At 42.5% G+C, this 144,179-nt stretch overlaps 4 protein-coding genes and 1 long non-coding RNA gene across 6 annotated transcripts in view; 1 reads left to right on the forward strand and 4 right to left on the reverse strand.

Annotated features, from left to right (window-relative positions):
- The first annotated feature begins 7,241 nt into the window (after positions 1-7,241).
- On the forward strand, positions 7,242-32,954 carry LOC148129106 (uncharacterized). Its single transcript, XR_015746026.1, has 3 exons — positions 7,242-7,790; positions 10,260-10,390; positions 31,931-32,954. It is a non-coding gene; the product is annotated as an uncharacterized LOC148129106 (long non-coding RNA).
- Positions 32,955-41,029: 8,075 nt separating this feature from the next.
- Positions 41,030-61,041, reverse strand: FIS1 (fission, mitochondrial 1). The gene is made up of 5 exons (XM_026683938.2): positions 60,858-61,041; positions 53,669-53,801; positions 50,827-50,903; positions 44,361-44,466; positions 41,030-42,407 (listed from the first exon to the last, which is right to left on the reverse strand). The coding sequence occupies exons 1-5, from the start codon at positions 60,900-60,902 to the stop codon at positions 42,310-42,312; spliced, it is 459 nt and encodes a 152-aa protein (XP_026539723.1). The 5' UTR covers positions 60,903-61,041; the 3' UTR covers positions 41,030-42,309.
- A 10,633-nt stretch (positions 61,042-71,674) lies between these two features.
- Positions 71,675-83,966, reverse strand: LOC113422794 (alpha-2,8-sialyltransferase 8F-like). The gene is made up of 6 exons (XM_087946032.1): positions 83,939-83,966; positions 83,626-83,740; positions 78,201-78,345; positions 75,039-75,151; positions 73,447-73,533; positions 71,675-72,184 (listed from the first exon to the last, which is right to left on the reverse strand). The coding sequence occupies exons 1-6, from the start codon at positions 83,964-83,966 to the stop codon at positions 71,722-71,724; spliced, it is 951 nt and encodes a 316-aa protein (XP_087802158.1). The 3' UTR covers positions 71,675-71,721.
- Positions 83,967-139,112: 55,146 nt separating this feature from the next.
- LOC148129107 (uncharacterized) lies at positions 139,113-140,872 on the reverse strand. The gene is given in 2 exon segments (XM_087945165.1): positions 139,113-139,610; positions 139,612-140,872. Coding segments are annotated over 2 exon segments (1,698 nt in total). The 5' UTR covers positions 140,836-140,872; the 3' UTR covers positions 139,113-139,136.
- Positions 140,873-143,426: 2,554 nt separating this feature from the next.
- Positions 143,427-144,179, reverse strand: part of ZNHIT1 (zinc finger HIT-type containing 1) — an 11,748-nt gene continuing 10,995 nt past the window's right edge. For both annotated transcript variants that reach the window (XM_026683940.2, XM_026683941.2), the window contains exon 5: positions 143,427-143,605. In XM_026683940.2, the coding sequence (XP_026539725.1) occupies positions 143,584-143,605 (22 nt within the window). In that variant the 3' untranslated portion in view covers positions 143,427-143,583. The remainder of the gene's footprint in view (positions 143,606-144,179) is intronic.

Genomic DNA, 144,179 nt, shown 5'->3' on the forward strand with positions numbered 1-144,179 from the left:
CTGAGCCGATCAGGATCAAACTCCTGGCTGTGGGCAGAGTTGGCCTGTAAATTTGCATTCTAACCATGGCACCACCATGGCTCTTACAACTATTCATTCAGCAACTGTTAAAATTTACTATGTTATTAAAAACCAGTCCAATTAAATATGAGCCAACAGTGTACAATGGCAGCCAAAAAAGCCAATGCAATTCTAAGTTGCATTAACAGAGGGATACAATCAAAATCAAGGGAGGTACTAATACCACTCTATAAAGCCTTAGTAAGACCACACCTAGAATACTGCACCCAGTTTTGGTCACCAAATTGTAAAAATAAGATGTTGAGACTCTAGAAAGAGTGCAGAGAAGAGCAACCAAAATTATTAGGGGACTGGAGCCTAACATACGATGAACAGTTGCAGAAACTGAGCATGACCAGTCTAGTGAAAAGAAGGACTAGGAGTGACATGATAATAACAGTGTTCCAATATTTGAGGGGCTGCCACAGAGAGGAGTGGGTCAAGCTATTCTCCAAAGCGCCCGAAGGTCAGACTAGTAATAATGGATGGAAACTGAACAAGGAGAGATTCAACTTGGAAATAAGGAAAAAAAATTCTGACCGTGAAAGTAATCAACCAATGGAACAGCTTACCTTCGGAAGTTGTGGGAGCTCCATCATTGGAAGATTTCAAGAACAGACTGGACTGCCTACACAAGAAGTGGTGTAGGGTCTCCTGCTTGGGCAGGGGAGTTGGACTAGATGACCTACAAGGTCCCATCCAATTCTGTCATCTGGTCATCTCTTAATCCTCATGATTACAATGATTACAGCATCCTCATGGTTATGTGATCTAAATTTGGGCACTTGGCAACCAGCACATATTTCTGAGAGTTGTAGCACCCCAAAGTCATTTGATCACCATTTCATAACCTTCTCATCTGACTCCAACAAGCAAAGTCAATGGGAGAATCCAGATTCACTTAATAACAACTGCATTTAATCGTGGCAAAAATGTGGACCGCATGATTCACTTAAGAACTGCCTTGCTTTGTGATGGAAGTCCTAGTCCCAATTTTGGTGATAAGTCAAGGACTACCTGTATCCCAATGTTCAGACTCTCTGGATTTAGCTTGAACTAATCTTCAGCCTGTTCCAGTTCAGTATGATTCATAGAAAATATGAGACGCTGTCTTACATCACATCAGGTTGTTTATTCATTGACCCAAAAGTTATCTGTTTAGCATTTCAGAGATGAAAAAGGCATTTTTTCCCCCAGCTGTCCTAGATTCATTTAAGATTTATTTTTTTTTGCCACTAAATGCCTTTGACACATGCCTTCCCACATTTACTGGGGCAATGTGGATTCTGTTCTCCCAGGCAGAAAGATAGCTGGTTAGCATCATTTCGGATTTATAGATTAACAGAGTTGGAAGGGACCTTGTAGGTCATCTAGTCCAATCCCCTCATCCAAGCAGGAGACTCTACACCATTTCTGACAGATGCAGTCCAATCTCTTCTTGAAAGCTTCCAGTGATGGAGCTCCCACAACTTCTGAAGGCAACTTCTGTTCCATGGATTGATTGTCCTCACTGTCTGAAAATTTATCCTTGTTTCCAGATTAAATCTCTCCTTGTTCAGTTTCCATCCATTATTCCTTGTCTGGCCTACAAGTTCTTTGAAAATAGCTTGACCCCTTCCTCTCTGCGGCAGCCCCTCAAATATTGGAAGACTGCTATCATATCTCCCCTGGTCCTTCTCTTTACTAGACTAGCCATGCCCAGTTCCTACAACCATTCTTCATTTCACTTAACTATGCAAGAATTTGTAGAAACGGACTAATGAAATGAGTCAAATGGAAAAGGAGACTGAAGAAGTTGGAAATAAGAAACATCAGAAATGCTTATTAGGGTTCATGGAAGGCTAAGGACTCATATAACCTAATTTACACTCACTAAGCAATTGTTCCTCTGCCACAAATCTTTACAGGTAGTCCTCGACTTACGACTACAACTGAGCCCCAAATTTCTGTTGCCAAGTGAGACATTTGTGAATTTTGCCCCATTTTATGACCGTTTTTGACCCAGTTGTTAAGGGAGTCGCTGCAGTTGTTAAATTAGTAACATGGTTGTTAAGTGAATCTGGCTTCCCCATTGACTCTGCTTGTCAGACGGTCGCAAAAGGGGATCACGTAACCCCAGGACACAGCAAATGTCACAAATATAAGTCCGTTCACAAGCGTCTGAATTTGGATCATGTGACCATGGGGATGCTGCAACGGTCATAAGTGTAAAAAATGGTCATAAGTCACTTTTTTCAGTGCTGTTGCAACTTTGGTCACTAAACCATTCTAAAAGTCCTCAACTTACAACTAAATTGTTGTAAGTTGAGGACTTTTCTCTTTTGAAAGTCGGTCCTCTTCATTTTAAACAAAGAACATTATAAGAAGGGTAAATAGTAGGAGTTTTGATCTCAATCAATAGAACTTTGAAAATGTCCCTCATCGATATTATATTCATTATAATTCCGATATTATATTTCTATTTTGGCTATTATTTCCAGATTGGCTGCTGTTTATAAGCTAGCCCAGTTTTAAAAAATTCTTATTCTCCTTTTGCCCCGGTTGCAATCGCATGCTGAAGACATCCCTGAAAGCAATTTGCTTCCATCTCAAATTCTCCATCTTGTCTTGATTTGGGAAGCTGACTTGATCTGCAATGCCCGCACTCAAGCAGTGAATGAGTTCAGTGCCTTGTCCAGCTGGCTTATCCACTACACCCATCCCTTCCTGTTCCCAGTTGATGTTTGAGTACCATTGGCAAGGGATTATCAACTGTATTTTTTGTTCCTTCTTGGAATATGCCAGAAACAGAACAAATATGGCTGCCAAGCTCTTGCACAAACCTCTCTCTCTCTCTCTCTCCCTCCCTCCCTCCCTCCGTGTGTGTGTGTGTGTGTGTGTGTGTGTGAGAGAGAGAGAGAGAGAGAGAGAGAGAGAGAGAGATGCATTGTGCAATCTACATGGCATTAGCACTGTTTATTTAAGGGAAAAGGAAGAAAATCAAGCTTTAGTGGAGAAGGAACCAGGCCGGAAGGAGCTTTTTCAAACAATAAAGGAACTGTTTGTATGCACCATTGAGAGGGCATGAGAAATTGTCACATGGGCCTTCCAGATGCCAAAGGAGGTGTGCAAAGAGAATTGTTAAAACGAGCAAAGCCAAGAGGCCTTCAAAGATTAGGCCTGGCAAACTGAAACGCAGGCAGAGAAGTGCCCCCAAAATGCATTTGTTTCCCAATACGATGCTAGCAGGCAGCCAGCACGAAAAGGGCCTGCATGATCCTTTAGACATGACTCGGTCTTTCTGGTAAGAAACATTATATCACCCAAACAAAGGACACAACCTCGTCGGTTGTGAATTAGTCATTTCTTCATCAAAAGGAACAATTCCTTCTTTTAGCACCGGACACTGGTGAAGCTCTCTGCTATCTTTAGAGCCAGAGAAAATACCAGGAAAAAAGAAATCGAAACGATTAGGGGCTTAATAGACAAATCCTTTGTTTGGACTGATTGGGGATTTTATTTTATTTTTTAGCTCGAAGCAAAGGTTGGCAAAAAGAGCTGAGGTATGAAGAAGGAAATTAATGAAGGAGAGATCCAACCTAGAACTAAGGATAAATTTTCCTGACAGGGAGAGAACAATTAATCAGTGGAACAACTTGCTCTCAGAAGTTGTGAATGCTTCAACACTGGAAGTTTTTTGGACAGCCCTTTGTCTGAAATGGTATAGGACTTCCTGCCTGAGCAGTGGGTTGGATTGGAAGACCTCCAAGGTTCCTTCAAACCTTATTGTTCCTGAAGGATGATGGAGGAGGAGGAGGAGGAGAAAAAGAAGGAGAAGGAGAAGCAATGGGTGGAAACTAATCAAGGAGAGAAGCAACCCAGAACTAAGAATAAATTTTCCTGACAGGGAGAACAATTAATCAATGGAATAATTTGCCTCCAGGAGTTGTGGGTGCTCCAACGCTGGAGGTTTTAAGAAGAGATTGGACAGCCATTTGTTGATGTTGGTTTCCTGCTTCAGCATGCTGTTGAAGCAAGATCCATTCCAGCTCTGTTATTCTGTTATTTGTTGAATTTATTTGCTGCCAATCTTTCTCAAGAGAGAAAATAAAAGGAATGTAAACAGAAGTAAAATAGCAGAACCCATAAAATAAAAATCAAAAAGAAACACAATGAGAATATATCTTAATATGATATCCTAATGGCCTCCAGTTAAAGTGGAACTTGAGGCAATTCAGGAACATTTGACATTTAGAGGCAGAAAACGTGATTGCTGTTTACTATCACTGGACCCATGGCCAACATCAGCTTAGATATTAACTCCAGAGGACAGTAGAAGTGGGTTAATGTAGAACTCAGTACTGGAAAGTACCTCTGAGGTCTTCTAGTCCAACCCCTGCTCAGGGCAGGAGACCTTATACAATTACGTACAAATGTCTGTCCAGTCTTTTTTTTTTTTTTAAACATCCAGTAATAGAGCACCCATAGTTTCCAGAAGCAATCCGTTCCACTGATTAATTGTTCTCACTGTCAGGAAACATTTTGCTGTATGTAGCTGTGAGCTTTCTAGATATATCCTAGTTGGTCTCTGGGAAGTTCTTACCACAATGCATCTTACCATAATGCAATGCATGCCCATGGCTATATTTCACCAAAATGTCTTCTTATTTTTTAGTAACAATCTTCTTTAGTTAGCAGCTTTATCCACCCTACAATCATTCCATTCCACCTTTTCTGCTTCCTTACCTTAATAAACTTCCACAAAGAAGACAAAGAAGACAAGAGTCAAACTATTTTCCAAAGCATCAGAAGGCAGAACAAGAAACAACGGATGGAAACTAATCAAGGAGAGAAGCAACCTAGGACTGAGGAGAAATTTCTTGGCAGTTAAAATAACTAATCACGGAACAGCTTGCCTTCAGAGGTTGTGGATGCTCCATCAGTGGAGGTTTTCAAGAAGAGACTAGATTTGCCCAGAATGTATAGGGCAATGATGACTAACCTTTTCAGTATTGAATGCCCAAAGTGCGCACGCATTGCCAAAATGCGATGCACGCACATCCACCATGCATGTGTGCACTCCCCCAAGCATGCACGCATCGTCCCATGTATGTGTGTCCATCACCCGTGTATGTGCCCCATCCTGTGCATGCTCACTTATCCCCTGTGCATGCACCCCATGCATGTACCCTGCTCCCACACATGCACAGCAGAGACCCGAAGACCAGCTGGCTGGCGGGAGGCATGCGTGCACACACAGCAGAACTGAGCTGGGCCGACGGCTCGCATGCCCAGAGATGGCTCTGCGTGCCATCTCCGGCACGCGTGCCATAGGTTTGCCATCACGGGTATAGGGTCTCCTGCTTGAACAGGGGGTTGGACTAGAAGACCTCCAAGGTCTCTTCCAACTCTGATATTTTGTCAGCTCATTTTAGCAGCAAATCAGCCAACTTCAGCCCATTGAATCAGATGCCCCATCAGCAATAAATCAGTGCTTTAGTTCAAGGAGTAAATTAGGCCTGGGACTTTTATCAGGAAACAGAGTTTACAACCTGCAAAAAAAAAAAAAAAAAGTCCACTCTCAAGCAGCAAGCTTTTTTTTTTTGATAAAAGTTACTTCTAATAAAGATTACCCGGAAGTCACTTCAGCAATAAATAGCAGTTATGAAAACCTACACTCTTATGAGCAAACTTTTTATTTGTGCCTCGAGAATAATACCCTAGCAGGAAATTATGAATTTGGCAAGGATATGGGGATTTTTTTTTTTAATTAGCTAAACTAGTCCCTATGTGAGCATAATTAAGAGTTTTGGAGAGTGTAATTGAGAGTTTTAGAGGTAAGTTTCTCCCATATGTTTATGGGCTTTAGAAGATCTTTCTTGATCTCCTCTGCAAAGGAGAAATATGTTGAGCATTATGGGTAGTCCTTGACTTACGACCGATCACTTGGCAACCATTCAAAGTTGCAACGGACTCCCCCAAATCAGGGGAGGGCAACTATCACTCTTTTTTGACCCGTGGACTTCGACTCCCAGAATTCCATGGTGGCTCAGGAATTCTGGGAGTTGAAGTTCCCAGGTTGTAAAGGGGCCATTATTGCCCACTCCCGCCACCCCAAAAACTATATACGACCTGGATTTGAAGTTCTGACAGCCCACAGTCACATAGCTGTATTTTGGGCCCTGGACAACTGGCCAATATTTACAGCTGTTTATAACACCCTACAGTCATGTGGCTATGATTTTTGACATGTTCTGCTTCCCATTTTTGACAAATCGTCCCTTAGTGCAGCTCTTTTTGGCACGGGGGACTATTTTCATAGAAGAGAATTTTTCCATGGAGTGGTGGGTGATGGTTTAGGTTTCTCTGGCTCGCCCTCCACTCACCTTCAGCTACCCGTAACGATTCCTCACAGGGTTGGGGACTCCTGCCGTAGTGAACAATGGGTTTGCTTTACAACTGCCAAGTTATCTTAATGTCCACTGAAAAAAAAGATCTTAAAATTGGATTGGTCATATAATAACTTGCTTTACAAGCGTCACAATGTACAAAAGGAATGGACAGGACCCATTATCAAAAAGTAAGGTTCTACATTTAGGCAAGAAAAACCAAAATGCACAGGTACAATATATGTGGTACCTTGCTCAATAATAGTAACTGTAAGAGGGATCTTGGAGTCCTTAGTGGACAATAATTTAAATAGGAGCCAGCCATGTGTAGCAGCTGCCAAAAAAGCCAACCAAGTTCTAGGCTGCATTAAGAGAGGGACAGAATCAAGATCACATGAAGTGTGAATATCACTTTATAATGCCTTGGTGAGGCTACACATGGAATACTGCATCCGGTTTTGGTTGCCATGATGTAAAAAAGATGTTGGGGCTCTAGAAAGAGTGCAAAAAAAGAGCCACAAAGATGATTAGGGGTACTGGAGGCTAAAACTTATAAAGAATAGTTGCTGGAATTGGGTATGTCTAGTCTGATGAAAAGAAGGGGCTGCCACAAAGAAGAGGGAGTCAAGCTATTCTCCAAAGCACCTGAAGGCAGGACAAGAAGCAATGGGTGGAAACTAATCAAGGAGAGAAGCAACCAAGAATTAAGGATAAATTTCCTGACAGTTAGAACAATTAATAAGTGGAACAACTTGCCTCCAGAAGTTGTAGATGCTCCAACGCTGGAAGTTTTTAAGAAGATATTGGATAACCATTTATCTGAAATGGTATAGGGTTTTCTGCTTAAGCAGGAGGTTGGACTAGAAGACCTCCAAGGTCCCTTCCAACTCTGTTATTCTATAGTCTATAATACAGTTATAAGGACAACACATATTTTAAAGGCAGCAGGTTGATTCACAGCAATGGGTTAAATCATTGCAGTACTGTTTCACAGTCTAATTCTTTCTATCTACACCAGCATCTTGCCTGCTCAGCAATCTTCTGAGTGGTAATAAATTTCAGGGGTGCCACGCATTTCACCCAAGGTTCACCTTCCAAGAGGTTTGCCCAAGAATGGTGCAACCTGTACTTGTGTCAGCGTTAATTCTGAATGGGCAGCACAATCTGCCAGTTCACGTTGGGCAAGAACAGCCTCCTTTCCTTCCTACCGAGTCCGAAAAAGAAGGTTGCAAGAAAAGAACGAACCCCGCCCTTCACTAAGTTTGGGCCATCCCATTTTAAAAGACCCACCTCTACTTTATCGCACGAATTCCCTGTCTCTCACCAATGAGGTGTTGCAATGATATTAACTGAAACCAAAAGGTGAGTTTCCTTCATATTAATTTACCATAATTATTTTTTTAATCTCTTGTATTGACAGCGTGTGCAGCTTCTGAGCCACTCCGACTACCATCCTGCTCTGTTTTCATGATCCTAATTCAATCCCACAACTAAGTGATCCAAGTTCACCATACAGGTAATCCTCAAGTTAGGACCATATGGAGGTTGCCCATAAGAGTCGTAATGTGTTTTTTTTTTTTTTTGAGGACATAATTAAGTAAACAGTGAAGAATACAGTGGATCACTGTGGGTGTGATTTTGCTTAAAACCGGCAATAAATAGCAATAGCAGTTACATTTATATACTGCTTCACAATGTTTTTACAGCCCTCCCTAAGCAGTCTACAGAGCCAGCCTATTGCCCCCAACAATCTGGGTCCTCATTTTACTGACCTCGGAAGGATGGAAGGCTGAGTCAACCTTGAGCCAGTGAAATTCGAACTGCTGAACGACTGGCATTCTAACCACTGTGCCACCACATCTATATGCCCGGTTTTAGCAAAACCATCATAAAACAGGGGCACCTGACTACAGGACATTGAAAAGGACCATAAGTCTGATTGCTGAAGGCTTAAGAAGTACAATCATGTGACCATGGGAAGGGAACTTTAAATCTGGGTCATATGTACCCTCCCTCCTATTTAGGTCAATTGGAACCTTGAACAATTGCTAAGTTCACTGGTCGTAAATTGAGGACCACCTGTTGAGCCCCTATCTAGCTATAATGTGGCTTGTTTGAAAAAGCCTCTTTGGTTAATCTGGGTAAGTTAAATGAGAAATTTGATTATGCATTTCCTTTTCATTTTAAGGCCATCAGTGGACCAAAGCTTATACAGATTGCAATAGCACGTAGACTTATACACCGCTTCACAGTGTTTTACAGCCACCTCTAAGTGGTTTTACAGAGTCAGCCTATTGCCCCCAACAATCTGGGTCCCCATTTTGCTGACTTTGGAAGGACGGAAGGCTGAGACAATCTTGAGCCTGGTGGGATTTGAATTGCCAAATTGCAGGCAGCCAGCAATCAGCAGAAGTAGCCTGCAGTACTGCCCTCTAACCACTGCGCCACCTGCGTCCTTGACTTACAATCACAATGGAGCCCAAAATTTCTGTTATTGAGACATTTGTTAAGTAGGTTTTACCCTTTTTTGCAACCTTTTTTGTCACAGTTGTTTAAGTGAAACACCACAGTTGTTCAATTAGTAACATGGTTGTTAAGTGAATCTGGCTTCCCCACTCCCTTTGCTCGTCAGAAGGTCGCAAAAGCTGATCACATGACTCTGGGACTCTACAACTGTCTTGAATACGAGTCAGTTGACATGCACTTGACTTTTATTATGTGACCAGCGGGATGCTGTCATAGTCATAAGGGTGACAACGGTCATAAATCACTTTTTCAAGTTCCGTTATAACTTTGAATGGCCACAAAATGAATTCTTGTAAGTCAAGGACTATCTACAGCACAGGTGTCAAATTTGATTTCATTGAGGGCTGCATCAGGGTTGTGTTTGACTCAGGGGTCGGGGGGCCAACATGGTCATTCGTGTTGGGGGCACCTGTGATGGCCAAGTGCTAAGGCAGGACTTCCCTCGGACTCTCCCTCCCTCTCATTGCTTCCTTCCTTCCTTCCTTCCTTCCTTCCTTCCTTCCTTCCTTTTCTTTTTCCTTCCCTCTTCATTCTCTTCTTCCTTCCCATCTTTCCTTTTTCCTTCCTTGCTGACTTCCCATCTTTCTTTTTTTTTCTTTGTCTTTCCTCTTTTCCTTTCTCCTTTCCTGTCCTTTCTTGGATGCTCAGATACAAAAGGGGAAACATTTCTCCTTTTATTTTGTTTTTAGTTTCTTTTTCTAGCCCTCTGTCAGTGAAAATGGGGCATGGGGGTTGTGTTCCCCCCCCCAGCTCTGTTTTCATTGGCAGGGGCACTGCAGGCTGGTTCTTCACTTTTTCCAGGGTGGCTCCGCTGGCCAGATCTAAGTATCTAGCGGGCTGGATACGGTCCACAGGCCTTGAGTTTGACACCCCGATCTATAGTAAGAGAGCCTATGTGGCAGTATTTCTCAACCTGAGCAACTCCAAGATGGATGGACTTCAACTTCCACAATTCCCCAGCCAACATGGCTGACTGGGGAATTCTGGGAGTTGAAGTCCAGCAATCTTAGAGTTGCTGACATTGAGAAAACCTTGTTATGTGGTGACACCAGAAATACTACCCTGAGAAGTTCTAAGATTACATGCCAAAATCCCTATCAGACTAAACCTCTGGCATAGAAATAGACTTCAAGATAAAGAAAGTGTCAGATTTCTGAGTAATTCAGAAGGTGTGAAACAGGATACTTCATCCGTTGTGAAGGAGTGCCAAATTTCAAGGCTGTATTTTTGTTTCGTACAGGATTGGAGAGGGTATTTAATTTCTTTTTTTTTGGGGGGGTTAATGTCTGCTATTGTTTTGTTAAGCTGCAGTTCTTCAGTTACACAACAGCTAATGAAGGCCTCGCTTCCGTAGATGAAGATGAAGAACGGTTTAATTTTCTGGAGATGAGGCCTTTTCTGATTGGCTGATTGCTGTGATGTCACAGCAGCTCCAGGTGGGTAGCGGAATTCCTTTCCTCTGGTGGTTCTTTCAGCTTTCCTGATTCCAATCTAGTCTGGTACCAGTATTGAGGGAGCGTTGTTAGCCAGCGAAGAAAACACATTGCCACATGACAATGCAAACTCTGTGATCTTGTCAGCCACTCATACAGTTATGAGTCAGTAGCTAAATTTGGTTAATTCAACAGATTGGTTCCCCACCAGCCTTGTTTTCTACTATCAATTATATCAATTAATTATATTAATTAATTAATTATATCAATTAATTATATCAATAACTTCAGCAACAGAGTGGTCAATGTTTGACTCTGTGGTTTCTTCCCCAAACCCCAAACCTTAGACTGTCTACTATTGACCTCACCCCTTTACTAAGAAGCCTGTAGTGCATAAGCGCACCAATCATGTCTACCATCCCTGTCCTATTGTTTTCTATTTTTCTTATAAGTATCCATTTTATGTATTCAAAACTACTGTATATTTATTCTTATACCTGTATCTTGTAAGCGATTGACAAATCAAATAAATACTAAAAATACTAAATACAATTCAGGAATTCATTTTGAATATCAAAACAGTGCAGAGGAAGCGGCTATGAAAAAGCCACCAGGGAAATGAAGAGCTTTGGTGTTCTCTGAGTTTAGTTGTTTTCTTGCGGACATTTCATGACCCCAACTAGGTAACATCATCCGTGTGGTTACTAGCACCGATGATGTTACCATGTTTGGGTCATGAAAAATTTACAAAAAAACAACCACTCAGTAGCTCAACCCTGAGCTACTGTAGAATATTAGCACCCACCCACCCCTCCTAGAAGAATGAAATATTCTAGGAAATATTAAAAAGGCAGAATATTATATTTCCCCTAAAAGAGAAATAGAAATCTTAAGGGAGACAGAAACTCAAAGCTTCAGCTCCCTGCTCCCAGCAGTTATTTGGTGGCCATTGAGAAGGACTGGGCCAGCCTATTTACAAAATAAGACCTTCAGCTCCTGGGTGATAGCAATAGCAATAGCACTTAGATTTATATACCGATTTATAGTACTTTATAACCCTCCCTAACAACCCTGTCACAATCTGGGTCCTCATTTTACCCACCTCGGAAGGATGGAAAGATGAGTCAACCTTGAGCCTGGTGAGATTCAATCTGCCAAATTGCAGGCAGCTGGCTTGCAGTACTGCACTCTAACCACTGTGCCTCTGAGGCTGGTGATAGGATTAAGACATGACCCTCCAGGACATAATAGGATTAACCCATCTAGCAGCAGGGCTCACTGCATTGCAAAACCTCCTAAGGACATTACATCAGCCCAGGCTTCAACCAAACTTATCTCAGACAAACTCCTAGGATTTGCACATGACCCCTACAGCAGCCAGTAGAATACATTTCTTGCACAGGAACAGGTAGCTGAAGGGCAAGGTCCAAGAGAAGGTATAAATAACCCTCACTCTCCACTCCATGTGGTCAGCTGCCAGGACCTCAAACCCATGTGGTCCTGTTCATCAATAAACCATCTTTCCAATCAGCCGCCATGTTTCCAATGTCTTTTTCCCCACTTGGAACTGAACCAGATGGATATTTATTCCAACACTACAAATGTTCTCCTCTGTGGGTACCACCATGGAAAGCCATAGGTTAAGTTTGCTAGGCTAAGAAGCCTGGTAAACCAGAATGCATATGTTGATTTTATGTATTTATTTTAATTTTTAGATTTATTTTTAATCTCGCCTTATTATTTTTATAAATACTTCAAGGCAGCAAGCAATGCTTTTTCCTCTTCCTATTTTCCTCTCAACAACAGCCACCTTGTGAAAAAGGTTGGCCTGAGAGAACATCCTAAAGTCACCCTGCTGACTTTCATGCCTAAAGCAGGACTAGAATTCACAGTCTCCCGGTCTCGCCTGGAGCCTTAACCACTAGGCCGAACTGGCATTGTCATATGTTGCAATATATTGCCACTGACACCCCTGTAAGCCCAACTTTGTGGCCTCATGGGTCATCTATCCAACCCGTTAGAGCCATTGTCCTAATTTTCTTAAAATCAGCACTCACAACAAACTCTGACTACAAAATGCAGAAATCTTAAATGACAGTTTGTTTCAAGTTTGGGCCATGTGGAAAGTTACCTTGGTTAACTCAAGAATGTCCTGCTGATTTGGGGTAAATGATGGCATTGTGTTGTCTTCATAGCATAAAGACGGCCAGAAGACTGGAATCAGACTAAATCCATACTAAATTTTGAATAGAATACTTTATTGTGTGATTGGACACACAAGGAATTTATCTCTGGTACATAAGCTCTCAGTGTAAATGCAAAACAACAAAGTAATAATAATAATAATAATAACAATGTAGTAATAAACATAATAATGATACCAATAAAGAAGCAATACCAATAGAGTAGTGGAACAGATGAGAAGGATAAAAATAGTATAGCCATACTACAATATATAGGTAATAGACATAAGACAGAACTTTGGAAATTAAGTGATCAACAGAATGATGGCACAAGGGGAAAAAACTGTCTCTGTGTCTAGTTGTTTTGGCATTCAGTGCCCTATAATGATATCCTGAGGGCAAGAATAGACTAGAGTAGAGTAGAGTAGAGAAGAGATAGAGATAGAGATAGAGATAGAGATAGAGATAGAGATAGAGATAGAATAGAATAGAATAGAATAGAATAGAATAGAATAGAATAGAATAGAATAGAATAGAATAGAATAGAATAGAAATTCTTATTAGCCAAGTGTGATTGGGCACACAAGGAATTTGTCTTGGTGCAAATGCTTTCAGTGTACATAAAGAAAAGATACATTTGTCAAGAATCATCAGTTACAACATTTAATAATAGTCATAGGGTAGGTACAATAAGCAATCAAATCACATTAGGAAACAGTCAATACAAATCATAAGGATACAAGCAACATAGTTACAGTCATACAGTCATAAGTGGGAGGAGATGGGTGATAGGAATGATGAGAAGATTAATAGTAATAATAATGCAAACTTAGTAAATAGTTTGACAGTGTTGAAGGAATTACTTGTTTAGCAGAGTGATGGTGTTTGGGAAAAAACTGTTCTTGTGTCTAGTTGTTCTGGTGTGCAGTGCTCTATAGTGTTATTTTGACGGTAAGAGTTGAAATAGTTTATGTCCAGGATGTGAGAGGCAGTGGTGGTATTCTACCGGTTCGGGCTGGTTCGGGTGAACCAGTAGTAAAAAATGCTACCATTCGGCCGAACCGGTGGTAAAAAAACATCTACTGGTTCGGCCAAACCAGTATTTCTTTTTTTTTTTCCTCCCGACGATCAGCTGTTCTGAGGACCAGCTGTGCCAGGATCCCCCTCACTTACTGCTTCACCCAGGAGGCTTCCCTGAGGCCCAGGAGGCAAAAAGGAGTGTGCGGAGGGGGTACTGCATGAGGGGGCCCCTGAGCTCCATTTTTTCCCTTCTGGGCCTCAGGGAAGCCTCCTGGGAGCAAAAACAGGCTCCCAGGAGGCTTCCCTGAGGCCCAGAAGGGAAAAAAATGGGGCACAGGGTGGGGGGGGGTTATGCACACACACAAAAACAAAACCATGCCCACCCAATTACATGACCATGCCCATCTAGCCATGTCCACAAAACCGGTAATAAAAATATTTGCATCCCACCTCTGGTGAGGGGGTCTGTAAATATTTTCTCAGCCCTCTTTCTGACTTGTGCATAATACAGGTCCTCAATGGAAGGCAAGCTGGTTGCAATTGTTTTTTCTGCAATCCTAACTATGCACTGAAATCTATACTTGTCCTGTTTGGTTGCTGTACCAAGTTAGACAGTTACAAATGACAGAGGTTCAATCATTTCTCTGTAGAACTATATCAGCAGCTCCTTGGGCAGTCTGAACTTTCTGGGTTGCCTTTTTGCTCTGCCATTGTTACTATAAAGCAAAGTCCATCCATCGAAGGAAATGGACTTTTTATCTTGCATTTCTCAGGAGGTATCATGAGACTTGTGGAGAACGCAGTGGGTGAGAAAATCGGAATCTACCTTGTTCAAGGCTTTTTGAGTTAATAATTGATCAAGAATCAACCAAAAACAGGTTGCTGTAATTATCTCTGTAACAGACTCAAGATCAGAGCTAGGCCATGGTCAAGGAACAAGAAGCCAACATTAGTATTTGGAAGGCATGTGTCTCAATCCAAATGTGTGAACAGGCATCATTGTAGATCAGGGGTGTCAAACTCAAGGCCCATGTGGGCCGGATCCAGCCTGTGGGGTGGTTAGATCCAACCCACGGGGCCGGCCTAGAAATAGCAAAGAACCAGCCTACGGTGAAAACGGGCTGTGGAGGGGCCACGGGAGGCCACCCCACAGCCTGTTTTCGGCCTGGATGGCCTCCTGCACCACCCTGCCAGACATAACGAGGCGCGGGAAGGCCACAGGCAGCTCCAGTGTGCCCCATTTTGGCTGGCAAGGTGCTGCAGGAGGCCATCCAGGCTGAAAACAGTGCATGCAGGGGCCACTTGCAGCCTGTTTTATCTGACAGGGTGCTTCAGGAGGGCGTCCATCCTGTCTCCTCACCCCCTCCAGCTGGCCCACAGTGGACAACTACAATGTTGATCTGGCCTTCCAAGAAATCCAGTTTGTTGTACAAATTTAAGGAGCTTTTGATTTTAGAGTGAAAACCTGACAGGTAATCCTCGACTTACGAACATAAAGGTAAAGGTTCCCTTCGCACATACATGCTAGTCGTTTCTGGTTCTAGGGGATGGTGCTCATCTCAGTTACAAAGCCGAAGAGCCAGTGCTGTCTGAAGACGTCTCTGTGGTCATGTGGCCTGCATGACTAAATGCCGAAGGCACAGAGAATGCTGTTACTTTTGTACCAAAGTGGTTCCTATTTTTCTACTTGCATTTTTTATGTGCTTTCAAACTGCTAGGTTGGCAGAAGCTGGGACAAGTAACATAAGCTCACTCCATTGCGTGGCGCTAGGGATTCGAACTGCCAAACTGCCGACCTTTCTGATCGACACGCTCAGAGTCTTAGCCACTGAGCCACCGGGTCCCTGTACATAATTGAACATAATTATATGTACATAATTACACTATAATGTAAATAATAATGTAAATACATAATGTACATTATGTACATAATTGAACATAATTGAGCCCAAAATTTCTGTTGCTAAGCGAGATACTTGCAAAATGAGTTTTGCTCCATTTTATGACCTTACTTGCCATAGTTGTTAAGTGAGTCACTGCAGTTGTTAAGTTAGTGACATGGTTGTTAAGTGAATCTGGCTTCCCCATTGACTCTGCTTGTCAAAAGGACGTGACCCCAAAATACAGCAACTGTCATAAATATGAGTCAATTGCCAGCACCTGAATGTTGATCACATGACTATGGGGAGGCGGCAATGGGAAAAGAGTGATAAGTCACTTTTTTCAGTGCCATTGTAACTTTGAGCGCTCACTAAACAAAAGTTTTGTCGCTGTTGTGATTCACTGAACAACTGTGGCAGGGGAAGGCTATAAAATGGCAAAATTCACTTGACAAATGTCTCACTTAGCAACAGAAACTCTGGGCTCAATTGCGGTTGTAAATCAAGGACTATCTATACAAGGGAGGCAAGTTTCTATGGGAAGCCATTAGGACAATCTTATCAGAGATCCTGTCTTTCCATATACAAATGAGGCTAATAAAAGAATGCTTTTAAAGAACGGAGTTTTCATTGTGGGGCGGATGCTGCCGCCACAATTATACCTCCTGTAGTAATTTCATTCCCCCTTATCTGCCACTTTATCGCTTATCAGTTTTTATGGCTCCACCTTGGCAGAGTGGTTTGTGGTGTTTTTTTTATTTGTTTTGTTTTTCTCATCCTCGGTCCTACTTAAAGCTTGACTGAGAAGGAGATAACATGATCAAGCTTTGGATAAACAAATACATCTGCCAATTGGACTGACCTCGTTTGAGCACTTTAAATTGCGGTGTAAACAAGAATAACCAAAGCAAAGTAATCCCCTTCTTCATGATTAGGCCAGAAGAAAGGCACATCGTGATCGATTGAAAACCTGCGTGGAATTACAGCGAATTACGCATGACACTTGCACTGAAATTGGTGAGAAAGCTACTCATCGTTTACACTGAGTTGGAAAGATACCATGCACCAACTTAGAGCAAACTCCTATGATGTCCCAACGGTGCTTTTTTGAAAGACAACTGGACTTCCTTTGTTTTTCCTGGAAGACGTTTCGCTTCTCATCCAAAAAGCTTCTTCAGTGTAGAATTGGATGAGAAGCAAAATGTCTTCCTTGAAAAACAAAGCCCAGTTGCCTCTCGAAAAAGCCTCTTTGGGACAACCATGACCTGGATGACTGAGAATCTCAATGGACAACTCCTATGTTGGTTTACTCAGAATTCAGCTCCATTATACACTATTCAGGACTCATTCCAAATCTAACAGGATAATAGAGTTGGAAGGGATGTTGGAGGTCTTCTAGTCCATCCCCCTGCTTAAATAGAAGACCATACACCCGTGATGGCAAACCTCTGGTACGTGTGCCACAAGTGGCATGCAGAGCCATTTGTGCTGGCATGCGAGCCACAAGCAAACTTACCTTACTGCACGTGCACACGCTTCGCAGCTGTTTTTTTTTTCTTTTTCTGGTTGCTTTGAGGCTTTTTTCAGCCTCCCAGAGGCTTGGAAAAAGCCTCTGCAAGGCTTCTCAGACTGAATTATAGGCCCGTTTCGTCACTTCCTGTAATACTGGAAGTAACGAAATGGGCCTATAATTTAGTCTGAGAGCCTGCTGGGAGGCGAAAAACCAGCCGAAAAATCAGCTGTGAGGCACAGTGCAGGTAAGGGGGTGGGGGTGGGGGTTGTGAGCGCATGCGCAGGGGACATGGGAAGGGAACACGCATTGCATTCTGGGTGTTGGCACGCGAGTGCGGATGCGCTGGCGCACTCGCAATTTTTGGCACAAGAGTCCAAAAAGGTTAGCCACCACTGCCATATACCATTCTGGACAAATAGTTGTCCAATCTCTTCTTTAAAACCCGCAGTAATGAAGCACCCACAACTTCTGAAAACAAGCCATTCCAGTGATTAAATTCAATCTGTAGATCTGTGTTCCTTCCGCGTAACTGTTTATTCTCTGTATGATTCTCTGTATCTCCAAGACGGCAACTTTCAGAGGTTTTAGGACTACAACTTCACCAGAATTCCGATTCAGCTTTTTGTAGTTTCAAAAGAAAGATAAAGGGTGCGAAAGACTAATCTGCTTCTATCTCTATAATGAGAATAGATCAACATTAGCAAATCCTTCTTGAACCAGCTATTTATTGTAAGCTTACACATTTATTAATTGATTTACGTTATTACTTATTAACGCAAAGCTGCATTAACAGAAGGATAGAATCAAGATCACATGAAGTGTTAATGTTGCTTTATAATGCCTTGGTAAGATCACACTTGGATATTGCATTCAGTTTTGGTCGCCATGATATAAAAGAAGATGTTGAGACTTTGGAAAGAGTACAAAGAGCAACAAAGATGTTTAGGGGACTGGAGGCTAAAACATATGAAGAACGTTTGCAGAAATTGTGTATGTTTAGTTTAATGAAAAGAACGACATGATAGCAGTGTTCCAATATCTGAGGGGCTGCCACAAAGAAGAGGGAATCAAGTATTTTCCAAAGCACTTGAAGGCAGAAGAAACAATGGATCGAAACTAATCAAAGAGATAACCAACTTAGAACTAAGGAGAAATTTCCTAACAGTTGGAACAATTAATTAGTAGAACAACTTTCTTCTAGAAGTTGTGGATTCTCCAACACTGGAAATTTTTAAGAAGAGATTGGACAACCATTGGTGTAGGTTTTCTCCTTGAGCAGGAGGATGGACTAGAAGACCACCAAGGTCCCTTCCAACTCTGTTATTCTGTTATGGCTTCAATTTCTTTGAAAGATCTGCTTGTCTTCCTTTTTCTGGAGCTCAAAGCAGAAGTTGTACGATTCCATCCACATTCTCCACAACAACCCTGTGAAGCAGTCTAGGATGAGTGACTATCTCAACATATACCCAAGCATATTTCTGCATTTCTACATTTCTATGGCAGAGGGTGGACTTCGGTCTGGGTAACATACGCACAAGTGGCCAATGAGAAGAAAACACCCTTCTTGCTTTGCAATTAAAAAAAAAAATCTAATTCTCGCTACAACCAACTTTGCTTGATGTGCCTTCCCCCCCCTCCCCAATATTCTTCAAATTTATGATTGTAGTTCTGGCTACCGGTCCAGGAACAAGCTGCCAGGGCAAATTCACTTTGCTCTTGGGGGAGTGGAGAAGATAGGAGTCCAGCCAGGAACTATAAATTAGCTAGCTCAGAGAGATACTTTAAGACCGAGACAGGTATGTGTTACTTCTGGACTTAGAGCCAAACTGTGGCTTTGCTTGGCATATCAGTGGCTACATTTGTAGAGAAAGCACGTATTTTGGCCCACCAACTAGAAAGTTTTAAAGCTAAAAGGGGTACATTCGGTCCAATCAATATTAATTTTATGTATCCAATTGGACTGGTGATTTACTGCAATGCAACTTTTGCTCTAATCCTCTGCCTGGCATAAAGCACCTCTCTTTTTATCAAAAGAGGGAAGGGAAGGGGAAGAAAGGGAAGGAGGGAGGAAGGGAGGATTTTAAAGGGGCCACATTTACCTTTCTAGCCATGGTAAGTTTTGCACTTCTGAAGTTAGAGAAGGCAGGCTGCAAAAGTTCCAGATTTAGGGCTGGAGGAAGTGGTATGAATATTAAAATTAAACCTTTCCTTGTAATACAGTCCCAGGATTCACCCAGCTGACCAAGCAAGTCATAATGTAATTACTTTAATGGTTTTGTTAAATGAGATTGCAGCTTGTGGGTTAGAAGACCTCCAGGGTCCCTTCCAACTGTTATTCTATTACCCTATTATCCTAATCTTCTGACATGCAAAGTCAGTGGGGTGTCCAGATTCACTTAACAACCATGTTACTAACCTAACAAATACAATGATTCACTCAACAATTCTGAAAAGAAGTCATAAAATTGGGACAAAACTCAATTAACAAATGTTTCACTTAGCAACAGAAATTTTGGGCTCAATTGTGGTCATAACTCGAGAACTATCTGCACCTTTAATAAGGACTACAGGATTGTAAAAACTGAATTTTTTGTCTTAGACTTCGAGTAATGATAGATACTGTAGGAAAGATGTTTGTTAGTCTAGTTCAGGGGTGTCAAACTCGATTTCATTGAAGGCCGCATTAGGGCTATGGTTGACCTTGGGGGGGTCAGGTGGACGTGACCAACTGGGTGAGCATGGCCAGCTTGACATCACTCATTGGGCGTGGTGACTGGGTGGGTGTGGCCAACTGGGTGGCATGGCCAGTTTGACAACATTCCCCAAACTGCTGGCATGTTTCCTCTTTGCACTGGTTAGACTGGATCAAAGCTGCATTAGGTAGTCCGGGCCGAAGCGATGTGGGCCAGTCCCTTACATTTTCCAGGATGGCCCCATGGGCTGGATTTGGCCCGTGGGCCTTGTGTTTGACACCTCTGGTCTAGGCAGTTTTTCTTCAAGCTTAGCAACTTTAAGATATGTAGACATAAAAGATGGGAACGTGCTGGCTGGGGAATTCTGGGAGTTGAAGTCCACATATCTTAAAGGTTGAGAAACAGTGTTCCGCCCCCCCCTCAAAAAAAATCAGGAATCTGGGAGCAATGTTTCTAATTCAGATGCTTTAATCTAAGGCAGAAGTTTGGGGAGGCCTACAACTCACTTCATCAAATACTTGAAACTATGTAAGTCGGTAAAAGGGATACCTGGTGCCTTCTGGTTTCATGACAAAGGTGTGACGCAGACCCTGGCCTTCCCCTCGAGGAACCAAGATATGGAGGTGTGGGATCGATTGGCACACAAATAAGGGACACCAGCCAGCTTGGTACAATGGTGTTTTCTTTGCTCTTTTGTTCCTACGGGCAACTGATGGAGACATTTACACTTGGCAGTTTATTAATTATTAGTCTCAGATAAACATTGTACAAAAAACGCCTCTATCCGCGGAGACAGGTTACTTTTAATGATGGGTTGCTTCCTTCTTTGTCATGGAGCTATTGGCCAAATAACCGTCTGTTTTTTTTCCACCAGCTGAGCAATTCTTTTCTTTGGTTTCCGTGCAAATTCTCTGGGGTCTCTTTTGCACACCCCATTATCCACCCAATTTCCTTGTGTGTAGGGATTCGTGAGGCCTCTCCTTTCCTGTTTTTCAAGCCTTGTTTTGCGCTGCTGGTTAATGTGAATTGACCTTTTCTTCTTCTTCTTTCGGCCAGTTCTTCAGAAGATCATTGGCAGGTCTCTTTTCCTGGTTGCGCAATCTTTAAATTCACCCCATTCCTCCATTTCATTTTTTTCTCTTTTGAGTGTCACCGATGTCTCTATGAGGCTGGATATGAGGGGGAACGTGGCTGTAGCATCTGACACCACTTCCCTCACCAAGGTTGATCTGCTGATCTCTGCCAGCAAAATTGTAAGGTTGGGGATCTCTCTCTAGGTTTCAACCCAACCACCAGATTGGGTGGTTCAGAGCAGTCTCCGTAAGATATCTGCTCTGGTTTCCATCCAATCATCACAAAAGCAGGAAAGAATTTTGGCTGAACCCTATGTGGCAACTGGGTTCTTCAAATTTATAATTGTAGTTTTGACTACCAGTCCATGCAGGTCAAACAAAGGTTCACCTAGGTCAGGGGTCTGCAATCTTAAATAAAGAGCCGTTTGGACTCGGGAACCCTACCCAGCCCGGGAACCACAAAACCCTTTTGGCCTTGACCTAGCTACCTCTCTATCTTTCCCTTTCCCCCCCTCTCTCGCCAGATGAGGAGTGACTGGGAGGGAAGGGGCCAGCCAGTGGTGGGATCACCCAACAGGGAGCCACAGTAGAGGGGCCAAAGAGCCACATGCGGCTCCGGAGCTGCCGGTTGCCGACACCCAACCTAGGTCAAACAAAACCTTCTGGAAAACTGTCTACGGAGATTCTCAGTCATGGTTGTCCCAGAGTGCTTTTTTCCCAGGAGGCAACTGGACTTTCTTGGTTGTTGTTGTTTTTTAAAGATGTTTCATTTCTCATTCAAGAGGCTTCTTCAGCTCTGACTGGATGGTGGGGAATGGAAGGATTTATACTCCTGGCAGACTGCTGGTCATCTGTATCCTTTTAGAGAGTTGTTGAGGCCACTTGGAGGTTTATCTGTGCTCTCAGGGTCACCTGAGTAATGCAAATGGGTGTGGAGCCTTCTTGGCTGCAAGATGTTTTCTGCCCTGTGTCCTTTCATTGTTGAAGACAGGCGCAGGCTGTCAGGGATGAGCCTGTGTTGTCTGCATTTCAAACTGAAGTTAGACTACAGGAACCATTTGCACACAGGCTCCACACCCATTTGCACTACTCAGGTGATCCTGCGGACATAGGTAAACTTCCAAGTGGCCTAGCTAAATGTCTTTGGAGATTCTCAGTCATCCAGGTCATGGTTATCCCGAAGCTTCTTGGATGAGAAATGAAACGTCTTCAAAGAAAAACCAAAAAGTCCAGTTGCCTCTAGAAAAAGCACCTTTGGACTCCATGTGGCCTCAACGACTCTCTAAAAGGGTACAAATGACCAGCTGTCTGCAAGGAGTATAAATCCTCTGTGGTGTTTGTTAAGCAAATGCCCAGTCTTAAGCGAATCAATTGTTTGCTATGGGCCAGCAAAAAAAAAAAAAAAGTGAAATGCAATCATATGACCACACAATATAACAGTAAATGCAGGATGCCAAACATATGATAACAGCCACATGGGGAAGAGTGGCTGTCATAACTTTTGAACTAGGTCATAAATACACACACTCACCCTGGAGAAGTCTGTCATAATTCTGAATGGTCACTAAGCAATCTGTCATAAATTGAGGATTACCTGTAACTTCATTGCATTAATGTTAGGGCATTTTTCTGAGAAAAGTTAAGATTTCAGGTAGTTTAAGATCAGAACAGTGCCTGATAAACTTGGATTGAACAACTGAGGTTCTATTTCATGCGAAACTAAATGTTGCAGGTTCTACCAAGTTCTAAATTCACACTATGCCAATGGTGTGCTATTAATGATTAATGGAGTAAACCGCAACATGATAAAGCCACCTATCATGGTTTATATATCACAATGCAACATGTTAGGCCAAGCCCAAGCAAACTAAATTTTGGTTTAATGAAAGGCATAAATCTTCAAATCAGAGTACCTGGTCAGGTTTAATTGAATCTCACAATTCATTAAATTGTAATCTGACTTCCTTGTCTGCAGAAACTGTAGTTTGTAAGATCACAATTTATGGCTTTGTGCAATATATATTCCCTTCCAGTTGTGGCATAATCAGTCGTATTATATAAAGGTCATTGTTTTCTGCAGTGTATAAAAATATATGACAATTTCTACCAATATCACAACTCTCTGTGTATGTTCTGTGCATGAATTTGGTATCTTTCACAAACAAATTAAATGCTAAGTAGACCTTTCTAATTCGTCATTTCATCTCATTTGGGGCGAGGGGGAAATAGGTGTTAAATGACATATTTTAGAAGCCATGTCTTTAAAAATGCTGAGTGATTTCACATGACAAATCTAATCTGATCCGTTAAAGTCCAAACAGCTGTGATTGCATGATGCATTAAGCTTGCCTGGGTAGCTTTAAGATATGTATATATGATTCCAATTCACAGGATCAGTGTAATTCGACAAACAGGCTAAATAGGTTGCATGAATAAAATCTTTGGCTTGTTGAACACCTTATATTTGCAAGATGGATACTGTCAAGCACGAGGGAAATCAGGAGATTCAGGCAGCTCAAATGAGTATTAAAATGTATTGCAAGCTTAAGGACTCTACAAAAATCTGAGCTACTAACAAGGGAAATTCATGGGAATTAAATAGGCATTCAAGGTGGACTGGACTTATTTCTCTTGCGCATGCACAGAGACTCATGACTTATTATGCCTTTGACCCTTCCCTCAGGCTCAGCCTGGTCATCTCCTAAAGTTCCCTCATCCATGCTTAAAGAAAAAAATATATATCAGGTTGATTAGTAAATAAGGAAAAAGTAGGAATAAACATACTCAGGCTAACTTCCTGGGAAGTTATGCTACTCTGCCTAAGTCTGCCTTTGGCCTCTTTGGCCTCATCATTTGCTCTGGCTTTTGCTCCCCTGTAGTCTTTCTGTATCTTCATGTAGGGTGTGTCAAATATTTCAGCTTTCAATTTCCAAACATTAGGAGTGCTCAAAAGTTGTGACGTGCCTTAGGGATTGTAAATATATTTTGATTATTTTAACATAATTTAGATGTGCTTAGTAACTACATAAATATCCTAACTTGATAACATTGTTTGATTCTGTGCAAATTGATAATTTAAATATTCCTTATTTGCTGGGGGGAAAAAATTCCTGGTTTTCTTTAAAAAAAAACATTACTGCCTTCACCATGGCTATCATGATTCCATCAAATGGAGCAGCTATGTAAATGTGATTAATAAATCAATCAATCAATCTGCCATTAGTATTATCCATATCTACTCCTACTATTTTAAGTACAGGCAATACTGATAATGCAATAGTTGCTGTCATCCCCTTTGGGACTGTCATTTTTACAAGTCCTACACACTGCTATTGTTGCTACCGGTAGTAGCTACTACCAGTAGTAACCATTACAATATCCATCTAAAAGTGAAACAATGTTGTTGCCCCTCCTAGTATCTGCTACCAGCTGTCAGAATAATAATTTAGGGTTCCAACTCTTTGGCGGCAACTGCTGTGTTGATTTTTGTTGATAACTACTGCTTTACTCAACATACTCTGAACTTTCCTGCAGGAGCACTTCCTGTTCTTGCTATAGGTGCTATGTCTATAGAATTGCACTATGTATCCTCTGCCTGTCAGGAATTGGCATTTCTGCTGGGTTTAGGATGAGGGGGGAGAATGGAAAAGCCATAGAGCAGTGGCCCCCTAACCTTTAGGGCATCAGGGACTAGTTCCATGGAGAGAAGTTTTTCCATGGACCGGAGAGGACATGGTTTTGTATACTGCCTATATCTCACGGATGGGACTTCGCTTGTTTATGAGCCCTGGTTTCTGGACAGTCCACCGACCAGGACATAGAGAAAGGACAAAATTAACAGTTGTATGTGTGAGAAAGACCTCTCCTGCCCATTCCCTCCTCTAACAAGTGGTCCATTGTGTTGCGTTGCCTGAACCAGCTTAGCTAGACCTGTCAGCATGGAGGTTTAGGAGCTATCGCATCCCGTGTGTGTGTGTGTGTGTGTGTGTGTGTGTGTGTGTGTGTAGCAGGATGAAGTGGGTGGTGGATGAAGCTTGAGTAACTGGTGTCCAGTGAGGAAGTTTGCCACCAGCTTGCTCAGAGCATGGAGAGTACAACTCTGCCTCTGGTTGGATCCCACCAGCCATAGATCCCACTTTCCCACCGGCTGGGAGGGACTAGAACAGAACTGGGGATTTTATGGCTTCTGGGCTACATCTGGCTCTTTAGCTATCTCGTGTCCGGCCCATGTGAGATCAATCGGGACTTAGAAATCAAATGTAAATAAGACATAACATGTATTCTTACCGGTAGCAATTAATCAAAATAGGCCATTTACTGCTTCTTACAAAACGGTGAAATTAACATTGAGCAGAATTCAGTTCAGCCTATTAGCTTGGCCCTCCACAATACAGTTGGTCCTCGACTTACGACCACAATCAAGCTGGAAATCCCTGTTGCCAAAGGAGACAGTTATTGTTCATGGAATTTTGCCTCATTTTGCAACATTTCTTGCCACAGAAGAAGCTGTAAAGTTAGGAACATGGTTGTTAAGTAAATCTTGCTTCTCCAATGACTTATCAGAACATCGCAAACAGTAGTGGGATGCTGCCAGTTTAATAACTATTTCAGTGAGCACCTGAAAATGGAGCATTTAGAAGCTCAGCTGCTTACCTTCCAAGTCAGCAACAGTAAGTAGAATAGCGAGAGGGGGGAAATTGTTGTGCCGTGCGATTGAGATGAGCTACAAAGCAGGAAATAAAGGACAGGATAGGGCAAGGACGGATGGGCGGGGCCATCTGATCATTGGAACTACCGGTTCGCCTGAACCAGTCCAAACCTGCAGCATCCCACCACTGGTCACAAAAGGTGATCATTGCAATCGTCATAAATAAGAGCCAGTTTTCATGTATGTGAATGTTGACAATTGTGTTAGTATCTTAACAACTCTAGTAACTCACTTAACAAACATGGCAAGAAAAATAAAAAAATGGGGCAAAACTTACCTTACAGCTGCCTTGCTTAACAACAAAAAATTTGGCCTTGATGGTGGTCGTAAGTCAAGGAATACCCGTATCTGGGAATTGGTGTTCTTTGACCTTACTGTCTTGATTTGTTTTGTTAAAAAACAAAACAAATCAAGACAGTAAGGTCAAAGAACACCACTTTTAATTAAAAAAAAACTTGGGCAGGCTTTTTTTAAAAGAAAAAAAGAAAAGAAAGTGAAGATGGCAACTGGCAGATGTTGGAGTGCAATAGGTAGTTTAGCCATAGTTGAGGGTTAGTTTTTAACTCTTTGGTTTCTGCTCTTTTCCACTCAAGTGCAAGGATGGAAAGGAACAGAGCGAAGGACTTGGGGTAGATTTTTGGCAACTGGAAAGACTTAACCAGGAGGATTGGATGAGAGCGTCATACTCCTGGCTGGCCTCCATTGCTCCCACGCAGCTTGGAAATAGGACCTCCTGGCACCTCTCAACTCCTATTTCAGGACAAGGCCGTGGTTGGCGTTGCATCCATCAATCAGACGTGGGCAAGGAGATACAACACATTCCTGAACAGGTGCCCCTGAGTCAGAGCCCACAGGAACAAACTGAGGGCATAGTCCAAAGTCACGTCATGGTTGCTAGGCTGCAGTTGAAGTGGTCAGGCCCCTGGGGCTGGAAACCTTCTGGAACCTTCTAAAAACAGGGTTCAATGATCATGTTCAGCCACAATATGTCCAGGGGTGGGATGCTGCCGGTATAACAACCAGTTTGGTGATCATGCACTTCACGCGCCTGACATGTACTGTGTACGCGTGAACAGCAATGCAAAAATCCTTACCTGCTATGTTACTTCGGGGGAATAACATAACTGAGGAGCGGCAATCCGCTCTTCCATGCTGATCAGCTGGGACGATCAGCATGATCATTGGAGTGAACTGGTTCGCTCCCAGCTGATCGTTGGAGCTAGGGGTTCACTCAAACCAGTCCTAACCGGCAGAATCCCACCCCTGGATATGTCCACTCCAGCCATGCTTTACGGCAGGGGGGGTGTCTCCAAAATCGGTAACTTTTTAAGACCAGTAGACTTCAAATCTCAGCATGGCTGGCTGGGGAATTCTGGGAGTTGAAGTTCACAAGTCTTAAAGTTGCCAAGTTCGGAGCCTCCCGGTTTATTGCATATACATAAAGCTTAAATCATGGCTTGCAAACTAGCGGGGCCAGATTTCTACAGGGTAGTCCTTGACTTACGACCGCAACTGAGCCCAAAATTTCTGTCGCTAAGCAAGACATTGGTTAAGTGACTTTTACCCCATTTTACAACTTTTCTAGCCACAGTAGTTCAGTAAATCACTGCAGTTAATAAGTTAGTAACCCGGTTGTTAAAAGAGAATCGGGTTTTCTGATTGACTTGGCTTGTCAGAAGATCGTAGGTGGTGATCACATGACCTTGGAACCCAGCAATGGTCATAAGTGTGAACCAGTTGCCAAGCATCTGAATTTTGATCATGTGACCATGGGGAGGCTTCCAAGGTCGTAACTACGAAAAAGGGTTATCAGTCACTTTTTTCAGTGCTGTTGTACCTTTCAGTGGTCCCTAAGTAATTGTCGTAAGTTTGAGGACTAGCTGCATAGGCCAAGCTAGGACCAAACCCCATTATGATTCAAGATGATGATATGAACCATCTATCTGGGTGTTCTATCTTGAATACTTGAGTAAACCTAACTCTCATCTGAGGAAAACCCATGATAATTATATTGGATGGGTTCACAGGTAACTTTAGGCTACGGTTTGGTGGCTGAGCCTACAGACCACCTGAAATCCTACTTCAGAGTTGACAAAGGTACTTAAGTTCACATGAAGTCAACCCAAGCCCTTTGCATTGTGGTGTAATGTATTCTTCAAATCCTGGCAGCAGACTAACAAGTACTATAATTCGTTTAAACATTCAATTATCAGTACTAAAATATCATACTTACGAAGTGTTAGGTTGACACATTGAGGGACGCATCAGGGCTGTGGTTGACTGAGGGGGACGGGGCATGGCCAGCTTGATGCCACTCAATGGGCGTGACCAACTGGGTGGGCGTGGCCAATTGATGCCATTCCCCAAACTGCTGGCATGTTTCCTCTTCGTATTGGGTAGATCGAGTCGAAGCAATGCGGCCCCTTACATTTTCCAGGATGGCCCCATGGGCCAGATCCGACCATAATGCGGGCCAAATCTGGCCTGCGGCCCTGAGTTTGACACCCCTGGGTTAACATAAGTATTAACAATTAATCAATGGAACAGCTTGCCTTCCAGAGTTGTGGGGCACTGGAGATTTTCAAGAAAAGATAACCATCCATTTGTCCAGGGTGATATAGGGTCTCCTTTCTTGGGCATGGGGTTGGTCTAGAACAGGGGTGCTTAGATCTGGCCCGCGGAGCTGCCCTGGAAACAACAAAGGACTGGCCCACAGTGCCTCTGCCAGAGAAACCGGAGCTCCATTTTCACTGGTAGAAGGTTATCAAAATAAACTAAAAACAAAACAAAAGGAGAAATGTTTCCCCTTTTGCATTTGAGCATCCAAGAAGGGACAGGAAAGGAGAAAGGGAAGATGAAAGGCAAAGGGGAAAAAAGGAAGATGGGAAGAGAACTAGAAAAGAAAAAGGAAAGAGCGGAAGGAAGAAGAAAGGAGAATGAAGAGGGAAGGAAAAAGAAGAAAAGGAAGGAAGGAAGGGAGGGAGGGAGGGAGGGAAGGAGGGAGGGAGATTCTGAGGGAAGTCCTGCCTTACATTTGGCCACCACAGGTGCCCCCAATACAAGTGTTGAGCTGGCCACGCCCACCCTGGCCACACCCACTTCAGCCTGCCCACTCTGGCCCTCCGAGGTTACACACAACCCTGATGCGGCCCTCAATGAAATTGAGTTTGACACCCCTGATTCTAGAAGACCTCCAAAGTCTCTTCCAACACTATGAATTTTTGATTCTATCCTCCTTTAAACCAAGCTTTAGTTCCTCCAACACCTCATTATGGTTTATTTTGGCTTGCTGTGCTGTGCTGAGAACCAATCATGGTTAAGCAGTAATCACTTAGAATAAGTCAACTCCAGTCAAATCCTAAAGGACCAGATTAAGGTGACTAGATAGTTCACATCTGAATTTTATTAATTTACCCAGTCTAATCATTCTAGCTGTCCCTTTAGTCCAAATCCCAGATAACACTCTTCAATTTATGGGTGAATATAAATTAGTGTTCCAGGTAATCCTCAGCTTATGACCACAATTGAGCCTAACAGTTTGGTTGCTAAGCAAGAACGTTGTTAAGTGAGCTTTGCCCCATTTTACTTCCTTTCTTGACACCGTTGTTAAGTGAATCACTGCAGTTGTTAGTGACACAGTTGTTAGGGAAATCTGGCTTCCCCGTTGATTTTGCTTGTCAAAAGATCAGAAAAGCTGATCACATCACATTTCAGCCAGTTGCGAACATCTTAATTTTAATCCTGTGACAACAGGGATGCTCCAACGGTCATCAATGTGAAAAACGGTCATAAGTCACTGCCAACCCTGAAGCTCGCCTGACTGAAGCCATTCTTTGAGATGGCCTGCCTCAGTTTTGTTTGCTGTGGGCATGTTACTCGGATCCCTGAAATTCACTTTTTTCAATGCCTCTGTAACTTCGAGTGGTCACTAAACTAATGGTTCTAAGTCAAAGATTACCAATAATATGTTGTCTCTTCTAAAGGAGCCACCACACCATAGTGTAGGGAACAATTTAGGATAGGAAAGAACAGAATAGTTGAAAGGGACCTTGGAGGTCTTCTAGTCCAACCCCCTGCTTAGGCAGGAAACCCTATACCATTTCAGAAAATGGTTGCCCAATCTCTTCTTAAAAACTTCCAGTATGGGAGCACTTACAACTTCTGGAAGCAAGTTGTTCCACTGATTATTGTTCTAATTGTCAGGAAATTCCTCCTTAGTTCTGGGTTATTTCTCTCCTTGATTAGTTTCCATCCATTGCTTCTTATTCTGCCTTCAGGTGCTTTGGAGAATAGCTTGGCTCCCTCTTCTTTGTGGCAGCCCGAGATATTGGAATTTATTAAATAAAGATGTACAGCAGCCCAAATAATGTATAAATCAAAAGAAGAAGGGGGAGGAATAGCCAGAAAGCCTCAGAGGAATGTGCAGGCTTAACAAAAAAGAAACAATCCTTGGCAATTTCTTAATAAGAATAAAAAAAGTTTAGAGATAACGCAGAACTTGGAAATTCCAACAGTCAGTATATGATACGGATCCTCAGCTGATCAGCGGGTGAGGCTGAGGCCCAATTCCCAGTAAACAGGATCTGCTGAAGAGCAAAACAGCATATTTTTCTACTCCTCATCTCTTCCCTTGCCATATTTCCAAAGAAAGTGAGGACAGCTCCTCCTGATTTTTTTTTTCCAGTAGCACTCATATACTTCTTTGGATAAGATAAGCGCCCAAGCAAACTTGACCAGGGAATACTTCACTCTTGCGTTTCCACTGATGTCTTAAGGCTCCCTATTATAGGGGTATGTTTGTGTGTCTGTCTGTGTGTGTTTACACATGTAAGTTGAGGGAGTCCTCAACTTACAACAATTCATTTAGAGAACATTCAGTTCATCTAGGGAAAGTTACAACGGCACTGGAAAAAGTGACTTACGACCGTTGTTGACACAGCTGGAAGTTAAAGCCCACCCCTCTCCTGGGAAAATGAAATATTTTAGGATATACTAAAAAGGCAGAATATTACCCCTAAAATAGAATAGAATAGAATTCATTATCGGCCAAGTGTGATTGGACAGACAAGGAATTTGTCTTGGTGCAAATACTTTCAGTATACATAAAAGAAAAGATATATTTACTTAATGGCAGTGGCAAGAAAGGTCATAAAATGGAGCAAAGTTCCCTTAAATGGTTCACTTAGCAACAGAAATGTTGGGCTCAATTGTGGTCATAAGGTGAGGACCCCCTAGCCCTGCACAACGGAGTGAGCTCCTGTTACTTGTCCCAGCTTCTGCCAACCTAGCAGTTCGAAAGCACGTAAAAATGTAAGTAGAAAAATAGGGACCACTTTGGTGGGAAGGTAACAGCATTCCATGTGCCTGCAGCGTTTAGTCATGCCGGCCACATGACCACGGAGACGTCTTTGGACAGCACTGGCTCTTCAGCTTTGTAACAAGAGATGAGCACCACCCCCTAGAGCCAGAAACAATGTGTATGTGCGAGGGGAACCTTTACCTTTATACAGACATACGGGCACAGATATAAGTGTGTGTGAGAGATGTTATCTATCTTAACTTTCACCAACCACTGTAAGTATCAACCAAATGGTCTCTATGCCTGAATTCCAGCAATAGTTCTTTATATGTTTTAGCCTCCAGTCCCCCAGTTCAAATTTTGATTAGGGGATTGGAGGCTCAACATATAAAGAATTGTTGTTCGATTTGGGTAGGGCTAGTTTAAAAGACTCAGGGTGATATGATAGCAGTATTGCAGTTATCTGCTACAAAGGAGTTAACCTATTGTCCAAAGCACCAGAAAGCAGGACAAGAAGCAGTAGATGGAAGCTAAACAAGGAGAAGCAACCTAGAACTAAGGAGAAATTTCCTGACTGTGAGAACAATTAACCAGTGGAACAACTTGCCTCTAGAAGTTGGGGCTGCTCCAACACTGGAAGGTTTTTAAGAAGAGATTGGACAACCATTTGTCTGAAATGGTATAGGGTTTCCTGCCTGAGTAGGGGGTTGGACTAGAAGACCTCCAAGGTCTCTGGTCCTGAGGGTGTTTTTTCAAGAGGCAACTAGACTTTCTGTTTTTTCTTTGAAGATGTTTCACTTCTCATCCAAGAAGCTTCTGTAGCTCTTAAAAGAAAAACACCTTTGGGCCAACCATGACCTGGATGACTGAGAATCTCCATAGATATCCAAGATCTCTTCCAATTCTGTTATTCTGAATTAAACTTGGAACATTGTTCTGCGCGGTGAGGGTTTAGGATCCTCTCGTTTTTTTAAACAAATCCATTAGGCCAATGTTTCTCAACCCTAGAAACTTTCAGAAGTGTGGACTTCAACGCCCAGTATTCCCCAGCCAGCAAGTGGTGCATTCTGGGACTTGAAGTCCACACATCTTAAAGCTGCTGAGGCCCAGAAACGCTGGTTTGTCTCTTTAAAAGCAAAACACAATTTTAAATAACTCTGCTTTTATTTGATAGCAAAGCCACAGGAGGCACATGGCAACTCAGGCAAAGAACACCATGAACCCATTACGGGGAGGACAAAAGTCAAAGATTGTGTAACATGGCAGGTAGGAGTCAGCGCTAGTTGTGGCGGAGGGGGGGGGAAGGAGGAGAAAAATTGGTTGGTTTCCCATATGAAGGCTAAATTATAACCCAGGGATTACAAGCCACAATGGGGAGAGGATTGTTAACACGCTAACCCACCGAGAAGGAAATCACTGTGTGGTTTATAGTATGTTGATCCAGAGAAGCAAAATGATCATTGGACTATACACGTTTCCCAGGAGCTGTACTGGCACATCAGACTAGGTCGTAAATCATTATAACTGGGTTGGCCAGTTGGGTGAGCAAAAACCTCAATGGGTCACATGACAGCGTTTCACCAGGCTCCCGAAGCCATCTTACGAAGCTGAATGGGGCCTAAGCATTTCCTTCTTTCTTTTAATAGATTTACAAATGGTGGAGACAGCAGGGGTTATTTTAGGATACTATATAGGATGGGATACTGAAGAACATAGAATAAGAGCTGGAAGGGACCTTGGAGGCCTTCTAGTCCAACCCCTGCTTAACCAGGAGACCCTATACCACAAGTGGCTATTCAGTCTGTTTAAAAACCTTCAGTGATGGGGCACCCACACCTGCTGAAGGCAACTCAGCCCAGCGGTTAATTGTTCTCACTGTTGGGAAGTTTCTCCTTAGTTCTAGATTGCTTCTCTCCTGGAATGGTTTCCATCCGTGGGTTTCTCGTCTTACCTTCTGGAGCTTTGGAAAATCAGCTGACCTCATCTTTGTGGCAGCCCGTCAAATATCAGAACACCGCTATCCTGTGTCTCCTAGTCCTTCTTTTTCACTTGGTTAGACCCCACTCCTGAAATCTTGTGATCAGAGTAGAAAAATAATAAACCCAGTGAAGAGAATACCGTTTCCCCAAACATACAACCTATCCTGAAAGTAAGTCCTAGCTTGATTTTTACACATGCACCCAATATAATCCCTATTTCCCCCCAAAATAAGCCCTAATTAAGATCCTTCCCACTCCAGAGTAGACGGGTAAAAAATAAGTGAGGGTGAGGTGGGGTGGAGCTGCCCTACTACCTACCTTTGGACAGTGTAGCCAGGCCTCTCACAGCCCTACATCTGCCATTTCTTCTGAAGCTGAGAAGTCTGGCAAGGCTTTCCTGAAGGCCGCTATAGCTGATAACAAAGCTCCAGATCGATCCGGAGCTCTGTTATTAGCTGCAGAGACCTTCAGAAAAGCCTTGCCAGCAGCAGCAGAAGTTTCTGAAGGCCTCTGATAGTGAAAAGGAGGCCAGGGGCGACACGTGCAAGTGAGGATAGTCAGTGGATGATGGTGCCTTTTTTGGTGGCAAAAAAAATATAAAACATTTTTGGGAAAACACAATAGGTGACTTGGTCCCAAGGAACTTGCAGTCAATTGATTCTCTCTAAAGGTCTCCAGTCATGAGCAGAAGGAAAAAAAGGTGGTGAGATTCAAAGCAGAAAACTCAGGACAAGAACCACCTGAGAGAAGGTTCAGCTTGAACCTCAAAGTAAAATAGGACATTATTAAAAGAGACTATGAGAAACAGGAACAATCTGTCCCGGCCTCCTTGGTTTTTATTGGGGATGAACGCGAAGAACTTTAGATAAGGTTTTGATAAGTCGCCTGACCTGAAAGGGAGACAATCCTCTAAACAAGTTCCTTTCTCCAAGTAATAGCAAAAGTGATAGCATTTAGACTTATATAACGCTTCACAGCCCTCTTTAAGTGGTTTACAGTCAGCCTATTACCCCCAACAGTCTAGGTCCTCATTTTACCCACCTGGGAAAGACAAAAGGCTAAGTCCACTTTGAGATTCAAACTGCCAAATTGCAGGCAGCCAGCAGGCAGCAGAAGTAGCCTGCAGTACTGCACTCTAACCACTGTGCCACCATGGCTCATCCTCAACTTACAACCATTTGGTGACCATTCAGAGTTACAATGGCACTGAAGAAGTGACTTACATCCGTTTCTCACTCTTACGACTGGTACAGCATGTGATCACAATTCGGGTATTTCTTTTTTTTTTCCAGTATCCAGCCAGGGTAGATTCTATGTTAAATGTTAAATTAAATTAAATTGGATTACTTTTCTTTTTTTGGACTCCATATTTTTTCTTTTTTGTAGTTGTTACTGCTGGACATGTATTTTTATTTTGTTTTTCTGTTTGGTATTTTACCTTTTATAATAAAACAAAATAAGTATATTTAAAAAATTTTTTGGATGCTTGGCCACTGATTCATATTTATGACCTTTGCAATGTCCCAGGGTCATGTGATCAACTTTTACGACCTTTCGACAAGCAAACTCAATGGGGGAAGACAGATCCACTTAACAACCATGTTACTAATTTAACCACTGCAGTGGTTCACTTAGCAAATGTGGCAAGGCCGTAAAATGGCCGCAAACTCACTTAAACTGGCTCGCTTAGCAACAGACGTTTTGGGCTCAATTGTGTTCGTAAGTCAAGGACTATCTGTACAACTCTTGAGTAGTGTTAAGTCTAAAATTAGCTACAAAAGGTTGACTTTGATGGCATCTTATTTGAAAAAAGGAAAGACAAGACAAACTTGGTGATTTAATCAAATGTTAAGAATGCTAGCAATCTTAAGATGAGTGGAGTTCAACCCCCAGAATTCCTCAAGCCAGCAATTCTGGGAATCCCACAACAGAAAGTTGCCAGGATTGACAAACATTGTTTTAATCCACTACCCACTCCTTTTCTCCTCTAAAATAATTGGATTATCTCCTCTGTGCAAGTCCCAGAAGGAACTATATCTGTTCCCATTCTTTGCTGAGAGGTGCTTCATCTAGAGAGATTGCTCATTATGGATTACAGGAAGTCTTTGAGTTTGTTTACTGACCATTCAAAGCTATAACAGCACTGAAAAAGTGGCTTGTCAGGGTTATGACTGTTGCGGCATCCCCGTGATCTTCATCGTCATTTAATGATCCCATAATCCCCTGTGGGGTGGAGTCTGGGCAACTGAATCTATCAATCTTTTATTGTCAATGCACAACATGTGTACAATGAAATTGAACTTGAATGAGATTGAAATGGAGCTAGCAGACTGTTTTAATGGCCGCATGTTCTTCCTATCGCCAATGCAGAGTTTTGTTCAGCAGATATATTCTCAGTGTGTCCAGAGAGAAATATCTGCCTCTATCTCCGATCAAAATTACAGCCTCCTGATTGTGAGGCGAGAGCTTCCCCTCTAGGCCACCACACCCTCCCGGCATCCCCTGTGATCAAAATTCAGATGCTTGGGCCACTGCTTCATTCTTATGACCATTGCTAAGTCCCAAGCTCATGTGATGCCCTTTTGTGACTTTCTGACAAGCAAAGTCAATGGAAAAGCCATTTAACAAACAGGTTACTAATTTATCAACTGCAGTGTTTCGCTTAACAACAGGTCATAAAATGGGGCAAAACTCACTTAATGAATGTCTCAGTTTAACTTCAGACATTTTGGGCTCAGTTGTGGTTGTAAATCAAAGACTACCTGTAGTTCTCCTTTAGGTCCTCCACTTGATGTCAGTTTTGTTACAGAGTTCCCCAGCCTAGTGCTTACAGCCATAAAAAGACTGGGCAGCAATAACAATAGCACTAAGCAATAGCACTTATATACCGCTTCACTGAAGGATGGAAGATGCCAGTGAGACTCAAACTGCCAAAACTCTGGCAACCGGCAGTCAACAGAAGTAGCCTGCAGTTCTGCATTCTAACCACTGCACCATCATGGCTTAATGCTGAACTTTGGGTGACTGCAGTCAGTCCTTTAATTACAATTGAGCCCAAAAATTCTGTTGCTAAGCAAGACAGTTGTTGTGTAAATCAGGGATCCCCAACCTTTTCGACGCCGCGGCCCGGTTCCGACATCAGCTGGGCGCGCGCCCGGTACCGGCGTCAACTGGGCGCCGCCATCTTTTTATGACGAAAGGCGCTTCCGGTGACGTCATCGGAAGTGCTGTTCGTCATAAAAGATGGCGGCGCAGCGCTTCTGGTGAGCTTTTTCGGGTAGAAATGGCTTTCTACCCGGAAAAGCTCACGAGCGCGCTGGCGCCGCCATCTTTTATGACGAAACAGCGCTTCGGTGAGCTTTCTACCCGGAAAAGCTCACCAGAAGCGCTTTTTACCAAAAAAGATGGCGGCGCCAGCAACCAGCGGCCCGGTAAGGGTTGTTCCGCTGACCAGTGCGGTCCGCGGACCGGCGGTTGGGGACCCCTGGTGTAAATTATGACCATTTTACATTTGTCACAGTTATTAAATCGCTACATTTATTGTCACACGGTTGCCAAGTGAACCTGGCTTCCCCATTGACTTTGCTTATCGGAAGATCGCAAAATGGGATCACATGACTTCGGGGCACTGCAACCGTCATAAGTACGAACCAGTTTCCAAGCATCCAAAATTTTGATCACATCACTCTGGGGGTGCTGCAATGGATGTAAGTGTGAAAAACAGTCACAAGTCACTTTTTCAGGGACCTTGTATCTTTGAACGGACACTAAATGAACTGTCATAAGTCAAAGACTACCAGTATCTAGATTTTTAAGAATGAGAGAAGAATAGAAAATGCTCCTATAAGACCAGAGAGAAATCCAAGCATCTGGGTTTAAAGAAAAAAAAAAGGAAGTTTTATATAGCTGTTTCAGAAAGGAAAAGATACTGGATTTGGGGTGGGGGGGGGGTTGATCATGTCCCAAATGAACTTTAAGAAAATATATATCAATCCTAACATACAAAGTGAAAACATTCTTATTATTAAATTAACACCATCCTGTAAGATAAGATAAGCTTGTAAGATAAGCTTTGGTAGCTGGATTCACTAAGCCATAGTTTATAAATTGGGTTTATAAACAGGTGGGTTCATCCATCTCAGTTTAGAACTGATCCCAGGCATTATAACTGAAACATTGTTTATGCCAACCATGGTTGAACAAACCATGGTTAAAATTACAACCTAGCATGTAAAATTGAGTCTATGTATTTTAACATGAGGATGGTGTTAAATGATTATAATTCTTGATAGCTATTCCTGGTTCTCTGAGCTTCCAAAGGAAGACCTCTTAATAAACTTAAATAAAATTGTTTTCTTTGAACTTGAAAATGTCTAGAAGGAAAGACTAGAGAGCAGGTTCAGATATTTCCTATTTCAACTTTGTTTCCTACTTTTCTTCTTAGAATTCCTACTATTCCTGCTTTTTTTTCTTTTTGTAGCAGATTTTTTTTTTTTGAACAATGGAGAATCCAACAAATTGCTGATTTCTGACCCAGAAAAGAAAGACAGATTTATGAAAAGACAAGACTTTACATGTTAATTAGATTTGCCATTAGATGAATAAAAGGTTCTTTTATTCCAATATCTCCAAGTCTGTCTGGATATAAAAATAAACTAAGCGAAGAGAAAGTATCTGTTTAGTGTCAACCAGGGTAACTAGCTGGAAGGAGCAAGCGAAGACCAGAAGCCACAATTCCAGATGCAGAAAGAAAAAAGTTTAGAAAATGTGAGGAGCATCATTTAAAGGACTTAAGCTAGGTGAGCGTGTAATGTTTCAAACAAGATACAACTACCCGTTTCCCTGAAAATGAGACCCCATCTTATATTTTTTTTGCCACAAAAAAGTACCAGGCCTTATTTTTGGGGGGGAGGATGTCATCCACTGACTCATCTCACTTGCATGCGTCATCCCCAGCCTCCATTTCGCTGTCAGAGGCCTTCAGGAACTTCTTCTGCAGCCAGCAAGGCTTTCCTGAAGGACTCTGCAGCTGATAACAGAGCTCCAGATCAATCTGGAGCTGTTTATTGGCTACAGAGGCCTTCAGAAAAGCCTTGCCAGCTCCAGAAGAAATGGGCCAGCAAGACAGGTGTCAGGAAGTGCGAGACATGGCTGTACCTGTCCGAAGGTAAGTAGTAGGACAGTTTCACCCCCCTATCCCCACCCTAGCTTAATTTTTACCCATGCACTCTGGAGTGGTGCATGGATAATTAGGGCTTATTTTTTGGGGGTAGGGCTTATATTGGGCGCACATGTGAAAATCAAGCTAGGACTTACTTTTGGGGTAGGTCGTATTTTCGTGGAAACACAGTATTTCTAGCAATTACCACTCTTCTCAAATTGGAGGATATAAAAAGTAGTCAGAGAAAATATATTTTTTTTTAATGTTAACACACAGCCTCTTTGGAGTGTCTAGTTTGAGGAAGGATGAAATACCGTGAATAACTTGAGCATTATATCCACATACCTGCTACCTACTCTTCTGAAATATTGCTATTAAAGACACATCCATCCTGGAGAATGTGCACATCACAAACATGAGTAATTTAATTCCCATGAATTTCACTGGGGCCTAGCCAAGTCTTGTCTCAGGCTCACAGCTGAACATGAAAGATCAAAATTCTGTAGCTTGCACAACTGAGAAACCATAAACTAGGGGTGGGGGTAAATAAACCCTAATTATTTTTATTTTTTTACTTCCTGGAAATTATCGTTTTCATAAAGACGTCACAGAATGCTTTTACCAATTCAACTGCTGTTTCCTTTTGAAAGTAAGCAGTGCTTTGTCCCAGGAAAATAAATAAAAATAAAATAAAATACAGAATTGGCCAAAACTTATCACTGAATGAAACAAGAACTCATTGGGGAAGTTGAAGGAACGTGATTCACATCTGGATGCGTAACACACAGATCAGGCAATACCAAAAGTCAACCTGGGTGAACTGAGAAATTTCTCCCCCCCACCACCTACGTTTCCAGGAAAACTATATAAAAAAAGGTGGGTAGGAAAAGCAAAAAGAACAAGAGAAGGTAGACAAGGCATCAAGAAAAATAATAACCTTTATACAAAGGTGCAGGACTCTACAGCAAGTGAAAAAGGTTAAAATTTCATGAAACAGAAACATAACGGTGATGAATAGCTACCCGGATTCCAGAGGGCACTAAAAAGTAATTTTTCCCAGTTCCAGCATCCTTTTTTACACGTACAAAATTAAGTGCCACACTTTTATATATACTTGCCCTAGCTCACTTAAGATCATGCCTAGGTTCACTTATCAAGCTATATGCGCTGCAATAGGCCGAGTCGTCAAAAACATCTTAAACTACAACTTAGCAACTATGTAACATCTCAAACCCTGTTTTTTGTTTGTTTGGCCTGGGCATAGCCATGGACTAGATTCCAGTGCTTGTGCTCAGTGGTGGTTTGTTGAATAAGTCAACAAAAGCATCTTTCACAGCAAGAATGAATGTTTCTAAACTGTCACAGTTGGATTGGCACACGGGGCATTAAAGCCAAAAGCAAACTAACCCATTTGGGCTCAACAAAAGCTGGCTTTAAACAATAGGGCTTATTTCTAAGTAGACATCTAGATTAGAAAGCTCGTTTTAGGTAAACTGTCCAGGGTAAATAAATATGTAGGATTATAAGTCCTCTACAAACAGTACAATTTTGCATGCTAAGTTAAGACACAATGCATGTTTTGCCATATAGCATTAAGTTATTTTCCCAAAGCATGCTCCTCCCTTTTTTTCCTTTCTTTTTCTTTCTTTCTTTCCTTCCTTTCTTTTTCCTTCACTTGTATCACCTTTTTCTTTTTTCCTTCCTTTTTCCTTTTTTTCCTTTTATCTTTTTCTTTCCTTCCTTTCTTCCTTTTCTTTTTCTTCCTTCCTTCCTTTCTGTTCTGTTTTCTTTCTTTCTTTCTTTCCCTATGACCACTTACAGTATCTGACCCCATGGAAAGTGGGTAGTGGCCAAAAATGAAATCATTTCAAAGAAAATTTGAGGCCCCGATAAAAATCTTGTTCCCAAGATTTCACACCCACCCATGCTAGTGTGACATTAACATCCTGGCCCCAGTGCCTGGAGGAAGAGCCAATCTTTGCCAAGTCTTCTGAAGAAACCATAAAAGTAGTGCCACAAAAGACACCTTTTGAAAAAAAAACAAAGGCAAGCTTTCCATAAAGTTTACTCCTTTCCATCTCTCAGTGAGGCACTAGCCATTGTACCAGGCCGAATTCCATATGGAAGTAGTAGTTTCAAAGGGAGAATCTTGAATTTAATGTGAACTACAAGTATTTCACACCTTTTGATTTAGGAAGAAAGTTCTTCACCTTTGCTGCTAGCCACTAGAGAGCAAAACTATTGAGCTCTATGTTTAAAATCTAGGAGGGGGGAAAAACAAATGCCAGATAGAACAAACTAACAGAAAGGAACAGAATCACTTTATTTGCTAGTCATTCTATAAACTGGGCAAGGAACATGCTTAGTCCAAAAGCTACCTTGAAAATTTCTGGAATGTTCTAGGAGGTCTGTTTACAGGCATGAACTGACCCCCACCCCAAGCCTAAAGGCTTGCGAAACAGGCCATCTGCACCTTTTCGAAGATCAGCTTTAGGTTGTGTTGTTGCACTTGGCATGGGTTCCTTCAAAGCAATTAAGCCATTTTCCACTGCCAATGCATCAGCGTACAAGGTGAGCCAAAAGGTGGTTATTATCCTGGCAGACCTTGGCAAATGCCCAGGGTTACAGAAATATTATCTGAGAGCTTCAGAGGGAGAACCCAGGACATGTAACAGAAAGAAAGAAAGAAAGAAAGAAAGAAAGAAAGAAAGAAAGAAAGAAAGAAAGAAAGGAAGGAAGGAAGGAAGGAAGGAAGGAAGGAAGGAAGGAAGGAAAGAAAGAAAGAAAGAAAGAAAGAAAGAAAGAAAGAAAGAAAGAAAGAAAGAAAGAAAGAAAGAAAGAAAGAAAGAAAGAAAGAAAGAAAGAAAGAAAGAAAGAAAGAAAGAAAGAAAACCAGGTTAATTTTAGTTTGGCAAGGGATCACGGTCCATCGGTGGCTTGCCAAAAGGATGCCAATACGATAATGGGCTCAGGAATGAAGCTGCTGTGCAAACACAGCTACGCATTTGCATCCTGATCTCCGGGGCAAGCACAGTACGCAAGGTTTTTGCAGTGTGTGACGTGATTTCTGGCTTGCCCTTCCTTCATCCTTCCTGAAAGGCAGAAACCAAGAGTTGAGGAAACCAAAGACATAATTCTCTCAATGAATTTTATTCTTCCTTCATGCCACCCGGATGCTAGAAAACAATACAAATACCAAATTCGGGGGCTGGGGTGGGGGTGGGGGGAGAGAAGAGGAACAATATTTTCCAATGGTGTGAAGCATCCAACACTCATGATAGCATATCAATACCTATGGCCTCATATCTGTGCCTGTATATACAATATAGTCCTTTTAGGACTTGTGGACTTCAACTCCCGGAATTCCTGAGCTAGCCATTCTGGCTCAGGAATTCTGGGAGTTGAAGTCCACAAGTTATGAAGGGACCATGGTTTTCTACCTCAAATGTAGACCGATGTCTTACTCAAGCTAGCTAACTTGTGACTTCCAGATCTAAGCAGGTCTAGGTAACATGGTCAAGAGTGAGGAGTTTTGGGTATTGTAGTTCAACAAGAGATGGTGTGGCTTGGAGTGGACTGCTCATACACCACCAAATCTACACGTTTCGAGGTCCATTATCAGAGGCCAACACAGGTGGGCCTCTTGCTGAGGCTACCCAACCTCTTCACCTTCACAAAAATGACTTTTTAAAAAAGAAATTGAAAGAACTCAGGAGCCTACCCAGCTAAGCTTAACAAGGAAATTTTAAAAAAAATCTAGTGTTGACAATGGATTCATCCTGACTACACACACTGATACGGTTAAAGAGCAAGTTCAGAAGCAGAGGGGAAAATCAGTTTGTGAGTGAAAGAAATATTCTGCCTGAGTGAAGGAAATATTCTGCTTCCCCCCCGCCCCGAAGGCTGCCTTATCCCCAGCACTTGGCCAAAGCTTCATCTGAAAGGCAGAAAGACATCCTGGTTATCTCCAGAAGGGACACCAAAGTGGGTTCGCGTTTGGCTCCCGTACTTCACCAGAAGACTCTTCCCAAATTTTTGGGAGAAGCGAAAGGCAGAGAGAGAGAAGGACTTAGTACGTCTTGTACCAGTGGAAGGAGAGATATCAGAAGAACCTCAGCTTGGATTAACGCAAGAGGAAAATTGGGATTATAGTCCCAGGGCACCCTCATTCTCTGGGCAATTTCTGCATTATTATCGCTCTTTGCCCTCGTGAACATAGCAGCTGATCAGTGGGGGAGGGGGGAGAAATGAGGACCGAAATCCAGGAATTACAGACAGGTTAGTGACATTTGAAGAAAACAAAAGGGTTTTGAATCATCCCTCCGCTCGCTTCTCTGGAGGGTTGGGTCTTCCAGATGCCCAGGCCGGGCTTGCTCCGCCAGAGGAAGAGAAGGGAGGCCTACCCTATCGGCCTTAGGATTTGGATTTGGCAATGGCCAAGCCGATCAGGCCCGCCAGACTGGCCGCTCCCAACGCCATGCCACCAACGATCGCCATGCCAACCAAGCCATCTGTGGAGAGAACAAGGGGGGGCAGTCATCCTCGAGGGTCAATTAAAGACGCTAAAGGGACTTTGGACTGCTGCATCGGGAGAGGGGCTGGACCAACCCATTGCCATGGCAACCCACTCCTCTCCCACCCGAAGGAGTAATAGCTACAGTCGCTGCCTTCCTGAGGTCAACCAAGATCCCTTGGCCATCAACCCTAGCCAGGGTCACCACAATTGCTGAACAATCTTCAAACATTAACTGCTGGGGAATGTGTATGTATGTATGCATGCATCTGCAGGAAGTCCTTGACTTATGACTGCAGTTAAGCCAAAATTTCTGTTGCTAACTGAAACAATTGAGTTTTGCCCCATTTTACAGAATAACAGAGTTGGAAGGGACCTTGGAGGTCTTCTAGTCCAACCCCACCAGCTCAAGCAGGAGACTCTATAGCGTTTCAGACAAAATGGCTGTCCAATCTTTTCTTCAAAACGTCCAGCACCCACAACTTCTGGAGGCAACTTATTCCACTGTTTTAACTTATTCCAACTTATTCCAATTGTTTTAACTGTCAGGAAATTTCTCTTTTTCTAGATCGCTTCTCTCTATTTTACAATCTTTCTTGCCACAGTTGTTAAGCAAAGCACTGCAGCCATTCACTTATTAACATGGTTGTTAAGTGAATCTGGCTTTCCCACTCACTTTGCTTGTCAGGAGCTTGCGAAAGCTGATCGCATGATTCAGGAGCATTGTAAATACATGCAGGTTGCTAAGCGTCTGAATTTTGATCATGTCATAACTGCAACCGTTGTTAAGTGTGAAAAACAATCACAGGTCGCTTTTTTTCAATGCTGCTGTAATATTGAACGATCATATGTGTATGTATGTAACCTGTTTCCCTAAAAATAAGACCTATCCTGAAAATAAATCCTAGCATGGCTTTTACATGTGCCCCTAATATAAGCCCACCTGCTCCCAAAATAAGCCCTAGTTAAGAGCCTGCACAGCTAGTTTGCTGCCATTTCCATCTTGTGTTTGTGGCGCTGCGGTCGCAAGGTGAGGTGGGGGTGGAGCTGTCCCACCTGCCCCACACTGGTTTATCTCAGGGCCCCCATAATCCAGACCATCCATGCTTTGACACCTGCCTTGCGGCAGCAGCACTACCAGCCACATGAAGCAGGAGTCCACATGGCCACTGACCCACTGCTTCTGCTTGCTCACAGCAGCAATGGAGCAGGAGGCTGAGTGTATGTATGTATGTATCTGTGATCTACAGGGGATGGTAGAGGACAGGAAGACCTGGAGGAATGTTGTCCATGGGGTCGTGATGGGTCAGACATGATTTCGCGACTAAACAACAAATGTATGTACGTATGTACGTACATAGGTACGTATGTATGTGTGAATAAAACCAGTTTGCTGAGAGAGTACCACCTCCCACTTTCATCGTTCTCTGGATAGAAATGTTGTTGTTAGTTGCAAAGTCATATCCAACCCATCGCTATCCCCTGAACAACGTTCCTCCAGACCTTCCTGTCCTCTACCATCCCTCCGGAGTCCCTTTAATCTCATGCCGACTGCTTCAGTGACTCCATCCAGCCACCTCATTCTCTGCCGTCCCTTTCTTCTTTTGCCCTCAATCGTCCCCAGCATTAGGCTCTTCTCCAATGAGTCATGATAGAAATAACACTCTTTAGTAATCCAGGTTTGTCGTGCTTATTAAAAGCCAAGGTTTCATGTGCTTGGGCACTTTCACTTCATGGCTAGGGTTAGGTTAGTTCACGTTTTGGTCTTGCAACTGTGAAGCGGTGTTTATAGCTCAATTCTTTACAAACCAGGATAACCCAGAGGTTGAAAAGGATAACCCCAGACTGGGAAAGATCATATTAGCTGCCGTTCTTTGGACTTTGGGATCCAGTACAGTCGATCTGAGCTAAAAAGGGCCAGCCTTCTCTCCCCCACCTCTGCCCCCCTAACCTTTCTGCATGGCTTTCTTGATCAGTTTTTCCATCTCCAAGGCTTGCGTGTTGTTTGGCTCAGTCTTCAATAGGCCTCGGATGCATTTCAGAGCCTTTTCGTATTCCTGTAGTGGAGAAAGAAAGAGCAGCATCGTAGGAAAGAAAGGCAAAAACAGATGGATCTTCTCAACTTCTCACAACAATAGGAGGTGGGCAGAGGTAGTCCTCGACTTACGGCCGCAATTGAGCCCAAACATCTCGGTTGCTAAGTGAAACATTTGCAAGTTTTGCCCCATTTTATGACCTTTCTTGCCACAGTTATTAAGTGAATCGCTAACTTAATCGTTGTTAAGTTAGTAACACGGCTGTTAAGTTAAGCAAGCTTCCCCACTGACTTCGCTTGTCAGAAGGTTACAAAAGGCGATCACGTGCCCCCCGGAACATGGCAACTGTCATAAATACGAGTCAGTTGCAAAGCATCTAAACTTTGATCATGTGCATGCAAGATGCCCGAAAGGTCTTAAGAATGAAAATTGGTCCTGTCACTTTTTTCAGTCCCGTTGTAACTTCAGATGGTCACTAAATGAACTGTGGTAGTGGAGGACAATCTATAAAAAGTTTTGGGACTGGAAGCTTGTGAATTCTTAGTTATGGTCAGGAAAGGAAAATACTTCAGGAAATATATATATATATATTATATTTTTTATATATATAAAAATAAATATAAAAATAAAAAAATTATATATACAACCAAATTAGGTTCCGACCAAAAAATTCACCCCAAATCTTTTTTTCCCTCGGCCGATTTTCCCTTCTGCGCCATTTTTTTTGTAAGTGCCAAATTTCCAAATTAGGTTTGGGTCACGACCAATCGACTTGCGACCAAAGTTACGGAATGAATTATGGTCGTGAGGTTCTACTGCACAGCCATTTGTTAACATCAGTTCAAAGTTACGAAGGTGCTGGAAAAAAAAGCAACTTATATATGCACATTTTGCAGCACTATCACAATATCCACCTGGACACGCGATCAAAATTCGGGAGCTTGGCAACTGGCATGTATTTACAATGATTGCTTCATCCCAGAGTCACATGCCTTTGTAAAATGGGGCAAAACACACTTAATAAATGTCTCGTTTAGCAACAGAAAAATTGTGATCGTAAGTCGAGGACTACCTTGTTCACATCAATAGAAAGTCTAAAAGTCCATTTTGTCTGCCCTCTCCTTAACAGCCCAGAAAATGAGAGTGGATTTCTTCTTAGTCTTTCTCCATCCATTATAGAGGCTGTGAGCTCTGCCCTCTCTTATCTGACCGTTTCCTAGGCAGCATTTCTTTGCCCCATCACTCAAGGCCATTCTCACCTACTTTTACAGGTAGAGACAATAGGGCAGAGGTGGTCCCCGTAAGTAGACAGGTATGAGGATGAAAAGGACAAAAATCAACTTCACCTATGTAATGGCTATGGACACATTCCAAGGGAGTTCTCCAATGTTACAGAGAGAGAACCCATAGCTGATTATTAAACACAACGTAATTCTCCATGTTCAGGGGCCGGATACCTAAGAATCAAATACAGGTAGTTCGCAGCTTATGACCAAGCCCAAAATTTCCATCTCTAAGCAAGATAATTGTCAGGTCAGTTTTGCCCCATTTTACGGGCTTTCTTGCCACAGTTGTTAAGTGAATCACTGCAGTTCTTAAGTTAGTAACAGGATTGTTCAGTGGCTTCTCTATTGATTTTGCTTGTCAGAAGGTCGCAAAAGGGGATCAGGTGACCTTGGGACACTGCAACCATCAAAATTATATGCCAGTTGCCAAGCATCCAAATTTTGGTCATGGGACTATGGGGCATAAATGTGAAAAAAAATCGTAAGTCACTTTTTCCAGTGCCATTTAAATGGTAGCAAAACAGAATTAACAGAATTAGAAGGGACCTTAGAGGTCTTCTAGTCCAATCTCCTGCTCAGGCAGGAAACCCTATATGAGCGGTGACTAACCTTTTTGGGCTCTTGTGCCAAAAATTGTGCATGCGCTTGCGTATGCGGTCGCGTGCCAGAACCCAGAAGGCAATGCGCGCTCCCCCCCTTATCTGCACTGCGTTTCTCGGCTGGTTTGAGGCCTTTTTTGGCCTCCCAGAGGCTTGAGGAAAGCCTCTGCAGACTTTGCAGGCCAAAAATAGGCCCGTTTCATCACTTCTGGTATTTCTGGTAATACAGGAAGTAACGAAACCTATTATTCGGCCTGCAAAGCCTGCAGAGGCTTTCTTCAAACCTCTGGGAGGCCAAAAAAGGCCTCAGCTGGGGGGTGCACACATGCGCAGTGCGGTAAGTTTGCCTGCGGCTCGCTTGCTGACACAAATGGCTCTGCATGCTACCTCTGACACACGTGCCATAGGTTTACCATCACAGTCCAATACCATTTCAGACAAGTGGCTGCCCAAATCTCTTCTTAAAAACTTCCAGTGTTGGAGCATCCAGAAGTTCAGAAGTTCGTTCAGAAGTTCGTTCCTCTGATTCATTGTTCTGTCAGGAAATTTCTCATAACGAATGGTTGTGCGAGGTCTTACGACCATTCTTGTTGTGGGAACAAATAAGATGACATTGGTCCAATGTGCCACTGCTGGAACAAAATCCTGAACTACCCAGAACTTGGGCCTAGGAAGACTTCAAGGAAGGCACGGGATACCTTAGCAGACACTCTTCTCAACATGAGCTTTGTAACACTTAATCTCTCTCTCTGGTATAGCCGACAAAGCGAGGAGAGCCTGTGGCTTAGAGGATAATACATCTACCTAATATATGCAGGTAGCCTGGGTCCAAATCCCAGAAGGGAATGGCTAGCTGATGAAGCTAAGTAGTTTGAAATAGATCTATACTAGTCTCCCTTTAGAGGGACGCAGTGGCTCAGTGGCTAAGACGTTGAGCTTGTTCGAGCAGAAAGGTCGACAGTTTGGCGGTTCGAATCCCTAGTGCTGCATAATGTAGTGAGTTCCCGTTACTTGTCAGCAGTTTGAAAGCACGTAAAAATGCAAGTAGAAAAATAGGAACCACTTTGGTGGGAAGGTAACAGTATTCCATGTGCCTTTGGCGTTTAGTCATGCCAGCCACATGACCACGGAGCCATCTTCGGACAAGCTCTGGCTCTTCGGCTTTGTAACAAAGATGAGCACCACCCCCTGGAGCTGGAAATGACTAGCACGTATGTGTGCGAGAGGAACCTTTACCTTTTAGTCTCCCTTTATTTCTTTTGACAGTAAACGTAGATTCAACACAAAAATAGTTCGTGGCAAAAGCGACTGCTTACAAAGGCTCCTGGATTGGGGCTGAAAGGCAAAAACAGAAGCAGTATGCTCCGGTCCATAATTGGGTAGACCAGGTTGCCCTGATAGGCCAGTCCCACCAGAAAAAAACACTCCTCAACATGAGGTTCTCCAAATGTTAATAGCTGGGGAACGTTGAATAACCCCAATATATGAAGGACATAGCATGCTTTTCCAGTCTTCCTTTCTGCTTCAGACAAAGTACACGTTAAAGTCTGGCATCCATGTTTTTGAGAGAGCCATCGCTTGCTCACTGGAGTGAGGTTCAACAGAGAGACAACAACTTCCAGACCATCCCATAATGTTTTTGAGCTGGAGAGGGTTCAATTCAATTCACCTCACCCTGCAATCTTGATAGCTTATCTCTTGCACCACACAGAAGCATCAAAACAAGCCTGGATTTCCTTCCATCAACCGTCCCCTTCCATTCCTGCTCTTAAGGCCGCATCGCGTATCCTACACCTGGCTCAAGTGGGATTTCCTCTTGAGCAAAACACGATTAAGGAATGCACTGGTCACCCAGCTGTGCTTTGCACAAATTCCCTCCCTCCCTCCGACCCAGACATGCTTCTTATCTGCCCTGCTGCCTTGACAACACGCCCAAGGATTGAAGAGTTATGATCACAGCACTGTGGCAGTCCATAAAAAGCCCAGATAAGAGGATCAACCAAGACAGATAAGGATGGCCAACACCCTGCTTTCCATGAAGTTTATGAAGCCCAAGATTACTTGTCAAGAGATAAAGCAAGGCCAAGTTAACGAGTCAACCCCAAACACAGCAAAGGTTGGGGGGGGGGGCAGTTATATCTCTCGAGTTCCTCTTTCACAATCCCACCATCTTCCACATTCCAGAAGACCAGACAAAACAATAGGTGCTCCACAAGACCAGGAAATGGGGAAAACCTATTTTCAAAATGCCAGAAGAAAGAAAAGTGTTGAAGTTAAGATAATAGTTTTAAACATGCCTAATTAGAGGTCTGTTTCGACGTTAAGGTTAAAATTTTTTTTTTAAAAAAATAAAACTCAAGTGCACTGAGGAAAGATTAGTGGAACTTTTCTTTTTCTACCTCACCAGAACCTTTCCAAATGCAAACAGTTCCCAGGTCAGTCACTCAATTCAAAATCTATATTGGCTTTTCCCTCAAGGCATTTGGCTAAAGGTAAAAGACAAATCAATCGTGGCCTGGATCAACCAGTCCATTTGGGGTTGTTTAAAATGACAAAAATGACTCTTGGAAAAAGCACCTGGCGGCAGTTCCCAAAACAGAATGTAATCCCAGGACAGGAAGAGAATATCACAAAGACGCTTAAACTGCATCCATTTTAACTCTCTTTGGCATAAGAAAGTGGGAGTGGCAGTGCCATCCGGCTTTCGAGATCCTGTTACAGATGGTCCGTGACTTACAACTGCCAATGAATCCCAACGTTTCTGTTGCTAAGCGTGGCAATTGCTAAGTGAGTTCTGTCCCATTTTATGACCTTTCTTGCCACTGTTGCTAAGTGAATCACTGCAGTTGCTAAGTGATTTATGTGGTTGTTAAGTGAATCTGGTTTTACTCATTGACTTTGCTTGTCAAAAGGTCCTTGGGACACATCAACGGTCATAAGCATGAACCAGTTGGCCAAGCATCTGAATTCTGATCATACGATCATGGGAACATAACAAAGGTTGTAACTGTGAAAAAGTTGTAACTCGCTTTTTTTCCTGGTGCCATTGTAACTTAGAACGGTCACTAAATGAACTGTTGTAAGTTAAGGACTACCTGTTATTTTAAAAAGGAAAAGATTTCCCTGACTGTCTTGTCTGACTTTAAGGCACGGTGCCCATCTGTTTCTTGAGCAAGGGAACTAGGGTTGTCTGAGACAATTAGCTTGTATCAATTTAAAAAAAAGGGGGGGGGGGTTTCCAATAAACTTAACAGAATCTGTTTCCGGACTTGGATTACCTTTTATCTTATCTAACCAGGATAATAAAGATGGGAAGTGAAATTGATAATATGAGTTACTATGTAATATAACTACTATGATGGTTATGAAATAGTTGCACAAAAAGGAGTGATAAACCAACTGATGCACTGTCTGTAAATATATGAAGAATAATGATGTTTTTATGTCATGTCTTATGTTGTTTGTGTTTTTGTTTGTTGTTAAAATCAATAAAAAAACCTTTTTAAAAAAAAAAAAAGATGGGAAGTGAAGAAGAACAAACTGTATGCCAGCTAGTCCCAATCTAATGACCCACCCACCCCTCGGTCAACATAGAGAGTTTGAGGGAGACCAAATCATAGAGAGGATTTGAAAAGAGAAGTAAGGATGTGGTCAGCCAAGCATCATTGAAGTTGAAGTGGCCAAATGATTAGAAATGCAATATTGCAGGTTAACTGTGCCCACTGCCAAGAGATCGATCCTGACCGGCTCAAGTTTGACTCAGTTTTGCATCCTTCCGATGATAACCCAGATTGCTGGGGTCAATATGTTGACTCTGTAAACCGCTTAGAGCAGGGGTGTCAAACTCAAGGCCTGTGGGCTGGATACCCAACGCGAAGAGGAAAAATGAGGCCAGCATGGCTTCGGCCTGGTCTACACAATGGGAAGAGGAAAGATCAGGCCAGCATAGCTTCGGCCCGGTCTACCCAATGGGAAGAGGAAACATGCCAGCAGTTTGGGGAGAGGCGTCAAGCAGGCCATGTCCACCCAGTTGGCCACACCCATCCACCCCACCCAAGATCAATCACAGCCCTGATGCGGCCTCAATGAAATTGAGTTTGACATCCTTGGCTTAGACTTAGAGAGAACTGTAAATCACTGGAAAATGGTTTATAAAACTAAATGCTATGGCCACTGCTCTTCCAAAATCTGCTTCCCCCCACCCCCAAAAAGCAACTAGACTTCCTTGTGGTTTTTTTAAACTTTGAAAATGTTTCGAGAAGCTTCTTCGACAGCCAGGCATCTTTCTTGTGTCCCTCGAAGTGCTCAAAATCGGGAATTCCTCTTTTAAGGGAATGTGATTTCTTCTGGCTTGGGAGTCCTAAATTGCCTTGATTTCAGTCCAATGTCAGCCGACTGAAGTTCAGGCACAGCCAAACCCAGAAACATAAAATGCCAGCAAATCCAGAAATAGAGACAAGCAAGGGAAACAAAGAGGGAACTATCCACAAGCTCACCTTCAGCCGGTAATTGGCTACCGCGAGGTAAAACACGTAATCTCTCTGGTCTTCTTTGTTCCCTTTGGTCAACAGTTCTAAGAAAACAAATCAATCAATCAAAGGCAAAGGGAAGAAAAATGGCTGTACATGAGTTTCTAATACAGGCGGTCCTTGACTTACAGCAGTTCGTTTGGTGACAGTTCAAAGTTACAATGGCATTGAAAAAAGTGACTTATGACCATTTTTCACGCTTACGACCTTGGCAGCGGGACCAGCTGCAACCATCATAAATAAATATAAACCAGTTACCAAAGGGTCCAAATTTTGATCACGTTACCAACTAGATGCTGCAACAGTTGTTAAAAGTGTTTTTTAAAAGGGTTATGAGTCACTTTTTTCAGTGCCATTGTGACTTTGAACGGCCCCTAAATGAACTGTTGTAAGTCAAGAACTACCTACCTGTATATCAGGGGTGTCAAACTAAAGACCTGGGGGGCCAGGTTCGGCCCATGGGGTACTTAGATGTGGCCCATGGGGCCACCCTGGAAACAGTGAAGGACCAGACGGCAGTGCTTCTGCCAGCAAAAACTGGTTCCCGATCTCCGTTTTCTACTACCACGGTCTCCATTGAAAATGGAGCTCAGGAGGGCGGGTTCCGTTTTTGCTGGCAGAAGGTTGCAGGAGGCCACGGCAGCCAAAAATGGGAGCCCGTTTCACTGGTAGAGTACTTGGGCCACCACAGACACCCCCGACATGAGTGATGTCGAGCTGCCCATGCCTGCCCTGACCACGCCCATCTCACCCCCCTCACCGAGTCAAACACAACCCTGATGCAGCCTCAATGAAATAGAGTTTGACACCCCTGCTGTATATGATGAAATGAAACATAATATGAAGAAAGAGGAATCTTTGCCTTCCCTGTTTTTTCCAACAGCAAAGCTGAATCCTTGAGGAATATAAGATGCACACAGGCATAACTTAAATTGAGCCTCCTGGTTCAAGACCATTGTTCTGCTGGGGGAAGGAACACTGAAAGGGCTCTACTGCATTACCTTGGTTGGCTGCTAAATTGCAAGTGCCTTTCGTTCAGGGGTCCCCAACTCTGCGCACCTGATGCTCCATTTGTGCAAGGGATGGGCGCACATGCTCACTGTTTGTGCAGACCCACCCACTCTCCTCCTCCCCCAGTCTGCAAAGCCGAAAAGGTTGGGGAACTCTCATTTAGTCCACCTGAATCCAGCTACTGCGGTTAGGACAATACTTTGGCAAGATATATAAATAAATGAAAAGGTGTGTTTTCCTTCCAAATATGGAAGAATCAATTAAGAAGCAAAACTCAGTATTTAAAATGCTTTCCCAAAAGTTGTGAAAGAACTAGCCAAAAAAAAAAAATATAGGTTGGCTTAACAGCTGACTCTACGAACCTTAAATTTGTGTTTCCTAGATATCAAAATTGAGACTTTGCAATAGTGGCGACTATCTGCATCTCGGGTGAAGGTTTGTTCTCCAAGCTTATGGATTAGTTTCTTTTGTGTTGAGGATGACCGACATTTGGCTTTTAACTTTATGAGCCTCACCATATTTACTGTTTGCATAGTGTGGACTTTAGAAGAAGTGATTGACCTTAAGAGTCTCAATTTTGAGGGTGAAGGTTCATTCTCCAAGCTTGTGGGTTGGTTTCTTAACATTTTGTTACCAGGATAAGTAATATCTTCAGCAAAGTTTAGGGAATGTTGACAGGGGTGGGATTCAAAAGTCCCAACAACCAGTTCTCTGCCTGGTTGCTGGGTGGGTGTGGTGAGGGTGGGCGTGGCCATCAGAACTTCCGGGAGGGCCATTTTTCACCTTCCCCAGAGTCCGGGGGCTTCCCTTGGGCCTCTGGGAGGGCGAAAACAGCCTTCCTGGGTTCCAGAGGCCTTCCGGAAGCCAGAAACAGGCCTGTTTCCAGATTTCCAGATCTTCCGCAAGGAGCGTTTTTCACCTTCCCCAGAGTCCGGAGGCTTCTCTCAGGCCTCTGGGAGGGCGAAAATTTACATTGTTAAGTGAGAAATTTGTTCAGTGCATCTTGCCCCCTTTTACGACCTTTGTCGCCCCATTTGTTAAGTGAATGAGTGCGGTTCTTAAATCAGTGACACGGTTGTTGAGTGAATCTGGTTTTCCTGTCAAGTTTGCTTGCCAGAAGGTCGCAAAAGGGGAGTCACATGATACATGGCAACTGACATAAATGTAAGTCAGCTGTCAAGCATCCGAATGTAAATCACCTGGCCATGAGGACACTGCAATGGTCGTATGTGTGAAAAATGGCCATAAGCCACTTTTTTCAGTGATGTTCTAACTTTGGACGGTCACTAAACAAACTGTCGTAAATTGAGAACCACCTGTATCATCTTCTTTTAATGACCCCATAACCCCTTGCAGGGTGGAGTCTGGGCAACTGGATAGAGCTGAGTGTTTACTGGCCGGATGCCCTTCCTGTCACCAATTCAGAGTTTTTTTTCAAGCAGATATATTTTCATTGTGCCGAGAGAGAGAAATATCTGTCTCTACCTAGGATCGAACTCACCTGTATGTAGTTCCAAAATTAACACGGTTGCTTCAGTTAGAGTGGCAAAAGCTTTTAAGCTCCCTACCACTGCAGTGGAGTGTGTCATGTGTGAAAGATTAGTGAGAATGTCTACACTGGAGAATAGATCATTTCCCCCCCCATAACTGCCTTTCAATCCTTTGCTGTATCCATAAGGCCTAACAGGTGAAAAACAACATTATTCAGATTATGAAAGGAAATACGGGGATTTATTCTTAAGAAAGGGTTTTGTAAGGCAGATCAGGGGAGCCACTTTGCAGCTGGTCTAAAGCTCACCTTCCAAAAGGTCAATGCCCTTTTTGATGTCCTCATTGTATTTGCTGCGGATCAGGCACCAAGCATACTCAAACTGTGTTCCTTTGGAGACATTGCCAGAGCTTTGCTCAGAATTGAACTTCTTCTCGAATCTCTGGAGAGAACAGAAAAGAGAAAGGCTTAATGGATGGTAAGGAAGTCCACCCGCAAACTACAATTGCCGGTAGCCATCATTGCCCCCAAAACCATCTATTCTACGCAGGCATAGGAAGTTTCCTTACATTGCTTACATAATAATTTGTCCACTGTCCTTATTACAGCAGGTCTCTCTCCTTTCTTTATACGAGAGCCTTCTGCAACACAATCCCTTCTAGCTGTGATCTGTAAGTCATTATCTTCTTTCTGGGTAATTGAATGGAGCTGAGTGTTTACTGGCCGGATGCTCTTCCTGTCACTAATGCGGAGTTTTGTTCAGCAGATACATTCTCATTGTGGCCAGAGAGAGAAATAACTGCCCCCAGCTAGGATCGAACTCACAGCTTCCTGATTGTGAGGTGAGAGCTCCACTCTAGGCCACCACACCACTCTGTGATTTGTAAGTAAACCCATCAAATTCAGTGCTGGCCAGGCTAGAAGAAACTTCTGGAAAAACCATCCTGGGAAAATCTGTGCTACTAGAACCTTGCGAAGTAGACTACAACAATGTATTTAGTGACCATTTAAAGTGCTGAACAGCCATATAGAACTAATTTTCTGTTCGATTTGTGTTTTCCAGCTGGATGAGAATTAAGTCATTTACCAAAATGAAGGGTAATAAACCTACAGGAAAAATAAACCCATTGGAGAAATTATTTTATCTACTGTATACAGGCAGTCCTCGACTTACAACCATTTGTTTAGTGATCATTCAAAGTTATGACAGCACTGAAAAAAGTGACGTAGGACTGTTTTTCCACTTACAACTGTGGCAGCATCCCCAAGGTCATGTGATCAAAATTCAGATGCTTGCCAAGTGATTCATGTTTATTACGGTTGGGAGCATCACATGGTCATCTTTTGAGGTCTCCTGATAAGCAAAGTCAACGGGGAAGCCAGATTCACTTAACGACCATATGATTAACTTAACGGCAGTGATTCACTTAACAACTGTGGCAAGAAAGTTCATAAAATGGGGCAAAACTTACTTAACAAATGTTTCACATAGAGATTCTAATTTTGGGCTCAACTGTGGTCAAGAACTACCTGTAAAAAAATTTAAAAATGGCCCATTCACCTCCTGAAATTTCCCTTGTTTTTCATCTATATACGGAGCCTATGCAGGAAAGTCTTTGTGCCCTCTACTGGGGAAGAAAAAAGCTGCAATTTTCTTATTTTGTGATCATTATTTTGCCTTCCACAAACAATAAATGAGATAATTAAAATGAACAGAAAAAAAAGATATATAAGTGGTCCTTCTCTCTGTAAGAGAGGCCAATTCTTCAAGCCAGCAAATAGCTTTGGAGAGTCTTCCAGCTAATTACAATTTCTCACCTCCCTGTTTTAGCATGCTATGCCATTCTCACTGCTGTGCAATTTAGCCTGCTGTGTCATTCTCACTGGTGGTTCAGAGCCCAGGAACCCCAAGATAAGGCAGGTAGTCTTCGACTTACAACTACAACGGAGCCCAAAAATTCCCGTTGCAAAGTGGGATGGTGGTTAAGTGAATTTTGCCCCAACTTTCTTGCCCCAGTTGCTAAGTGAATCATTGCAGTTAGCAACAGGATTGTTATATGAATCAGGTCCGTCCCCCCCAAGACACTGCAACCGTCATAAATGCCAAGCAGCTGAATTTTGGTCATGTGACCATGGGGATGGGGCAAGGGTTATGAAGTAAACAGACTTAAGTCCCTTTTTTTCAGTGCCATTGTAGCTTTGGAAAGTCACTAAACGAACAACCTGTCAATAGAGAAAAGCTGACAGCATCTTTAGATTCATTTTTTGGCTCACATAAGGTACCAAATGGGGCCTTCATGCAAATAAAATGAAGGGGAAAGAAAGAGAAATCACATCAGGTAGTCCTTAACTTACGACCACCATGGAGCCCAAAATTTTTGTTGCTCAGTGAAACATTTGTTAAGTGAATTTTCCCTCCATTTTACAACCTTTCTGTGCCCTAAATCACTGCAATTGTCAAGTTAGTCACATGGTTGTTAAGTGAATCCGGCTTTCCCCTTGACTTTGCTTGCCAGGAGGTCACAAAAAAAGTGAACACATGACCCTGTCGTAAATGTGAGTCGGCTGCTTAGCATCCAATTTTCAATCCCGTGACTATGTGGATACGACAACGATCGTGTGAAAAACAGTTAAAAGTCACTTTTTTCAGTGGCGTTGTAACTTGGAATGGTCACTAAGTGAACTGTTGTAAGTTGAGGACTATCTGCAAAGGCTAAATGTAACAAGCATTGTGTGGGCACCATTCCTCCAAACAACTTGGTCCACCTTCTCTAATTGAGAGGGAGAAGTCCATGTTTTGCAAACCTACCATCCTCCTCCGCTCCATCTTAAGCACAGGTGGTCCTCGACTTACGAACACAACTGAGCCCAAAATTGCTTTTTCTAAGCAAGACTGCTGTAAAGCGAGTCCCCCGAGTTTCTATGACCTTTCTTGCAACCTTTGTTATGGTTTTACGACCTTTCTTGCAACCATTAAGTGAACCACTGCCATTGTTAAGTTAGTAACGTGGCAGTTAAATGCACCTGGCTTCCCCCGTTGACTTTGCTTCTCAGAAGGTCACAAAAGGGGATCACAAGACACTGCAACCGTCATAAATATGAACCAGTTGCCAAGCATCTGAATTTTGATCACATGACCATGGGGATGCTGCAATGGTCGTAACTGTGAAAAATGGTCGTAAGTTTTTTTTCCAGCACTGTTGCACCTTCAAACTGTCACTAAGCGAATGGTTGTAAGCCAAGGACTATCTGTAGGTGAAGGAAACCATTCCTTGTGGTAAAGGAGAGCTGGGACTTAATTATCTTTCTAAAATGAAGGCTGGGCTGCAAATATTTTCAATTAAACAGCACATGTCCATGTTTGAAAATCAGGTAACACAACGATTCCCAAGGCTGTTTCACTGCACTCAGTGGCTAGCCAAGGACCCAACAGACTGTCAGTGGGGGGAAATGATCCAATTGGATCTCTTATGAAGGATTATGGGAGAACTCAGGGTAGATAAAAATTGATTTTAAAAACAATCCAAAAAAATTGATTTTTTAAAAAAATTAACTCAGATTTTTTTTTATCCCATTTATTTTAATAAAATGCTTTTGGAATAAAAATCCATCTAAAGATAGTTTCTATTTAAGATACATTAATAATTTAGTTCATTCAGCATGAAATAGAGCTTAGTTATGTAGCACCAGGCTGTATATTCTGCAATATTGGGATTGTCAGCGAGTCAACCACAGGTCAGAGATGACAGTTGCTCTTTAAAAATTTAAATCGAGTTGATTTAAATCAAGCCTTTTTACTAGCTATTTAAATTGTGATTTAAATCGTGACTTAAATCAAATCCACCCTGAGAGAACTGTAGAGTCAAAGGCATGCACACCCAGGCACCACTGTGTGTGTATGTGTGTGTTTGCTGCCGTTCACAAAACAGTGAGGGGTTTTGTTTGTCTGTCTGAGGTGGTCAGGCCCATAACTGCACATTCAAGCAAATGATAGCTGCCGCCATAAAGAAGAATCCAAGGGAATTTTTTTAACCCGTCTTCATGCACAAAGGTCCTTTTGACCTCAACTGTGGGAAGAAATAGTCAGCTACATTCCTTTCAACGAAGGCCTCAGAAGTGAGTTTTAAAAGCCCTCAGGCACAGCTCTGACTGGGTTGAGAAGAACATAGTGATCTTTCATGGAGAGATTACTGGGATGGTGTGACGTCTCCCCGGCCTGCTTGAAATACCCATATTGGCTAAAAATACCCACTCAAAATCTCCTTTACCCTAAAGCATCCCTTTCATTCATGGGTTTTTTTTTATTAATGGAAATGGGAACCTGTTTAAACATATTTTCATTGCAACACCGTCACTTCAAGGTCTGGAAACGCTAAAGGAAGCCAAAATAAACCTTAAAACAGGACAATGCCTCTTGGACAGAATGAAGCCCGTGGGACTTTCTATCAAAAAATTGGCAGTCGGATGCCTCTGGGACTACACAATGTTGTAGTTGTAGTCCAAAAGCAACAACGGTAAACCTAGCCCTTCTCATAAAAAGGACACTCTCTTTTAAATTGAGTTCAGCTCTTCATGCATGAACTTTATGTACACATCCTTGTGGTTTTCTTGATTTTCCATGGCTTCTTCTCAGATTGTTTTTCAACTTCTCAGTCCAGACATACCTGAAGACCAAGTTGAATCTTGCACAGCAATCTAAGCAGCCTACAAATCAGTTAATATAGTTATGCTGAGCAAATTCACCATAAATATGTGATATAAATGTAATCCCAGAGCCGAAACCAAATTCAGGAGCAAGCAATTAATAACCTGCAGGTGTTCTGGACAGTTGCTACAATAATGTATTAGGATTTTTTTTTAATCCTGCCTTTATTACTTTAACTCAAGGTGGAAAACATAGATAATATTTCTTCCTTCTGTTTTCCTCACAACTATGCTGTGAGGTGTGTTGGGCTGAGTGTATGTGATTGGCCCAAAGTCACCCCGCTGGATTTCATGCCTAAAGCAGGACTAGAACTCACATTCGCCTGGTGATTAGCCCAAAGTCACCCAACCAGGTTCATGCCAAAGGTGGGACATTCTCTTGGTGATTGGCCCAAAACCACCCAGGCAGCTTTCATGAGCAGTAGGCCGACATTTGTGCACATGTGCACACAACTCAACTTATGCAAGTTGAGCTGTGTACGAGTGCAGGCTGGCCCGCTGCTCATGTATCCTGGTTCCCTTCTACCCCGCCACTCCCCCAGCAAAGCCACTAAGTTGCAATATTGGGGACCATTGCAATAAGGCACATATTCTAATTTGTTGCACCAGTGCTGTCAATGAGGAAAAATCGACATAAATTGACAGCTTGGCCCTAAATCCTTTGCAACAGATAGAAACAACATGGTAGTCATGCAGAAGTTTCCCTAGTATAATTAAGCAGTTAGTAATTTCTTGAGAAAAAAGCAACTATAAAAAGAAAATATGCTTATAAACTTCTAGCAGAGATGGTTGAAGGAATCAAACATGGCTCTGATGTATATTTGGCACTTCGTGCTGCAACATGTTATCTCTTTTCAATTGCACCATACTGAAATACAAATGCCAGGAGAATTTGCACATCATTTTTGCACCATACTTAATGCACACTTAGTTTGTACACACTGTGGTGTAATCTCAACCATCAGAGCGATGTGTTTAGTTTTAACAATGTGAGCATATCAGTTGTCAGAAAGTTGATCAGCTACTGACACTGATCTAATTCAGCCTCAGCATATGAATTTGGATGCAAAGGAACCAAGCAATAAAATAATCCCTTGTCCATCTCCACTCACATTTAATATGCATTTTTCTTTTTCTAGTTCCAGGATATAGGGGAAAAAGCAGGTTTGATCAGGGAAATGCTAGGCACTGACTTTTGTTGAAGAGGTTGCTAGTACAGGTAGTCCTCGAGTTACAACCACAATTGAGCCCAAAATTTATGTGGCTAAGTGAAACACTTGCTAAGTGAGTTTTGCCCCATTTTACAACTTTTCTTGCCACTGTTGTCAAGTGAGTCATTGAATTTGGTAGGCTAGTAACACAGTTGTTAAGGGAATCTGGTTTCCCCTTTGACTTTGCTTCTCAGAAGATCACAAAAGTGGATCACATGACCCCCCAGGACCCTGCAACCATCATAAATATGAACCAGTTGCCAAGTGTCTGAATTTTGATCACATGACCCTTGGGATGCTGGAAAGGTTGTATCTGTGAAAAATGGCCGTAAGTGTGAAAAACATCCATAAGTCACTTTTTTCAGTGCCGTTGTAACTTTGAATGGTCACTAAATGAACTGCTGTAAGTTGAGGACTACCTATATTTTGTATGTTTGCTGCCTTAAGTTGCTTATAAAGAAATAAAGATGGGATTAAAAATCCAATAAATAAATAAGTAAAATAAACAAATTGCTTAAGATTAGGAAAGCCTCTGCATGTCTATTCTGTCCATCCTACAAGTTGTAAATGATTTAGGACCAGCCTCTCAATTCACATCGGATTTCTTCTCACTTATGGCACCCATGCAGCAACTTAGAATATATCCCAGGCTTTCTTGCACAACAAAACAGAAATGGTACACAGGGGAAAATATAGGTAGTCCTCGACTTACGACCACAATTAATCCCATTTCTGTTGCTCAGTGAGACAGTTGTTTAGTGAATTTTGCATTTTATGATTTTGCATTTTTTAATTTTTAATTTTATGATCTTTCCTACAATGGTTGTTAAGTAAATCACTATTAAATTACTAACACAGTTGTTAAGTGAACCTAGCGTTTCCATTTACTTTGCTTGCCAGAAGGTCATGAAATGTGGCCACATGGCCTCAGGACACCACAACTATCATAAGTATGAGCCAGCTGCCAAAAATCTGAATTTTGATCACGTGACCACAGGGACACTGCAATGGTTGTTAAGTATGAAAAATGGCCAGGTCACTTTTTGCCGTGCCAGCGTAACTTTGAACGGTCACTAAGTGAACTGTTGTAAGCCGAGGGCTACCTGTAAATCAAAAGGGAAGGACAATAAAAAGAAGCCCCCAGAGAAGAAGGGGGGGGGGGAAAGAGTTCCATGGAAAGAAATAAAGGACTAAGCACATTTGAAACCTTATAAAAAGGTTAAGCAGAAACATACTTAATTTAAGAGGCCCATGAGGACATCTAGTCGAGCCCAATGACCAAACGAGCAAGAATAGCCCTGCTGGGACTTTTGAAAATACATCTTTTTAACATTTATATTTTATTGTGTTTTATTACTAATCTAGGAGAAATGTTAATATAATGCTAGCCCGTGTATGATATGTTACATAAACAGCTCTGCTGGACCCAAAGCCCAGAATTTTCCCAGGAAGGGAGTGGCTGGAAGGGGACACCCAACCTTCCACCCCCTCGTTTTCCATCTTAGCCACCAAAGGTAGAGTGATCTTGGACTCGGAGACCTCCCTCGGCCACGCTGGTTCAGGACCAGGCAAGTGTCACTCACTTTTAGATCCTCCAACGCCACTACTTCGCTCAGGACCGACTCCATCACGCCCAAACACGGAAGCGGCCGCGAGACGGAAGCGGAACTCCTTCCTTGCCTTTTAGACCTAGAGTCTCTCCTACCCTCATCTCTATGGTAAGTCTTTCTCGCCACCTATTCAAGCCTCCAGGGTTTTTCAGCTAAATCAATGCGGCGTCTTCCGGTGGAAAAAGCCGGAAGTCGGTCGAGAGAGGGCTTTCTGCTGCTATGGTACGCCAAGAGCGAACCGCTAATAATCAGGTAGCCTACGCTAGGACTTCAGTTCCCATCGGCCTCTGCGGCTTGGATAGCTTCTATTGTAAACTTCATGAAATAAAGTGGTCCAGCCTCGCTGTTTAGGGAGTAGGCCAAAGAGCAGCACAAGGCAGCCTGGCTAGATGAAATGACATGTTATGGGATGGAATGGGATGGGTAGAGACTAGATTTTTCAAAAGATTTAATCCACAAATTAGGGAATAAACCATCATTGGTTGTGTAATGTGCTAAAAAAACCAAAGGTTCTCAATCTTGGCCACCTGAAGAGGGGTGGATTTCAACTCCCAGAATTCCCCAATCAGCTGTGAAGTTGAGGTCAAGCGGCCAAGGTTGACTAAGGCATAAACCATGGTTTACAAAGGATGCCGGCTATGGAATTCTGGGAGTTAAAAGTCCACCATCTCAAGATGCAGAGGTTGAGAAACACTGACCCCACTCTAACAGGGTGATTATTTGTGGAGTGAAGAAATGATCCTCTGTCTAGTCTAATAGCATGCAGCAATAGAGAATACAGGTAGTCCTTGACTTACAACAGTTCATTTAATGACTGTGCAAAGTTACAACGGCACTGAAAAAAGTGATTTCTGACCATTTTTCTTACAGCATGGTCACATGATCAAAATTCAGATACTTGGCAACTGACTCATTGATGATTGCAGCATTCCGGGGTCATGTGATCACTTTTTGCAACTTTCTGACAACAAAAGTCAGTGGGGAAGCCACTTTCACTGAACAACTGTGTTCCTAACTTAACAACTGCAATTGTTTGCTTAACAACTGTGGCAAGAAAGGTCGTAAAAAGGGGGGAAACTCACTTAACAAATGTTTCACTTAGCAACAGAAATTCTGGGCTCATAGCAACAGAAATTCTGGGCTCAATTGTGGTCCTAAGTTGAGGACTACCTATAAAAATTAAAAAGTGACTATTCACCCACAGAAGTTTGCCTTGTTTGCATACTAAGGATAGCACTTGCTTTTTTCTGTCCCGTCTGCAGCTGAACGGAAGGGCAGAAATCCCATAAAACTCTACAAACTGAGTTAAAAAATAGTCTGTGAACAATGAAGTTAGCTTGTCTTCTGGATTCTTTCCAGCTTTCCTTCCTTTCTAGGACAGCATTTGAGATGTGAATAAAAAAAAAACTGGCTAAGAAGCTAAAGACAAAAAAAAACAAACACCCAACTTAATTTAGCTTTAGCTAAGGCAACCATATTTGGTCCATGAAATGATCTCTAGAATAGATGTCATCAAAGAACGACAATAAACTAATTGTTGCCATATAGTGAGCATCTGAATTCCTTCAAATTAGCATAAGTACCCTAGTTACAGATCCCTATTATTCTTTTTTCTCTAGTTTGGGCCTTGATTCTGAAAAACACCCCAACTTCATTGTTATTTTGTGACATTAGGACTACAAACAATACTAGTGTTGTCCTGTAGAGTTCTCACCCTATATACTCGCAAAGTTTATGATTTGTGACTTAATATGGCATGCAAATGTAGCCAATTGTTATTTAGTCAATAAATCACAGTGAAACAAAACAATAGTTCAATCTGTGAACTTGGTGTTGGAAGAAATATCCATCTGGTTAAATTCCAAGCTGAAGGGATTTTGGTTTTGTTATAGATCACAAGTTGAATATAAGTCAACCATAAGCCTTGGCTTCTAAAAATTTGGAATTTGGTTTCCAAACCTCAGGAAAAAATAATTCTGCTACATTTTTACCTTGGTCTGACTCCTTTCCTTTTGGAGTAGTGTTTTCTTGGCATCTTATTTAAAAAAAAACAACCTAACTGGAACAATTTCAGAGAAAGCCAAAAAGAATGAGGAAAAAAATCAGGAAAATAATTAGCATCAAAAAAGGATGACTGAGAAGGATAGAGATGGCTGCATTTTTTAGAGTTATCTGAGAAGATATCATAAAGATTAAATTTGCTTTCTGCTGACAACAGAAGCATCATCTTAAATTTCAGGAAGCATTCTAGATGAACATCATGAAAAATGTCCTAACAATAAGAAATTTGGTGGTGGAACCAATTATAAACAATTATCCAGGGAATAATACTCGAATACAGCTCATCAGTCTGGAACCCACATTATGTATCTGATATGAACACAGTTGAGAAAGTCCAGAAATATTTCATAAGAAGAGTTCTACACTCCTCTACTCGTTGCAGAACTTATGCCACCAGACTTGAAATTCTACACCTAGAAAACCTAGAACTACGCCATCTTCAGTCCGATTAAGTATAGTATATAAAATAATACATTGCAATGTCCTACCTGTCAGTGAATACTTCAGCTTCAACCATAACAATACAAGAGCAAACAATAGATACAAACTCAAGGTGAATCGCACCAAACTTGATTGCAGGAAATACGACTTCAGCAACAGAGTGGTCAATGTTTGGAATACTCTACCTGACTCTGTGGTTTCTTTCCCACCACCCCAAAAACTTTAACAGACTGTCTACTAGTGACCTCACCCCTTTCCTAAGAGGTCTGTAGGGGGCATGCATAAGCGCACCAACGTGCCTACCACCCCTGTCCTATTGTTTCTTTTATTTTTCTTATATGTATCCTTTTCATACATTCATAACTATGTTTATTCTTATACCTATTATCTTGTAAGCGATTGACAAATCAAATTAATATAAATAAATAAAAAATTGTAATTTACACTTCATTCTTTGGGGTCCAACAGAAATTGGGTAGACCGCCACCTTTCAGATATATTTTAATTTGGATTACTACACTTAGCAATGTAATAATCTAGCAACCGTCACTCCAGCCAATCTTAAAAAGAGGTAAGGAGATAGACAAAATACAGGGAAATGTCTTCACTTAATTCTGCTTGTGAGATCATTTTCAGTCTAATTTGCAAAAATGCCGTTCCAGTCAGTTCCTATACAGGTTGTCCTCGACTTACAACCGCAATTGTCCAATGGTAAGCAAGATAGTTGTTAAGTGGGTTTCATTCCATTTTATGGCCCTTCTTGCCACAGTTGTTAAGTGAATCGTTGCAGTTGTTAAGCGAATCATTGACTTTATTTGTATAAAGTTGGCTGGGAAGCAGAGGTGGTATTCAGCAGGTTCTGACCAGTTCTGGAGAACCGGTAGCAGAAATTTTGAGTAGTTTGGAGAAGCAGCAAATACCTTTGACTGGCCTGCCCCCCATCTACTCTCCGCCTTCCAAGTCAGCTCTCAACAAAACAAAATAAGCTCACACATCACAAATGACACCTGCCCAAAGTTGCCTCTGTGAATACTTAAAACTAACTGCAGACCAAATGCTTCTAGAGTTTCTCAACCTTGGCATCTTTAAGACATGTGGACTTAAAGGTAACTGAGAATTTAAATTCACACATGGGGAGGGACAGGTGGGAGAACAATATAGAAAAAAGTGACCAGATGGTCCAGTATTTTAGCTTTCTGATTTCTTTAAGCACTGATTTGGAATTGTTCTTGATTTCCCACTGAGTATTTCTCAACCTTCGTAACTGTAAGATGTATGGACTTGAACTCTCAGAATTTCCCAGCCAGCATGCGGGGAGTTGAAGCCTGCACACCTTAAAAGTTGCCAAGTTTGATAAACTTCACTTTACAGCTCAGTACATATGATCAGAGGCATGTGGCACAGTGGTTATAATGCTGTTTTGCAGGCTAACTCTGCCCTCAGCCAGGAGTTTGATTCTGACTGGTTCAAGGTTGACCCAGCCTTCCATCTTTCTGAGGTCAGTAAAATGATGATCCAGATTGTTGGGGGCAATATGTTGACTGTATAAACTGCTTAGAGAAGGCTGTAAAGCACTATGAAGTGGTATATAACTCTGTACCATTGCCATTGCTATTATCAAGAAAGTAACTCTAAAAATTTAAAAGCCATTAGAAAATGTAAATTTCCAAAAAAAAAAACAAAAAAAAAAACCCATCACTGTTTAATTCTAGTTCTTTGCCTTTGTGATTGCAGTGAGCCAAAATAGGTAAATACGACAATCATAGATTTGAAGCAGGTACTAACATGGTTTGGCCTGGAGAACAATATCTTCCTGTAGAGAAGGACAAATGGGAGGCAAGGAGAAAAGGTGCTTCTAGTACTTTTCCACAATTGCCAAACAATTATTTTTCTAAAGTCTTCATTCCTGAATAAAAAAATTCTGGAAAGAAGTTATTGTTTGCTGTAGTAGCTTTAAAAAAATAAAATAAACCCAAGTTGGCAAAGAGTAATTTTGCCCTCAAACTACCCCCATGATTTTATTTATTTATTATTAAAATTGCTTGCCACCCATCTTGCTTCAAGTAGAATCCGGATGGCTTAATAGAATTAACCCTGAATGGATTTGTTTCCCACAATGTGGTTCTGGGTTTGTGTGCTTATTATTTTGTCTTTAAAAAATAAATAAATAGAGCAAGCTGCTATCTGTTTGCAAAGGCCCAATTAGGATATAAAAATACCAGAGCTATTTTTTTCCTTCTTTTCAACGGGGAGAGAAGAATGGGAGCAAACTTTGAATATCACCAGTTAGAAAGGTCTATACAAATGGCAAGTGTGGCCTGCCTCTCTGTAAAAGTAAGTGGAAAAACACTTTACTTTCTTTTGCTTGAAGTTGGATAAACTTTAGAGATCTTGAAGCCCTAGAGAGTTTACTAGAATCTGTTTCTTTACAGAAGCATATTATTAACTGAACAGACATCAAGGAGCCACCAAAGCGAATACACTGGGGTGTTGTTGTAACTCCAAAGTAACTTTGCCGACTTGAGATTTAACTTCTAGGCTCCAGCCAGGCCCCCAAATATGAGTGTGAGTTCCATAATTGGCTTGATAATACCAATTAGACACCAGGATCTCAGGGGAAGCTGGTGAAGGTGAAATTAGTTCGTTGCAAAAGAAAGGTGCAATTTAGCATCATCTTAATTTCCCAGGGTGTCCCTTTGCCCATAGAGATCAAAGAAACTTTTTCAAAAAGTAAAAAATAGTGGATAGTCTCAACTTTGCTTGGAAGTACTGATCTACTCAGGAAAAAAAATGGGATGGTGAAGAGCCCATTGTAGAAGGCACAGCAGAGAAGAATTTAAGAAAAATTGTCTTCTGATCAGAAGATTTTTGTGAAGGTTAACATCTATCAAGGCAGCCATGTTGGGAGAGACCTTTTTAGATTAACAGAGTTGGAAGGGACCTTGTGGGTCATATAGTCCAAGGAGGAAACTCTACACCGTTTCTGACAGATGGCAATCCAGTCTCTTCTTGAAAGCTTCCAATGATGAAGCTCCCACAACCTCTGAAGGCAAGCAGTTCCATTGGTTAATTGCTGTCACTGTCAGAAAATGTATCCTTATTTCCAGGTTGAATCTCTCCTTGGTCAGTTTCCATCCATTGTTCCTTGTCTGGCCTTCGAGTGCCTTGGAGAATAGCTTGACCCTTTCCTCTCTGTGGCACCCCTCAAATACTGAAACACTGCTATTACGTTTCCCCTGGTCCTTCTCTTCACTAGACTAGCCATGCCCAGTTCCTGCAACCATTTTTCATAAGTTTTAGCCTCCAGTCCCCTAATCATCCTGGTTGCTCTTCTCTGCACTCTTTCCAGAGTCTCAACATCTTTTTTATAGTGTGGTGACCAAAACTGGATGCAGTATTATTCTAGGTGTGGTTTAGACACATCTTCAAAATTTTGAGATTTGTCCATTGGTCTAAATATACTTTCCATCTGTGAAGTGGTTTAAGAGCATTTTCTCTGTTTTGAACAGAATACAGGTAGCCCTCCACATACAACCATTTGTTTAGTGACCGTTTTAAGTTGCACAAAGTGACTTCTGACCATTTTCCTCACTTACGACCATTGCAGCATCCCCATGATCAAGTGAACAAAATTTGGAGGCTTGGCAACTGGCTCTTATTTATGACCGTTGCAGTCTGCCGGGGTCATGTGATCCCCTTTTATGACTTTCTTGCAAGCAGATTCGCTTAGCAAACATGGCAAGAAAAATTGCAAAATGGCAAAGCTGGCTTAACAACTGTCTCACTTAGCAACAGAAATTTGGGGCTCAATTATGGTCATAAGTCAAGATCTACCTGTATACATGTTGCAATGTAGTTTCTATTTGGTAACATTTGAGAACACAAAATATGATTGCTGTGCTTAAAAGTCACATCCTCATTCTTCTGCCCGTAATCATGTAAACAACACAATCCATTTTGGTTCCAGGTCAGTTTTCTCAATTGCCTGATTTGTGGCTTTCGGTACCCAGAATTCCCCAGCCAAAAAGACCATTGCTGAGAATTCTGGGAGTTGAAGTTCCCAATATTTGAAAGTTGGGAAACACTAGTCTACACCAAGCACCAAAGACAAATATGAAATATGATACCAGTAAGTAATAAGCACCATTGTTATCTCAAAGGAAGGGTGACATCTTAAATTTTCCATGCTGAGTTCCTATAGCAATAGAGCATTGGTATAAAATCAATATAGTACAATATTTGCTACAAAGGGTGAATGTTTTACATGAAGGTTGTTGTCAGGTTTGAGACCAGAGGCCATACAGTGAGTTCCAACTGAGTCCAATTCTTTATTTGCTTACACTTAATGGACAGGATCTTGCCAGAGTAAAGTTATAACCTTCTAACCTAATTTGATATATCCCAAGAGATATGTATAGCAGAATCTTACAAGTTTCATTGTGCCATGCCTCTTCCCCTTCTTATACCTATGCAAATTAGGAAAGTGTCTTACACATATTTTCTTGTTTCAGATATAAGCTGTGGGGGTGTCAGATTTGGCCTGTCAAGGTCATCTTCTTTATTCTCTACAGATCCTTCGGGTGCTTAAGGCACTGTTGACTGTTGTTTTATGAATGTACAGCTGATTGATAGTTTAATGATTTATGGCACTGATTTTTATAACTTGCAAAGTGTTTTGTTATTACTGTGCAAACTGCTTAGATTAATCCATTAGAAACCCCACAAAGGATGGTTAGATGGGTGGGTGGGTGAAGAGGTAGATGGATGGATGGATGATGATAAATGGATGGGATGGATGGATGAAAGAACTTTGTGAAGGCCAGTTGAGCGTAGGAGTGGCAGAACCTGGGAGTAGAACGAAAATGGAGATCAGCCTATAATCCTTACATGGCCACAAATATTATTATTACCTTTATTGTCAGAGTTCATGTGTACAATGGGATTGGCTGAACCTCCCTTCACGCACCCAAGTGAACTAAGTCCAACCCTTTTAAGTGCCGTTGATCTTAATTTAACTCTAACTAGGTGCTGAACATTAGTTAAGAAGATTCTTGTGCACAGGTTTTTACCAATAAACCACCTTAAATGAACCTTCATGTATGGGCCAGAGCTTTTGCACTTGACGTTGAATCAATCCTTTTTTCGGCCATGATTTAGCTTTCTTGGTTCCCATGTAAACATCATGAGTAATCCAATACCTTTCTGCCAAGTCCAGGAGCTTCTTCGGGACAACATGGATTGATAACACCCCTCCCAGATGTACAGCCTAGATTCAATAAAGTAGGGATCACTTGATCAGCCACTGGATTCTGTGGGGATTTTGAGAGCATGTTGTAGATATTCCAGTTGTACCAAGGATCTGTTCCCCTACTTGAAAAAAACTGCCTTGGTGATATGGCCAGTTTGGTAGTTAAATCATTAGGTAGACTATACCAAAAGGCATCAAGGAAAGTACGGGCCCAATTTATTTATTTATTATTTATTAAATAGATTTACATGATCGTCCTACTCACCCATGGTATCTCCAAGTGGCAGACAGCATTAAAAATCAACAATATAAAAATCCCAGAAACCCCCTACTCTTCCATGGCAGCGACAAGCACAATCATACAAGCCAGAGGTTTCCAAACTTGGCAAATTTGAGACTTGTGGACTTCAACTCCCATGGCTGGCTGAGGAATTCTGGAGATTAAAGTCCACAAGTCTTAAAGTTGCCAAGTTTGGAGATCCCTGATACAAGCCATTTGATCAGCTCCAAATCAATCTGGGGCTCCTAGGCCTGCTGATGAAACCATGTTTTCAGAACCTTCCAGAAAAGTAATAGGAAGGAGACCAAACTGTGGATGATATTCCAAAGGGAAGGAGCCACTACAGAAAAGGGCCTTCTTCTAAAGTCCCATCAAGTGTACTTCCTTGGTAGAAGAGACACATCACATACCCTGCCTTCTGCTCTTGCAGGGTGAATAGTAATGGGAAAGAGGCTGATGCGAGCAGGAGAGGGGGGCTCTGAGTGTGTGTGTGTGTGTGTGTGTAGTCCTCAACCTATGACAATTGTGCCCAAAATTTCTGTTATTTGTTAAGTGAATTTCCCCCCCATTTTATGACCTTCCTAACCACAACCATTAAGTGAATCATTGCAATAGATCAGTTAGTAAGTTGGTTATTTAAGTGAATCTGGCTTCCCCATTGACTTTGATTGTCAGAAGGTCGCAAAAGGCGATCCCATGATCCTGGGACACAGCAATGGTCATAAATATGAGTCGGTTGCCAAGCACCTGAATTTTGATCACTTGATCATGGGGTTGTCACCGTGAAAAGGTCATAACTGTGAAAAGCAGTCATGTCACATTTCTGTTGTAAGTCGAGAACTACGTGTGTGTGTGTGTGTGTGTGTGTGTGTGTGTGTGTATGTATGTATGTATATGTAGTATGTATGTATGGCATTCAGCTTTGTTCGAGTATTTTCCCACGTCATTGTAGTTGTGCTTTTTAAAAGTTGTAGCGTTTCAGCAGAATCTCATCTGCCATCATCAGGCTTCTGTATAGTGTTCATCTGTGAGTCAGACACAAAAAGTCTGACTCACAGATGAACACTATACAGAAGCCTGATGATGGCAGATGAGATTCTGCTGAAACGTTGCTACAACTTAAAAGTACAACTACAATGACGTGGGAAAATACTCCAACAAGCTGAATGCCATACATGTAATACCATGAAAACTTAAGAATATATATATATATATATATATATATATATATATATATATATATATACACACACACACACACACACACACACATATATATATATATATATATATATATATATATATATATATATATATATATTTTCATATATATATATTCATATATAGCTTTAAATAGATGGATGGATGGATGTAGCTTCTTTTGACAACAGGCATCAGAATATCATTTTTTAATGTGTGCCACTATTTTCACAGAAAACAGAAAAAGAGCGACAAAAGTTCTCTTCCTCCTTCCCTTCCTGTTGTGGTTAGCCAGCAGCAGGTGCAGACAGCTGAGGAGAGCGAGGACTCAGATGAGGGGCCAGGACCTTTAGGGAGTGGACTGCTGCTTTCAGAGATTGTGGGGGCTGGCAATGAAGCAGGATGGGAAATTTCCAGAAAAGTATTTTTATAATTAGCAGAAGTTGCTGTAATAGCAGCAGTGATGAGGTTCCCGAGGAGCCTGTGCCAAAGTGCGCGTGTGTGCAGGGCTGCTCGCAGGAAAGAGCAGCAGCAGCAGAATGGGAGACTGGGGAGTAAGGCTGCAATGGCCCTTCTTTCAAGAAGATAAAAGCCAGCTGTGAATCGGACATTCTTTGCAGGAAGCAAAGACGTTTTGAAACTTGAGCCTCATGGACATTGCAGTATCTTAGTTGGTATTTGAAGACTCTTGCGTTGTAAAATATTTCTAGGTAACCTTATCTGTTATTCTTGGCAGCCTCGTAGTTTTGGCGAGGCTCGTGCTTATCAAACTTAATTAGTTTGCAGTAGCCTTTTAACCGGGGATTCATAAGAATCATTAAAAGGTTTCTGTTCCCTTTGGTTCGTATTTGTTTTATTGGAAAAGGGTTTGGATCAGAACACTTCTCTTCCCTTCTCTTTTCTTTATCTCTTCTCCTCTCCCCTTCCCTTCCTATCTCATCTCATCTGCAAATCATTCACAGAACTGCATAGGCTGCTGCCTTTTGGACCAGTTGGCGCTTCCGGATACTCTTCAAGGGCAGCCATGTTGAGGACTCAAGGATATTCCAACAAATTATCAGCTTGTGACAAATCAACCACCCACATTTCCATAACTGACATTTCCTCCATAAACCTTTTTGGTTTCCTAACTAAAAACTTTTGAAAAAGACTCCGCTTTGGCCAGTTACTTAGTGTGAAACAGCTTCTTTTTTATTTTTTACAAACATAACAATTGCATGTTCCCTTATTTCGTCCCAGGTTGTGTGAAAGGCTGCTGTTTCTGCCCATTAGATGAGTAAGAATACAAATGAGTTATGTTACGCTACAAGAGAATGTGTGGGATGTCCTGTTTTTGGAAAGCTTGTTTTCCTCACCGGTACAAATTCCACGTTGCCACATTCATGCTTTAGTGCAGGGGTGTCCAACCTTGGCAACTTTAAGACTTGTGGACTTCAACTCCCAGAATTCCTCAGCCAGCTTTGCTGGCTGAGGAATTCTGGGAGTTGAAGTCCACAAGTCTTAAAGTTGCCAAAGTTGGACACCCCTGCTTTAGTGGGAACCGCAAACCAACTGTTTTTCCTTTGGCGATTTATTCCTCGGTAGGGACTGTCTTCCCTACCCAAAACTCACTGGCATTTGCCAAGCTGTATGCGCAAGACACCCTGGGCATACATATTGAGATAACGGGAGAACTCTTCAGACATGTTATGAATGGAAGGATGTGGCAACACGTTGTCATAGTAGTGATGATTGAGTGGTTTTCCAGTCAGGTCATATGGAAAGGGCCAGAAGCCGTAGAGAGAGATGTTGTCACAGAACTCCAGAGCCAAACTGGTGAACATAAAGCCAGTGGTCAGGCGTGTTTCTTTCATCCCTTTCAGTTTCCAATACTTATTGAGGGCAGCCAGGTAGCATGGGTGGAGGAAGAATGCCCTATGGGCCAGGCCACAATCCTTCATGATGTTTACAGCACGGTAGGCAATTGTAAGGTGATAATTGAAGGATAATGCAGGAATGAGGAAAAGGGCATTTTGGTAGGCCTGAAGAACCTCTATAAAAGCCGTTGGAGGATCCCTCAGGTCTTGGAATCTTCAAAAAAAAAAAAAAGGAGAGGAGAAAATCCCAAAAGAAAACCATACCCTCATGTACAGAGTTATACCCAGTCCCCCACCTCCTACAAGAATTAAATGTTTTGAGGAATATTTTTAAAAGGCAGAATATAATATTTCCCCTAAAAGAGAAATAAAAAACCTTAAGGGAGACAGAAACTCACGAGCCCCAGCTCCCTCGAGAAAGATTGGGCCAGCCTATCTATAAAAGACTGTCAGTTCCACGGTGAAGGGATTAAAGATATGCCCCCTAAGGACATAATAGAATTAACTCATTAAGACACAGAGCTCACTACATTGCACAATCTCTTAAGCCCTAAGGACATTGTATCACCCTCAGAAACTTCAACCAAACTTCTCAGACAGCCTACAGAGCACGGGTGGGCTTCAAAAATTACAGCAACGAGTTCTCTGCCCAGTTTGCTGGGTGGGCATGGCCATGATGGGAATGGCCTAGTCAGCCTCCTGCACCACAAGGGGGTGGGGTGTTTTCGCCTTCCCCAGGCTCCATAGGCTTTCCTCAAGCCTCTAGGAGGGCAAAAACTGCCTCCTCTGGGCTCCGGAGACTGGAAAGAGGCCAGTTTCCGGACTTCTGGAATCTCCGGGAGGCCTGTTTTTTCCCCTCCTGAGCCTCCATGAGCGACTTGCACTTACCTTGCATTCCAAAATGGGCCACATGGAGACTCCTGGGAGGGGCGGGGTGAAAGGGATGGGCTGGGGTGGGCAGGGCTAGCCAGGTGTGGGATTTGGTGGTTCTCTGAACCAGCCATAATATTCGAACCCGGGCAAACCCATAGTAGCCCACCCCTGCTACAGAGCCAGCTATGACCCCTACATAGCCCCATGGGAGTCTGACAACAGCCAATAGAATACATGTTCTTGCACAGGAACAGGAAGCTCAAGTGCAAAGCCCGAGAGAAGGTATAAAAACCCCTCACTCTCAACTCCATGTGGTCAGCTGCCCCAGAGAAACATGTGCTTGGTGGTTGTGCTTCATCCCAGCTTGAAACTGAACCAAATGGATATTTCTTCCAACACTTGACAAGCCACAGTATGTGAACGAAACTTTTGTTAGGTGCCCATTTTGATTTTTTTGCAAAATGCCATCTTTCAAAAGAGATCAGCGTGTATTTTTTTAAAAAATACCTATAGTCTGCGTGTTTCTTAGAAGTTTAGAGTGGCCGCCTTCTTCGTTCACAGACTGTAGTTGATTAATATTTGTATTTACATAATTTTCCTTACCTAATATGAAAAATACTGGGGTTGATAGTCACTAAATGTGTCTTGGTTCCCACATCTTCAGTTGTATTTAAGGGAGGCAGATTAAACCTGGGTGGGGGAGCAAGCGGAAAACAGACACAGAGATTAAACTGAAACGAATGCATTACAGGTAGTCCTTGACTTACCACCACAATTGAGCCCAGAATTTAGGTTGCTAAAGAGGGAGACATTTGTTAAGTGAGTTTTGCCCCATTTCATGACTTTTCTTACCACATTTTTTCAAGCGAATCACTGCAGGTGTTTCACTATGCAATCACTATGCTTCCCCATAGACTTTGCTTGTCAGAAGGTCACAAAACGGGGATCATATGACTCCCAGAACACTGTGACTGTCAAAAATGGGAGTCAGTGGTCAAGAATCCGAGTGTAAATCATGTGACCACCGGGATGCTGCAACAGTCGTGTGAAAAATGGTCATAAGTAACTTATTTCACTGCTGTTGTAACTTCGGTCACTAAATGAACTGTTATAAGTTGAGGACTACCTGTACTGTTATTTAAAACTGCAAAAGAAGGGAAATGGGTAGGTTCGGTTTGGTTTCTTAATGCAGGCTGGTGGTGGTGGTGTATTTTTGTAAGAACTTCAAATGGGGAATGTTGTTGCCAGAATCTCAACGCCTAAAATTATTTGCACTAATTCTTGATATTGTTTCATACATGTTCAGTCTAGAACCAGGTGGTGGGAGACTTCACTTGTCATCTCGAAGAAATGGCTTCTGCCTTGCTGTTTTCTTCCAATGCGTCTCCCACTTTTTATCATACTGAGGGGGAGTTTTATGTCCATAGGATTCCCAAATAAGCAATGGTTTTAATTGCAAAAATACTAGAAATTAAAGCTCCTGGGTCCAACAGGGAAAGGGAGGGGGGGGGAGGGAGGGGAGGGGAGAAAGAGGGAAGGGAAAAGAAGGGGAAGGGAAAAGGGGAGGAGGAGGAAGAGGAGGAAGGGAAGGGGATAGGGAGGGGAAAAGGAGAAGGGGAAGGGAAAAGTAGAGGAGGGAGGGGAGGAATAGGGAGAAGAGAAATAGGAAGAAGGGGAAGGGAAAAGAGAAGGAGGAAGGGAAGGGGAGGGGAAAAAGGAGAGGAAGAGGGAGGGGAAGACAAATAGAAAGAAGAAAGGGAAGGGAAGGAAGAAGAGGAAGGGAGGGAAGAAGGAGAAGGAAGAGAAGGTGAAAGGAAAGGTAAAGAGGAAAAAGGGAGAAGGAAAAGGGGTTGGGGAAGTAAAAGGGGATGGGGAGGAAGAAAAAGAAAATGAAAGAAGAAAAGTGTAGGGGAAGGAAGAAAAGGAGGAGAAGGAGAAAGGGGAAGGAAAAGAAGGAGGAGGGAGAGGGGGTAGGGAAACAGAGACGGGAAAAAGTAAAAGAAAATGAAAGAAGAAAAGAGGAAATGGAAGAAAGAAGAGATAAAGAGAAGGGGAAGCAGGAGGAAAGGAAGACAAAGGAGAAGAAAGATGGGGAAATGAGAAAATTGTTACTTCGATAATCCAAGGATGGAAATTGTTCCTTATGATCCCATCCTTTAACCTGAGCTCCCCCCAAAAATAAAAAAAACAGATACCTGATGACAAAATCAGCCTGGTCAATTTTTTGTCCACACCTGCTACCTTGTAGGATACCACCGTTGCCAATGACAGCACATTTGCTATACCGGGTACCTGCCAATGGAAATCTCTAGAGGGGCCACATAAGGAAGGAAGAAAAAAGAGAGAGATTAAAAATACATACAAACACTGGATGTAAAACGTTTTCATGAATTGGACTTTAATTCATCCTTCAAATAGGCTCAACAGCAATTTAGGGGCCTTTAGCAAGGATTACATTTATCCAAAGGGAAGTGACTTTGTTGTGGCCTGTTGGCTGCCCAGCCCCTCCAGCAGCCGAATCAGAGGAGGAGGAGGAGGTGTGGGAGTCTGGGCCAGCATCAAGGCAACCTGAGAGCTCCGAGGGGGAAGAGGGAATGGAGCTGTCAGCGAGCGAGACAGAAGCGGAGCCTGGGCCATCCATCAGTCCTTAGATGGAGAGTCAACAGCCCCCAGGTCTGGAGGTGGCTGATGAGGAAGAGGAGGAACAGCTGGGTCCAGTGCCTGACACGCAGATGTGAAGGCAAAGGAGAGGAGAGCAATGGAAATCTATGGGCTGATCCTTGGGCCATTGCTGCATGCAAAGCCCTATCCTAGCTCTGGGGATAAAAGGCAGGGGACGGAGATGAATAGGTGTGGCAGACAACTATTCATCTCCCTGCTAGACAGACTGGTTACCCTGCTGTGAGAGAGAGGCTTTTTGCCAGGGCTGCTGGCGCTGCTAGTAAAGGGAACATTTATTTAACTACAGAGGGTTTGTCGTGTTTCAAGCCAGGTCAGAACAAACTTGGAATATGACCCGCTCGATGCAAATAACAAAATATTGCATTTGATGTATAGGTAGTCCTTGATGCACAACCACAATGGAGCCCAAAATTTCCATGGCTAACAGAAAGTTGTTGAGTTTTGTTCCACTTTATGACCTTTCATGCCATGGCCGTTAAGTGAGTCACTGTCGTTAAGTTAGTAACCTGGTAGCTAAATGAATCAGGGCTTCCCCATTGATTTGGTTTGTCAATGTTGCACAAGGGGATCGTATGACCCCAGGGACACTGCAAAACCGTCCAAAACAGGTTGCAAAAGTGGACCACATAAACACGAGGACACTGCAACGGTTGTAAATAGGAACCAGCTGCCAAGCATCTGAATTTTGATCACATGACCCTGGGGATTCCGCAATGGTTTTTAAGTGTGAAAAAAATGATAATAAATCACTTTTTTCACTGTTGTCGTAATTTCAAATGGTCATGAAATGAATGGTTGTAAGTCAGGGACTACCTGTATAGCAGTGGTTGCCAACCGGTTGGCTGGGGACCACTGGTGGTCCATGAAAATTTTTTGGTGGTCCTCAGAGAAATGTCCCCCCAAAGCAATTAATCCAGGCTGCACGGGAACACAAGGCCCACATGGCCTGCGGGAACACAAGGCTTACGTCGCTTGCATTGTGAACAACACAAGGTAGTGAGGAGAGGGGGGAAGGGTGGAGGGAGGAACTTGCCCCACGCGCCCCATGCATCTTGCCTGGCCACTGGGCTGCTTCTTTCTTCTTCTGCTTTTGGCTGCACGCAAGGAAAGCAGCAAAAGTTTCTTTCTCTCCCCCAAACTCTGCCAGAAATGAGTCTTTGGGACCTTGCAAGGCATCCTGCTCCAAGAGGCTGCACCAGCGTGACAAGTCTCATAAAGACTCATTTTGGGTGAAGTTTGAGGGGGAGAAAGAAAGACTTCTGCTGCTTCTGCTGCTTTCCTTGCATGAAGTCAAGTCTCTCCCCCCCCCCCCCCCGAGAACAGAGCTGGAGACGGTATCCTGTGATCCCAACTAAAGAATGATTGATCAGTAGGAAAACAGGGTGGGGAATATTCCTGTAGACTTTTGGGGGGGTTTTCCCAGGGTCTCTGGTCTGTGGGATTTAAAATTATGAGTTTGGTGGTCCCTGAGGTCCAAAAGGTTGCCGACCCCTGCTGTACAGTATGTACAGGTTCTATGATGGTTGTACATTGAGGGCTACCTATAGTTAGTTGCTGTAAAATCTAAGGATTTCATAAGGTCTTTCAACAAGAAACTACAAGAAAAGGGGCACACGGACAAAGGAAAGGGCAATTACTCAAGTTGCAAAAAACAACAACAGAGTTTGAATGGAAACTAATAGAGGAGAGAACCAAGAATTAAGGAGAAATTTCTTAAACAATTAATGAGTGGACCAGATTGCTTCCAGAAATTGTGGGTGCTCCAACATTGGAGGTTTTTAAGAAGGTTTTGAACAGCTATTTGTCCAGAATGGTATGGGGCAGGGGTGTCAAACTCAAGGCCTGAGAGCCGGATCCGGCCTGTAGGGCCACCCAGGAAATAGCAAAGGACCATCCCATGGTGCCTTTGCCATTGAAAATGGAGTTTGGAAGGGCTGCGTATGGCCCCCTCCATTTTTACTGGCAGAGGGCTGCAGGAGGCCATTGCGGTCAAAAACAGAGCACCGGGGGTGGTAGAGGGCTGCAGGAGGCTGTCGCAGCCAAAAACACATGTCGAGCTGGCCATGCCCACCCTGGCTACACCCACCCCCAGTCCCCTGAGGTCAAACACAACCCTGCTGCAGCCCTCAATGAAATTAAGTTTGACGCCTCCGGTATAGGATCTCCTGCTTGAGCAGGGGGGTGGTCTAGAAGACCTCCAAGGTCCCTTCCAACTCTATTACAGGTAGTCCTCAACTTACGACCCGAATGGAAACCAGACTTTTTTGTGGCTAAGGGAGACCGCTGTTGTGAATGTTGCACTCCTTGCCGTAGTTGTTAAAGTCAACCGCCACCATTGTTCTGATAGTAACGCTGTTGTTAAGTGAATCAGGTTTCCCCATGGACTTTTGCTGGTCCGAAGGTTGCAAAAGGGGATCCCATGACCCCCCTGGATGCTGCCACTGTCATTAATATAGGAGGCCATGTGCCTGAATTTCGATCACATGACCATGTCGCAATGGTCATACGTGTGATAAACCGCCCTAAGTCTCTTTTCTTTCCAATGCTGTCATCACTTTGTTGTAACGGTCACTAAATGAACTGTTATAAGTCGAGGACTACCTGTATTCTGTTAACACGTCCTGCCCCTATTGGTTTCCCTTCCACCGAAACCCAAAGGATGCATTTTTTCCTACCTTCAATAGAATATTTCTCAGCCTGGCATCTACGGTTATGTTTTTATAGCTGTCACCATCGAACCTGATGATGGAGCCCAGTGGTGCATTTTTCTTGGTTAACACCAGCAGACGAGAAGCGTTGCAACACTGACCTAGCTCTTTCCTGAAAGAAGGCATTAGCGACAGTTAACTTGAAAAGGGATCATTGTGTGGGAGCTTCATCACTGGAGGCTTTCAAGAAGAGACTGAACTGCCATCTTGTTAAGGTCTTGGGATTTAAGAGCCAACCAGCAGTGAAGTTGATGCAATATAGATTGTGCAATAAGAATTAAATCAGCATAGCATGGGTATTTCCCTTTAAAACTGGGGATGGGTTCTATCCCTTTAAGAGGCATTTATATAAAGACAGCCATTAGAGGGCATGTTCTCTCTCCTTGTGCCCTGTATCCAGAGCAGTTTCGCCATGTAGAGTTAAGAAGGTATTTGCCTACCACATATATGTCTGTATATAACAGCTGTAAATGTAACAAGTTACATTTAACCACTGTTAAATATTTAAGTCTCTGTGTGCTGTGTTTTGTTCCTGAGATGTCTCATAATAGCAGTCACACTGCAAACGCTCTGACACATCTGTCAGAAATGGTGCAGGGCCTTCTGCTTGGGCGGGGGGGTTGGACTGGATGACCTACAATGTCCCTTCCAACTCAATCTATCTATCTAGAGCAGGGGTGTCAAACTCAAGGCCCGAGAAGCGGATCTGGCCTGCAGGGTGCTTAGATCTGGCCGGAGGGCTGCCCTGGAAACAGCAAAGGACCGGCCCGAAGTGCCCCTGCTGTTTTCACTGGCAGAGGGTGGCAGGAGGCCTTCACAAATGAAATGGAGCTCGGGAGCCCGTTTTCACTGGCAGAGCACTCATGCCACCACAGGCACCCCTGACAAAAGCAATGTCGAGCTGGCCATGCCCACCCTGGCCCCCCAAGGTCAAACACAACCCTGATGCACCCCTCAGTGAAATTGAGTTTGACACCCCTGAAAAAAGCCAGAGCAATCCTAAATTGCATTATCAGAGGAAGAGGGTAGAGTAGAGTCAAGTAGGAGTAGCATAGAGTAGCATAGCATAGAACAAAACAGAATAATTTTATTGTCACTTTGAATGTACACTAATCAGCATACATTAAAATGAATTTTTGTTACATACAGCTCAAAGAATTACTACCTCCACTATACACTACATAAACATGACAAAATAAATACAAAATTATGTATATATCTACAATAATAATAATTATTATCATTATTATACACAAAAATGACAATATACAAAGCAAACGAGATAACCATGCTCGGTTTCATATCACAAATCACTAGTCAAACACTTCCCAAGTGTTTAGGACTGCGTGATGTATCGGCAGATTATGTGAGCAGATCCCAGTGGCCTTCTGCAGCTGACCAATGATGATCTTGTCAGCGCAACTGTTTTCAAGTGTTTGTTTATGTCTTTAGGCACAGCACCCAGTGTGCCGAGTACCACTGGAACCACGTGCACTGGTTTATGCCAGAGTCTCTGCAGTTCAATCCTCAAGTCCTGATCTCTGGTGACTTTTTCAAGTTGTTTCTCGTCGATTCTGCTGTCACCAGGTACAGCAATGTCAACAATCCACACTTTTTTCTTCTCCACAATCATGATATCCATGGTATTGTGTTCCAAAACTTTGTCAGTCTGTATTTGGAAGTCCCACAGTAGTTTTGCATGCATATTTTCGACCACTTTTTCAGGCTTATGATCCCACCAGTTCTTTGCTACAGGCAGATGGTAGTTGTGACACAAGTTCCAGTGGACCATCTGAGTGACTATGTTGTGATGTTGTTTGTAGTCAGTCTGAGCTATTGTCTTGCAACAGCTCAGTATGTGATCAATGATTTCATCCGCTTCTTTGCAGAGTCTGCATTTGGGGTCATCAGCAGATTTTTCTATTCGGGCTTTTATTGCATTCGTTCTGATGGCTTGTTCTTGGGCTGCAAGAATCAGGCCTTCTGTTTCTTTCTTCAGTGTTCCATTGGTCAGCCATAACCAGGTTGTTGTTGTTGTTCTTGTTGTTGTTGTTATTGAATTACGTTCAGATGAGGTACTAGTCTCACTCTATAAAGCTTTAGTGAGGCCAGGCCTAGAATACTGCATCCAGTTTTGGTCACCATGCTATGAAATTGGTGAATTATGGCAAAGAACATTTTATAAAGATTTTTTGGGGGTGGGGATCTTCATAAGAAACATAATTTTTTATGAGCTGTGGTGGCGCAGTGGTTAGAATGCAGTATTGCAGGCTATTTCTGCTGACTGAGGGCTGCCAAGCAATTTGGCACTTCGAATATCACCAGGTTCAAGGTTGACTCAGCCTTCCATCCTCCCAAGGTGGGTAAAATGGGGACCGAGATTGTTGGGGGCAATAGGCTGACTCTGTAAACCGCTTAGAGATGGCTGTAAAACACTGTGAAGCAGCGTATAAGTCTAAGTGCTATTACTATCATTGCTCTCTTTATACATGTACTCCTCGGCTTTTCACTGGGGACCAGAATTTCCATTGCTAAGCAAGGCAGTTGATTAAGTGAGCCATGTCTAATTTTATGATCTTTTTTGTCAAGTCACTAAGTGAATCCCTGCAGCTAAATGAACTGAGATTGTTAAGCCAAACCGGGTTTCCCCATTGACTTTGCTTATCAGAAGCTATCTGGGAAGGTCACAAACAGAGATCATGTAATCCCAAAACACTGCAACCATCATAAATGCTAGTTGCCAATTTTTGATCACATGGTCATGGGAACGCTGTCATGGTTGTAGATAAAAAGACCAGTCATAAGTCACTTTTTGAGTGCTATTGTAACTTCAAACAGTTGTTAAGCAAATGGTTATAGGTCTAGGACCATGATGGCAAACCTATGGCACTCTTGCCAGAGGTGGCATACAGAGCCGTCTCTCTGGCCACGCAGGTTGTCGCCCCAGCTCAGGTCTTCCGCACATACACGCACATCTCCCGCCAACCAGCTGGTCTTTGGGTCTCTGCCGCATATGCGCTGGGGTGGGGCTCATGCGGTGGGCGCATGTACAGGGGACAAGCATGCATGCATGAGACAGGGCACATGCATGGGGAATGCTCACATATGCATGGGGGAGCATATGCAGGGGCGCATGTGTGGGGACAATGCGTGCACGTGTGGGGGATGTGCATGTAAGCACGGGGGACATGCACACATGCAGGTTGGATGTGCGTGGATCGCATTTTGGCAATGCGTGCGCACTTTGGGTGCTCAGTGCTAAAAAGGTTAGCCATCACTGGACTACATGTAATAAACCTATCCTATGGTTAAAGCATTCGAAGGGCGGTGCCTCCTCAAGCTTGCTTGTGCTTTGTTGATATGCAGTGACAGTCTGCCATGAACTATAGAGAAGGGGGACGAAAGAAAAATGCTCGGGAAACTGAAAGTAGGTGCTGTGCCTTCTTGAGAAGCTGCTTCAAGGTTGCCCAGGTTGAAGAAGGAAGGAACAGCATAGCAGAACACGCTTGAACTGACCATTAGGAGAACAGCTTGCAATATTTTAATTGGTTATCTTGAGAAATGAAAGACAGTTTGTTCGATCGCGGGAAAAGAGACTCGAGACCAGTGTGACAGTTCAGCTCTTTATTTGGTATATAGGTCTGTGCTCAACCTGCGAGCCGTGGCAGCCCTTCTTATAGGGATTGCCAGCGGCTCGCAACCAATGACGGCTCTTTGAATCTCCCGCGATCGGCGCGGCCAATCGCGGTCGATTCATTACAAGCCAATCACTGTTGTTCTTTCCACCAATCACAGGGTAATCCGTTTGGGCCAATCAGGTGATGGTATTCCAAGAATGCTAATATGGAACACCTCTCCCCTCTTGGTTCAGTCCAACCTACGTAACGTAGTCCCGTAGGTAGGCGGGGCTTTTAACGTGTCTACTTGACCTGCGCAGCTCAGTTGTGGCGTGGTCTTCGACTGGTTCGGATGGGATCCTTGTTGTTCCTGTCCTCCTTGATGGAACCGCCTGGAAGGGTGAGTCAGGCCTCTCGCTGCAACTCCTACCCGGTCTACCGGGGTCGGTCGAGTTGTCGGCTCTGCTGTTCCCGCCCGGGTTTTCCGGGCTGGTTGAACTGGCTTGGCTGCCTCTTCCAGGCGAGGCTTCGTGCTGGTGGTCCTCTGTTGGTTCTCCTCTGCCGTCGTCGTCTGCCGGTGAGTATTGCTGGTTTCTTTTCCTGTTTATTGGTGTGGGTTGGCGTTGTTCGGTTGGTTGCGTTCTGGGAGGATTTTCTCCTCCCTCTTGAGTAATGTTTGGGGTTTCCCCCCCCCCTCTGGTTTTTTTATTAAGGTCTATTTGTGGTGCTTGCGCGTTGCTTGTGTTATCGGTGGTAGTTCTCGACCTTAGTTGGTCGATGTGCCGTTTCCAGCTTCTTCCATCTTCTGTGTCTAACCGGTAGGACCGGGGGCCTGTCACCTGGGTTATTTGGGCTGGTACCCAGAGTGGATCCCCCGAAATTTTTTTTTGCGTAGACTGTGTCTCCTGGTTTAAATGTGCGGTACCTGCTAGATGAATCTGGTGGTTTTTCGGAATTATATGTTGGGTGCAGCCTGTCTAGGTGTGATCGTAGTTTTCTGCCCATTAGGAGTTCTGCTGGGCTTTTGTTGGTTTTTGAGCTGGGTGTTATGTGTTGTATTGTCAGTAGTTTATTAATTTTGTCATGTATGTTTCCAGTGTCCATTTTTTCTAATGTGTCCTTTGTGTATCTGACCATTCATTCCGCCCGCCCGTTCGCCGCCGGATGAGCGGGCGCTGTCAATGCGTGCCGTATGCCCCGTTCGGCGAGGAATTGTTCGAATGCCAATGCCGTGAACTGCGGGCCATTGTCAGACACTAGCAAGTCCGGTAGTCCATGGGTGGCAAACAGTTTGGTTAGGTTTTATTTGACCGCTTCTGTGGTGGTGGCTTGCATGACGCTTACCTCTAACCAGTTTGAGTAAGCGTCAACTGTTATTAGAAATGTGTGTCCTTTAGTGGGTCCCGCAAAGTCTATGTGGACCCTTGACCAGGGGCCCCTGGGTGTTTCCCACTCGAGGGTCGGTGCGGAGGGGGGGGGTTGATCTGGATCTTTGGCATTTCTTGCATGTTGCCACCCATGTTTCTATGGTTTTGTCCATTCCCGGCCACCAGATGTAGCTCCTGGCTAGGGATTTCATCTTTACGATGCCTGGGTGACCCTCGTGCAACATGTCCAACACCCTTGTTTGCAATGTTTCCGGAACCACCACTCTGTCCCCCCATAATATACATCCCTTTTGAGTAAATAGTTCAGTCTGCCGGTTCCGGAAGGGTTTAAACTGCTCGCCCCCCTCGGTTTCCGGCCACCCTTTTTCTACCCAGCTCAAGACTCGCGCCAGCTTCCTGTCTTTAATAGTCTCTCTGGCAATGTCTGAGGCGGTCATTGGTGGGTTAGGCAGTGTCTCTATTTGCAGGGTGGACGTGGTGGGTGCCGGGTCGTCTTCCAGGTCTGGCAGGGGAGCACAGCTTAGCGTGTCTGCGTGCGAGATGCTTTTCCCGGGGTGGTGTATTAATTGATATAGGCGGCAAGGAACTCGGACCACCTCGTCATCCGTGGTGACAAGATGTTAGGGGTGGCCTTGTTCCCTGCCAGGATCCCCAGGAGTGGTTTGTGGTCGGTGATAAGTGATAAGTGAAAAGTTCCTACCATATAGGTACTCGTGGAATCGCTTCATGCCGGTGATCGCTGCTAGCGCCTCTTTGTCGAGCTGGCTATAGTTCCTCTCTGCCTTGGACAGTGTCTTGGAGAAATATGCAATTGGTGCTTCTCTCCCGTCCGGCAGAGTGTGGCTCAGGATGGCTCCAACGCCGAATGGTGAGGCGTCACAGGTTACCGTCAGTGGTAGTGTTTCACTATACTTGATGAGGACTGATTCTGATGTGAGGAAGTCTTTTATTTTCTGGAATGCGGTTTCTTCCCGCTTTCCCCAGGACCAGGTGGCTGTCTTGTCCAGTAATCTATGAAGTGGTTCCACCGTTGTTGCCTTCTGTGGCAAAAAAACATTGTAAAAGTTAATCAGTCCTAGGAAAGCTTGCAGTTCCGCTTTATTTTGTGGTCTTGGGGCTTCCTTGATAGCTTTAATCTTTTTCTCTGTGGGGTGGATTCCGTTTTTGTCGACCAGGTACCCCAGGAACTCTACTTTTTCAGGGCATAGTTGGCACTTCTCTTTTTTTACTTTTAGTCCTGCGTCTTTGAATTTTTTTAGGACTTCCCTTAGGCGGCTCCCCAACTGGCTTTTGTTTTTTGTTGACACCAAGACATCATCGAAGTAGGGCACCACCCCTTTTATGCTTTGCAATAGTCGTTCCATTAAACTCTGGAACACCCCTGGTGCCACGCTGACTCCAAATTGGAGTCTCTTGCAGCGAAATGCTCCCCGGTGGGTCACGATGGTTTGCGCCTCTGCAGTCTCGGCGTCGACTGGCAGCTGCTGGTATGCCTGCGCCAGGTCGAGCTTTGCGAAAACTTTTCCTCCCCCTAGCGAGTGTAGGAGGTGCTGTACCACCGGGATGGGGTAAGCACTCTGCTGCAGCGCGTGGTTGAGGGTGGCCTGGTAGTCCCCACAGATTCTCACGGACCCATCCGGCTTAATTGGGGTGACTATTGGGGTTTCCCACTGGGCATGATCGATTGGCTCCAGGACCCCTTGCGCGATGAGCTTATCCAATTGCTCATCAATTTTAGGCTTGAGGGGGAATGGGACTCGCCTCCGTTTTAGGCGGATTGGGGCAATATTGGGGTTCATGTTAAACGATATTGGGGACCCCCGGTACTTGCCTAAACGTCAGTCGAAAACCTCCTGGAAGTCCATCATGAGCTCTTCCTCCCAGTCTGCTTCCTCGATGCGGTGGATGCCCGTCACCTCAATCTCCAACGGCGTGAACCATTCCAGTCCCAGCAGGCTCGGGTGGTCTCTGTCCACGATGGTGAGGGGCAGTATTTTTTCCTGTCCCTTAAATGTGATGTGGAATCCCTGCCACGGGGATCCGGTTCCCCTGGTAGTCCTTAAGCGTTAGTTTCTGGCTCTCCAGCTCTTGCCTGCGGATGCTGGGCACTAGCCGTTTAATCGTGTCCCATGACACCATGGAGAGGTAGGATCTGGAGTCTACCTCCATGTCGCACTGCCGGCCTTCGATGCCGACTAGCACGTGCACCTTTCGGGCGTCCGTGGTGTTGGAGTGCCTGATGGTGACTGTTTGGTGTGTTTCCTCTCTGCGCCAGGCTTCGCTGAGCCACTTGCTTCGACCATCGCAGCTCCAGCGGCTTTCTGCGTGTTTGTCCCGATTTTGGGGGGGAGTGCTGTTGCGTCGCCTTGGGCTGTAATTCCGCTTGTGGCGGCATACCTTGGCGATGTGCCCCCACTTCTCACAGTGCCGGCAGATGGCATCTAGGAACCGGCACTCTGAGTGGGGGTGGTCTCCTCCGCACCCTGTGCACTGAAACCCCGACTTGCAACCTCTCCGCTCTCGCCGGTCTCGTTCGGACTGTAGCTGGTGGATTTCTGCCTCCTTGTCATCGGTCTCAGGGGAGGACTCGATGTCCTTGTGGTGTGTTGTCGTGGCCTTGTGGCTTGCTTCCGGTCTTTTCTCCGATGATGGGTCGGCCCCCGTGCTTACTTGCCGGTCCATCACATTCATCTGGCGCATCTTGGCTGCTGACTTCTTGGCAGCCTCGGATGCAGTGGCTTCGGCAATGGCTTCAGTGACGGTGATGTCCGCTCGAGCCATCAGCCTGCTCTGGAGCGTGGGATCTCTTAACCCGAGAACCACGCGGTCCTTCAGAGCCTCGTCCATATCGGAGAAACTGCACGCACCCCCAATGTTCCTCAGGGCCGCCACGAAGTCCCCGATGGTCTCCCCTTCCTTCTGGTCCCGTCGGTAGAACTCATACCTTCGGATGAGGTTGGGAATGGCTGGTGCGTAGTGGCTTTGGAATAGCTGGTCGAGGTTTTCCCAGTCCATCTCCTTCACATCTCGGGGCTTGGCCAATGCCTTGGCCATCTTGAACACTGCGGGCTCACAGTGTGTCAGGAACACAGCTCTTTTTCGCTGACCGTTGGCGTCCTTCAGATTACTGCTTTCGAGGAACATTAGGAATCGATCAATGTATGATTCCCAGTCCTCGTTTGCCTGGTCGTAGGGTGCGGGTGGCGAGTTGCTGCCGGCCATCTTGTCGGTCATTCAGCTCTGGGTGCCACGTGCTCGACTGGTCTCTTTGTCTCAGAATCCCATCCTTGTCGCCAGTGTTCAATCGCGGGAAAAGAGACTCGAGACCAGTGTGACAGTTCAGCTCTTTATTTGGTATATAGGTCTGTGCTCGACCTGCGAGCCGCGGCAGCCCTTCTTATAGGGATTGCTGGCGGCTCGCAACCAATGACGGCTCTTTGAATCTCCCGCGTTCGGCGCGGCCAATCGAAGTCGATTCATTACCAGCCAATCACTGTTGTTCTTTCCACCAATCACAGGGTAGTCCGTTTGGGCCAATCAGGTGAGGGTATTCCAAGAATGCTAATATGGAACACGGTTAAAGAGGGGAGAGGAAGGGAATAAATAACACAGGAATTTTGGCACATGAATCTCAGTTCTGGCTATGCATTACTGCAATACACTTGATCTCTATTAAAAAAATATACCTTTTTCAGGAAATGGAGCCAAGCATCGTTTTCAATTTAGAAGTTTAAGTTTGTGACAGGTCTGATAGTCAGGCAATCCGATACCTTTTCAAACTGGTGATATGAACAATTAGCATTATTACCTATATTGCATAACCGCTGTAGCATTGCGTTTCCAAGGACACTGTTGAATAAGCATTAGCTGCCACTTTAGCACCTCGTCCGTGGGGTATTTTCCAATCTTAAATAATGGTTTCTGATCTTCAGCACTATCATCAAAACAGAGAGAAGAAAACATTTTATCCCAGGAACTTTCAATTGGAACATCCTTTCCCAGACCAGCCAGAATGGTAATGCATTTGGGAATTCAGCATCCCCAAATGCAACCTTCAAATCTCAATCTAGCCATCTACATCAAGTTCCTTAATCTTGTACGAAATACAGGGAAGGGAAATGTCAGCGGGTATTAAAATACAGGTACTCCTTGATTTATGAGCCCAGAATTTATTTGTCAACCTTGGAAGCCATATTTTACTTGGAAGCTTCAAGGCTGCCACATTTGGTGCCTGGGAATTAGGGAGGGGGCATTTCACAGCGAGGTGGAAGTTTAAACTCAACAACATTCTTTCTTGGAAAGTCAAGGACATGTTACTCTGCACCTGGAGAGGAGTGTCTGGAGGAATGTCTCCAGTTGGGATGGACGTTTTGTTTGGGCCATGTGACGGATTGGTGGGTGCAGGGAATGGATCTTTGATTTTCTTTTGGGGAGGGAAAACCCAATCAGAAGGTTGAAAAAGATGGTCACATGACGTAATGGTCATGTGTGAAAAATGTCTCGTGAGTCACTTTTTCAGTGCCATTGTAACTAGTTCAGATGGTCATTAAATGAGGCTGTTGTAAGTCAAGGACTACTTGTACATCAAGGGAAGGAACTGCTCTCTGATAGCCAGCTGGAGAATTCTGGGAATTGAAGTCCACAAGTCTTAAAATTGCCAACTGTCGTAACCCATAGCATTTCATTTTGTTTCATGTTATTTAAACATATCTAAGGCTATCGCCATTCAATTTCTAGACCTCCCTTTTTTATTACACAGATCTTGTTATATTAAAATATGTATATTGTTGTTCCTTCTTATTTCAATTTCTATTCTTTCTTATTTTTCCCATTGGTTCATTTAAGTGTACATAATATTTTTTAATATATATTTATTCAACATTTATGAAATTAAAAACATATATATACATTTTACAGTGTTGTTTGAGCAATCAATACACTTGTACTTTTCTTCGATAGCATATACATTGTCATAATAACTCCTTCATCATTTTAAATTCTATATATGCATACATATATATTTACATTTATTTATACGTCACCCTTATTTTCCAAAATGTTACCAGGTCATCAGATATCACATTTTCTTTAACCAGTCATACCAGATATCCCATGTTTTGTAATATTCACTGTTTTGGTTATCTTTTAACAGTTTGATTAGTCTATCCATCTCGGCACATTCTTATCTTATTGATTATCATATTTTCTGAAGGGGTCATAGCCAATTTCCAATTTTGAGCAAAACTTACTCTAGCTGCCGTTATGATATGCAGAGTCAAGTATTGGTGCTTCCTATTCGTATTTGGTTCTAACATGCCTGATAAAAAATTTCTGGTTTGAATTTTACTTTCTGTTTTGTTATTTCCTCTATCCATATTCTAATTTTTTGCCAATATTTTCGTGCATGAGGGCATGTCCACCATATGTGGAAATATGTTCCCTGATTATAATTACATTTCCAACAGTTGGGTGTCATGTTAGGGAACATTTTGGCTAACCTCGCTGGTGGTAAGTGCCAGCAATGAAAATTTTATATAAGTTCTTTTTGTAAGAGACCGACATTGTTAGTCTATAGTTTATCTGCCAAAGATGTTCCCACTAGTCTAAGTTAATATTATGGCCCACATTTTTAGACCAACTTATCATGCATTCTATAATGGTTTCCTCCCTCATTTTATAGTCTAATAAATACTTGTAAATTTTACTGATCATTTTTTTTCTTCCCCTTGCCATATCTTATCTAGACTCTTGCTGTGTTGTGTAAAAGCCAAATTGTTCTTTATCCTTATAGTAATGTGCTTGCACTTGCAAGTAGGGCCATCATCCTATCTCAATTCCCTGAAGTTGTAGTTGGTTCCTAGTTTTTAATTCTCCTTTTTTCGTTTAGCAAATCTCTATAATTTATCATTTTGGTACAATCCGTACCCTATTTCAACGACGTTTTAGTAGCAGCCCCTACTAAAAAACAATTGGAAAAATGACTGAGGGCAGTCCTACAAAAATTTAAAGACTCCAGCCTCAAGGTAAAAAAGGAGAAGTGCCAATTATGTACTGAAAGGGTTGAATTTCTCGGATACCTCCTTGACAAACAAGGAATTCACCCTACTGACAAAAAATTAAAAGCCATCAAAGAAGCCCCCAGACCAAAAAACAAAACGGACCTCCAAGCTTTCCTCGGACTCATTAATTTCTATAATATTTTCCTACCCCAGAAAGCGACTGTCGCGGAACCCTTGCATAGACTCCTCGATAAAAAGGCTTCCTGGATATGGGGACGGCGAGAGGAACACGCTTTTCAACAAATAAAAAACCTTTTGACTTCAGACGCAGTCCTCATTCAATATAACGAAACACTACCACTGACTGTTACATGCGACGCATCACCCTTTGGTGTTGGCGCAATCCTGAGCCACATTTTGCCAAATGGAACAGAGGCTCCCGTTGCATTCTTTTCCAGAACCTTGTCCAAGCCGGAGAGGAACTACAGCCAGCTGGACAAAGAAGCACTCGCCATCGTTTCCTCAGTAAAAAGATTCCACGAATACATTTATGGTAGGACATTTTCAATTATTACGGACCATAAACCCCTACTTGGCATTCTGGCGGGTAACAAACCCACTTCACACATCCTGTCACCTAGAATGACAAGATGGTCTGAATTTCTTGCCGCTTATAATTACCAATTAATACATCGACCAGGCAAGACTATCTCGCACGCCGATACTTTAAGCCGATCCCCCCTGCTTGATGTGCAAGATGACCCAGCACCCACGTTACAAATTGAAACAGTATCCACACTACCATTAACCACCGCTCAAGACATTGCCCGCGAAACCAGAAGGGACAAACGTTTGGCGCGAGTTCTCAGCTGGGTGGAGAGGGGTTGGCCAGAGAGCGAGAAAAATGAACTCTTTAAACCGTTTAAAAACCGGCAAACTGAACTTTTTTCGCAAAAGGGGTGTATCCTATGGGGAGACTGGGTGGTAATACCGGAAACATTACAGAAAACAGTTTTAGATATGCTGCACGAGGGGCACCCAGGCATTGTACGTATGAAAGCCCTGGCCAGAAACTATGCTTGGTGGCCAGGCATGGACAAGCAAATTGAAACCTGGGTCGCCGCTTGCAACAGATGCCAAGAGACTCGCTCGGCTCCCCCAAAAGCCCCACCATTAGAATGGGAGACACCCAGAGGCCCTTGGTCGCGCATCCATATTGACTTCGCAGGACCAACCAAGGGGCATATCTTTTTAATCACTGTTGATGCTTACTCGAATTGGCTCGAGGTGAGCAAAATGAAAACAACCACCACGGAAGCAGTCATCAAGAAATTAAATAAACTTTTCGCTACCCATGGTCTGCCAGATGTGATAGTATCTGACAACGGGCCACAGTTTACCGCAGTGGCCTTCGAGCAATACTTGGCAGACCGTGGCATCCGACACGCATTGACATCGCCAGCTCACCCGGCGGCAAATGGCAGAGCTGAACGCATGGTTCAATTTACGAAAAAAACTCTCCAAAGGATCGAACATGGCAACATCCACGAAAAAATCACCAAAATGCTTCTAATACAACACATCACGCCCAATACCACCACCAATAAAAGCCCAGCGGAGTTGCTCATGGGCAGAAGACTCCGGTCACCCCTGGACTGGCTGCACCCTGCGTACACGCCAGAAAAAAACCCTGGCTCCACCAGCAAAAACCGCACCTTCAACATAGGAGACACTGTGTTTGCTAAAAATTTTACCGGGGACCCACTATGGCTTCCTGCAAAAATCACCCAAGTCCCCGGCCCTCGCTCCTACCGACTCAAGACTACCGATGGTAGGTGCTAGAAACGCCACATTGACCAACTAAGATCCAGACTAGCCACCCTTCCTCTCACAGACCCTAACCAAGAAATCAGAGGGGGGGGAGCCTCGAATCCAGAAAAAGAACCAGCATCTGCGCAAGCAGAACACCCCCCACACACATTAAATAAAACCCAAACTTTAAACCAACAATACTTACCAGCTGACAGGGAACCGTGGCAGACGGGTACTTCACCTGGAAGCAGCAGCCGGACAAGCTCTACCAGCCCAGAGAATCCAGGCAGGAGCAACAGAGCGAACAACTCGACCGACCTGGGTTCACCAGGTGGGAGTCGCAGCTGTAGGCCCGGCTCACCCTTCCAGGCGGTTCCATCAAGGGTTTTGAGAACGACGCGGAGCCCGTCCGAACCTGACAACGATCAGAGACATTATGAACCGCGCAAGTCAAGTAGGCAGGTCCGAAGGCCCGCCTACTTACGTGATTACGTGACTCCACCCCTTGGATGGAACCAAGAGGGGAGGGGTGTTCCATACTAGCAGGCTTGAAGACCTGCATTCCTATTGGTCCGGAAAAGCCGGGCCGTGATTGGACGTTGTTGAACACTCCTGATTGGCCCGTATAGGGTTTGCTGCGATTGGATAAAACCAAGCGCGGCAAGCTCAAAAACCTGTCATTGGCTGCCTAGCCGCGGCCAGCTCTATAAAAAGAGCAGCCGTGGCTGGGGTTTTTGTCTCAGAATCTGGTTGCTAAATAAAGAGCTGTTGTTCACTACTCGAGCCTCGCCTCGCCTCTCTATGGGACCCACCGACCATACTTAACAGTTGTCTAGATCTTTTGATATTTGAGTTATCAATTTATCATAGTTATCCTTTTTAATTGATGAATACTTAGCTGTCAACCAGATCCCAAGATATCTTACGTTATTTACTACTTGCATACCTAATTTGTTTGCTAATTCTTCCTTTTGTTTTTTTGTGCAGTTTTTCGTTATTAATTTGTTTTTTTCTCTATTAATTATCAGCCCAGCCACCTTTCCAAATTCTTCTATTTCATTCATTAGTATGATGCTTGTTTCTTTTGGGTCTTCCATTATGAATGCCATATCATTGACGAAGGCTTGGAGTTTATACTCTTCTTTTTAATATTTAGTCCTTTGATATCTAGGTTCTGTCATATTTGTGTTAATAATACCTCTTCTGCTGATATATATATATATAACTCCTGCTAGAATTGAGGAATTAAGAGAGACTTGAGAAAGTTTTAGGGACTGTTAGGCAATTGTTGAAAAATTGAAAACAGCACTTAAAACAGCTCCAGTTCTCTCACTACCTGATTGGGTGGGGAGGGGGAACTTTCTTTTTTTTAAAAAAAAAAACAAGTTTTATTTTCAAGACAAACAATACATAGATACACATAAAACAAAACATAAAAGCATAAAAAATCTCTTATCTGAAAGTTGCTTAGTCCCGGGTTAAAACTCTTGGTACAGACACAAATTCAAATTCATATTCATTTTACATACCATTTCATATCTTATTAACATTTTCAGTTTTCTATATGTCTTCTCCTCTCCTTTTAATTTTCTCAATTTTATTTTATTTTATTTATCTCATCTCAATTCATATCATAATATTTATTATTCTTTGTCTGTTCTATTCCAGCCAGCCCTTTATTTTCCTTCTTTAAAAAAAAAAAACTTCTCCTGTACACTATATGGAGTATGATGCCTTTATCTCTTTCCCCTACATTTATAATGCTTAATATAAAACACATGACATATATTGGGATTCTGATTGGTACATTCTAAAATTATACTATATTATCAAAAATAATACAAATCTATTCATTAGTATTAATATTCATTCATATCTTAAACATTTAACTCATTACTTTTCAATTAAATCACATACTTTTATGGGAGCCCTATTTTCCATAGTTATATATTATATCCCTCATTATATATTATAGCTCATTATTTCATTAAAAAGTACCTCCTTCTTCTACTTCAATTCTCATTTCACAAGAAATTTCGCTAGTATACCATATTCTAATCATTAATATTAACAATCATTTATATCTTAAACATTTTATCCATTTCAATTAAATATCATGCCTTTGTGGGAACACTTATGCTTTTCAAAGATTATTACCACACACACACATCACAATCTTGAATCATGTTTCGTTACAGTACTCCCTTTTCTTAACCAAAAATTTCACTAATTTATGTTAAATATTTTATCACATTTTAGGTTACATATTGTTTCTAATTTTCTATGTTTACTTCTAAATACAAGTATAAAAATGCAGTCTTATGTACCTTTCTAGAATCCCTTTAACCATAAAGCTTATCCATTATCTCTAAAAAAAAATTGCTTCTTAACATCTTGCTCCCCACCATTAGGACTTCTCATCCCTTCCTTTCTTTCTTGTTTCTTCTTCTCCTTGTCCTCTTTAACCCCTTGTCTCTCCACCTCCCTTTTATTCTGCTTTCCCCCTTTCTGTTGTTTCTTAACATAATGTCCCCTTTTCACCTTATTCTTCTCTTTTTGGGCTATTTTTCCAGATCTTAAAGACCTTTTTCCCTTTTTCTCTTGCTTTTTTTCTTCTCCAGTCAAAGTCATTTGTTCATCAAAGATGGCTTCTCCTTCTTCTTTGTCCCCATCATCCTCATTCTGCTTCACATAAGTATAAACCGCCATTTCTAAGTATTGAAAAATAGTGTCAAGACCATCTTCCCCTCCTTGTTTTTCTCTTTCAGATTTTTGATATATAAGTTCCAATTCATCCATAGATAATGCCATTGTGTAGAGAAAAAGTTTTTCCAAACAACCACCCAGATGATTTAATCAGAAGTAATTTCCAAAGGTTCCAAAGTCACCAAACAATCCAAACAGACTATTTCTTTTAGATACCTTCTTCTTCTTCACTTTCTCTTTCTGGGGTTAAAGTAATCACAAATCCTTTTCAAATATATTTTTGGAAGTTTTTAAACTCTTTGTAATTCTAGGCAATCTTCTCCTTATTTTCAAATTTTGCTCTAATTCTTTTTTTCACTCTCCCTTCCCACTCACAGCCAAAAAGGTTTTTGTTTTTTTTCCGCTGTCACTTTAGGAAGGAGAGTAGAACAAAGAAAAAACTTTCCCCTTTAGAATATTCGCAGCTTAAAACTCTCACAGGGAACAATATATACTTAGCAGCCTTCAAGATTCCAGGTCATTTTCTCCCGTCTTGTCCCGGTTAGAATCAACTTTCACTTTTGTTTCAGCTTCCTCCCTCCTGCACCTGCTTGTCCGGCTGCAGCTTTCTTCGTGGCGGCCATTGCTGACCGCCGTTCCTCCGCCTCGGGAAAAGGGGGTTTAGCCGGCTGGGGAGGGGGTTTGCGACACCCGGGGGGGGGGGACTTTCTTGTGGTTTGGCTTTTTACACTTCCTTGTTCTTTCTCTTGCTAATACCACATATTTCACTATCTATAAAACTTGTATCATTATTTCTCTAAAATTAATATATTTTTATGTCCTGCCTTACCCTGGCCCCATTGTTGTATATATCAGCACTTATTTGTAACAGTCTGTGATGGAGTAACAAAAAGGGTTCTTAGCTCAAAAAAATATGGGGAAGTCTCTTAAAACCAGTAGCCTTCCTATCTAAATTAATGGACCCTGTAATACTGGGGTGGCCAATATGTATTCAAGCTATTGCCGCCACAGCTCTCTTAGTACCAGGAAAAAAGAAAAAAGAAACCTCACATTTAGGGAGGGGGCTTTGGTGGTTACGACCCAACATCAGATCAGGAACATCCTGCCTCAACGAGCTCAGAAATGGTTAACCAATTCTCGTATCCTAAAATATGAGGGAATCCTCATAGAAGACCTTAATTTAGTACTCTCCATAAGCAAGCATGTGAACCTTGCTCAATTCTTGATGAGAGAGGGAATAGGCAAAGGAGGCCAACATGATTGTGTAGCACTACTTTATAGATGGAAGTGCCAAAGTAGTGGAAGGAGAGATGAGATGTTATTGGGGATCCCATGCTATGGGAAGGAGGGTTTGCCTAGAACTGAGTTAACAGACAAAATTGTGAGAAAATATATTCTTGAATTGTCCCAGTCTCTCTTTTAAGACAGAAAGGGGTCCTTGCACAAATACCACCTTGGACTTTGTTGTACATAAATTTAAGGCAGGACAATGGGTTTTGATAAAATCCCGGAAGCAAGAAACTGTACATTCCTTTTTATTTAGGACTGAGTGGTTGCCGATGTTATTTCCCCAACATAAAATAACAACCACAGAACAAATCCCACTGTTAAATTTACCTGATGTGCTGATCTTATAATTGTCTTGAGACTGGTGTAAATACTGAATGTCTGGATGGTGGGAGTTGGGAAATTGTATTGAGTGAGGAACTTTGTATCAAGCTTTTAATGGGACCAAAGTGGCCTAAGAACACGTGAACAATTTAGGAACCTTGAAAAAGCAACACGACCACCACCAAAACCAAAAGTGTGATTGCAACTAGCCCCTAATAAATGGGAAAAGCTAACTCCAGCATCAATAGCCAGAGTTGGGAGATGAATATTAATTTGTAAAGCAAAAGATAAGAATTTAGGAAAAATGCTGAGCTTAAAATATAACTAGTAGAAATATAAGCTCTCTATGGAACTTATTACAGGAAAAAGCATTTTTTGCAGATATATAAGTATAACTTACTGCAAGTCAGCTAGGTGTCGAAAGAACCTTAACGCCGTGCAACAGGAAGAAGGGAGGAAGAAATTGTCTAAAATAGCTTCAACAAGACCTTTGTGTGCTCTTGTGTATGTGTGTGGAATCAAATATGGGAGATTAATGGAATCCAACAAATTTGGATTGTGGGTGGCTATTGTGTTTTGCCCAATAGGACTGGACTGAGCAAAGTTCTAATAAAAAATGTGACTAGTAGTGAAGTGTGTTATTGTAAGAATCATGAAGCAAATAATAGCAACTGGACTACCCCAGAAGTTATGTATAGGGAATGTGAAAAATATGCCTATAGTAGCCTCCCCACTGGGTGGTTTGGACCCTGTGTAATGAGATTCATAAAGCAACATAGGGGAATCCCTATCGAAGGAGTGAATTCAGGCTTGGAAAGCAAAGAGCCCTTGAATCCATAGATACCAGTGATGTCCCAGATGCTTGGAACTCCAGAAGGGCCTACACGTAGGTGGAGGATGGCACTCTGGGAGCTAATGGACATACAATTAAATTTGACTACAAACTGTGGTAGAAACCCCCTTAAAAGAGGTGACTGCAGTCTTGGGAACCTTAGCCAAAGGAAAGTGTGGAAAATAACATTGTGCAAAACCAGCTAGCCCTAATAAGAAAATTTTTGGAGCGTAGCAAATTGGGATGGTGAAGGGTTCAACAAAGTCTGCTGTATTAGGATTCTGGGTTCTAATGTTTCTCCTGTTTGATTCCCTTTATAAGAGATATGGTACTATCAAAGTTTAAAAGAATCAAAAGTAATAAAAGGAATTAGGTTATCTCCTTTTGAAATGATGTTTGGAAGACCCCCTGTCATAAGTACTAGTTTGAGAAATAATATAGGGGATTCAAGTCAATTAGGGGATTCATGGGTGAAGCTAATGAGTGGTACACTTGAAGAAGCGCCCCCTATAACTGCCCTACTGGCAATGGTCAGGCAACATATGGGGCAGAAGAGGCCTTACTGGTATTACTCCGGAAGCTGACCCTCTATGTACGGCTGAAAATAAGAACAAGTAAAACAGATGTTAATGTGTTAGTGATAGAGTGTGTGGTGGAAAGATATATTTTTTTGAATTCTTTTAAAGGATTTTTATCTAGCAAAAAGGGGGTTGGACTAGATGACCTAGAGGTGTCCCAAATTTTAAAAGCTTATATGTTTAAAGTGCTTATCTGAGTTGAAGAAACCGCAACATGTTTCTTGCTCAGTTGCCTAGCTAAGAGTTTCCTGTTCAGTGTGGTCAAACTTCCCTGTCTCGATAGAACACCTGAACCACAAATATGCTTCAAAAGGGAAACAAACTATAAATTGTATTGTTTAAAGAAAGTTCTCCGTTTTTCCAACTTTGACTCATCTGAGAAGGATTTGTAATTGCCTACTTTTGCAAAAGCATTAATCTTGTCATACGTCATGCCTAACATATGTGCAAGGGCTAATCTAAGACATCATAAAAGTGAGATTTAATTGTTAAATAAAGTCTCAAAGGGGGGAATAAGGCAGGACATAAAATATATTAATTTTAGAGAAATAATGATACAAGTTTTATAGATAGTGAAATATGTGGTATTAGCAAGAGAAAGAACAAGGAAGTGTAAAAAGCCAAACCACAAGGATCATCTATCGGTCACATTTGCAAGAAACCTTGTCTCGCTTGTAACAAAACCACAAGTTAGGGAGTTTAGCAAGATGGGTTTGTGACATCCATCCATCCTAGCCTAGCAGCAGGGGAGGGGGAAAGCTGTGTTTCAAGTAACCAATGAATGACTGACAAGTTATATTTCTGTGTTTTGCCCCTTCTGAAGAAGTATATAGGCATGTGCTGTTCTATAAGAAATTTGTTCAGAAGTGACTCTCACTAAAATACTCTGAACCTGTTTGTGCAAATAAAAACTTATTTTTGGATTCCAAGGTCTGAGTCTCATAATTTCCTGCAACAAGGGGACATCCTTGCCTCACCTCCTTACTTATCCTTATGCTATCTGTAGTTTCTCCATTATTATTTTGCTGTTTGTGTTTTTTAGATTGTTTTGATAAATCCCAGAAAGTTTTCACCAAATTTCATACCGATCAGTTGATTAATAAGAAATCTCAATTCAAATTATCAAAGGCCTTCTGGCACTGAAACATCAGTGCCATTGTTCTATTTGGGTGCGTTCATAGAATTCTAAAACGTTCAAAATTATCCTTGTATTGGTCTTCATCTGCCTATACGGAAGAAACCCATTTTGGTCAGGATGGATGATTCTACTTAATATCCTTTTTAGCCTCTCAGACATTATCGTAGCTAGTTTCCTGTAATCCACATTTCTTTTCTCCATTATTTATTATCCCTTATCTTAAATTTGATATTTTAAAAATTACTCCTTTTTTCACCATGCTTTCAATATCCCAAATATCCAACACTACTAATCAATCCAAATATTAGCATTATTCAATCGATCCTGGGGATACATCTCCAATTCCTCATAATTTCTAATCCTTAAGAAGTTTGAAATTCACAATACATTTTAACACACTATAAATATTAATAATACAATTAAATTCCCTAATCCTAAACTTCCACCTTCTATCCTTAACTTATTTTTAAATAAACTAAATTCTATTTTTCAATTTGTATATATGCTACTGTTTTCTCTATTTATATTTTCTACTTTTCCATTTTACTAGTTTATTTTATCGCTATCCATCATCTCTTGGTCTCTTTGGAGTTCCATCATCTATTAACTTTTCAACCACCTTTTTCTTTCTCTCTCTTGGAAACTTATAGTTTTTAATAATGTTTTATGCCCGCTAAATACTCCTTTCGACTTGCCCTTTATCTCTTTTTGCTGCATCTTTTAAACACCATAAATTATTCTCTTTTTTTGAAGAGATTTTTATTTTGTTTTTCTCTGAACTTTTCCTTTTTTGAAGAGATTTTCCTTTTTTCTCTCTCTATTGTTATAAGCTTTTAAAATATTATCTAATTGATTCCAAGTTATCAGTTCTTTCTATTATCTTTATTTTCTTGCATCTCACTTTTATTTTTCCCTTTCCCTGCTTCTTTAATTTCTGATCTATTTCCCAACTATCTTGTTCCTCTTTTTCCCCCAATTGTTGCAGGCCTTCTACACATTTGATCTCAGCTTATCAAGATTTGGTGTAGAATATACAATTTATTCTACGCTGTTTGTCTTAAGAGCCTAAGTGGTGATGCAGTGGTTAGAATGCAGTATTGCAGGTTAACTCTGCCCACTGCCAGGAGTTCGATCCTGACCAGCTCAAGATAGACTCAGTTTTCCACCTTCTTAGAGCATACAATTTATTCTACACTGTTCATCTTAAGAGTCACTGTGGCGCAGTGCTTAGAGTGCAGTACTGCAGGCAACTTCTGCTGACTGCTGGCTGCCTGCAACTTGGCAGTTCAAATCTCACCAGGCTCAAGGCTGACTCAGCCTTCCATCCTTCCAAGCTGGGTAAAATGAGGACCCAAATTGTTGCGGGCAATATTCTCACCAGAGGTGCTGTTCAGCAGGGTTCTGACCAGTTCTGGGAAACCGGTAGCGGAAATTTTGAGTAGTTCGGAGACCTGGCAAATACCACCTTTGACTGGAGATTTTACAGTATTGTTCCCCTGCCATGCCCACCAAGCCACGCCCACAGAACTGGTAGTAAAAAAAAATTGAATCCCACCATTGATTCTGACTCTGTAAACCACTTAGAGAGGGCTGTAAAGCACTGTAAAGCGGTATATAAGTCTATTGCTATTGCTATGTCTAGTCTAATTCAATCCAATCTGATTCATCTCTATCTACCTACCTATTCACCTACCTATCTACTGTGTAGCTGTGTGTTTATCTGTTTGCATATGTGTGTGTACACCCAAACCCATACCAATTCCTTAACTTTTCCCCAAAATATTACTTATTTTATTTTTAAATATTTTCCATGAAGAATAAGTGGTAATATAGCCATGATTTTAAGGCATCCTAAATGACCACTGCTCATAGATTTTATCGAATATGTAGAAAAAATGAAAAGAAACTAATGTTGTATCTGTTTAATAACAAAAAGGTAATATTGCACTTAATACTATCTTGAAAAAATATGATAGCATTTATCTGTAACTGGGCCAGAATCAGCTAAAGCAGGGGTTGCCAATCTTTTGGACCTCAGGGACCACCAAACTCATAATTTTAAATTCTGCAGACCAGAGATCCTGGGAAAATCTCCCAGAAAGTCTGCAGGAAAATTCCCCACCCCGTTTTCCTACCAATCAATCATTCTTTATTTGGGATCGCAGGATACCATCTCCAGTTCCGTTCTCGGGGTGGGTGGGAGGGAGAGACTTTTGGGTTCATGCAAGGAAAGCAGCAGAAGCAGCAGAAGTCTTTCTTTGTCTCCCCCAAATTTTGCCAGAAATTAGTCTTTGTGAGATTTGTGGCGCCGGCGCAACCTCTTGGAGCAGGTTGCCTTGCAGGGTCCCAAAGACTCATTTCTGGCGGTGTTTGGGGGAGAGAAAGAAAGACTTTTGCTGCTTTTCTTGCGTGCAGCCAAAAGTAGAAGAAAGAAGCAAAAATAAGCAGTCTGGTGGCCAGGTGAGATGCCTGGGATGCATGGGGCAAGTCCCCCCCCCCACTGCCCTTTTCCCCCTCCCCTCATTACCTCTTTTTTTTCGCAATGCAAGCGACACAAGCCTTGTGTTCCCACAGGCCATGTGGGCTGTGCAGCCTTGTATTCCTGTGCAGCCTGGATTAATTGCTTTGGGGGGTGATTTGGGGGTGACATTTCTCTGAGGACCACCAGAATTTTCACACGGCCCACAGCCCACTGGTTGGCGACCAGTGAGCTAAAGCAACTAAATCTATATTACATTTATATATTTGTTCAGTTAAGAGTCGAACTAATATATAACATCATCGAGAACTCTTGCAAATGAGTTAAACGTTTCCACATATCACCAACTATACTCCAATAAATAATTTTGAAATAATTTAAATAATTTCTATGTACGAAACTTAATTTGAATGGGGACTATTCTAACCTAATTAAGACTCTTAAAACAGTGTTGGTTCAGATCCAGTGTTGGACTTCAACTCCCAGAATTCCCCAGCAAGGTTTCAGATAGGTGGCTATATCTGTCCAATAAATAAATAAATGTTAAAGCAAATAAACAAATAATTTTAGGGAATTTGCTCAACAGGGCTGGAAAACTCTCACCCACCAAACTCACCTTTCTAAGGAAGCCATTTTTGTTAAAACCTGATTCACTTTCCCTGCTGTAATTTTTTTGTTTAACTGGAACTCTCTTCTAGAAAGGATAGAGGAAAGGGAGGTTAACTGAACTGAATTTAACTGAAGCAGTAGGTGGGATTCTACTGATTCAGATTGGTTCTATAGAACCAGTTGTTATGATTCTGCACAGTTCGGCTAACCAGCAAATAGTGCCCCTGGCTGGCCCCTCCCCTCTCTGCCTGCCCCTCCCCTCCCTGCCCAGTCAGTGCTTATCACGCATGCCCAATAACACGTGCATACCCCAACATCGCTGTCTGCGTTCTCCCCTGCCCAATCACTCTTTACGGTATTTCTTGTTTTTTCCCCTCCTGATGATCAGCTGTTCCGATGATCAGCTGTGCCGGGATCCCCCTTGCTGTCTTACTGCTTCACTCAGGTGGCTTCCTTGAGGCCCAGAAGGCAAAAAGGGGCGCGGTGGGGGAAACGAGTGTGTGCTGTGCACCCCCTCTGCACTCTATTTTTTGCTTCCCTGGACCCCAGAGAAGACTTCTGGGAGCAAAACACTCCCCCAAGGAGGCTTTCCTAAGGCCCAGGAGGCAAAAAAAAATGGGGGGGGGATGCTGCGAAAAAGCCACACCCACCCAGTCACATGGCCACACCCATCTAGCCACACCCACCTAGCCATGCCCACAGAACCGGTTGTTAAAAAATTTGAATCCCACCCTGAACTGAAGAATCCATCCCTCGCCTCTTGCCCTTGTCATTTAAACAGCAACGGAAGTTTTAAAAATGGATGTAATAGCTAAATAAGGAGGCCTCTGAAAGTAAATGCCTTTTGAATTTAACCAAGGACAGTTCCGCAGATGGGGAAGAATTTGTCCTAGAGATCAAACAAACCCTTCAAACTATGCTCAAATGAGGAATCTGTTATATGTCACACCCAGAGGTGGTATTCAGCTGGTTTGGACTAGTTTTGGTGTACCGGTAGTGGAAATTTTGACTCAGTTCCAAGAACCAGCAAATACGATCTCTGGCTGGCCCCGTCCACCCGCCCCTGCTCTTTCCCGTTCTTTATTCCATTGATTTTTAGCTCAGCTGATTCGTGTGGCAGAGCAGATTGCCATGCCTCAGCTGAGCTAAAAAAAAAAAAAAAAGATCACCTCACCGAGGGCGATAGCAGGCAATTCGGAATCCCACCACTGGCCACACCTCAAAAAACACAACCTTGACTCTTATATTAATACAGCTAGTCCTTGGACTTACAACCACAACTGAGCCCCAAATTTCCACCGCTAAACGAAATATTTGCTAAGTGACCTTTGTCCTGTTTTATGATCTTCCTTGCCACAGCTGTTAAGTGAAGCTGGCAGCCGTTAACTTAGTAACTTAGTAACATGGTTGTTAAGTGGATCTGGCTTCCCCGTTGACGTTGCTTGTTGGAAGGTCACAAAAGGGGGGGGTCGCGTGACCTCAATGTATGACCACAATTGAGCCCAAGATTTCTGTTGGTAAGTGAGACATTGGTTATGTGAATTTGGCTGCATTTCACGATCTGTCTTGTCATGGTTATTCAGTGAATCCCTGCAACTGTTAAGTTGGTAACACCATTAAGTGAATCAGGCTTCCCCATGGACTTTGCTTGTCAGAAGGTCACAATAGGGGATCACATGACCCTGGGACACTGCAACAGTCATAAATATGAATCAGTTGTCAAGTGTCGGAATTTTGGTCACGTGACCACAGGGGGCTCCTGCAGTGGTCGAAAGGTGAAAAACAGTCTTGTTACTTTTTTCAGCCCCATTGTAACTTCGAACGGTCCCTAAAGGAACTGTTGTAAATCAAGGACTATCTGTAGTACTTACACTGAAAATGTCTAATTAAAAAAAAATGTGGCTTCCTACCCAGTTTGCTCAAAGAAATACAGAGTTATAAACAGTACTCACTGTTTGAATTTCTCCCATAACAGAATGATGCCGCTGATGAATAAGAAAACGACCACTGCTAATTTCTGCTTTCTCGGACATATGCTGGTGAACATGACTGAAGGAATTTTCACTCTTCTAATGCAGTCACTCTCAGAAAATTAGGCTCTTTGGAGACACAAAAATTGTACAGAAAACATGAATTAATCAAAAATAAAGATTGTTTGAGAGAATATCTTCTCTGATAGAATAGAATAGAATAGAATAGAATAGAATAGAATAGAATAGAATAGAATAGAATAGAATAGAATAGAATAAGAGAGAGTAGAGTAGAATCAAATAGAATAGAAAATGTTTAGTTTAGTTTTATCATTGCACCTCCTACAACGAAATCAAACACCATCTTCAGTGCACATCATGACCATGAAAATAAACACAAACAATCCTTCACCCTCCACACATTGAACCGAAAACCCCCGACACCACACCAACACTGCACTAAACAGCAGAATTCAAAAGAGCTACTGCCCTGGGATAGAAGCTGTTTTTCAACCTATTTGTGCTTGTTTTTATTATCCTGTACCGTCTGCCAGATGGTAATAGTTCAAAAAAAGGGTTCCCAGGATGAGATGGATCTTTAAGAATGTTTTGAACTTTCTTAAGGCAGAGGGAGCTCAAAAGCTCTTCCAAAGAGGGGAGAGGGCAACCCATGATCTTCTGGGCTATGACGTTAACCTTCTGGAGTGCTTTTCTATCTGCCCCTGTGCAATTGGCAAACCATACAGAGGTGCAGTAAGTTAAAATACTCTCTATGGTGCAGCAGTAGAATGTCACCAGCAGTTTTTCATTCAGTTGTTTTCTGAGAAGTCTCAGGTAGTATAATCTCTGCTGGGCCCTTCTGACCAGTGCTGCAATGTGAGCAATGTGGAGTGCAGCCTGGTCTGGACTGGACTGGACTGAACTGGCCAGGCCTAGACTAGACTAGAATATTGGCCAAGTGTGATTGGACACACAAGGAATTTGGCTTCGGTGCATAAGCTCTCAGTGTACATCAAGAATCATAAGATACTACACTTAGTGATAGTCATAGGATATTAAATATGCAATCAAATCATACTAGGAAACTAAATAAAGCAATATAAATCATAAAGATACAAGCAACAAGGTTGTAGTCCTAAGTAGGAGGAGATGGGTAATAGGAAGGGTGAGAAGAATAGTAAAACAGTCTTGGTAAATAGTTGGACAGTGTTGAGGGAATTAGTTTTTTAGCAGAGTGATGGCATTTGGGGAAAAACTGTCCTTGTGTCTAGTTGTTCTGGTGTGCAGTGCTCTATAGCGTCGTTTTGAGGGAAGGAGATGAAACAGTTTATGTCCGGGATGTGAGGGGTCTGTAAATATTTTCACAGCCCTCTTTTTGACTCGTGCAGTATACAGGTCTTCAATGGAAGGCAGACTCAAGGTAGGACAAGTAGTTCTTGACTTACAACCGTTCATTTAGTGACTGTTCAAAGTTACAATGGCCCAGGAAAAAAAAGTGACTTATGACCATTTATCACACTGATAACCCTTGTGGTATTCCCATGGTCACGTGATTAAAATTCAGATGCTTGGCAACCCACATGTTATTTATGATGGTTGCAGTGTCCCAGGGTCATGTGATTGTCTTTTGCGACTTTCTGACAAAGTCAGCAGGAAAGCCAGATTCACTGAGTGTTACTAACTTAACAACTGTGGTGATTTCCGTAACAACTGTTGCAAAAAAGGTCCTAAAACAGGGCCAAAAGTCATGTAACAACTGTCTCGCTTAACAATGGAAGTTTTGGACTCGATTGGGGTCGTACGTCAAGGACTACCTGCATAATCTGATTTAAAGATGTCCGTCTCAGAACAAAAACTCCTAAATTTCTTTGGGGGGGGGGAAATCACAAGACAGGCATTGTCAATGGTCATGTTTCAGTAGCGGGATTCAAAATTTTTTACTACCGGTTCTATGGGTGTGGCTTGGTGGGGCTGGCTTGGTGGGGGTGGCACGGGAATGATACTGTAAAATCCCCATTCCCTCCCCATTCCTGGGGGAAGGTTACTGCAAAATCCCATTCCCTCCCCACCCCACTAACCTGCTTTCCAGCTCCATTCTCCTGTGCAGGGCAACAAAAGAAGACCCAGCCAATCAGCTGGGACTTGGGAGGCAGAGAATAGATTGGGGCGGGCAGTCATAGGTGGTATTTGCCGGTTCTCCAAACTACTCAAAATTTCCTCTACCGGTTCTCCAGAACTGGTCAGAATCTGCTGAATACTACCTCTGTTATGTTTCATTCATTGTTCTTTGCAATTTAACCAACACTGGACCCACAATGATAATCAAACCTCCAGTCTAATGTCAAATAAAATTAAGCAGCAGAAAGAATCAAAAGCAAGTGCAGTTTGAAAAAAGTTCAGAAAAAGAGCTGTAGAAGACATTTTTTAATAGAGGTAATCCTCGACTTACAACCGTAATTAAGCCTGCAATTTTATGCCTTAAGTCATGAAAGTCGTAAAGCGGGAAATCACATGACCATTCATGCCCGATTTCACAATTATTATTTTTTTGCTTAAGGAAGTCCTTAAGCAAATGCAGTATTGTAAAGCAAAGATAGTAGCCATTAAGCAAATCCATTATTCACTATGGGGTTGTTTTTGTTTTTGTTGGAAATAAGAAATAAACACGTTTCTGGAATAAATGGAGTAAATTTCTATCATATGACTGTGGTGGCCGCAAGCACCAAAATGCAGCCAGGTGAGCTGTAAATCTCATGGATGAATAGGTGAACCCACAAAAAAATTATGTGAATTGTGACTCTGTTCATTGTTTCTTTCTTTCTTTCTTTTGTCCATCAACTAGAACTATGTTAATTAATTGATTTCCTGATTCTAGCAAATGGTTTCGATCCAGCCCCTTAATTAATCTATTTCATGATTCTAGCATATAGTTTTGATCTGGCCCCTTCAGATGTAGGATCACCCTATCTGCTGTTCTGATTGGTCGGCCGGACGGCGGGAAACTTGAATAGCCGTCATTGGCCGAGAGCCGTGAACAGCCGCTATAAAAGAGGTTGCCGCGGCTCCGTTGTTGTTCAGTTCCAGAGAGAAAATTAAAAGCAACTAAAGATTATCTGGTCTCGTGTCGTCTTTCCCACAACTGAACACTGGCGACGAAGGTGGGATTTTGAGACAAGGGAGACCAGTTGAGCATGTGGCAACGAGAACCGAGCTAGACAAGATGGCCGGCAACAACTCGCCACCTGCACCGTTTAACCCAGCAATGGAAGACTGGGAATCGTACCTCGACCGATTCCTCATGTTTCTAGAAGGGAACCAAGAAAGCAATCTGCCTCATATTGACTGGACCCTAAATGATTGTACAACTGAAAAACCGATACAAAAATTTATGCCACCAGATAAAGACCGAATGCACCAATTATCACATTAAACAAGAGGAAAACCTTCTAAGCACCAATTCCACCCGTGCTTTTTACAATTTTGTAAACAACAAACTAAAAGACTCAAGGTCCATCCCTCCCTTGATAGGACCTGATGGTAAAGACTGCAACGACGACACCATTAAAGCCAACATCTTTAACACATTCTTCGGCTCAGTATTTGTAAACAGCAATGGATCATGCCCAGTATTTCCTAGCCGTACCACAGATAACAACAATGATCTAATACATATCGATTTCACAGAAGACAATGTTAAAAATCACTACGCAATCTAAAACCATCTCTATCTATTGGACCGATGGAATATGTGCCTACTTCTTAAGAAAGCTATCCACTGCCATAGCCAAACCTCTAAGCATAATCTTTGAAAAATCTTTCAGGACCAGCTCTTTGCCTAACCTATGGTCACAAGCCACAGTCATCCCCATCTTCAAAAAGGGAGACCCAAGCCTAGTTGAAAATTACAGGCCAATCTCCTTATGCTGCGTCACCTGTAAAGTCATGGAATCAATTATTAACCAATCCATCATCCTCCACTTAGAGACAAACAACCTACTCTCCAATGAACAATTTGGTTTCAGAAAAAAACTATCCTGTAATCTGCAACTCTTACACTGCAAAAACATATGGACGACACAACTCGACCAAGGCAAAGCAATAGACGCAATCTACATAGACTTCTGTAAAGCCTTTGATTCAGTGGTACACGACAAACTACTCCTAAAAATAAAATCCTATGGTATCTCTGGACAACTGAATAACTGGATAGAAGCATTCCTGTCAAACAGACAACAAATGGTCAAAATCGAGCGTCCTATCAAATCCAGTACCTGTCAATAGTGGTGTCCCCCAGGGCAGTGTTCTAGGACCAACTCTCTTCATACTCTACATAAACGACCTCTGTGATCATATTAAGAGCAATTGCGTTCTCTTCGCTGATGATGTAAAGCTGTTCAATACCACAGACAATACTGCTACCCTACAAAAAGATCTTGACTATGTATCTGAATGGTCAAACAAATGGCAATTTCAAATCTCAACAAATAAATGCTCTGTCCTACATATTGGCAAAAAAATCAGAAAATAAATACAAGCTGAATAGCCAAGATCTTGTTGATGACCCAAGCTCTGTAAAGGACCTTGGAATACTCACCTCTAATGATCTAAGTGCTAGAGCCCACTGCAACTACATAGCCAAAAAGGCATTAAGAGTTGTTAACCTAATCCTACGTAGCTTTTTCTCTGGTAATATCACACTACTAACCAGAGCATACAAAACATTTGCTAGACCAATACTCGAATACAGTTCATCAGTCTGGAACCCTCATTACGTATCTGATATTAACACAATTGAGAAAGTCCAGAAATATTTCACAAGAAGAGTTCTCCACTCTTCTACTACCGTTGTAGAATACCTTATGCCACCAGACTTGAAATTCTAGAACTGGAAAACCTTGAATTACGCCTGCCTTCGGTCTGACTTAAACATGGTATATAAAATCATACATTGCAATGTCCTACCTGTCAATGAATACTTCAGCTTCAACCATAACAACACAAGAGCACACAATAGATACAAACTCAAAGTAAACCGCACCAAACTTGATTGCAGGACTTCAGCAATAGAGTGGTCAATGTCTGGAATACTCTACCCGACTCTGTAGTCTCTTCCCCAAACCCCAAAAACTTTAACCTTAGACTGTCTACTATTGACCTCACCCCTTTCCTAAGAGGTCTGTAGGGGGCGTGCATAAGCGCACCAACGTGCCTACTGTCCCTGTCCTATTGTTTCTCTTATTCTTTTATTTTTCTTATATGTACCCATTTCATGTATTCACAACTATGTATACACTTATACTTATTATCTTGTAAACAATTGGCAAATCAAATAAATAAATAAATAAATAAAAATAAAAGCAGAAACAAGCGGTGGAAAGAAGCCAATAAAAAAGAAGAAACACACCAGACAATAACTATTGGACACTCTAGCGCAGTCAATGCAAAGAAGGTAATGGTACAAGTCACCATAGAAGGCCAACTATGTAAGATGGAGGTGGATTCCGGCTCGTATCTTTCAATGGTATCATGGAACACTCTTAAAAGCCTGATACCTGGCATGAAAAGAAAGGAACTAGAAAAACAACAACTCACCCTTAAAGACTACCAGGGAAACAGAATTCCCGTAGTCGGAACCGGACATTTCCTGATCAAATTTAGAAAATACACGAAAGTCCTTCCACTGACCATAGTCGACCGGGATTGCCCCAGCCTACTGGGACTCGAATGGTTCGAACCGCTAGGAATCGGAGTGACCGGAATAAACAACATCACCCAGACAGACTGGGAAGAGAACCTAATGAGAGAATTCCAGGGCATCTTCAATGGAGAACTGGGCAAATACCGAGGGTCCCCTATCTCATTTAATTTGGATTCTAAGGTAGCCCCAATAAGGTTAAAGGCGAGACGAGTTCCTTTCGTGTTAAAACCGAAAATTGATGAACAATTAGATAAACTTATCGCACAGGGGGTATTAGAACCAATAGACCACGCGAGGTGGGAAACCCCAATCCTATCAAACCAGATGGTCCGTATGCATCTGCGGAGACTACAAGGCCACCCTCAACCATGCGCTACAACAAAGCGCATACCCAGTCCCGGTGGTACAACACCTGTTACACTCTTTGTGGGGAGGTCGAATTTCCGCAAAATTAGACCTTGCGCAAGCTTATCAACAGTTACCAGTTGACTCAGAAACCATGGAAGCGCAAACAATAGTGACTCATAGGGGGGCATTCAAATTCAAAAGACTACAATTTGGAGCGTGGCCCCAGGGGTATTTCAGAGTCTAATGGAGCGCCTACTGCAAGGAATTAAAGGGGTAGTGCCATATTTTGATGATGTGCTGGTATCAGCCAAGGACAAAGAACAACTGGAAGACCGCCTGAGGAAGGTCTTACAAAAATTTAAAGAGGCAGGACTTAAAGTTAAAAGAGAGAAGTGCCAATTAGCCACTGATAAGGTTGAATTCCTGGGATACCTTATAGACAAAGAAGGTGTTAGGGATAACATTGTTTACCCTAACTGGTTTGGGTAAAAATAATAAATATGGTATCATGGTTTGTTAGTTAAAGTGTGTGTAACTTTAACAGCAAGAATGTAATTAAGGGTGTGGTTGTAAAAGCACTATATTAGAAGCCAGGCAATTGCAGCTCGCCTCTCTCTGGCTTACTGATGGATGGATTGATGACTGCGTCTTGCTGAAACGGGAGTGAAACAGGAGTGTTTATTTTTCTCAACGGAGAGAAGATAAGATTGGACTGATTTATTGTAAGTGTACTGACATTGGCAACACGGACTTTGCAAATAGAGTATCCCCGGCAAGACTTGACTGAAACTGATATATGACTAATGGACCGTTACATTTGACTATGCTATAATTCTTAAATGGAATAAACAATATTTTTGATAGCACAAGCGTATCTGTATTTTTACTGCGTGTTAACTAGAAAAACTTATCTCACACATTTACCTGTCTTCCTATCTGACTTCGCTGCACGTTCTGTTTAGTTTGTTTTCCTTAACACCCGTTGGGGAATCCAGGCTTAACAGAAGGGATCCACCCCACTGGGAAAAAAATCAGAGCAATCAAAGGAGCCCCCAGACCCAAAAATAAAACAGATTTACAAGCCTTCTTGGGACTTATTAATTTTTACAATGTATTTTTGCCACAGAAGGCAACGATAGCAGAACCGCTACACAGGTTGCTGGATAAGAAAGCTACCTGGACCTGGGGGCGACGAGAAGAAACCGCATTCCAGGGAATCAAAGACTTAATTACATCAGACTGTACTAATCCAATACAGCGAAACCCTGCCACTAACATTAACCTGCGATGCGTCACCGTTCGACGTCGGGGCTATACTCAGCCACATATTACCCGATGGAAGAGAAGCACAGATCGCATTCTATTCAAAAACTCTATCAAAAGCGGAGCGGAACTACAGCCAATTGGATAGAGAAGCACTGGCCACAATAACAGGAGTTAAACGGTTCCACGAGTACATCTATGGCAGGAAATTTTCACTGATCACAGATCATAAACCTCTTTTAGGAATACTCGCAGGAAACAAACCTACTACACCCAACATATTGTCACCGCGGATGACGAGGTGGTCCGAATTCCTCGCTGCATACAACTACGAATTAATCTACCGGCCAGGAAAGAACATAACACACGCTGACGCCCTGAGCCATTCTCCACTACCTGAGTTAGATGATGATCCTGCACCAACCACGTCAACCCTGCACATCGAGACCCTGGCAAACCTACCCATAACGGCAACAGACATTGCAAAGGAAACCGCGAGAGACAGAATCCTGGCGCGGATTTTAAATTGGTTAAGTAAAGGGTGGCCGGAGACCGAAAGTGATAAGACTGTTAAACCATTTCGGCATAGACAAACTGAACTATCTATTTTAAAAGGATGTGTACTATGGGGGGATAGTGTGTACTATGGGGGGATACTATGGGGGGGGGGGGAGAGTGATCATACCGGACATATTGAGGGAACAAATACATGAAGGTCACCCGGGTATAGTCCGAATGAAGTCCCTGGCTAGGAGTTATGTATGGTGGCCAGGGATGGATACGGATATAGGGAAATGGGTAGCAACGTACAAACGATGCCAAGAATCTAGGCCTGCACCCCCTTCTGCACCTGCACTTGACAGGGAAACACCTAGGGGCCCATGGTCTAGAACAAGGGTCCCCAACCACCGGGCCGCTGGACCGGTACCGGGCCGTGGAGCACTCTTTACCGGGCCGCAAAGAAAAAAAAATTAAAAAAATGGCGGCTTTCTTCGCGGGGATCAAGGACACAAATGAAAGAAGGGGAGGGAGGAAGCAACCGAAGCCTGTCCTGCTCTCTGGCTCAGCTCTCTCAGTCGCTCTGTTGCTCCTCCACCAGCACAGGAAGAAACTGCTTCAAAGAAGCCGGGGGTGGCTTTTCCTGTCGCCGCAGCTTCCCGAAGCGCCCGTTTCACCCCACCTCCCGCCCGCCGCTCGCGGTTCAATCCACAGTGCTCCGCTCTGCCTGCCTGCCTGTCTGGTTGTTTGGGAGCAGCTTCGGCTGAGAATAATAACTATTCGCCTCTTTTTATCAGCCGAAGCTGCTCCGAAACGAAGAAGGCAGGCAGGCAGGCAGGTAGAACGGAGCACTGTGGATTGAACCGCGAGCGGGCGGGCGGGCGGGTGGGGTGAAACGGGCGCTTCGGGGAAGCTGTGGTGACAGGAAAAGCCACCCCACCCCCCACCCCGGCTTCTTTGAGGCTTCCTGGGCTGCTGTAGGAGCGATAGAGTGACTGAGAGAGGAACGAGGCAGACACCTGAGGGAGGGAGGGAGGCAGACACCTGAGGGATGGGGCTGAGGGAGGCAGGGCCGAGGCGCTCCTGAATCCAGGGTTTGCTGGCAGACGTTTTATTACCCGACTAGGTAACAACATCAGATGTTACCTAGTCAGGTAATGAAACGTCTGCAAGCAAACTACCAAACTCGGATTCTCTCCCCCGGTCCTTGAAAAATGTTTCTGCTTGAAACCGGTCCCTGGTACAAAAAGGTTGGGGACCACTGGTCTAGAATACACATTGGTTTTGCTGGACCAAAATCAACACATTGATTTTGCTGGACCAACTAAAGATTTTGATTTTGCTGGACCAACTAAAGGACACACATTCTTAATAGTAGTAGACGCTTACTCAAATTGGCTAGAGGTAAGCATTATGCACTCAACCACAACAGAAGCTGTTATTAGACAACTAAGAAAGCTTTTTGCAATGCATGGATTGCCGGATTTAGTTGTATCTGACAACGGACCGCAATTCACTGCACTACCTTTTGAGAGGTTCCTAGCTGAACAAGGCATAAGACACGCTTTAACAGCGCCAGGTTGACCGGCTACAAACAGACGGGCGGAACGCATGGTCCGTTATACTAAGGAAACACTACACAGGCTAGAAGCTGGAGATATCCAGGACAAAATATATAAATTGCTAATGATACAGCACATTATGCCAAAAACCACAACTAATAAAAGCCCAGCAGAACTATTGATGGGAAGAAAACTTAGATCTAGTCTAGATAGACTACACCCCACATATAGCACAGAAAAGCCAACAGACTCCTCCAGTAAGTGCCGTACATTTAAAACAGGGTACCTGGTCTATGCAAAAAACCTAACGGGAGAGCCATTATGGATACCAGATAAAATAATCCAAGTAACAGGACCCTGGTCATACAGGGTAGAGACAGAGGACGGAAAGAGCTGGAGGAGACATATAGACCAACTCATATCAAGGGCCCTAGTAAGAACCACTAACAATCAGACGGAAGGAGAAGAGCCCACACAAATACAGGAACCAAATCAAACATTAAACCAAAATAATAACCAAGCCAGAGAGGGGGGAGACCCCTCAAACACAAACGAGAGGGGAGGGGGAGACCCTCCACAAGCACAAGGAATAACAAAACAAACCCTAACAACAACACAACAACCAATACCACCATTAGCCCTGAGGGGAAATCGAAATCACGTACCTGAAGAAGAAAACTTCGGAAGACCGGAGCAGGCGTCGGAAAACCATCATGAAGCCACTCCTGGCAGGAGCAGCCGAGCCGACTCAACCAGCCCGGAAAGGCCAGGCAGGAGCGGCATGGCTGACTCCACCTTCCAGGAGGTTCCACCGAAGAGGACGGGAGGAACAGCAAACCCGTCCGAACAGTCCGAAGACAACACCACGACTGAATATTGCGCAGGTCCAGTAGGAACCATAAGAGCCCCGCCTATTTACGTGACTACGTAACATAGGGATGACCTGATTGGTGGGACTGGACCAAATAGGGAGGGGTGTTATATATTTGAATGTTTGAATGTTCCGTTCTGATCGGTCAGCCGGACGGCAGGGAACTTGAATAGCCGTCATTGGCTGAGCGCCGCGAACAGCCGCTATAAAAGAGGCTAGAGAATATCGATTCCTGACTAAAATATTATTGGAAAAGGAGGTGAATTACAGATGGTTGATTCCAGAAGGATTAATGGTTACATGGAAAGAACAGAGATACAGAATTGGTTCAATTGATGAAGCAGAATCGTTTTATAATGAATTCTCTAAAAGAAGAGAAATAGAGATAGAAAAAGAGATTACTTTAACTGAATTTCAAGAGGACCAAATAGAGATGGGAAAAGAAGAAGGTGCAGTAGGTGGACAAGTGGAGACTAAAGAACAACGTGAAGTAAGATCAACGAGAGCTGTTAGACCTAAATATAAATCATAACTATGGAGGAAAAAAATTGATTTCTTTGAATATAAATGGACTGAATTCAGCTACTAAAAGAAGGAAAACCTTTCATAAAATAGAGAAATTAAAATTTGACATAATTTGCTTACAAGAAGTACACATTAAAAACAACATCAACAATTATTGGTGCAACCAAAAATAGGGAAAATTTTTACTTCTCTGACCCACTGTAAGAAAAGAGGAGTGGTTTTGTACATTAAAGAAACCATTCCAGCAAAACTGATTTATACTGATGAAGACGGAAGAGTATTAATGGTTGAAATAGTGGATAACAATACAAAAATACTCCTGGTTGCAATCTATGCTCCGAATGATAAACAAAAAGATTTTATAAAAATTACATATGAAAATAATTGAATTGGACTATGCTAATATATTTATTATGGGAGATTTTAATGGAATTGTAAACAATGAATTGGACTATACAGCAAAAATAACACGACAAAATAGGAAGACCCTCCCTAAATCCTTTTTTTTAAATGATAGAGGAACTAAATTTAAAAGATATATGGAGGGAAAGAAATACTAAAACTCAACAATATACTTTCTATTCGAATAGACATTCATCATGGTCCAGAATAGATATGATTTGGACGTCAACAGAATTATTATCTAATATTCAAGAAATAAATATTGAAACAAGTACATGGGCAGACCATAACCCAATGACAATTAAATGGAAAGGACAAAAAGAAGATCTAGATGGACATTAAATAATACTATTTTAAAGGAAAAGACTTTACACAATGGATAGAAAAAGAACTGGCCTTCTTCTTTAATGAAAACAGAAAAGAAGATACTTCAATACAGAATGTTTGGGACACAATGAAGGCATATGCAAGAGGATTGATAATGGATTATACAAAGAAAAAGAATATTAGGAAGAGGCAAATGATTAAAACTTTAGAAGATGATTATAAAAAATTGGAAAAAGAATTACAGAGAACGCCACAGAAAAAAAGATATTAAATTTAAAATGGACATAATCAAACATAAAATGGATCAAACAGAGAAAGAAGAATTGGCGCAAAAAATCAGAAGCGCTAAACAGAACTACTTTGAGGATGCAAACAGGCCAGGTAGATGGTTAGCATACAAACTGAAAAAAGAGAAAGAATCAAGGAGAATACTACAGTTAATGGACGAACAAGGTCAAGTTTGTCATGGTAATAAGGAGAAAAAGAGAATTATTCGAGACTTTTATGCACAATTATATAAGCAGGAGGATTTTGATGAGGGGAAAATCAAACAATATTTACAAAATGCCAACCTACCTAAGATACCTGATGAAATTGGGAAAATGTTAGAAAATCCTATAACAATGATGGAATTAACTGAAGCACTCAATAGGCAGAATAACGGGAAAGCACCAGGACCAGATGGTTTCCCGGCAGAATTTTATAAAACATTACAAGAATCGTTGAGTATTTCATTGTTAGAAATTATGAATGAAGCTATGATAAATAAGAAAATACCTAAAACATGGTCAGAAGCTTATATTACGCTTATCCCAAAAGAAGGGCTGACCCATCACAAATTAAGAACTATAGACCTATTTCTTTATTGAATGCAGATTATAAAATATTTGCTTCAATTTTGGCAGAAAGGCTTAAAAAATACCTAAATAATTTTATCCATCCTGATCAGAATGGATTTCTACCAAAGAGACAAATTAAAGACAACATGAGAGTAATTTTGGACACTTTGGAATACTATGAGGCACACCCTGAAAAACAAATGGCTTTGATATTCTTAGATGCCCAAAAGGCATTTGATAACGTGAATTGGAGATTTATGTTATTATTATTGGAACAGATGGGCTTTGTTAGAAAATTTATTCAAGCAATAGAAGCCATATATTACAAGCAAACAGCAAAAGTGATGATAGACGGAGAATTTACAGACTCTATCAATATTAAAAAGGCACAAGACAAGGATGTCCATTATCCCCTTTGTTATTTGTATTGACTTTGGAAGTGTTAAATAGAAATATTAGAGAGGATACAAATATAAAAGGAATGAAAGTTAAAAAGGAGGAATTTAAATCGCAAGCCTTTTGGACGACTTAGTCTTTATTCTGGAAGACCCTCTAGAGACAGCTTTAAAATTACTGGAAAAGATAGAGACGTATGGTGAGATGGCTGGTTTGAAAATAAATAAAGACAAAACAAAGATTCTGACAAAAAATATGTTATTAAGGCAAAGAGAAGAGTTGGCAGACCTATTGAAAATTCAAGTTACGAATAAAGTTAAATACTTGGGGATATTTTTGGCGTCAAGATGTACTACACTGAAAGAGAATAACTATATTAAACTTAAACAGCAGATAGCATCTGACTTGAAAAAATGGGAAAACCTACAATTATCTTTGATAGGTAGAATTTCAACAATTAAAATGAATATTTTACCCAGAATTTTATATTTGTTTCAAACAATACCAATTAAATTAAGTAAGGATTATTCTGAAGAATTAAATAAAATTGTGTTGAAGTATATATGGCAAGGTAAGAAAGCGAGAATAAAATTAAAACTTTTACAGGATGCTAGAACTAGAGGAGGATTTGGCCTTCCTAATTGGGAGTTGTATTATCAAGCTGCAAACTTAATGTGGGCTAAAGAATGGATAACGTTAAGAAAGTCTAGATTACTGGCATTGGAAGGACATGACTTATTATTGGGTTGGCATGCTTTTTTATGGTATAAGGGAACTAAATCGCAGGGTTATTTCAGAAGGCACTATATACGGGAATCGTTATGGCTGAATTGGGAGAAAATTAAGAAACAATGTTATTTGAAAATACCAGTTTGGTTATCAACTATCGAAGCTTTTTCTTATCCCATAATTTATAAGAAGGAACAAACAGTTAGATATGGGGAAATACTGGATGAAAAGGGTGAACTTAAAACGATGCAAAAGTTAGAAGAACAAGATATAAAGATGAATTGGTTTTCATATGCGTAAATACACTCAAGGTATCTTAAAGATTCTAAAACAGAAGGATTTTATGATAAATTGACTGATTTAGATAGGATTTTGACAGGTTCTGATGAAAAAGTAATTAAAAAACTATATAGTTATTTATTTATTTTATTTTTTATTTATTTATTTGATTTGCCAATTGTTTACAAGATAATAAGTATAAGCGTATACATAGTTGTGAATACATGAAATGGGTACATATAAGAAAAATAAAAGAATAAGAGAAACAATAGGACAGGGACGGTAGGCACGTTGGTGCGCTTATGCACGCCCCCTACAGACCTCTTAGGAAGGGGGTGAGGTCAATAGTAGACAGTCTAAGGTTAAAGTTTTTGGGGTTTGGGGAAGAGACTACAGAGTCGGGTAGAGTATTCCAGACGTTGACCACTCTGTTGCTGAAGTCGTATTTCCTGCAATCAAGTTTGGTGCGGTTTACTTTGAGTTTGTATCTATTGTGTGCTCTTGTGTTGTTATGGTTGAAGCTGAAGTATTCATTGACAGGTAGGACATTGCAATGTATGATTTTATATACCATGCTTAAGTCAGACCGAAGACGGCGTAATTCAAGGTTTTCTAGTTCTAGAATTTCAAGTCTGGTGGCATAAGGTATTCTACAACGAGTAGAAGAGTGGAGAACTCTCCTTGTGAAATATTTCTGGACTTTCTCAATTGTGCTAATATCAGATACGTAATGAGGGTTCCAGACTGATGAACTGTATTCGAGTATTGGTCTAGCAAATGTTTTGTATGCTCTGGTTAGTAGTGTGATATTACCAGAGAAAAGCTACATAGGATTAGGTTAACAACTCTTAATGCCTTTTTGGCTATGTAGTTGCAGTGGGCTCTAGCACTTAGATCATTAGAGGTGAGTATTCCAAGGTCCTTTACAGAGCTTGGGTCATCAACAAGTTCTTGACTATTCAGCTTGTATTTTATTTTCTGATTTTTTTGCCAATATGTAAGACAGAGCATTTATTTGTTGAGATTTGAAGTTGCCATTAGTTTGACCATTCAGATACATAGTCGAGATCTTTTTGAAGGGTAGCAGTATTGTCTGTGGTATTGAACAGCTTTACATCATCAGCGAAAAGAACGCAATTGCTCTTAATATGATCGCAGAGGTCATTTATGTAGAGTATGAAGAGAGTTGGTCCTAGAACACTGCCCTGGGGGACACCACTATTGACAGGTACTGGATTTGATAGGACGCTCCCGATTTTGACCATTTGTTGTCTGTTTGACAGGAATGCTTCTATCCAGTTATTCAGTTGTCCAGAGATACCATAGGATTTTATTTTTAGGAGTAGTTTGTCGTGTACCACTGAATCAAAGGCTTTACAGAAGTCTATGTAGATTGCGTCTATTGCTTTGCCCTGGTCGAGTTGTGTCGTCCATATGTTTTTGCAGTGTAAGAGTTGCAGATTACAGGATAGTTTTTTTCTGAAACCAAATTGTTTATTGGAGAGTAGGTTGTTTGTCTCTAAGTGGAGGATAATGGATTGGTTAATAATTGATTCCATGACTTTACAGGTGACGCAGCATAAGGAGATTGGCCTGTAATTTTCAACTAGGCTTGGGTCTCCCTTTTTGAAGATGGGGATGACTGTGGCTTGTGACCATAGGTTAGGCAAGGAGCTGGTTCTGAAAGATTTTTCAAAGATTATGCTTAGAGGTTTGGCTATGGCAGTGGATAGCTTTCTTAAGAAGTAGGCACATATTCCATCCGGTCCAATAGATAGAGATGGTTTTAGATTGCGTAGTGATTTTTCAACATTGTCTTCTGTGAAATCGATATGTATTAGATCATTGTTGTTATCTGTGGTACAGCTAGGAAATACTGGGCATGATCCATTGCTGTTTACAAATACTGAGCCGAAGAATGTGTTAAAGATGTTGGATTTAATGGTGTCGTCAGTTGCAGTCTTTACCATCAGGTCCTATCAAGGGAGGGATGGACCTTGAGTCTTTTAGTTTGTTGTTTACAAAATTGTAAAAAGCACGGGTGGAATTGGTGCTTAGAAGGTTTTCTTCTTGTTTAATGTGATAATTGGTGCATTCGGTCTTTATCTGGTGGCATAAATTTTTGTATCGGTTTTTGAAATTGGCAACGTGACCAGATTTGTTTTTCCGCCAGAGTGATCTCTTTTTGGATTGAAGTTTCCTTATTGATATGGGTAATCTGCTTTTTGTTTTGTTTTTGGAGTTGTTGTTGGAACATATAGTTTGATGACTCTTTTGACTTCAAGTAAAAATATGTTGTAATGGTCTTCAACAGTATTGCATCCAGTGAATAGAGATTGCCAATCAAGGGATGAGAGATCGTTGTCTATAAGATCATAGTTGCCTTTTTGAAGTTACAATTGGGGATTACATCATTGTGGTGATTTTTGTGTGGACGTATGTTGAGACAAAAGTCAATCATATTGTGGTCACTACTGAAAGGGTTCTTTAGTTTGTATTCCGTAAATTAAATTCAAACTATTGCAGAAGATGAGATCGAGGCATTTGTTTAGTCTAGTGTTGTTGGTTACTAGTTGTTCCAGTCCCAGATTTGTAATAGCATTATAGAAGGTTGTGTGTATGATTTCAGTTGTACAGTCATTTAGGGTCCAGTCAATATGAGGTAGATTGAAATCACCAAGAAGGATAAAAGGGTATGGGCAGGATGCAGCCCATGTTAGTAATGTATTTAGCTTGTTTACATGTTCTATGTCATAATCAGGTGCTCTGTAACATAGTAAGAATCGAATTGTGATATTTAAGGATAGTTCACAGATGATGGTTTCAGGAAGGGCAAGCTCCTGGGTAACTTGGATATTTTTTAGATGTAAGGATTTTTATAGAATATAGCAACACCACCTCCTCGACGATTTTCACGATCTGATCGGTAAACATGATAGTCTCTTACTGTGGTAATGGAGTCGGGAGAGATGCATTGAGCCATGTTTCACAGACAAATATAATGTCGAAGTTAGCCATATTTAGGAGGATGAGAAATTCAGGTATTTTATTCACGAGGCTTCTTGCATTGAGTAGTTTGCATTTGAGGCCGGCAGTAGTTGGAATTGAGGTAGTTGGGGGCGTGCGTGCCTAGTCTTGTGTGATGGTGGATCGGTTGAGGTAGGGTTGTGGTTGAGGGTAAAAGCTGAGTATTGGGTTGCGTGGCTTACTTTTGATACAGTCAGCATGGTAGTCAATGTACAGGTCCTTCTCTCCATTGTCTAGACGGTTTTTGAGTTCGATCGCGGAGTACACGGGAGCGGGCACGTTGCTGTATGGTTAGGTCAGGGTGGCAACGGAGGTTCTTATGGTTGGTGTTGGTTTTGGCGAGTGAGTTTATAGTATAATGAATTTACGCTTGCTTGATTCATTTTTGCAAATGACCCTGCACAAGCGTGGGGCCACAGAGCTGTCTCTATTTTTGAGCTCTCGGTCGATGCGGGAAATGTCAAGTATTTCATAAGCGGAGATGGTTGATGCTTGATAATCTCTGATGATGTTTCGGACAGTTGTGATGTCATCATTGACATTGATGTCTTCTAGACCAAATAAGATGGCGTTTGGACGTTTCCGTTCACGCTCAACGGCTTCTTTGATGAGGATTGGGATGTCAATTAAATTAGAGGAAGAGCAAGTTAAAGAAACAATGATTGTTTGGGGGAAGAACTTTGGATATGGGATTGATTTAGAGAAATGGCAAAATTGTGGTCTCAAAATTATAAAATGACACTGTCAACAGCATATAAAGAAAATTTGTATAAGATGTTTTACAGGTGGCATTTTCCCCCAACAAGAATAGCAAGAATGTTCAAGAACAAATCTGAAAAGTGTTGAAATGTCATCAGATTCCTGGCTCATATTACCATATGTGGTGGACTTGTGAGGAGGCCAGGAAATACTGGACTAGAATTCGCATATGGTTGGAAGAAATGACAAAAGAACATATAGATTTGAAACCAGATATTTTTCTATTGGGAATCTTACCTGATACATTTAATAAAAACTTAAAGTATTTGATTGTAAATGTGTTAACAGCGGCTAGGATTGTATTTGCTAAAAATTGGAAGAGTGAGAAAATACCATTAGAGGAAGAAATTATTAAGAAAATACTGGAATGTGCTGAAATGAGTAGATTGACATTTGAAATTAGAGAACAAGAAGATAAACAATTTTATGAAGTTTGGGATCTTTTTTATAAATGGTTAGATAATACAATATAATAATAGAATATTTAGAAACCTAGGAAATAACGAATATACATATTTTTTTTTGGTTTTGATAACATTTTTAGAATATTTTATTAAGATAGATTTTGTATGATTTTACGATCTGTTATAAAATAAATTAACTAAATTATAGTTATCTCGCTTAAGTATGAATTAGTAAAATTATAGTCAAATGATTGTTTAATAATGATATTAAGATATATAATTGTTGATTGATAATATGAGTCATTATGTAACATAATTATTATGATGACTATGAAATGGATACACAAAAAGGAGTGGCAAACCAACCGATACACTGTCTGTAAATTTATGAAGAATGATGATGTTTTTATGTTATGTTTCATGTTTTATGTGTTTTTATTTGTTGTTAAAATCAATAAAACTTTTATCAAAAAAAAAAAAAAAAAAGAGGCTGCATTGTTGTTCAGTTCCAGAGAGAAAATTAAAAGCAACTAAAGATTATCTGGTCTCGTGTCGTCTTTCCCCCAACTGAACAAGTTCATTTTTTCCTCTAGTTTTCAGCAAAAAGTCCATAAAGGGTTTCCACTCACTAATAAATATGCATTAGTTTCTGTCTTTTCCTTAATCAAACAAGTCAATTTTTGCCCTCTCTACACATTTTGTCATCTTCAACAACCATTCCTTCCTTGTGGTTGTTTCAGAGCCTTCCTGTTTTTAATTAATCCAATAATCTTACATTACAAGTACAATAATATGATATTGTAAGCTTGGCTTATAAATTTTAGAAATAAATAAATATCTCACTGCAGTAGCCATGCACAAAATTAATCACTCGTAAATCTTTTCCGGTTGTCTGTCCAACTGTACCAGCAAGAAAAATATCAGCTTCTATCCCAGGGCAGTAGCTTTTTTGAATTCTGCTGTATAGTGCAGTGTTGGGGTTTTTCGGTTCAATGTGTGGAGGGTGAAGGATGTGTGTTTATGTTTATTTTCATGGTCATGGTCATGATGTGCACTGAAGATGGTGTTTGATTTCATTGTATGAGGTGCAGTGACAATAAAGTAAACTAAAAACTAAAACTAAAATTCTAAAATCTGGTTTCAGTTGAATATTAATCTTTAAAAAATTTTTGTTTCACTGTCTGGGTTTGAAACCCAAATTTCCCTGGCCTTTTCACAAGTCCACTCAGCATGATAAAATGACCCTTTCATGTTTACACATTTCCAACTTAAATTTTGAAGTACATTCTAGAAAGTTGAAGTACTTTCTAGAAAGTTTCTTTTTCTGTTTTCATATCCTAACAGTCCACCATTTTGTCAGTTCTATTTTAAATTAAATGTGAATTTCAGACCTTTGGCCACATATTTGGTCTAACGGTGAAAGTGGGAGGCTGTGAGTTCAAGTTCTGCTTAGCCAGGAAAGACAACTTCGCCCCAATCCAGTCTCTGTCCCAGTCCAACCCACCTCTCAAGGTTATTGTTTGCGGGTGGGGGCAAAATAGGAGGAGGAAGGTGTCTTGGATATTGTTCATTGCCATGAGTAATTTTCAAAAATAATAAAGGCGGGATACGGATAAATAAAATATTTTTCCATTCATCCTCTATATTGTAACCAAAGATCTTAACACATTTAATCATACACTCTTTCGCTTGTTCTTCTTCCATTTCAAATTTCAGTAGAAACTTTGGGCCTTTCCAGGCCGGGGATTTTAAAGAGCAGGGCACAAAACAACACAACCACAGCAATATTGATAAATGCTCCATTAATTTTGCTCACCTTGTCTTTCCTGCAAAACTGGCTGGCCCCTGTGCCAAACAATAGAAAAGTGGGATCATTTAGGTCAAAACAAAGATTAAGCAAAGGAAGAGTAAGTTGTTTAGTCAAGGACAATAGTAACGGCTGCTTCTTCTCCAGCTTGGAACTTCCAGGCCTGCCAAAGGCTTTGGCCTAAAAGTTTAGGTTGCTTTGTGGGAGGGTCTTGGGTTTTATTTTGTTTTTCTGACTCCGCTTGTTTGGCTGGAGAGGCTCCACATGGTATCCAACATTTAAAGTTTGGTATCAGGAAATGAATGGTGGTTGTGAGATAGGTGGTTTATCTCTCTTAAAGAGAGAGAAAGCTGTCATTATCTCATAACTTTTATTCTTTTTCTTTTGTGTTTTCTTCTCTTGCATTTCTTTCCTTTCCTCTATCTCTCCATCCTTTTTTCTTTCTTTCCTTCCTCCTTTGCTCCCCCCCTTATTTTCTTCCCTTTTTCCTCCCTCCTTTCCTTCCTTTCCTCCTTTCTTCCTCCTTTCCTCTCTCTTTCCTTCTTTCTTTCTGTCCTCCCTCTTTTTCATTTCCTATTTTCTGCCTTCCTCCTCCCTTCATTCCTCCCTCCCTCCTTCTCTTCCTTTCTTCCTCCCTCCCTCCTTTCTTTTCTCACTCCTTTTCTGTTCCTTCCTTCTTTCCGTCTTCCCTCTCTTTTCTTTCCTTTTTTTATTCATTTCTCCTTCCCTCCCTCCTTCTCTTCCTTCCTTCCTCCCTTTTTCTTTCTTCCTTCCTTTCCTCTTTCCTTACTTCTTTCTTTCCTTTCCTCCTTCCTTCATTCTTTTCCTTCTTTCATTCCTTCCTCTTTCTCTCCCTCCCTTGTTCTCTTCCTTCCTTCCTTTTTCCCTTCCTTCTTTCCTCTTTCCTCCTTTTCCTGTTTCCTTCCCTCCCTCCTGTCCTTCCTTCTTTTTTTTCCTTCCTTCCTTCTTCCCTCGTTCTCTTCCTTCCCTTCCTCCTCTTCCCTCCCTTCCTCTCTCCCTCTTTCCTTTCTTTCCTTCTTCCATCCTTTCCCTCTCTCCTTGTTCCTTCCTTCGTATTAATTTATGTGAAATCCTCAACACAGATAATAAATTAATAAATCAATAATGCTTGTTTTCCTACTTCTGCCAAGTTATTTACCAGCTAGGCAACAACAAACAAATGTTTGGAAATTATTTTTTTTCTGTGACTCATGCAAGCCTCAAAAGAAAACAATTACACCCCTGTTCATTAAAAAAAACTTAGAACACACATACCTATATTCACTGTGCCTTATAATACAATCTAAGCATCCATGCCTTTCAGGGTAGAAAGCCTTGTCATCATTTGAAGGATGGGGTCACCTAAATCTGACATCATTCATCCATTTTGAATAGGTTTCTCTCAAACATGCTAGATATCAATTTCTGAGTGAGTCCCTTATAGCCTTTTTCCTCTGAATTCAGATAACAGATAACAGATACTCAGCTGGAAGGGACCTTGTAGGTCATCTAGTCCAACCTCCTGCCCAACATCATTTCTATCAAATGGCAATCCAATTTCTTCTTGAAAGCCTCCAGTGATGAAGCTCCCACAACTTCTGAAGGCAACTTCTGTTCCATTGATTGTCCTCACTGTCTGAAAATTTCTCCTTATTTCCAGGTTATATCTCTCCTTGTTCAGTTTCCATCCATTATTCCTTGTCTGGCCTTCGGGTGCTTTAGAAAATAGCTTGACCCCTTCCTCTCTGTGGCACCCCTCAAATATTGGAAGACTGCTATCATGTCTCCCCTGGTTTTTCTCTTCACTAGACTAGCCATATCCAGTTCCCGTAACCGTTCTTCATAAGTTTTAGTCTCCAATCCCCTAATCATCCTGGTTGTTCTTCTCTTTTCTAGAGTCTCAACATCTTTTTTATAGTGTGGTGACCAAACCTGGATGCAGTACTTTAGGTGTGGTCTTACTAAGGTTTTATAGAGTGGTATTAGTATCTCACTTGATCTTGATTGTATCCCTCTGTTAATGCAATTTAGGATTACATTAGCTTTTTTGGGTGCTGCTGCACACTGCTGGCTCATATTTAGCTAAGACTCCAAGATCCCTCTCACAGTTACTGCTATTAAGCCTGGTTTCTTCCAGTCTATATGTTTACTTTTGTTATTTTTTGCCTAAGTGTAGGACTTTACTTTTCTCTACATTGAATTTTATTTTGTTAAATACGGCCCAGTGTTCTAGTCTGTCAAGATCCATCTGGATCTTGAGTCTGTCTTCTTGGGTGTTAGCTATTCCTGCCAGCTTAGTATCATCTGCAAATTTGGTAAGTTCCCCTTCTATTCCCTCATCTAAGTCGTTAATGAAGATATTGAAGAGTATTGGGCCTAAGACAGAACCTTATGGCACCAGTGGTGGGATTCAACATTTTATACTACCGGTTCTGTGGACATGGCTTGGTGAGAGTGGCAGGGAAAGGATACTGTAAAATCTCCAGTCAGAGGTGGGATTTGCCGGTTCTTCGAACTACTCAAAATTTCCACTACCGATTCTCCAGAACTGGTCAGAACCTGCTGAATACCACCTCTGTATGGCACCCCATTGCTTACTTCCCTCCAGGTAGATTTAGACCCATTAAGGATTACTCATTGAGTATGGTTTGTCAGCCAGTTGCAAATCCATCTGGTGGTTGTGCTTTCTATCCCACGTTTTTCTAGCTTACCAAAAATTAGGTTGTGGTCTACTTTGTCGAATGCTTTGCTGAAATCTAAGTATATTATGTTTACAGTATTTTGCTGGTCTACTAATTTAATCACTATGTTGAAGAATGAAATAAGATTGGTTTGGCATGATCTGTTTTTAACAAACCCGTGCTAACTGCTAGTTATTACTTTACTTGTTTCTAGATGTTGGCAGATCTGTTTTTTTAATTATCTTTTCCAGTATCTTCCTGGGTATTGATGTTAGGCTGATTGTTCATATTATTATGGGATGGAAGAAGAAGTTATCTAAGTTCTGAAGAAATGTGGTAAGAATTTCTGGTAAAACAGCAAGAATTCATGGTCTATCTTGCTAAACTCCTAGGAGGATTTCAGCTTAAGTTCTCCAACACCCATCTATTTATTGCAGACTTGAATTAGTTGTTTGAACAAGTTAATTAACTTGTCAGAATCAGGATTCAAATTTTCTGTTGTGCTTCAAAGCCTCTGTTGTAATGATGACTTCATGGCCTTGAAACTGAAACAATATTAATTATTTCTATCATATACCTGCTTAATTTCTTTCTCATAGTTCAAGTTCTGGGGGATTTTGCAAAAGTTTCATATCTCCATACCCAACACTTCTGTCTTCACTGCAGACAAAGGCAAGGAATTAGTGCATCTTCTCATTAGTGCATCATCCAATAAATAGGCTGAAATTTATTATTTGTGGCCTTATTGCAAACCCACTGATCTGGAAATGTGTCTCTTAGCCTTATGCTTAATGTCTGTACCCCACTTCTCCTTGCACCAAGAGAATTGGTAAGTGTCTATAATGGGTTAATCATATTGTTTTTAATGATTAATAAAAATGTATTTTCATTGTTTTGTTTTATTGTATGCTATCCTGGATCACATTTGTGAGATTGGCAGCGATAGATAGATAGATAGATAGATAGATAGATAGATAGATAGATAGATAGATAGATTTGGATAGAGATAGACAGAGAGAGGAGAGAGAGAGAGAGAGATGATGGATGGATGGATGGATGGATGGATGGATGGATGGATGGATGGATGGATGGACAGGATTGGGTACAGTGGTGGGTTTCAAAAAAAATTACTATCTGTGGGCATGGCTTGGTGGGCGTGCTTGCATGTGCACAGAGGGTTTGCTACTAACCTTCTCCTGCAATCCTGCACTCTCCCTGTGTCTTCAACAGTTAACGTGAAGAAATCCACTGTGCCGTGCAAAGCAAATGAGCTTCAAAGCCAGGAAATAAAGGTCAGTATAGAGCTGAGGCAGGCGGGACGGCCCAGCAGCTCATTGTTGGAGCGAACCAGTTTGCTCACAGATGATCCTTGGAGATACTGGTTCGGCTGATAGACAGACAGACAGACAGACATAGACAGATACATAGATTATCTATCTGCAGCTATTTCATCTATCTATCTAATCTATCATTTCTCATCTATCTTCCATATCCATCCCTCGTTTATCTATCTGTCTGTCTTATCATTTATCTATCAGATAGACCAGGGGTGTCAAACTTGCAACCAGGGCTGGATGCGTCACATGCTAGCCATGCCCACCCCGGTTTAGCAAAGTGGGGGAAGTCGCGATACGTCACATGACGATGTGACAACATGAGTTTGACACCCCTGGGATACACAGACAGACAGATATTGATTAACAGAAATCTACAATCAGAGTTAGGGGCTAGGGCACAAGGACCAAAGGTTTGTATGACTTTACATAAGAAAACAAACCAGCTGGTGTTACATCTGGTTTCATATGAGACAATGACAGCAAAATGCTGTTAATCTTTGGTAATTCCCTCTTCCTGTACTTTCCTTCACAATAAATGCTACTTTCTTCAATTATTAATAAAATCATTTCCATTATTAGACAATGTGAAGAAACATTGTATGCTCTACTAATCTGACCCATTGAGCAATGTAGAGCATTATCAGTAACTACAAAGGATAACCACAAGGACCAAAATATCTCACAAAAATTAACAACTGCCCATCAAGAAAGGTAATCTAAATATGTCCAGGTAATAGACAATAAACACAGATAGTACTAGATAATTCTCACAATAGTGATACCCAGTTAGCTAGTGTGAGATGGGATTTGACAATTGAATCTCAAATTAAAGCTGTGCCTGGAAATAGGCAGCATAACTCTTGATGCCCCATCTCCATCTTGGTTTATATTTGATGTGCAAAATTTTGTGTCACCTTTTTTTGATGGGTCTCATAAGCAAAGAACCAGGTTGGTATGCTTTGGAATAGGGATAACAATTCTATATTGTAGCAACAAAGGCTAGTTCAACAGAATGTCCCAATGAACAATGCCATGAATGAATGATGCCATGGGTGCCCCGATGCCTTGAGTTGTGTTCCTCAAGTCAGAGAGCTGAAAAGAAAGTAGACAAGGACCAACAACTTACTGGGCCTCCAAAATAATTAAATGATTGTCTGATTCAAACAAGTATGGGTGTTTGTGGATAAAAGCATCTCCAATTGAATATATAAGGGAGAAACAATGCCTCTTTGTGATGGGGAGATATGTAACTGATCAGTAGAGATATTCAGAACTCAGTGACTCAAGAATGGAACATTCCAAAGAACAATCCCACATTCTGTTGTATCTCCAGAACCAGCAAATTGCATGGTTCTAAGAAGATCTGGCAGTTTTTAAAAAGAAATTCTATGACCCAAAACTGGTCCACGGTATTTCAGAGATTGTTTGGCTTCCAAACATCTGCAGGGTACCTCAAACTGTTTCTAGTTCAGAGGAATTATTTCCAGAAGTTGCCAAGTTAGATCTGAAGGAGCATAGCACACCATAGAGATTCAGAATGTCCAGAATGAGAATGGAAGTTCTGAAGTTCTTCTTATCCCTGGTCCTCCACACAAATCAGAAAATTTAACGTTTATTTTCTGCCCTTTATTTTACATTAGCTCTTGGAAAGGGATCCTCAAAAAGTCAAGAGATGAACATTCAACACGAGTTAATTCTGGAAATGAAATAGTACATAATCAAAGCTTGAAGATTCATAATGGTTTTCACTTTATCTCTGGTTCAACTTGACGCAAACTGAGTTATTGTTTGGACAAACTTTTCACAGCTTGTTGATCTTCCACTCATTTGGATCTTCCACTCCTCAAATTTCCTACCAGCCTAGGCAAAATTCCCAATATCCAAACACACTTGAAGGACTGTCCCAAAAGTTCTTTCTCCAAAAGGCAAGTGGACTTTCTTGGTTTTTTCTTTGAAAATGTTTCATTTCTCATCCAAGAACCTTCTTCAGTTCAGAACTGAAGAAGCTTCTTGGATGAGAAATGAAACATTTTCAAAGAAAAAACCCAAGAAGGTCCAAATCCCTTGTGGAAAAACATCTCTGGGACAACCATGATCTGGATGATTGAGAATCTCCATAGACAATTCAAGGTCTGGTGAAATGTTACACAAACTTACTATAATGATTATTGTGATGTGATTGATTCTGGTGAGCAAAGCATCATTTGTGGAATAGTATAGATCTGCCATGTTGAGCCCAGTTCTTTTTTTTTTTTTAATAAAAGTTTTATTTAAGTATTCGCAAAACATACAAATAAAATATCCTTTTTTTGAGAATGGTTATCACTTCTCCATACAGACATAAACTCAATACATATTTATCTTATACATTCTAATCCATATCTTATAACTATTTTTGCAATTTTTTTCAATAGCTTTTCCCTTTCTTTACTTCCTATAGCTTTATTTTAAATTATTTCATTCCTTTCTTAATTCAATTACATGTCTTTTTCTAATTTTTAAAATCTTTCTAATCAATGTTTTTATACTTTTGTCTGTCCTGTTTACAATTTCATATTATCAAATTTTCCCCTGTAATTACGAGACTGGAGAAGATGAACAGACCTTTGTATCTTTTTTCAAATCTTGTTTAAAAATTTAAGTTACACATTTACAGTTATAACATTCATTTTCTAACCTCTATTTTATAACACATACCTATTTTCAATCAAATTCTCCTTGGTACATTCCCTTAAAAATATACACTAAATTCTTAAAAGAAAAAAGTATATATGTATATATATCTGTTTTTTCGCGGGTACTTACATGTTCAGCTTTGTTCGGGTATTTTCCCACGTCATTATAGTTGTGATTTTAAAGTTGTAGCAACGTTTCGGCAGAATCTCATCTGCCATCATCAGGCTTCTGTATTGTATTCGTCTGTGAGTCAGACTTTTACAGTTGTTTCAGTTTTAAATTTGGGGCTAGCCTACTGCTGTGCCAGAATGGTTTTTTCTTCATCCTGATTGGTTGGGAATCCTGGTCTGTGTTATTGGTCTTGGAGTTTGCTGTGTTCTGCTTGATTGGTGTTTCTAATATCTTCTGTCTGTTTTGTGGCTTTTTTTGTCTTGGTTGGCTGGCAACATTGTGTTCCTGTATTGGAGGCTTTTAGTGCAGCTTGGCTCTGAGTAAATGGACTGCTATCATTTGTTAGGAAGCTAGGTTTCATCTGGGTGCCTGGTTGGGGTGTGTTTGAGCTGGAGGTATCAGGGGGGATCTGTTTGTGCCCAGGTGTTTGCTTGGCTTGTGGTGTGGAGATTTTTTTGTTTGTGGGTGTAGGCTTCCAAATGATTGACAGTCTGGTGGAATAATCTCTTCTATTCATGCTTTCAGGTCTTCTCTGATAATTCTGTGGCCAGGGTTTTCTATAGTGGCTAGGGTTTTGGTGCCATTGAAGTTGATGCTATGACCTGTGGCTTTCATGTGTTGGACTAATGAGGAAGTGTGTTCCAGCTTTTTACTGCATTTTTGTGTTCATCCAGGCGGGTACTTATTCTTCTATTGGTCTGTCCAATGTATGTGGCCGGGCATGATGCACAGGAGACTTCATATATGCCTTGGTTTTCCAGGTCAATTTTATCTTTGGGGTTTCTAAGGATGAGTGCTATTTTTCTGTCTGTTTTGAAGGCAGTCTTGATGTAGCCTGTGTAGTATCTTACTGATTTTGTCTGTAGTACCTCTTATGTAGGGCCCTACAGCTGTTCCATAGGTTTGTTCATCTTCTAGGTCTCCAACAGCTTCCACAAAAGCAAAATCACCGGCTTACCCACAAAAACACACTGAGACATAATGGAGACCTAGAAGATGAACAGACCTATGGAACAGCTGCTCCTTTCTTGTTGCTGTTTAGTTTTCTATAACTTCTCAAAACCAAAAAGATTTATTTTTTTTATTTTTTATTTTTTATTTATTTGATTTGCCAATTGTTTACAAGATAATAAGTATAAGTGTATACATAGTTATGAATACATGAAATGGGTACATATAAGAAAAATAAAAGAATAAGAGAAACAATAGGACAGGGACGGTAGGCACGTTGGTGCGCTTATGCACGCCCCTACAGACCTCTTAGGAAAGGGGTGAGGTCAATAGTAGACAGTCTAAGGTTAAAGTTTTTGGGGTTTGGGGAAGAAACTACAGAGTCGGGTAGAGTATTCCAGACATTGACCACTCTATTGCTGAAGTCGTATTTCCTGCAATCAAGTTTGGTGCGGTTTACTTTGAGTTTGTATCTATTGTGTGCTCTTGTGTTGTTATGGTTGAAGCTGAAGTATTCACTGACAGGTAGGACATTGCAATGTATGATTTTATATACCATGCTTAAGTCAGACCGAAGACGGCGTAATTCAAGGTTTTCTAGTTCTAGAATTTCAAGTCTGGTGGCATAAGGTATTCTACAACGAGTAGAGGAGTGGAGAACTCTTCTTGTGAAATATTTCTGGACTTTCTCAATTGTGCTAATATCAGATACGTAATGTGGGTTCCAGACTGATGAACTGTATTCGAGTATTGGTCTAGCAAATGTTTTGTATGCTCTGGTTAGTAGTGTGATATTACCAGAGAAAAAGCTACGTAGGATTAGGTTAACAACTCTTAATGCCTTTTGGCTATGTAGTTACAGTGGGCTCTAGCACTTAGATCATTAGAGGTGAGTATTCCAAGGTCCTTTACAGAGCTTGGGTCATCAACAAGTTCTTGACTATTCAGCTTGTATTTTATTTTCTGATTTTTTTTGCCAATATGTAAGACAGAGCATTTATTTGTTGAGATTTGAAGTTGCCATTTGTTTGACCATTCTGATACATAGTCAAGATCTTTTGTAGGGTAGCAGTATTGTCTGTGGTATTGAACAGCTTTACATCATCAGCGAAGAGAACGCAATTGCTCTTAATATGATCACAGAGGTCGTTTATGTAGAGTATGAAGAGAGTTGGTCCTAGAACACTGCCTTGGGGAACACCACTATTGACAGGTACTGGATTTGATAGGACGCTTCCGATTTTGACCATTTGTTGTCTGTTTGACAGGAATGCTTTTATCCAGTTATTCAGTTGTCCAGAGATACCATAGGATTTTATTTTTAGGAGTAGTTTGTCATGTACCACTGAATCAAAGGCTTTACAGAAGTCTATGTAGATTGCGTCTATTGCTTTGCCCTGGTCGAGTTGTGTCGTCCATATGTTTTTTGCAGTGTAAGAGTTGTAGATTACAGGATAGTTTTTTCTGAAACCAAATTGTTTATTGGAGAGTAGGTTATTTGTCTCTAAGTGGAGGATGATGGATTGGTTAATAATTGATTCCATGACTTTACAGGTGACGCAGCATAAGGAGATTGGCCTGTAATTTTCAACTAGGCTTGGGTCTCCTTTTGAAGATGGGGATGACTGTGGCTTGTGACCATAGGTTAGGCAAGGAGCTGGTCCTGAAAGATTTTTCAAAGATTATGCTTAGAGGTTTGGCTATGGCAGTGGATAGCTTTTTTAAGAAGTAGGCACATATTCCATCCGGTCCAATAGATAGAGATGGTTTTAGATTGCGTAGTGATTTTTCAACATTGTCTTCTGTGAAATCGATATGTATTAGATCATTATTGTTATCTGTGGTACGGCTAGGAAATACTGGGCATGATCCATTGCTGTTTACAAATACTGAGCCGAAGAATGTGTTAAAGATGTTGGCTTTAATGGTGTCGTCGTTGCAGTCTTTACCATCAGGTCCTATCAAGGGAGGGATGGACCTTGAGTCTTTTAGTTTGTTGTTTACAAAATTGTAAAAGCATGGGTGGAATTGGTGCTTAGAAGGTTTTCCTCTTGTTTAATGTGATAATTGGTGCATTCGGTCTTTATCTGGTGGCATAAATTTTTGTATCGGTTTTTGAAATTGGCAACGTGACCAGATTTGTTTTTCCGCCAGAGTGATCTCTTTTTGGATTGAAGTTTCCTTATTGATATGGGTAATCTGCTTTTTTGTTTTGTTTTGGGAGTTGTTGTTGGTACATATAGTTTGATGACTCTTTTGACTTCAAGTAAAAATATGTTGTAATGGTCTTCAACAGTATTGCATCCAGTGAATAGAGATTGCCAATCCAGGGATGAGAGATCATTGTCTATAAGATCATAGTTGCCTTTTTTGAAGTTACAATTGGGGATTACATCATTGTGGTGATTTTTGTGTGGACGTATGTTGAGACAAAAGTCAATCATATTGTGGTCACTACTGGAAAAGGGTTCTTTAGTTTGTATTCCGTAAATTAAATTCAAACTATTGCAGAAGATGAGATCGAGGCAGTTGTTTAGTCTAGTGTTGTTGGTTACTAGTTGTTCCAGTCCCAGATTTGTAATAGCATTGTAGAAGGTTGTGTGTATGATTTCAGTTGTACAATCATTTAGGGTCCAGTCAATATGAGGTAGATTGAAATCACCAAGAAAGATAAAAAGGTATGGGCAGGATGCAGCCCATGTTAGTAATGTATTTAGCTTGTTTACATGTTCGATGTCATAATCAGGTGCTCTGTAACATAGTAAGAATCGAATTGTGATATTTAAGGATAGTTCACAGATGATGGTCTCAGGAAGAGCAAGCTCCTGGGTAACTTGGATATTTTTAGATGTAAGGATTTTTTATAGAATATAGCAACACCACCTCCTCGACGATTTTCACGATCTGATCGGTAAACATGATAGTCTCTTACTGTGGTAATGGAGTCGGGAGAGATGCATTGAGCCATGTTTCACAGACAAATATAATGTCGAAGTTAGCCATATTTAGGAGGATGAGAAATTCAGGTATTTTATTCACGAGGCTTCTTGCATTGAGTAGTTTGCATTTAAGGCCGGCAGTAGTTGGAATTGAGGTAGTTGGGGGCGTGCGTGCCTAGTCTTGGGTGATGGTGGATCGGTTGAGGTAGGGTTGTGGTTGAGGGTAGAAGCTGAGTATTGGGTTGCGTGGCTTACTTTTGATACAGTCAGCATGGTAGTCAATGTACAGGTCCTTCTCTCCATTGTCTAGACGGTTTTTGAGTTCAATGCGGAGTGCACGGGAGCGGGCACATTGCTGTATGGTTAGGTCAGGGCGGCAACGGAGGTTCTTATGGTTGGTGTTGGTTTTGGTGAGTGAGTTTATAGTATAAATGAATTTACGTTTGCTTGATTCATGACAATAGAGGTCTTCAAAACAATAGATGACAATAGAGGTCTTCAAAACCCATTCTTTCCCCATTCTTCAACCACTTTCAGATGCAGCTCTGCTATCTTGGATTCCACACTAAAGATAAATACGACTTGGTCAACAATAAACATCTTCTTTGATCCAATAGATATATTTTCCTGGATGTCTATGGAGACTCTAAGTCATCCAGGTCATGCTTGTCCCAAAGGTGCTTTTTCAAAAGGCAACTGGACTTCGTTTTTCCTTGAAGATGTTTCACTTTTCATCCAAGAAACTTCTTCAGAAGAAGTCTCAAAGGGGCTTTTTCAAGAGGCAACTGGACTTTCTGGTTTTTCTTTGAAGACCTTTCATTTGCACCACTCAGGTTGACCCTGGGGACACAGCTAAACCTCCAAGTGGCCTCATCAACTCTCTAAAAGAATGCAAATGACCAGCTGTCTGCAAGGAGTATAAATCCTTCCCTTCCCCACCATCCAGTCAGAGCTGAAAAAGCTTCTTGGATGAGAAGTAAAATGTCTTCAAAGAAAAACCAGAAAGTTCAGGTACTTCTTTAAAAAACACCTTTGGGACAATCATGACCTGGATGACTGAGAATCTCCATAGACACCTTCACGAAGCTTCACAAATGAGAAGCGAAACCTCTTCAAGGAAAAACAAAATCCAGTTTCCTTTTGGGTTTTCCTAGAACAGGGGTCCCAAACTTGGCAACTTTAAGACTTGTGGATTTCAACTCCCAGAATTCTCCAGCCAGCTGGGAGTTGAAGTCCACAAGTCTTGCCAAGTTTGGGGACCCCTGTCCTGGAATCATGACTGCTAAATGATAATGTCTTTGAGGTTATGAAGGAAGGTAAATAGAACTCTGAAAAACGGTTACAAGTCATTCCAGTGTCATAGTAACTTTGAACAGTTATTAAATGAACTTTTCTTAAGTCGAGGACTGCCTGTATATACCTTTTAGAGAAGTATGGTAAAGAATAAATTTGCTGAATAAATTTGTAACCCAATAGAAAGGGAAAGAGTGGGAAAGCAGGGAATGACTATAGAGTTGTGTGTTACTTTATGTGTGGTGGATGTTAACAAGGTCCATTTGTAATAGCTCAAACACAACCACAGGTAGTTCTCGACTTTCAACAGTTTCATTTAGTGACCGTTTGAAGTTGAAAAAAGGGACTTATGACCCTTTTTCACACTTACAACCGTTGCAGCATCCCCATGTTCACATGATCAAAATTAAGAGATTTGGAAATTGACTCGTTTATGATGGTTGCAAAGTCAATGCGGAAACCAGATTCACTTAACAACCGTGTACCTCACTTAGCAAGTGCGGTGATTCACTTAACAACTGTGGCCAGAAAGGTCGCAAAATGGGGCAAACTCACTTTAATAAATGTCTTGCTTAGCAACATAAGTGTTGGCCTCAGTTGTGGTCGTATATCTGCCAGTCTCCAGATTTATTGTACTTTTGTTGTGGGAACTGTTCAGATATGGCTACCAGATTTAACCTGTAAAAGTTTTAGATTTTGCCTATAATAGACAACTTCTTCTTCTTCCTCTTCCTCTTCCTCTTCCTCTTCCTCTTCCTCTTCTTCTTCTTCTTCTTCTTCTTCTTCTTCTCCTCCTCCTCCTCCTCCTCCTCCTCCTCCTCCTCCTCCTCCTCCTCCTCCTCCTCCTCCTCTTCCTCCTCGTCCTTCTTCTTAGCGTATTCCTGCAGGTGCAAGGTCCACTTTTCGGATCATTGAATGCCACTTTGGTCAACTGCGTCTCCAGGGCGCAGGCGCACAGCGTGCATGTCTTTGTTGATGATGTCTTGCCATATATTTTGGACACCTGCAAGGTCACCAGCCATTGACTTCTAGTTGGTAAAGGGAGTCTTGGCCACAGTGGATTGGGCGTTGGTTCTTACCTGATACGCCCCTTCTCGGCGAGCCGCGAGGAGCATCCAGAGAGTGGGATGTGCTTCTGAGTCCTCTTCTTGCAGGCTGAGCTTTAGCTGAGGAAACGCTCCGCCCCCTCATGTGACTCCACGCAGCGTTCCCCCAGTTTTTTGCGATAACGAGAAGAAAGGTTATTAATTCCTACTAATCAACTATTGGCTCCTTGGCTGAAACAAGAGTCCCCACCAGGTGGAGGAACTAGGGTGGGGGCTGGATGTCCTCGCGGCTCGCCGAGAAGGGGCGATCAGGTAAGAACCAACGCCCATTCTCCCTCGAGCCGCCGGAGCATCCAGAGAGTGGGACATACCAAAGCTTGGCTGTCCACGGGTGGGACTCCGTCTGGGCCGGAAGCCCCTCCGGGTCACTGATGACCCTCTGTAGGACTCGTCGGCCAAAAGAGGCCTCCGCTGAGGCATACGTGACTATTTTATAATGTCTGATGAACGGGGACGGAGAGGCCCAGGTGGCTGCCCAACAAATGCCAGCGATGGGGGCTTGCGTGGCCCAAGCCGCCGAAGTAGCTGCACTCCTGGTGGAATGAGCAGTTATTCCACCAGGTGCGGGCAGAGATTGAGATAGGTAGCATCTAGCAATGGTCGCCCTGATCCAGCGACTGATGGTGGAGGGAGAGACTTTGAGCCCCAGTATCTTGGGCTGAAAGGAGAGGAAGAGGGATTCTGATCTTCACAGGGATTGAGTGGGCTTAATGTATATGCGCAAGGCCCTTCTAACATCTAGGGTGTGCCAAAGGATTTCCCTGTCCCTCGAGGGCCTGGGGCAGAAGTTTGGTAGGACCAGTTCCTGTGACCTGTGGAAGGGTGAGTTAACCTTGGGTAAGAAGGAGGGGTCGGGGCGAAGGACCACCCGATCAGCGTGGAACACGCATAGATCACTCCTGACTGACAATGCCGCTATTTCCGATACTCGACGAGCAGAAGTAATAGCCACTAGAAAAACTACCTTAAAAGTTAGAAATTGAAGGGAGGACTCCCTCAGAGGTTCAAACGGGTGTCTTGTAAGCGAAATGAGGACCTTGTTGAGGTCCCATGTGGGGAACCTGAGAACGGTCGGAGGGCACAAATTGGTGGCGCCCCTGAGGAAAGCCCTAACCGGGGGTGATGAGAAAGGGAACTGTAGTTATCACAGGAGACAACGGTTGAGAGGGCAGCGACCTGCCGCCTCAGGGTGTTAGGTGCAAGCCCTTTACGTAGGCCTTCTTGAAGGAATTCCAGGACCTGCGCAATAGAGGGAGAGAGGAGGTCAACTTGGGACCCACTACACCACTTGCAAAAGCCCTTCCAAGTGGCATCATAAATTCGTGTGGTGGAGGGTCGCCTAGCGGCCAAAATAGTGTCAATGACTTGACTGGAGAATTTCTCGCTAGTCAAACGGATCCGTTCAACCTCCAGACGGCTAACTGGAGCCATTGAGGCTCCGGATGCAGAAGGGGCCCCTGAGAGAGGGAGACCCTGTCCGGGGGGATCCTCCATGGGGGCACTACCGATAAATTGCAGAGGTCCGCGAACCACGGTCGCCTGGGCCAATAAGGAGCCACCAGGAGCAGGTCTGCCCTCTCGTGTATGAGTTTCTGTATGACTCTGGGAACTAACGGCAGCGGAGGGAAGGCATATAGGAGCCCTGGGGGCCATGGGCAGTGTAGTGCGTTGTGGTTCTCCAACCCGTGAGACGGGTACCTGGAGAAGAACCGTGGAAGCTGTGCGTTGGACGGGGAAGCGAAGAGATCCATCACCGGTAGGCCGAATATTCTGGACGCCTCCTTGAATAGGGATGGATGGAGGCGCCATTCTGCTTGGTCCACCGTGGCCCTGCTCAGCCAGTCCGCCTGGATATTGGAGATTCCGGAGATGTGTTCGGCTTTTAGTGAGAGGAGGTTGGATTCTGCCCAACGGCAGAGACGCTCGGCCTCCCTCATCAACTGAATAGACTGGGAGCCCCCTTGCCTGTTGATATGGGCCTTGGCCGTGACGTTGTCCATGAGAATAAGGACGTGGCGTCCGCGGACCAGGGGAAGAAAGCTGCACAGGGCCAGGTGGACGGCATGAAGCTCCAGCCAGTTGATGCTGCATCTTTGCTCGATCAGCGACCACTTGCCCTGTGCCGAGAGCGAGTTGACGTGAGCGCCCCAACCAGATAGGCTGGCGTCCGTGGTGAGGGTAAGCCGTTGAGGTTCCGTGAAGAGGTGGCCCCTGTTGATGGCGGGGTTGGTCCACCAGAGGAGAGATGTGAGGACCCTTGGAGGTACCTTGACTCTGGACTTCGAGTTGCTTCTTCCGGATCTTTGGAATGGGAGCAGGAACCACTGAAGGGATCTGCTGTGTAAACGGGCCCCGGGAATAATTGAGATGCATGACACCATCTTACCCAATAATTTAGAAAGGTCAAGTAACGCCACCCTCCTTGATCGTCTAATCTGTTTGACCAGAGCTTGAATGCTGAGGAACCACTCCGAGGAGAGAAAGACCTTTTGTGAAACCGAATCGATTATAGCTCCCGAGTGGGTGATTCGGGTGGATGGGGTCAGTTGGCTCTTTTGCCAATTGACGAGGAACCCGTGTGCCTGTAGAGCAGAGAGGGTGACCCTGATATCCCTGACTGCCTGGGACTTGGACGGGGAGAGAATAAGGATATCGTCCAAATAGCAGTGGAGGCGGACGGGAAGGCTCCTGAGGTGAGCCGCCAGGGCCGCAAGGACCTTGGTGAAGGTCCTGGGGGCTGAGGCCAGACCAAAGGGTAGGGCCACGTATTGATAGTGAAGGTTATTATAACAGAACCTGAGGAATTTGTGGTGAGAGGGCCGGATTGGAATATGGAGGTATGCCTCCGAAAGATCTATGGAGGATAACCAGTCTCCCCGCCTGGTACCCAAGAGAATCGATTGCAAGGTGTGCATTTTGAATTTGCGCTGGATAAGGTGGCAGTTTAGCCATTTTAAGTCTAATGTAGCTCTCCATCCCCCAGAATGCTTGGGCACCACAAAGAGGTGGGAGTAGAATCCCCGTCCCCTCTGAGCCGGAGGGACGGGTTGGATGGCCTGAATGTCAAGCAGATGTTGGATGGCTGCATCCATTAGTGCACGTTTGGTGGGATCCCTTGAGGTGGGGGATGGGATGAAGCAATCAGCGGGGGCGGACCGGAACTCAAGGGCGAGACCAAACCTGACGGTGTCCCTAACCCATGCATCGGATGTGGATTTGTCCCATTGGGCGGCGAAGTGACTGAGGCGGCCACCGATGTGGAGGGAGGAGGAAGTTCTATCTGGTTCGGCGGTAGGGCCTCCCTCCCGATCCCCTAAAGGGCCTTTTATAGGTGCCGCCCCGTCTGCTTCTGTCGCCTGAGTCCGAACGGTCCTGGGATCGGAAGGAAGGGGGTCTGGGGTATCTGGGCGGGAAGGGGGGTTGGTAGAAGGGGCGGGGGAAGCCCCTCCGAAAGGGCTGCGGGCCTCTTGTCTCTGACCTCCGAAAAGGGGAGGGCAGATACTTCCTCTTGCTGCAGCCCTCGGCCAACAGGGGTTCCAAGGCCGGGCCAAACAGTCTGTCTCCCTTGATGGGAGCAGTGGCCAGCTTAACCTTGTTTTTAACATCCGCCTGCCAGTGCTTGAGCCACAGCAGGCGGCGAGCTTTGACATGCGACGTGATGGCCCTGGAAGAGAACTTTACCGATTGGTAGGTGGCGTCAGCTGAGAACTCAGCTGCGGCCACCAGTTTCGCTATGTCTTGGTGCGCTCTTCACATTGGACGTGGGGACGTGCTCTCTCAGCTGTCGAAGCCAGCAGATTGAGGACCTTGTGAAGAATGAAGCGGCCGTAGCCGATCTAATGGCCCAAGCGTTGGATAGATGGGCCCGGCGCAATGCCAGTTCCGTCCGCTTGTCCTCAGGTTTCAAGGCCTCTAAGGCCTCACTGGGAGTAGAGGAGGAAGCAAGGCCCACAATGGGATCGTCAACCTCCGGGATGTTCAAAAGGCTAGACATTGCTGAATCGAGATTAAAGAATCTCTTGTCTTGGCTAGAGGGTGTAGGGGGGGCCCCCGTGGAAGCAAGTTGTTTAGCTACTAGGTCTACGAAGATGGGTGGGGTCGGGATGACCTCAGCCTCCACCACTGGTTGTGTGAAAATGGAGTCCACTGGTTTCTCTGAGGCGGGGGGGAGGGCAGAGGGAGACTGGGGAAGAAGACCAGAGACATTCTTGGCTTTAAAGAGGAGGGATTTAAACATGTGTGGCTTGAACAGCCCCCCGAAAACGGGTTGGTCAGGAGAGGCCCCTTCGTCCTCCGACATCTCCCCCTCCATGATGTCCGTCTCTAAGAGGGGTTCACTATAATGGGAGGATCCCATCCGGGAATCCTCTTCCTCTTCCCTGAAGTCACCAAAATCCCCTTCCTCCTCCTCCTGTGCCCCTACCAGGGGAGGGCTATCCCTTTGATAGAGTACCTGACCAACCGGGGGATCCGGCTGTGGAAGGGATCTGATGGATAAAGAGTCGTGCTCGGGAGCCCGTGGAGAGAAGCCTGATCTGGACATGTGCTGCAGGCCCTCTGCGATGCCCTGGCGGATAGCCGATTCCATCCAAGCCTTGATGTGGGCTGGAACCTCGGATGTAGAGGGTTCTTCCTGGCGCAGACCAGCGGCCATAGGTGTAAGGGTGGCTTCAGGCGTCCGTCTGGTCGGTGGTCCAGGGGTCAAGTGACCCTGAATTGGACTGCGCCTAGATAGGGAAGACGGGTCTGGAGGGGGAAGAGGTTGAGTAGAGGTGGAGGGAGTGGGAGGAGGAAGAGCTGAAGGCCCCGAGCGGGACTCCCTTGATCGCCTATCAAACTCCTTTTCCAATGCCTTATGGCGCCTTAAGGCGTCTCGTTGGGAGGCCTTGGAAGGTTCCTTGGCCTGCCTGTGCAAGTAGTGGGACTTTGCCTTAGCCTTCAAGGAAGGTTGTTTAGAGAGATTGTCGTCTGCCATTTTGTTAAAGATAATAATAATAATAATAATAATAATAATAATAATAATAATAATAATAATAATAATAATAATAATAGCAGTAGTAATAGCAAAAGGCGGTTGGCTCGCCTAGAAATTGGCCTGGGAGTAGGCCGGGTGAGGCTTGAGCTCAGTGATACAGTGATAACAGGTAGCAAGGTATATATATATATATATATAATATGTACCGGTATATAAACTTTTTTTTGTAAGGTTATCTATGTATATAGATATAAATATATACAATTTTATATATACACTTTGATTTTTGAATACTTTTTTAAAAATTTTAATTTTTTATTCTATATATATAAACAATAACAGTAAATGAACTAGGAGGGTATCACGGTACAGGCCGGATTGACCAAATAACGCCTGAGGCCTAGAGAGAGAGAGGCCTCTGGCAGCCTGCCTCCAGACAACAAACCGGAGGGGGGGGGCTGCAACTTCGCCCCGATGAAGGCTGCGGGAGGCCAACAATAAATGAGAGCGAGCCAGGAAGATCGCTGGAGGAAGTTAAGCTCTTGACCAGAGGTCTGAGACGTTTACATCCACCGCAGCAGCAACAGTCAGAAATAAAAAATGGCACCCGACCACAATGCGGCGCGAAGATGGCGGCCGCGAGCTGAGCTATGTCGGGCGCCTTCGGGACGGCAGGGAGGGCTTGTCCGGTTAGCTCAGCGCGCCTGGTGTCCTTAAGGAGCGGCTAGCCCTTCCCGGTCGGCGTTTTGGGTGGGTGGGAATCCAGCGAAATTGCGCGCGACAAGGCAGCGCGGAGGCAGCGACGCGATATACCAAGGGGGGGGTCGCGAACGCTGCGAACCCGCCCGCTTGGCCCCTAGGGGCGAGGGGAGACTTCCCCTAAGTCCCAACCCTTTGCGCAGGAGGAAGAAGGAAGAAGAAAAACCAAACCTGAGAGGAATAAATTAGCCAGAATAACCAATGTTTGAATCAGCCAAGGAGCTCTTTCTAACAGCAGCCTGACTCTTCGAGGCTGAGCAAAAGACTGGGGGAACGCTGCGTGGAGTCACGTGAGGGGGCGGAGCGTTTCCTCAGCTAAAGCTCAGCCTGCAAGAAGAGGACTCAGAAGCACATCCCACTCTCTGGATGCTCCGAGCGGCTCGAGGGAGAAGGTGCTGCTCTCAGGATATGTCCATACCAGCTGCGTCGGCCTTCTCTCATCTTCTCTATAATTAGTGCCACACCAAAATATTGTCAAAGTATTGTCTACTGCAGAGTGGTGTTTGGAAGATATTGGCCTGGCAGCTCTCCCAGCCTGATAAAGGTCTGTAGTTGTGCAATCTCTTGAAAGACTGTTTTCCGGGACTTTGCTGAAGAGGAATTCATTTTAACCTAAATAAAAGGGGTTTTGTTGGGATGAGGAATCAGCTTCGTGATTTTGGGAAGCCTAGGTCAGAACAAGGGAGATGCCCGATATTCAACAGAGCCTTCGCATTTCCATGGCATGGAGAGAGCTTTCGGTCCCTGTTATTGCTGCCCAGCATTCATGTCATAGTGCGCAACAGGGTGGATGTTGTCTTGTAAAACTTAAGATTTAAGGCCGGTTGGCATTCTTCTGTCACATAACACACCGGTGAGTTTTCGCCAATGCACCCAGGCTGTATTCACTCTTGCACCTCATCGATATCACCATTGCCTTGGAGATAGGATCCCAGATACCGAAAAATGTCCACCTTCTTTAGGTTTTCTCCATTGATTTGAAGCAGGGGTGGGCTGCTACCAGTTCAGCCGAACCGGATATTTTACATCTAATTCGCTGAATGGGTAGTTGCAATGACTGGCTAGCTCCACCCACCCCACCCCTCCCCTCCCAGGAATCTCCACACAGCCCATTTTGGATCCTAGGTAAATGCAGGGCCTGCGCAGAGGCTCGGGGAGAGCCAAAAAAGGGCCTCCCAGAGGCACCAGAAGGCCAGAAATGGGGAAAACAGGCCACCTGGAGGATTGAGGAAAGCCTCCGGAGCCCGGGGAGGCCGAAAAACAGGCCACCCAGAAGTTCTGGAAAGGCCAGTTTCTGGCGTCCGGAGGGCCTCTGGAGCCCGGGGAGGCAGTTTTTGCACTCCTGGAGGCTTGAGGAAAGTCTCCAGTGCTCAGGGATAATGAAAATAGCTCCCCCCACCATGGTTCAGGCGGCCAACTAGGCCACACCCACCATGGCCAAGCCCACCCAGCAACCGGACAGAGAACCGGTTGCTAAATTTTTTGAAGCCCACCCCTGATTTGAAGCATTCCAGGGGTGGTAACAATGTTTTATTTTGCATCCACAAAGAATCTGCCGTTACGTGCAGGCTAATAATCCATGTGTTACATTTATGTATGTGTGTATGTGTGTATGTATGTATGTATGTATGTATGTATGTATGTATGTATGTATGTATGTGTCACATTTAGGTCACACAGTTTTCCCCTTCATTTTTTTTTTAAATCAAGGCTTTGGTGTAGAGACTTTAAGGACGGCTTCCCGTGGAAAAATGAAAGAAAGAAAAAAAAGGCAAGCTATAGGGGAAAAAAAAGCTCAATATGATTAGGAAGGAAGAACGCATGCCAGTGAGTACAAAACACAAAAACATTTTATTATTCAAACGCAAATTACAGTCCAGTTGACACCTCTTCATGGCAGGGATAATCTATTTGTCTGTGAGGAAGACAACATGATTGTATAAAAGGACCTCTTTATAAGATAATACTTATAAATCTTCATGGCGTAACTCAAACTGTCCACTTCAAGCACCTGAAAGAAGAGAGAACAGAGTTTTAGCCTAAAAGATGAGGGCGTCTGTCTGTCATTCTGTCAGTCAATACATCATTCAGTCACCTTTTCACGCAACAGGAATGCAACAGATGTACAAAATAACTTTAATTATTCAGAAGGCCTGCTCTGAACACAAAGCAGACCATTTTTCAAAATTTTATAAACATTTCATGTTCTAAATTCTCAAAGCAGCCAGATTTCAAATTTTAAATTCTCTGTACTTCGCTACGCAAAATAATGAAATAAAATGAAGCTGTGGACGGAAGTTCAGGCAAGATTTTTTTTTTCTTAGATTGCAAAAAGCGAAGGAAATGACAGAGGATTATTCCCCATTTCCTAATCCTGAGTGTGAAACAGGAAAAGGAGAAAGTATTACAGGTCGGAATTGATTTGCAAATTGCTGTTGCTTTGGACTTCTCATGAAAATTTTCTCTGCATGCCATCACTCTGCTAAACAATTAATTAATTCCCCTAACACTGTCAAACTATTTACTAAGACTGCATTACTATTCTTCTTCTCATCCTTCCTATTACGTATTTCCTTTTCTACTTG

This window comes from Notechis scutatus, chromosome Z, assembly GCF_049901735.1.
Source record: "Notechis scutatus isolate UNSWTSFEM ecotype Mainland chromosome Z, rNotScu1.2, whole genome shotgun sequence".
NCBI classification, from domain to species: Eukaryota; Metazoa; Chordata; class Lepidosauria; order Squamata; family Elapidae; genus Notechis; species Notechis scutatus.

Coding starts and splice junctions, on each gene's coding strand:
- FIS1 (XM_026683938.2), bottom strand. CDS start 60,902: ATGGAGTCGGTCCTGAGCGAAGTAGTGGCGTTGGAGGATCTAAAA. Junction 53,802..60,857: donor TGGCGTTGGAGGATCTAAAA/GTGAGTGACACT, acceptor TGTTCTCTCCAG/AGATTCGAGAAGAAGTTCAA. Junction 50,904..53,668: donor GGGCATTGACCTTTTGGAAG/GTGAGCTTTAGA, acceptor TTGTTTTCTTAG/AACTGTTGACCAAAGGGAAC.
- LOC113422794 (XM_087946032.1), bottom strand. CDS start 83,966: ATGAAGCGATTCCACGAGTACCTATATG. Junction 75,152..78,200: donor TGAGAAATATTCTATTGAAG/GTAGGAAAAAAT, acceptor TGGCCCCTCTAG/AGATTTCCATTGGCAGGTAC. Junction 73,534..75,038: donor CAGGCTGATTTTGTCATCAG/GTATCTGTTTTT, acceptor TCCCCCACCCAG/GTTTAATCTGCCTCCCTTAA.